The sequence below is a fragment of the Pelecanus crispus genome, chromosome 2, assembly GCF_030463565.1.
Source record: "Pelecanus crispus isolate bPelCri1 chromosome 2, bPelCri1.pri, whole genome shotgun sequence".
Taxonomy (NCBI): Eukaryota; Metazoa; Chordata; class Aves; order Pelecaniformes; family Pelecanidae; genus Pelecanus; species Pelecanus crispus.
In genome coordinates this window covers 50,037,985-50,150,328 of record NC_134644.1, presented here as the reverse complement: position 1 = coordinate 50,150,328, position 112,344 = coordinate 50,037,985, and the positions used below count along the sequence as shown (strand labels likewise).

Sequence of the window (112,344 nt, the reverse complement as noted above, 5' to 3'; positions counted from 1 at the left end):
CAGAACTGGGGTGGTTTGATACATTTCACATAGGTTTCAGAGCCAAGCCAAGAAAAAGGTCAGATTATTTAGCCAAGCCCTGCCTTAGCCAGAATTCTCCTTCCTCGCTGGCATATTTCTGTTGGCTCGTACATGAGAGATTCAGCTTCAGCGAAGTGCCGGCCGTTGTTTCTGCACAGAACAGAATGGCAGTTAACTTCCTACGCATGAGCCATCTCAGAGACTTTTGGGGGGATTCGAGAAAGGGATGAGTCGGCTGCTAGAAATGCAGCAGTGGTGAATGCAGACAGCATGCTTTTTGCCTCTGCTGCTAGTTCTTGTGGTGCCTAGATCGTAAAATTTGAATCAAAATTCTTTTTTTTTTCTGAGGGCTTCATTAAGTGGAAATAGCCATCATGTTTCTAAAAGTCAATCAGATGTTCATAAAACACAAAGCCATTCTCATGCCTCATTTCAACCATTTTATTTGTACACTCCATTGCTGTTATATCCACATGGAAACGTTTATTGTATTTAGCAAATGCTTGGAAAAGGGTTTCCAAAGAGACAATTACAGGGTTCATTGTGTAAGAATGTCTTTTCTTTAACAGCCATTAAACTAAGTAGTCCAATAAGCCAGCCATTTGTGAGACATTCTGACAATTAAGAAGTCAGCAGTAAGAACCAGCTAGCCAAATACAGAGGTCCCTATTAACCCTCCAGCCCAGGAGTCGTCTGGACTGTGTATTAGATTAAAAGGAAACCAACAAAAATCTCCCACGTAACAGTAAATAAGGCCAATAGATGCTAAGCAACTACGGTCAAGATAGATCGCATTGCAGTGAGAGTACTAGCTAAGCAATACCAATATTCATTTTGGTTTTGTGCATTTTTGGTACTGAAGGTCTAGCTGCATAACAGAGATTCCAGGCTCAGCGAGCAGATTCAGTCTTACACATCCCTACTTCTGCGACAAAACTCTTCTGATTTCTGCCTCCTCCTGGACCACACTCATGCAGATTTTCTCTCCAGCAGTCCTTTGACACAAGAATGACTAAGAAATGGAATATTTATAATGGAGATATGGTCTTTGCAGTTTTAAGACTCCAAAAATCTCAGCCACAAAGGAATGCATTCAGACATTCAAACACAGGCCTTTAGTTGGAGTTAAAATAATTTGAATTCCAGTGTCTGCCTGACATATATGTTGTTACAAATTCATAAAACTCCTGTTCAGAAGCCCCTAAAAGGACTGTGAAAGAGATCCTTTAAAGTAAAATCTGTAGCACAGCACAGTCCTGCTTTTTTTCTGTATAAAAGTTTCACACACCCTGTGGAACAATTTTAACAGAGTTTCTTTTGGGGGGAAGGTGACATGTTTGGTGTAAATAAAAACTTTTAAAATTTACAAGGATGAAGAAAGATGTTGTAAGCCCAGCAGCCCTACGGTGCCTTTAAACAAAAACTGCAGTCACTCCAGGGCTGAGCAGCAACCCACAGCGTTTATTGCTGTTAGCACTGGCGGGTATTTGCTCTTGCCAGAGGAAGTGAATTGTAGATGTCATTTGGTGATTCAGGCAAAAATCAAAATAAGGAACGGACTTCTACACGCTAAAAAAAAAAAAGAACAGTAATGAACAGCAATTGCACAAAAAGTGTATGGGCGCAAGTCATGCTGGCGTGTTTACAGTAAGCTGAAATTCAGAGGAAAGGCAGTGAAAAAGCGAGTGAGAGAGATGATGCAGTCAGTCAGACAGAGCCTAATCCCCTGGTAAGTGTGCGTTTGAAAGATGGCAGAGGTGCCAGCTGTGTAGTTGTGCAGTTGTCCTGACAGCTGCTGACATGTCTCATAAGGTTGACCTGCTCTGAAGCATGATTGCCATTTGTCTTACCATAATTGTGACTCACAAATTTGGTCTGTGCCTAGATAGGACCGATACTGATGTGCAGGCTATAGCCTGTTACCAAGCCTTTTTAAAATAGCTTATCATCGCAGATGCCTCTCATTTATCTAACAGTTGTTACTTGTGTCACAGTACAGATGCATCTTTATGCTGAAGGTGGTCTAAAGCGTCGGAGATTGTGTGCCCTTGAAGAGTTCAGTGGCTAAGTAGTATGGGAGTTTTAAATCTGGGCAGGGATGATACTTGAGGAGTGAGAATGAAAGGCGCTGATGGGCAATCAATCAAACTGCACTGCGTTTGTCACACACATGAAAATGGATATGGTGCCACTGTCCTTATTCCACGAAGTGATGAGCCGAGGAAGGTGCGGGAGATTTGCTAAACCCAGTGGGATAGACCCAGGACAAACTACTCCAAGAAACAGATCCATGACACTGAAGGGGCATTCCCTGCATCCTGTCACTCGCAGCGATAGAAGACTGCTCACGGCACTGATCCAGTCTGTATCGAGTTTCTATTTAAATAACATTTTAAAAGGAATTATTGGTATACTTCCTACCCCAAAATCGTTCGTGTAACTGAATTTCCAACATGTCCAGCCTTCAAACACCAATCCCGGAAAAATAAAAATTGGCAAAGTCCTGAAAGGTCTCTAAGTACTTTTCTGATGCTGTTGATTTCATGCGAGGGATCTCCGATGCTGGGGAGTTGGGGCCAGTGTAACGTGCTGCAAGAAACCACAGTGTAGAAAAATGTGTTACTAGGCGTGGGTGTTCCGTAGCCGTCTCCAGTGACTGAGATGACATGGACACACCAATGCTGCTTTGCAGCAAGGCAATAGGGCTTTTTACATCACATTAAGGAACAACATTACAGCTCAGGTCACTAGCTAAGGCAGTTCTCTAGCCCGGTTGTCCCACCTATGCTTCAAACAAAAGCCTACACAACAGCATTGCTGAACAAGCCTGTATTTTTCCATGCCCTTCACCACAATCCAAAAACGGAGATTTGGTAGAAAATAAAATCTGTGCTCTCTCTCTCTCTGCGATTTACTGGATTAAAGTAATGCCTCAGAACTGACATCTGGTTAATGATGGCTTTTTCTGATCTGACTTTGTAAAAGCCTGCTTGTTCTTGTGGAGGGAGAAATTCCACAGATAATGCAGGTCATACAGCCTTTCTTCTTTGTCCCTCCTTCTTCAGTGTAAAGCCTCAAAGAAAGCTATTCCTCTTCTCTAATCTTTTTACAATCAACGTGAACTAGAAAGAATGTTAATTAGTACTCTGCTGGTTGTTCCTTCCTAGGGAAGTTTGCAGTATATAAGATCTTTCTAAAAGCTTGGCTATAAATGAGGACAGGGGGTGAAATCACTGGGTTTTTTTCTAGTTTTGCAATGCTTATTGCAGTTTACAGAGAGGGGATTGGCTTTATTTACATGTATTTACCGACTTGGAACAGTACATACACTGGTTGTGCGGGGTGCTTTTTCTGCTACTTTATTTCTTCAGTTCCCTCCTGTTAGGATCTGAGCTAATTTTGTATCAAGGGACTGTGCTGTAAGAGGACTCTTGCATGTGAAGCCAGGTCTATCACCAAAACCCAAGTGGTGAATATACTTATTAGCCCACCGATTTCTATCAGTCCGGGTAACATCCACTTTTGACTTTAAAAAAATGTTGCTGGAACTACATCCATGTTTGGGTTTTTTTTTAATGGAAATGGGGTTTATGTCTCAAAGAAGCAGCACGAAGCTGATCACAGCAGATGAGAGGCAGTTTTTAGCATGTCCCAGTCATAGCAAGAGAAGATCTGGAGTATTATCTCTGCGCAGGAGGGAACAGGATCAGAGCTCTCATCTGCAGCCCAGATGATAAAAGAGATCTTGCCTGACACGCGGAGGAAAGGTGGGATTTTTTTTTCCCTTTCCTGATTAAAGTGACTTTCCGGTACCACAAAGAATTCTGCAATTCACTAACCCCGTCCGTCCCCGGAGGCCCCATGTTACACATGACCTTTGTGTCTTGCGGCACTTCTCTCACTCAAGTAAGCCTTGGGTTGGGTAAGCTCATGTCTGTTTTTAGCCCTGGAGAGTAGCCAGCATCATCTTCCATTTAAATTAGCTTTAGTTTTACATGTAGTCAGAGAGTTTGAACAGTTTTTCCTGGGTTTGTAAGTTGTTGGGGGTCTCTGAATGGGAGTATTTTTGCCTGGGTGTAGCAACGCGGCAGAGAGGAGTCCTGGTGGCTCTTGTTCTATCTGCCAGCCTTTATGCTGGCAGTGAGAGCCTGGAAACTCAGTCACGGTCAAGCAGATGCTTGTATTTGTTGTCAGGTGAACACGGCCCAAACCCGTGAGAGATTTTGATCACAGGAATCTCATCAAAAATACCCCGTGATATTGAACGCCCAGGACATTTCCTTGGATGCTCATCTGCCTGGGCCAGGCCAATTTGCTCTTCGTTTTAGGCTGCCGAACTGCTCACTCAGCAAAGGAACATGTAAATGGGCAGGCTTTAAGTATAACGAGCTAAATACCCATATTCTTTCTGCTTGCACTTGCGACACTGAGCCTGGGACATTGGGGCCGTAAGAAGTTCTTTTATTTGAAGAGCCTGATCTTCTTCAGTGTAACTGTAAGGAGAACGTATGCATTTACATGAACAGAAATGCATTCCTGTGCGCTTGCTCTCTTAAGATACAAGCACGCTCTCTGGGCTGGTTGCAAGGGGACGGCCCGCAGTCACATCTTCCTCTGAACTTCTACCAGTAATTTTTCACATGTGCCAAAACTGAGCATAAAGGTTCTCCCAGTACACCCATGTCCCCCTGCCAGAAGACATGCACGAGCTGCCGAGCAAGGGGAGTTGCTCCCCAGTAACTGCGCTCGGTGCCAACAATATGTGAAGCAAAATACATACAGTCGTAACAGCTGTAGGTGATCCAGTGCGCTGATCAGGAATAATAAACACAGGACACATAACCGGGGCAGAAAAGAGAGCGATTTAATAAAGGAGCGTGACACGTTGCTGGCATTGGCAGCCTGGGTTTGTTTCTGATTAAGATTAAGAGAATTGGTATAACAGGAAATTGTTTTCTGCTACAAAGGGAAATCAATTGTCTTTAAATACACAGCAGTGTAATTAGCAAATCTTACAATTGCTGCAAAACAGAAATGTGAGCGTGCATTGTCAGGCTGGCTAAGCCAAGAAAGTATTGTGAAAAAAATTGTAGAAGCTTTTAGAAATGAATATTTTTCTTAAGTACGTCTCCATCCCTGGAGATCCACGTGGCTGGATGAAATAGCAAGGGTGCAATAAAAATATATACTTCCCAATTTTCCCATGTGAAAGAGCATTTAAAAACATCTGTTAGTCAGAGAGCTTCTCCTAGGACGTGCACGGAAGAATGGGGTGGGTGCACTGACCGCATCTGGCAAGTCCACTCGAAGTCCACCGCGCCACATGAGGCCAGTGATTGATGGCAGGATGTCGTCTGACCTGCGGAGTGCTTCCAGCCGAGGATTACTAAAGGCCACGTACGCTGGTTAAACAGGTCACGGTGCCGTTTGTGTTAACGCGCTGATAAAGAGGTGGGGAAAAGGAGCTGGAAAATTCTCCAGGCAAGTTCTTGTCCTGATAAAAGGCTCTTTTTAGTAGAAAAAGGGAGAAAACGAACTATTCCATTTCAAGCAGGGGTAGGAAAACCACCAAAGCCACTTGCGTTATTTTGGTGCAACCCCGACGCCACCGAAAGCAAGCGTTTGGCCCGGTGGACTGATGGCGAAGGGAGACCAGGGTCTCCGCCACCGCTGATGGCACCTGGAGAAACTGAAGAGAGGAAGGCGAAGGGCGTTCTCTGCCCCGGAGCGGCAGCCCAGCGCCTGGCACCCGACTCTGGCCTTTTTCGGGGGGACCGAACCGCTGCAGCTCGGGGATTTGCAGCCTTTTCTCTCCCCGCTGCTGCCTGGGCTGCTGTTTGGGATCTCGGTGATTCCCTCTGGCTTCTCGCACCCCCCCACGGTGTGCCCTGCCCGGCGACCCCTCCCTGCCTCAGTTTACCCAGCTGCGAGCAGGGCCCGCAGCATCCCCGCTGCGCTGATGCTGCAGGCTGTAGTCATTGAAGGAACGTGACCCTGAAAGCTTTTCGGTGAAGCGTCCCTACCACTCCAGAAAGGCAGTCTGGAAAGCCGTCCCAGTGCTGCCCTGGCCCTTGTGTGCCATTAGCGTTAATTAAATGACTCCGTGTAATTTACGGCAGCGATCGTGCCCCGTAGCCAGCAGTCGTGCCGCAACAGAAGCAAAGCATCCGAGTCCGGACCCATTTTTGCCGTGACCCTGGGGGACGCAGGCACCCGGGCTGCACGGCGGGGCAGCCCCAGCCTGCCCCTGCAATTTGGGGGTTAAATGTGTAGGCAGCGCGGGCAGCGGGCAGGGCAGGCCTCCCGAGGAATGCAGAGGCGCCTGGGGCAGGTGGGGAGGAACAACATGTCCCTGCCCTGCCCTGCCGCCTTCCTGCAAACTTTTCGGAAGGCAGAGGCTGAGGTTTGGTATCTGCACCTCCACAAGCGCCTCTTTCAGCAGCCTGGCCCCCCGGCCTGAGCCCGGCTTTCCCACCCAAAGCCACCCCCGGGCTCACCTCCTCCTGCCAGCTCCCACCATCCTTCCCTCCGCCACCCTCCTGTTTACCCTACAGCCCTGTGCATCGTCCTCCTGGCATAAAGCGCCCGGCTGGGGCAGAAAAACTGCACGTTTCATGAGAACCTCCTTAGAAAGCTGGAGGGAGCGCTCATGATTTCCCGGTGCGATTCAGTCGGCGCGGAGTTCGGGGATGCCGCGGCGCTACCTTGCGAGAGCCGAGAGATGCGTTTGCTCCCGCAAGAACCAAGCCAGGCTCCATCCTGGAAAGACTTCTGCCATATAAATGGTTCGCTCTGTTTATATTCCAGCACTGAAGCCTTTATTAGTTTCTTGCTAAAAGACACCAGAGCACGTATCTCAGGCATTTCGGGGTGGCACGCGTAGTCCAGGCTCCTGCGGGCAACGACCCGCCTGGGACAGCTGCAGCCCCCGGGGGAGGCACAGGCACCAGGGATTAGACCTGGAAATGTCCAAAAAAACCGGTGTGCTGCCAGCCGCTGGTTCCTCGTGCTGGTTTGCTTGCAAAGAGCGAGTATATGATAGTTGCTTTTGCAGAGAGATCTAGCTATAAATTGTCACCCAGACACCTCCTAATCATCTTTTTCCATAAACTATACAGCCCCGCGCTGTTGTCGTGCCTCAAAATCTGAGGGCGTTTTCTCCCAGACAGAAAAATGATCTGGGAGGTGGGGGGGGACACGACACTTTCTCCACATTTTCTCCAGCTCTCTGCAATGTGAGCCCAGAGCCAAACGTGGCAGCAAGAAATAAAGAGAGACGATCCCCTCCCCGCTCTCGTTCACGACTTCCCTGTTTACCCGGGCAGGCAGCGCTCGGCGGCACGAGGCCGCGGCGATGTGCCCGACGCTCCCACCGAGATGGGGCCGAAATCGGGGAGCACCACTTGGGGCTGCTTCTCCCCAAATTGCCGCCTGCCTCCGCCCCACGGGCAGCTGCCGTTGCCACGTGGAGCAGGGCTGGGTTACAAGCTGTCAGCATTATTTTGCATGAGTAAATGCAGCGTGTAAGCCTTGCCCACAGGAACAAAACCAGATTAAATGAGCAATGGGTTTTTTTTTTTTTTTCTTCAAGGGACAGGGTTTAGAATAAGTTAATTCAGATAGGCACGTAGATTTTGGTCCTGTGCTACGACAGCAATCGTGGACCCCTTCGCTCCTTAATAGGCATGGGCTGTAAAACTCACAGGAACTATAAAACTACGGGACCATATCTAATCGCAGCAGAAGGGTCTGCAAGTCAGTGTAGTATTACATCTACAGCCTAGTAGAAAAGTTCAAGTTAATCATCTGCTCGCTTGGGAATACCCCTAACCCAAGTCTCACAGAAAGAATAAATCTGAGCATGAAACTTCAAAGGTATTTTGCTGCCTAACGTTCGCCAAAAGCGTTGCGAATTAAACACCGAAATGCCTTTGAATCGCTTGGCTGCGACGCCCTTTCGAAGGCGCTTGCCATCAAAGTGTCTGCTCATGCGTGCAGAGCCTGGAAGGAGGCCAAGCCCAGCACGACGGTTCCCTATCAAAAGGGTTTCGGCAGCCTTTTCCACATCGTCCGTGTGAGCATTGTTCTGCAGACAGCTGATCTGATCCTTTGGCATAGGAAGGAAACGTACTTTACATAGCTGGTGAAGGTCAGCAGCATCCAGAGCGGCCGTTCGGCAAGAAGGCTGCTTCCCCCCCCCCCCCCCCCCCCCCCGAAGTGGTGAGCTACTGCGGGTCCGACTGTGAAACGACTTACAGATGTTAGATGACAGATAAAAAGTAATGGCAGAGAATGTATGCATGACCCTTAAAAAAGAAAGTCAGAAAAAAACCATGATCTGAGGGAAGTTACAGATTCTTCCTTGGTTGGTTTGCCGAAAGCTGAAAATAGAGACGTCTATTCCCAAATACTTCTGTTCCACCAAAGGGGGTGTTCCTAGAGGTGTGAGGAGCCTCATCTCTGTATGCGTGCAGAAAAAAAAACCCAACAGACACCAGCTGAGTCTCCGATATGCGGGACAGGAGCGTGCCTTCCCTTGATTAACTTTACATCCTTCGGTGAGGAGGGAAGAAGGCGTGAGGGCAGCGTGTAATCTCCTTTTCGATTGCTCTTTGTCCACTAACGTTGCAGATTCCTCCCGCGAGTGAAGCAGCGGTGGGACTCACTCTCCCATCCTTATCTACCTGCTGCTCCATTTCCTTTCTGCCATGATTCTCTCGGGCCATACAAATACGGACTCGAGCAATCCTTTGCTCGGATTGTTGACTCTGGACGTTGTCAAAACTGGCCTTGCACCAGCCCTTTCCGAGGACGCTCTTTAGATGTTGAAAACTCAGTTTTGGCTTTCACCGCCCCGGCTGAGCTTAATGTCAGCCTCAACAGGTTCAGTCAAGTCCCTCGAAAGAGGTAGTTATTTTTGGTCTCGGTCACTGGTGTCCTGAGCCTACACCCGCCTGGCACGAAGCAGCCGCTGGGGGCTACCGTGTCCTCTCCTGGCTACGAAATGGGAGGCAAGCCCTTTCCAGCCCGGCCAAAAGGGCCCTGGCACAGGCAGGGGCTTGCTGCGCTTTGCACGGCAGACATCCAGACGCAAGTTAAACCCTCCTGAACTGCGAAAGCTTGTGCAAAGCGGGGTTCAGCCCCCAGGCACCCAGCTTCTCCCGAAGCGGAACAGGGCTCGTGGGGCTCAGCCTGCGGAAGCTGCGACACCCCTCCTTCCCCCACACCCCCGGCAGAGGAAGGCTTGGAAAGGTTTGATAGATGGGATTGCTTGATAGATTGGGCTGGTTTACCCAAAACTGCGTGAAAGCTCCAGCACTATTGATCCCTTAAACACTCATCAGGCCACGGTCAGTGGCAGCACGCGCTGGGGTCCCCCTTCCCTGGCTCCCAGGGGCCGGAGCGGCTCTGTGCTGGGATCTCCACCCCGCCTGGTTCACCCCAGAAACCATAAACCCCCTTATCTAACCCTGTGCTACGTCTGGGCTAACTTTTGCCGGGCCAAAGTCTATCAAGCATATCAGCTCAAGCTGGAGCCTAAAGCTGCCATTACCGGGACGAGCCTCTCAGTCCCGCTTGCAGCCTGCCAGGTTGCTTTGAGGGAAGACACGCACCTTTTCCAGGGGCTCACGGTGCCGCGATTTTTAAGCACATCAGGCCGAAACTGGCTGGAAGAGTTGGGTTATGTTAGACCTGGCTTCAGTCGCTCAGCAGTGCTTCTGTACAAGAACTGGTCAAAAAGGGGAGGGGATTTTTTGGTTTCTGACCGGTTTTGGTCACAGCCCTATTCACGATTATTAAAGGCAGCGCATTTCCATGTTCCGTAACATCTGGCCATGTCTCCTGGAGCCTGGGGGAGAATAAAACAAGTCGTCCTGGGAACGCAGGGCACGTGCCCAGGCCCGTAGGATCAACTGCACCCGTTGATTTACTCAGAGGCACCACGGCCCCCCTACAAACTGGCCCCTCTCCCTCAAGCCCAGCCAAGGTCCTGTAGCAGCCCCCCGACCTCCGAGCTCCCCCAGCTGGGTTTTGTCATGAAAATTTTGCAGCAAGGAGTTAGCGATAGGACGAGAGGAAATGGGCTTAAGCTGCGCCAGGGGAGGTTTAGGTTGGAAATTAGGAAAAATTTCTTTACGGAAAGGGTGGTCAAGAATTGGAACAGGCTGCCCAGAGAGGTGGTGGAGTCACCATCCCTGGAAGTGTTTAAAAAACGGGTAGACGTGGCACTTCGGGACATGGTTTAGTCTAGGCTACCCTTGATTGGCTTAGAGTAGACTTGGTAGTGTAGGTTAATGGTTGGCCTGGATGATCTTAAAGGTCTTTTCCAACCTAAATGATTCTATGATTCTATGATTCTATAAGGAGAGAGGCTGGAACACAAAATATAGAATTGCAAGGGTAATTCTCTATTTACGTGCATGAGGTGCCCCATTCACATTGGGGCACCCCGAATGGGGTTTTACACACGGTCCTTATACCTTTTAAGCGTTCAGGCACTGATTTGACCAATTGCTGCTTAACACACACATATGCCACAGTTTTGCAAAGCAACTATAATTTTACGTCGTCATCATCCATCTGCTTCTTCCTTGATCTAAATGTCCCTGGAGCTGGCCTTGCTGCAGTTACTTTACGATGCCAGGTAATGGTGGCGGGGGGCGGGGGAGGGGATGTCACAGAGGTGTTGGAGGTGCTGCTGGTGTTATTTTGGGCGTCCAGGGGTATCCTTTATTCTTCAGGCTGGGGGTTCTCCTTGCAATGAGCTGCGGTCCTTTAGTCACGCTCGCTTAAGCCTGACTATGCAGCACGGAATGTAAGATACACCTGTATTAAGAAAAAAATCATGCGATTTCCTACTAGAAAGAACGAGATTTATCCCAACGTGTTTTTTCACAGTGGGTGGTGGCCACTTTTCAACGAGGGTTTTTTTCACTGGCGGGGGGGGGGGGGGGGGGGGGGGTCTCGGGGTCGACAGGGCCATTCCGCAGCGGAACGCGGGGAGAAACGGGAGCGTTATCCGGAAAAAATAGGGAAAAAAAAGCCCTTTTTATCACCGTGCGCCTTTTCCACGCTCAGCCGCCCCATCCCAAGCGTTGTCTGGCACCGCCTGTGGGGGATGCGGCGCGGGATTCGCCGGCGTTACGTCTTGGGAGCCGCATATGACGTCTTTCGCCGACCCGCACACGCTACCGCCGGGGGCGACCGCCGCGCGCAGCGCGGGGGGGTGGCTGGGGGCGTGGCCAAGGGGCGGGGGCTGATGGCCGAGGGCGTGGCCAAGGGGCGGGGGCTGATGGCCGGGGGCGTGGCCAAGGGGCGGGGGCGGGGGCTGAGCCCCCGCCCCCGCCCCTTGGCCACGCCCCCGCCGGGGCCGGGCGCGGCGGGAGTGAGACGGCGCGGCGGGACGGCCGGCAGTGCCCTGATCCCGGCGGGAAGGAGAAGAAGGAGGAGGAGGACGAGGAGGAGGAGGAGGAGGAAGGCGGGGGCGAGCCCGCTAAGCCGGGCGGGATGGCTAAGTACGACGACCTGGGTCTGGAAGCCAGCAAGTTCATCGAAGACCTCAACATGTACGAGGCCTCCAAGGACGGTCTCTTTCGGGTGGACAAAGCTGCCGGCAACAACCCCGAGTTTGAGGAGACCCGGCGGGTCTTCGCCACCAAAATGGCCAAGATCCACCTCCAGCAGCAGCAGCAGCAGCAGCAGGAGGAGATGCTGATGGCCGCCCTGAACGGAGGGGCTGCCTTCAGTGCCCCCCGGCCCAGCCCGCCGGCGGCACGGGGTGCCAAGCCGCCCCCAGCCTCCGCCGCCGAGGGGCCGCGTGCGAGGCCGTACGACGGAGGGGAGCGCGGCTTCGGCGAGAGCGGGGTGCGTGCCGAGGCCCTGGGGAGCCAGGCCGGGCGCCGGGGCTGGGAAGCAGAGCCCGACAGGATCCCCAGAGCGGGGGGCTCACGGCCTGGCGCGGGGCACGGGGAGCAGCAGGCCGGGAGCTCCGGCGACCCCCAGCCCTGCCGCGGCGGGCAGGAGAACGGCAGCGAGGGCAGGCGAGGCGGCGGGGGCCGCGACCCGACGCCAGCCGGGCAGAGGTCCTCCTCCTTCTCGCACACCCCGACCCCCCCCGGCGCCCTCGTTGGCGACGGATGAGGGAGCGCCGGGGACCCTGCTGCAGCAGAGGTCCTCCTCCTTCTCGGCCCCCTCGGTGCAGCCCACCCGGGGGTTTTCGGGCCCTGCTGACACCTGCAGTCCGAGGGCCGGAGGGGACAGCAGCCAGCTGTGGTACCAGGGTGTCCCGCTGTCCTTCCCCGCCAGCTCTGCGCCCGCCGCGCCAAGCGTGGACTACCAGCATGCCGCCTACCCCGGCCCAGCCGGCCACTTTGTGGCCCATGGTCAAAACCACCGGCCCAATGGCAGCAGCACGAGCCCTGAGCCGGGCTCCTCGCGCCTGGCCTTGCGTGGGCCGACAGCTCCGGATGCTCCACAGCCGCCTTTCCCAGAGGGCACGAGCGGCCCACGGTCAGAGGCCGGGCACCCGGAGGGCTCCAGCACGGCGAAGGTGAAGCTGCCCTGCCAGACCCTCCTTCCGCAGCCGGAGCAAGGGCCGTCGGCGGCCGAGCTGAAGCTGGAGGCGCTGACCCAGCGCCTGGAGCAGGAGATGGATGCTCGACCCAAGGCTGATTACTTCGGTAAGGAGGCAGTCCACCAGCTGGTGTGAAAAGGGTTCGCTGCAAAGTGTCGCCGCAGGGTTCACACCTGCAGGGCTGCGTGTCTCCGTACGCCTGCTTGGTTATGCTTTTTCAGTTGCTCGGGGTTATCTTGTTATTTAACTTTTATTTATCACAGGGACTGGAGGCTCTTCCTCCTGCAACGCTTTCTTCCTTAATCCTACCTCTTAAATTTTAAAGCAAAGGTAGTTTAGCAGCTTTGGGGAGGAGAACGCTGAGAAGCAGCTGGAGCAGCATCTTTTGAAGGGCCCTTTGTTGCCAGCAGGGAGGCACTTAACTTTTCTTGACAGTTCTCCTGCTTCTCCGTGTCTTAAAAGTACGCTGCCCGACCACGTGTGAGCGGGAAGGCAGCCGTCCAGCCTGCGGAGGAGTCGTGCCTGCATACTCTGCAGGCATGGAGAAGGGCACAGAGCTTAGGGTGTACTTGGTGGTACCCCCCGTGGAGGTGGCCTTGGCCGGGCGTGCTTGCGGGATCTCTTGAAGAGGAGTTGCTTGGGGATGGGAAGGGTGGTGGTTTCCCAAACTTGCCAGGATTTCCCCCCGCCGCCAGGTGCTGGTCCCCATCAGCTCCAAAAGGATTGGTGCATCCTGAAGATGGCAGAAAAACAGGCAGCAGGCACATTTCTCCCTAAATCTTGGGTCCACTCTGCATGTAGTCCAGACCACCACCAGAGGTTATCAGTGGCGCTTGGCAGTGGAAAGGGACCGCTTACATGTGAAGATCTCCCATGCGAGAATATTAAATGTTGTGCTGGATTAAACCGATTTACTACCCCAGGATGGCAGAAGGTCAGGGGCAAATTGAGCGTTTCCTTTCCCTGCCGTGCCACTTTGCAATTTAATAGCAGATGAGATGATAGTTGACCTTTCGGGAGAAGGAAACGCAAAGTTGCTGGGAAGGCTGAGAACTCCGCGGTTAATTTCACGAACGATGGGAGCAGGTCTAGCATATGGATTTCCCTCACGATTTTAGGCCCACGGTCACAGAAGTAGAAGCAGGCACAGATTAAACCCTTCAGCCTGGTGCAGAGGTTTGCATCTCAGGCTGCGCGGGTGCCGTTGCAGGGGGTCCTGCCCGGTGGGGTTGCTGGGTGGCTCAGCGGTGCTCTCAGCGCACGTGGGAGCAGCCACGGGCTTCACGCCAAGCTTCGGGGACGTAGCTGGAAGGACCACCGAGCGCTCAGTTGCAAATTGCATGACAAAATGTGTTTGTCGGCATCGGGCGGTGGTACTTGCCCGCAGAGGGGTGTGCTGGGATTACTCGTCTCAGTATCTGAGGCTGGATTCAGCCTTGTGGCAGGGCAGACGCGTTTTTATTCTGTCGCAGAAAAGTGATGTGTCGTGTTGCTGTACTTGGAGAGTTCTGGCCGTGTTTTGGTGCTTTCTGTCCCGTGCAGGCAGCGTGTGGTTTGAATGAGCTCAGGGAGCTTCGTCTGGGGCGGAGCTGAACGCTGTGACAAGGGAGCTGAGAACGAAGATGGGGTTGGGACAACAGTCTCGTGGGAGGCAGTGCTCAAAAATGGGAATATTTTGCTGGAGGTGGCATTCAGCTCCACCGGAGAGGTGTCACAGGTCTCTTCAACAGACCCTGCTGTGTGTGTCTTCTCCTCGCGGTGCAAATAAACCAGCTGGATCATACCTTGTCCAAAATGTGCATGGGGATGGGGTGAGAAAGCAGAGGAACCTAGTTGGTGGTTAGATTTTTTTTTTTTTACATTTTTGTCACAAAATAGGGGGTAGCGCCACGGGGAGGCTTTCGTCCCACAGGAAATTCGTAGTGAAGCAGGAGTAAATCTGGCAGGACAGAGGGTCCTGCTGGTCAGGGGGCTGAGTTACCAGTGAGCCCCGGTGAGGGAGGAGGGATGGAGGCTGCCTGGTCCCCAGCGAGGTCTTTTGACATCCTCTGGACAGGAGTTTTTACACCAGGGTGTAGTGTCTGGGAAATTGGGGAAGGAGGAAAGTGATGGAGGAGAGGGAGAGGGAAAACGAAAGGATGCAGTCACGGCAGAGGAAGAAGTAGCATTTTGTGGAGCCTCAGCTCTGTGGAGGAAGGCTTGGCAAATCTGCCCTGTGGAGGACCAAGGAGCAGGAAGGGGCAAGTACCGAGGTATTTTAGTTCTGGGCTTCCTCCCCCTTTCTTTCTCACTTTTTTTTTTTCATTTTTTCACAGTTACCTTCCTTCCTCTGGAGGAATAAAGGACCCAGCTGGTCTCCTGAATCTATCTTTGCTATTCCCTACCCTCAAGCTAGCAAACTTTGGGATGGAAAGGAAATACTTTTATGCAATAGTGATAAAAAACATCAACGGTTTGTTTTGTTGTGGACTTTTCCCCCGTGAAGGGAAGTCTAATGCAGCAGCTTTGCAGTACATTGGAGCCAGGAAATGAAACCAGGACTGGAGTACAGATGACCAAAGTGTTTTATCTAAAATGCTTTCAGCTCTCCTAATTTTGGGTGCTGCTTTTGTAACAAGGAGATTTTTTAAGATAGGCCTGCCTGTCTTGGTAACATGCAGTCCTTTGGTCTGTCTCTGTCTGGACCAGATATTCATCATGAACAATTAATTCTGATCACAGTAAAGGAGCTGCTTTTTCCTTCAGTATGTGAAAACAAGCATTTGTAAATGAAAGCCTAGGAAAGGGTAAGCGAGGGACTAGGCATAACATAGGTAGTAGGATGCTGTGCTGAGGAGTAACAGACAGTCTGGTTATCTGTCAGCACCAGCTTGCTGTACAAAATCCATTTGTCTGCTCAAAGTATGTATAATAAGTGAAAGGAAAGAAGCGAACAAAGCCAAGTATTTTAAATAGTGGCCTATGTGGGAGCAGCATGGGCTGCACGTGTCTCTAGAGGAATTTGGGCTCTCCAAGAGTGCTTTTGAAGTGCTGACTTGATTTATGTGGACTTCCGAGGAGCGCATAGGGGGTCTCAGGTATCACCCAGGTCTTATGCTTGGGGAGGGAAATTCCTGAAGTTGCTTTCTGGAGGTGCTGGTTCCCATGCAGCAGAGAAGGGACCCCAGGTCCCAGGAGATGCTGCTGGAAGCCACCATAGGTTGTATTCAGGTTTTTGGCATACTGTTTCCAGGGAACATCCGTGAGTGAGGTGCCTGAATCCCACTGGCTTCCCATGGTGTTCTTTGGATGCACCAGCCTTCATCTCCACTTGGTGAACGGGAAGACTAATTAAATGGGAGTGACTGGGGGAGTTGCAACTCCTCCGCTAGCACCACGCAGCGCAATGCAGATGTTTTGGGTTAGGTGAGGTGGCACCATTCCGAGGACTGCTGCGGGACGAGTTTTCAGGTGAGAGCTGGGCAGGTGCACAACCAAACTGAGTGTCTGCTGGCACTGCCTGGAAGTGACTTGGTAGGGGAAGCGCCTGGCTGAGAGGCATTGGGGTCTGCAGGGAGGTTTTGCCATTCATTTTAGCACAGCCTGTGGTACCATGCAGTTCTTTGGTCTGCAGGCACAGATGGATGCTTTTAGAGGTGTAACGTGTAGCATCACATTTTTACCAGTGCTTATTTCATATAGCTAGATGGAAATCGCCATCTGATGGAGACTATCTACACACTTACCAAGAGCTTTTTTTAAAACAATGTTTATAAATTATTTTCTTTTTATAAATATTTGTTAGGTATTGAGTTCTGGCTTCCTTATTATTTAGAGCAGAGCTGATAAGCTGCAGGTATTTTAGGAGGGCCCCAGGCATCTCATTTTGCAGCAAAATACCGGGATGTTTCCCAGCAGTTGGGCAGAGAAGATCTCGTAGCAAAGTCTGCTGATTTCTTTTCCCTTTGGCAGAAGCAGGGCGGTAGCTGAGTTGCTTAAACCCCGTGGAGACCTCAAACCCCAGCACCTTTGAATGGGTGTGATCAGCTTGAAGGCCAGCAGCGCTCTTTCGAAGTCTTGTGCATAGTGAAGTTAGTGCTTTACCACTGCCGAAAACACAATTTAACTTCAGGGCTGTACACACCTGCAGACTTTGCTAAACCCTGATGATGATGGTGCACCAGGATGCTTTGGCAGCAACAAGGGTAATTTCAGGTCTGATGAGTGGAGAATTTCTGGATAAAATGGAAGTTCTTCTGAGGTTTGTTTTGTACATGGGTGATGATAATGGCATTGTTTCCACTGGGAATGAGTGGAGGCATCCCTCGCTGCCTGCTCCTGGGAGAACACCATGGCTGGAAGGAGACACCTGCCTGCAGCGGAGAGGAAGGAGAGGCGGGGCGAGGCGGGTCCTGGTGGAACAAGGAAAGCTGGAAGGATCACGGCACGTGGGCTAGTGGGTGTGTGCAGATTGCAAAGCTTATCTCACTGCAAGGAACCAAGCAAGTAAGTATATGCCTGGGATATGGCTCTTCAAGATTACAGCAGTATGCCCTTCTCCTCCCTTCCTCTTGGGAGCTCAGCTGGGTTTGCAAGTTAAGGAAAAATCTGTACCAAAAGGAAAGAAAAAGGAGTTGGGGCAGAGGATCAGTAGGTCTTTCAGCCAGGATATTGTGGCAGTGGGGACTGAAAGAGATAGGGAGCCTCATTCATTTGGCACTCGAGTTAACGTAGTCTCTGGCATCGCTATAAGGTACTTAAAATGTCACTGACGTGAGTTTGATGGCATTTTGTACTTCGCTGGCAGTGTGTACACACTGTACAGCAAAGTCAGGGGTCAAGAACATGGCATGCAAAAACAGCACAGAAAAATTGCATTTATCAACTCTGTCGTTCTTTGGGCAAGGACGACCTGCATATCTTTGCTACTACTGAGTGACAACGTGGGGCTGATAGGAGCGATGATACCCAGTGGTGAATGGGACCAGACTGCCAGGTTTCCCAGGCACTCGATCTCACACGGGCTTCCAGACCTCCTTGAAATCAACTCTCTGGCAAGTGCGATTGCACAGTAGTGGATAACAGCATAGCGAGGCACGCAGTATGTCTAATTTAGAGTTTGATGTAGGAATGACTTGGTTAAGGTGAGCCATGGGGAGGTGGCATCAGGTTCTGGAAAAGGTCTGAAGTAAAACCCAAAGAACTGAGCATCACGTTGGGAATGACAGGGTGAAGTCTTTTTGTTGAGCAGAAGGTCTTTGAAAAACGCCTGTGTAAGTGGAGGACTTGGTTCCCCTGGAATAAATAGGTGGGTTGGAAACACAGAAGCTGTACCTTCACGAGGAAAGCTCTTGCCTTGTTCCCCTTTCCTGCTCTGACGGGGAGGACCCTCATGAAGGTACAGCTTCTGCCAAGAGGCAGCAGGGTCTACTTCTGGGTTAGCCACCTGCGTGTTTGGGCAGATGGGAAAGATGATAACGGCAGGTATTGATGTGCAAAGGCTCTGGGGTTTTCTTCCAAATGCAACTGGGGGTTCTTCAGCATAAATACAGCCACCTGTAAGGAAGGGGGCAAAAAACAGTTATGTGTGGTGGAAAAGGGTCAAGCTGATCATGGAAACGTGGCTTGCGTGGAGTAAGTGGAAGGGGTAGGATAGACTTACTCCTCTGAGTGCTGTTTCTGGATTAGCTACCCATACCACCAGAGTCTCCCCTCATCCTGCCACTGCATTCCTCTTATCCAGGACCGGATTAACGTGGCAAGGAAATCTCACCACTGAAGCAGCACGCCACCACATTTGGTCATCTAAAATTAAGCGGCAGTCTTAGCAAACCCAACCAGGAGCATGTGTAGAAAAGCTTGGCTGTCCTGGATGCTGCTGAGAACAGGGATGCTGCTGAAAAGAAGCGGGGTGCTGCTGGAAAAACCCACAACTCTGTTCTTGGTTTGTAGATAGATGATGTCTGGCACGTGGAAATAAATCATACCAACGAGTTGCAGAAAATGCTGTTGTTCAGCATGGTTTGCGTTGAATTTTTAGCAAGTGGGATATAGTAAGTAACTGAGCGCCTTCTGGCGAGTGTGAAATAGCAACACTTAGAGGAAAAAAACATCTCTGAAGGCTTTGAGTCTGGCAGTAAATGGAAATGCGCTTGTTGAACTTTGATGGCGGGACTGACATTTCAGGCTGGGTGCCGGGTTTGCTTTCTTTTCTGACAGCCCTTGAGGTCTGCATCGGACCTTTTTGATCTCCTGAGCCGAGGCTGTTCCCAGTGGCAGCCCTCCTTGTGCTCTGCAGTGCCGAGACGGAGTACGGCAAGCACCGGGACGTGGCTTACAGGGCATGTTTTCGGTCCCAGCTCTGCCCCAAAGGTCCCTTTGTTCAGGCGCTCAGCTGCAGCGCGGGCGGTTGCTTGCCACATGACGCAAAAGAGAACAGAGATTTCTTTGTTGTCCAGGGCCCGGCTGCCCTGCCAGCAGAAATTAAGCCGAAATCAGCAACTTCCATCCCTTTCCCTTTCCAAATCTGGCTACCATTCTGCCAGCGCGCTCGAGCGTGAATTTACCGGCGCTGCGCATGTGTGATGCTTTGGGCTTGTCATCCTGGTGGCGAAAGAGAAACCTTAATACTCTCCTTAATAATGTCTTAATAATGCCATCTGAGGTTAAAAGCCATAATTTCGGAGGGGATTTCTCCTCAGATCGGCGCTTGCATGAGCGCTTGTTGCACGTGGCAAAGTAACCAAGTGCAGGAATCGGGCATCTCGCTGAGCTGTGGATACTCGGGATCCCTCTGCTTCGAGCTGAGGACAGAAGTTTTTGCTAAATGCTGTGTTCTGCCAAGAAAATTACGCTGAGCTGCTGACTAGTGTCAGGAGCATGTGGGGCTGGACTGATGCTGCTGACATTTTAACTCTATGCCCTGGCTAGCGGAAAGCACGCTCAGCACTCTTTCGGGAAATAGTCGTCGGAGCTGGTGTGGAGCAGGGCTCAGAGCCCGTTTTGCGGCGGGATGGGGTTGGACGTGGGCTGTGCTGAGCTGCCTTCCATCAGGCTGGCTCCGCACATGTGTTGCTGAGCTTGGCGACTGGCCGCCGTCAGCAGCAGGTATTGCTTTTTCCTTGCGCAGTCTAAGCCAAAAGAACAGGATTTTTGTGGCAGCAGGGAGCAGGCGGCAAAAAAAAAAGTGGAAAGGAAAAATCAATAAAGATCACCTTTTTTTCCCCTCTCAGGTGTGCTGAGAGTCAGAGATGAAGGTTCAAGTGCATTCCTTAACTTCAGAGTTACTTCAGAGTATTCTAATTGGAAGAAGCAAAGACTTATTTCTAGAATAATTCCAGTTGCTACTGAGATTTAATTGGCTTTCAAGTAAGGTTTAGCAGATACAAGTAAAAACCTAAACTATACACAGATTTGCCGTAATGCCATTCTTCCGTTGTCAGCCTTGCTACAGGACACGTATAAATACTGATAGCATGGCTGATTATTATATAGTTGGGTAATTTATCACGTTGTAGTTTTTACAGACAACATTGTCAATTTATTTTAAAAGCCCTTTCATTCTGTGACTTTTATTTTCCATGCTTTAAGGGCCTAAATATTTAAAGAAGTGGATAAAAGGGTTAAGCAGGGGATGAAATGGAGCATGTAGTGAAAGAAAGGGGGAAGGATGGTGGGGGTGGTTGAGGGGTGGGAGGTGGAGGAAGGTTTGGATACGGATGCAGGAGCCTGGGCAGCTCCTGCAGGATCCGGCCGGACTGTCTGTCCTGTTGGGGAAAACATGGGCAGTGCCTACACTTTGCAGCTTAAATCGGATGGACAGGAGACAGCAGAGGCAATTTCTGCCCTCCGTGGGATTTGTGTTAGGGTACTTTATAGTGGCTTTAGATGCCTGCCAGCATCTTTACCGTGCGCTGCGCCTGCACGCAGCTGCTGTGCCTTCTGCTTCCTGCTGCTTCTTGCTGCTCATCCATATTCAGTGTCACCCGCTGCTTTCTGGAAAGGAGGAAATAAGCGTACGCTGGTGATTTTTTTCTGGAGCAGCCGCTCATTGGTATGGAAAAGGGGAAAATGCAGCACTTGCAGGTTCTGTGGAAAGCCTGGTGAATACCGTGGAAAGAAGGCTTTGAGCAGCAAAATCAGCAGGTTTTCTGCTCTCAAAACTTTCCACTCGGCATTGCTATAGTTGAGAGGGAATTTGCGAGGTAGCTGTTAGCTCTTGTGTCAGACGATTGCACAGCATCTCAGGCTGCCGCTGAATGTACACGTTCCTGGGAGACACATCCATTCGAAAAGCCAAGTTTTCTTATCTTTGTCTTGTCTTCTCTTTTTTTTTTTCCCTTCTTTTTTTTGTAATGCCTGCATGATTTATCTTTTGCTTTCTTAAAATGTTTCTTTCAATAAATAACTGAGATAAATCTGCTTGGTTTGAAAAGAACCAGCAAGTTTTGCTAACTTGGTGCCAGTCTGCGTGCTGGGGTGGGCCCGCAGCCAAGCTAGCATTTCAGTTCAGGTCAGATTTGGACAAAACAGAGTAACTAATTATTCTCTGCAGCCTTCTCTCCAGGTTTCTGTCAGTTTGGACTCTGGCTCTGAGTGCAGTGGGGCTTGGAGCAGTGCTAGGACAGCTTTCAGTGGTTGAATGCACGCAGGCAGCTGCAGCACAGAAAGCCAGGTCTGCTCTGGGAAGATGAAGTGTCTGCTTTTCAGCAGCCCTGGGTGCGCTACTGCAAAGGGTTCCTGAGCGTTTTTAACCCTGTAGGGTGAAAACTGATGGGCGCAGCTATCGGCTGCCGGAAGAAATTGTTAGCCACACTAGGACTGCCAGCGTGGTGCTGCCGGAGTTGGGAGTTACTTTTCAGCAGTGTTGTAAGTATGTTGGGTTTCTTCCTAACTTTCACCAGACCTTTCCAATTACTCCGGAGTTTGCAGGGCCCTGGAAGAAATGAAGTTTCGTTAACTACAGCATGACTAAGGATCTCCAGCAAGATGATGCTGTCTCTCTTCTTGGGCCAGTAGGAGCAAGACATGACCACCAGTCCCTGCCCCAGGGAGTTTAAGAGTCAGAGCAAGGGTGGAAGGAGAGACCTGGAGGCAAGGTCACATCCGCAGGGTCAATGAGGAGCAGAGACATGTCTTCAGTTTGTCCATCACGCTGCCCTTTTTGGGTAGATCCGTGTTTATTTGCTTAAACACGGATTAGAGTTGCTCATTTAGAGGTAGTTAAAGGGTGATGCTGCTTTAAAACCGGTCTGTCGCAATCACAGGGTAATGCCTGAAGTAAGTAAACTGGCTTGATGCGTCATTTTCCTTGGACAAGGACTTTCTCTCCCCGGCCACTAATAGTGGTTTTGGGCAGCCTCGCTGCGTTTCTCCCTGCCAGGTGGAGGGAGCAGGTCCTGCTAGCAGATGCCATCAAGGGCGTGAAACTCAGTTGTCACTTCTTACTCTGTTATCAAAATAGTTTTACACGGAAGTGCGGTGAGATTTGAGAGGTGCTAGGCGAACACGCAACGCCCTTTGCGAACCTGCCGTGCTGAATTCTTCTCCCTGCGGTCCCTCCCCACCACCACCACCGCGCATCTGCCCCGCTGCCGCTGTTCCCATCCTCGATCAGGCAGGTCCGTGCCTGGAGGGTCCCGGCAGCTTCCTCATGAGGTGGAAACCATCACCCTATGCTCTCTGCCTGGCTTGGGTTTTGGATTGGAGCCCCACACCCAGGGCGGGCGCAGGTGGAAGTGTGCTTGGCTGTGCTGGCTGTAGCAAGAGGTTGGGCTGAACAGCCGAGTGCAGACGTCTTCCCCCTCCTCTGGAGCTCCAGAGCTGACCCTGGTCTTTAGGCGATGGTGGTGGCAGGAAAGCCTGGGCACGAGGAGCAGCTTGGACTTGCACTTAGGACAGCTTTCAGCCAGAAGCTGACCGTGCGTGCTGGCCCTGGCTCTCCTTCACCCCATGGGTCACCTGAGAGTCAGCCCCCTTCGGCTGGTGGTGCCACCGCCACCAGGTAGCCTCTCCTTAAAACTGGCTTCTTTCTTGCCTTGTCCTGCAGGAGGTGAGAAGAACGTCTGGCAGGATACATGATCTGTAGGTAGCGCCTACACTGGGTCTCTCTGTTCAGATGTGGCTGACGGAGGGAAGGGAGGTAGGGGCCAGGTAGTCAGGCCAGCTCTGTTTCGGTGGGAAATCCTTAGGGCCTTCAGCAGGCGCGAGCATGGTCTGAAATCGATGAAGATTTAAAGGGGCTAAGTGAAGAGGTACGTTTTCCTCACATCGGTTGCAGCCAACAAGCTTATTTTATGCAAGAAGTAGCAGAAACTATAGGTCTGTGAACAGCCCTGAGCACCACTTACTACCACCCAGGCTTTTGGCAGGGTCATTAGGTGGTTTTAAATGCATATAAAGTTTGTGGGAGTGAATGGGTGAAGGAAGGAGATGTTGCTGTAGGCAAACAGGGCTGTTGCCCAGTTTACGTTTTTGCCAAAGGCTTTTTTCATGGAGGTTTGGTGACAGTCGTGGCCACTGTTAACAGCATCTCTCAGGGTGGGTGACAGCGGTGTCACCTGCATCTTGTGGCTACAATGAACCGCCTGGTCCTACACTGCCGAGCCACCATGCCGAATTACAGGTGTGGTCACCCAGCCGGTGACCCCAGCCACCCCGCCAGGTCCCGCTTCTGACCTCCGTCTCCCTCTCTCTCTTCCAGGCACCTGCGTGAAGTGCAGCAAGGGAGTGTATGGAGCAAACCAGGCTTGCCAGGCCATGGGCAACCTCTACCACGATGGCTGCTTCACCTGCGGAGCCTGCAGTGAGTACCCCCCGCCCGGCCTGCAAACTCTTTGGGCTTAACGTTTTTCTGGTGTAAAGGGGGAAAAAAAGGAGGTGGTTATTGAATTAGCTGCCAGCTGGAGTCTGCTGCAGCTGTGTGTCTCGGTGGTGGTGGTTGCTATTTGTTTTTGAACGTTGCTCTTGCAAGGCATGTAGAAAAGATGCTTTGGATTGCGCTGGCCCTCTGCCTTCTGGTATGGGGGATGGTTGTTTTCATTCCTCTGTCTCTCCGTTACAGCTATGTTTTCTTACTCATAAGAGTATTTTTTCAAAGTGGCAGTGAATATGCCTTAGCTGGCATTTAGGGTTTTTTTATTTGTCGCGTCAGACTTTACAGTCATTCTGGCCTTTCAGTCTGCGGACCCCAGGCAGAGCCGCCGGGTCGGTGCCGTGCCGAGGGCGCAGGCAGGGTGCGAGTATCGGCAGCGGGCTCTGCGAGCGCCGGAGACACCTTTTCGGATGGAGCTGCTGCGCGGTCGGTCCGGTCACCATGTTTTCACTGCATGCGTTACCTGTACTCGCCGTAATCGTTTTGCCCTTCTGAGGGACCTCTGGTCAAAGTATCTTAAGTGCGTGAATGACCCAAATTACACATCTTGCTTGTTCTTTCTCTGGAGAAATGGAGCCATGCCCGAGCTGAGGGACGTGTCTCTGCCAGCTTGCTTTCTGGTAACTGCAGGGAGGGAGCTGGTTATTGTACCAGAGGTATCAGGCTGGGAGCAGCGATGGCGAGCCCCACGAAATCTGCCTGGGAAGCGGGGTAAATAGTTCGCCTGGCCCCACCGAGCTCCCTGCCACGTGTCAGACCCACACGTGAAGCTTGCTGGAGTGTATAGCGTGCTGCAATGTATGTATGGATCCTCCTGAGCGGCTTTTCAAGGAGGTCCATGATGGAGCTGGGGTGAGGAACCGGGCCGCTTGATTGCAAATCATGGCTATGTTTGTAAGACAGTGGTTTTCCTATTTTGTTGTGTTTAACTCTAGGGCTAGCAGTGTATTTTTAGAAATGTAGCTGTATTATGTGGTGGCAGAAAAAAAAAAAATAATCCTTCTGGTGCTTTTGTATATATCAGTTTGGTTTTCCCAGATGAGTCTTAGGGTTTTTCTCCTGTTGTTTTATTTAGAGTTGTAAACTCATCAGGACTGCATGTGTTTTGTTTGGAGCTGTGAAGTGGGAATAAATATAGAAAGATGTGTGTGCTTTTTAATAATAGCTGAACCTTGAACTCTGCTCATTTCCCAGCTGTCCAACACCAGCTGCCTTGCCTCACCTATGTTTTCAGTAGAGCACTTCACCGTCATCTGAATGAAGACAGGAAAACTGAAAAGAAGGTGGTGGTGTTTGTGTGTGGTGGCAGTTTCCTAAAGGCTCAGAAGTCAACAGCTCACTCTTTTGTCCTCTCTTACGAATTAATTTGAAATCTTCTCCTGTGGAGAGGATTCCTGGCTGCAGACAGAGCGTTGCTTCAGGGACCTCTCGCCCTCCGTGGCTGGGCGGCCTCCAAACTGCCCTTGCACACAAAGCTCCTGTTAAAAGTGATCCAGCAGCAGGTTCGAGCTGTCTTAATTTTCTAAAATTAGTACTGCCCAACTGGTGCTTTAGAAAGAAACACTTTCGATCCTCCTTTTAAAACAGATTTTACCATCTTTATTTGGAGACCCACACTAGAGAGGTGCTTGTGGTTGCAGAGGTATCAGTGGTTACTTCCATTTATGTTTGTTTGTGTTTGGTTAAAACATAGCTTAATCCCATTTCTAATGAGGTGGGTTGGTGAGGGCTGAAAGAATAGCTATTTGCTGCTTATTCTAAAAGGCAACCCTTTCCAGAGGTTTCCAATGCAAGATGAAAAGGTTTGGGTGTCAGGTGAGACTTAGAAAGATGGAGAAAACCTAAGTTTAGCGAAGTGAAGCCTGTTTTCTCTTTTACCCAGGCTGTAACTGAGGCATCTCTTTGGAGGTGTGCTGGAGCAAAGGGTTTCAAATGGAAAGTAAAAGAAAAGCTAGTAAAAATTCTGGTTTAAAAAAAAAAAAAAAAGAAAGGAGGGGAGTAATAATAATATTTCTCTGAGTAGAAACTACTGTATTTCCATATGAGATAAAAAAGGGGAATGGAAGCCGCAGCAGTATAAGCGAAAGCCTGTTTCGGCTTGTTACATGCAGGAGAGTAAATTACTCATGAAACCTCAAGTCCTTGCCATTGGGGCAGCGGCCGTACCGAGGTGGGAGCTGGACGCGGCGGTGGCCGGCACGGGGGGCGGAGAGGAGGCTGCGTGGCGGCGTGGGACTTGTGGCACTCGAAGGAGAGCGGTGCCGGCAGTAGCGGCGTTGCCCTGACGTACGCGTACCTCTACAAGTGGCAAGGCTGACAAGAAACCCTCCGGTACGGGGGGTGGTTTCCTGCGCTGCCGCTGTGGTCTGCAGGGCCCTCCGTGTCGGAGCTGTTTGCTCCAGGGGTTTGGGAGTGTCGTGGTTTAGCCCCAGCCAGCAACTAAGCACCACGCAGCCGCTCGCTCACTCCCCCTGCCCCGATGGGATGGGGGAGAGAATCGGAGGAGTAAGAGTGAGAAACACTCCTGGGTTGAGATAAGAACAGTTTAATAACTGAAATAAAGTAAAATAGTAATGCTAATAGTAACAGTATAATAATGATAATAATAATAATGATACACGAAGCAAGTGATGCACAATGCAATTGCTCACCACCCGCCGACCGATACCCAGACAGTTCCCGAGCAGCGATCGCTGCTCCCCGGCCACCCCCCCCCCAGTTTCTATACTGAGCATGACGTCATATGGTATGGAATAGCCCTTTGGTCAGTTTGGATCAACTATTCTGGCTGTGCCCCCTCCCAGTTTCTTGTGCGCCTGGCAGAGCATGGGAAGCTGAAAAAGTCCTTGACTAGCATAAGCAGTACTCAGCAACAACTAAAAACATCAGCGTGTTATCAACATTCTTCTCCTACTAAATCCAAAACACAGCACTATGCCTGCTGCTAGGAAGAAAATTAACTCTATCCCAGCCGAAACCAGTACAGGGAGGCACGGGGAGGGCGTTCGTTTCCCCCCCACACCACCCCAGCAGCGTGCTTTGCCGCCTGGCTTGCTGTGCTCGTAAAGGCGTAGCTGGGCTGATTTTTCTGATCCATCAGGCCTCTCTGCAGTGCAGCTGCTGAACTGGTGCCTGGGGTGGTACATGCCGTCCTGCCCGGCGCCCAGGGAGGAAATGTACCCAAGGGGAATCCCCCCTTTTTGCAGACTGCGGTCATTTCCCCGTCCCCCGCGCCGTCGGCCGCAAGCCGAATGAAGGGCACGCAGCCCTGTAGCTACCCAGAGAGAGAGTGCATGCTTCTCTGCAGCCTTGCTGTCCTCTGTGTCGCTGCGGTATATACGACGAGACCATTTTATCTGCCAGAAAAATCAATATTTGTCCGGACAGTGTTGTCTGTCTAGCTGCAAAGCACCGTCTTGAGCAGCCTATGTGGAAACTCTGGTTTCCAGCTGAAAAGTAAGTAGTGATTTTAAGGTCAAGTCGAGTTCATCTTGGACACCGTCCAGTACAACCTTGTCTTTGAGAAGTCAACGTTGCTCGTGATTTCAATCCTAAAATTTCTGCTCCGGTGGAACACTCAATATCTCTGCTCCAATAAATAAAATATACAAAATTACCTATTAAGGTAAAGCATATTGTCCTCCAGATATTTATATCTGCTGTCCTGCTGTTTTCATTTTAGTGAGGATTTCTAATTTTGCTTATAGTTGGATTTGTGTCCAAATGTGCATTAGCTTCCCAGATACAGAAAACCAAGAGGGTCTAAGGAGGGGAAGGGGAGGTTAATACCTCATGGTGCCAAATTTCCTACACCCTCTGTTTCCTGATACACATATGTTCAGAGATAAATGATAGAGCAATTTGTTGAGCGGAGCTACACATACGTTACAGGGTTCAGTTGTCAGGAAAAAAAAGGTAATGTTTTATCTGAGCCACTGGCATGTAATGCAGAAAATTTGGCTTAGAGGTCAAAACAACAGATTTAGAATGATTACTTTGGCATAAATCTCTCATTTATCTTCTTGTTTGTTACAGGGCAGAGACACAAACAAGACAGCTTTTTGCAGAGAGGGAGAGGAAAAAACTTCGGGCTCTCTTTCTGCTGGATTAGTAATGAATTATATTTGCTTTATGGGAGGGCCATGAAAGTAGGTTAAAAAAAAAGAAAGTCCTCAAAACTCATACGGCTATTTCCTGCAAGCTCAAGGTGTCTGTTTCCGTCTTGGGGTTTTTTTTTCGGTTTGTTGGACAAACAGTTGTAGTTATCAAATGGTTTGTTACACATTAACCATTTAAGTTAAATCACCTCCTCAGAACACAAAAAACGCAGGCGTTTCCAGATGTTGATATTTATTATTTAGGTAGTAAGGAGATCTTATAAATTATATAGGTTTAACTAGACAGTATCGCTCTAACCTGTTGTGGTATTTTAGTGTTTTCTCTAGGATTCAGCCAGGCTTATATCCGACTGTTGCAGATTGCCTGGAAAACACACCTTTTTAGCTCTGCTGGCAACATAATTTAGAGCATAAGGGTCTTGTACTTGAGCCGCTTGGTCCTCAGAGGAAATCTGAAAGCTAAAAAAGTGCAAGGGAAGTGTCACAGATGACTGTGAAGGAAATCGGTAGGCAAGGAAGGAAGTCAGAAAGAAAGAACTGATTGCAAGGTGGTTTGAAGGAGGGTTTGATGTTGAACTGCACCAGAGGTCCAAAACAAGGACCAGATTTTGAGCCCGTGTTACAAAGAGGTAGAAACCTTGTGTGTTTGCCCGATTACAGAATTCGACCTTTGACATGTCAACATTGCTACATTACTTTCTTTTTCTTTTTTTATTGTAAGCTCAGATTAGTGTTGATATCTGTGTAAAGGTAACAGGCTGCTGTTCCAGTGGCAAAGTTTGAAATAACACGAGCTGGCTGTCTCGTGACACCCTCTGGGGATATATATGGGGTTTCATTTAATATTTCGCAGTGTAGTTGTGTTTAGAGGTATCAACAGTCATGTACTAAACAAGGTAGCTAAAGTATCGAAGCAGTGTATCTGGGAGTGTAGCCCTCTTCTTGAGCTAATTAGTCTCGCCACAGTGATTATAAAGCACGGCTACTTAGAGCTATGCAGCTCTTGGTGTCTTTGGGATAATTGTGTTGAATAAGCATGCCCCATATTGGTATATAACCCCTGGAACAACAAGGCCATGGTTTTTATTGGTATTGCTAAATAACTCCACAAATAGGAAGTCACCTCTTTCTGCGAGTGCGACTTAATCGCAAGTTGCAGGACAGACAGCCTCACCAAGTGCATTTCCCTGCGACACATGTATGTGTGTGGTTATCTTCAGCTGCAGAAAATACCAGCTCTTCTAGTGGAGGCAGAATTTACTGCTTGTAACTGGATATGAACCCACTATACTAATCAACATGCTTGAGAATGCGCAGATCTTCAAAACGGAGAGTGCAAAGTACTGCCGGTAATCCTTCCTCAGCATCCCTTTAATAAAATTATCATGCAAGTGTCCATGTAGTACACAACATATTTTTTTTAGCAAAAGTAATCTCAGAAAAGATTCAGCCGTGCCTGGCTTTACTGACAGTTTGGGAGATAGGGAAGGCATCAGTGTGTGTTTCCGCTCCAGTCTAAATTGCTGCTTTGTTCTTGCTGACTTTTTGTCTTCAGTCCCTCAGCTCGCTGGTGAGAAATCCCCACTGTTTGGCACAAGAAGTGCTTGCCGTAGATGAGAAACGCCAGGGCAGCTTTCACGGTAGGATGACGGTACTTGTTCCTCTCCTGGCCAGATTTCAGGGTGGCAGCGCTTTGGGGTCTGAGCTGAAGGGGCTTTGGCATGGTCCAGGTGTCCTCCCTCAGTAGATATCCCCGCTGGAAAGGTGCAAGTGTTCAGCTCACACGGCAGGGGATGCAGTCGGGGCTTTATCAATGTGCTAGTGGTTTGAGTCCATTGCGTGTGTTTTAGTGCTGGCTGAAAGTCTGAAATCATTAGGACAATGTGAGAAAGAAGTTTGAAACCTTTAATGGAATGTATTTCCAGTCTTTCTGGTCTTTTTATTTTATAACGTCATCTTGAAAGTACTGTTTTTTGTTAAGAACAGGCATAGGATGAATTGTGCTGTAAAGATTTTAGGGGGATTCTTGTAATGTTTTAATGGTACCTATGAATAATTTTCTGAGTACTGGCTCAGTAAGCACTGAGGCCTCTTCCATACCTAGAGAAACTTAAAAATCACTCTCTTGTGTAGTTTCGGTGCAGAGCTACATTCACCAAGGACGCAGAGATCGCCTCCCCCTCCTTCCTCCTCTGAGCCTCTGCGCGTTTCGATGACAGTCGGTGGGTGACGGGGTGGGAGGCCAGCCCCGATGGCTGCCTGGGTTTGGTGCATTTTGGGGAACAGGGCAAGCTGTCCCCCCAGTGATGCAGAGAGCAGCGGGGCACTGGGTTGAAAACCGGTACCTCAGCAGGGACTCCCCGAATCGTAGTGCTGCTTTGTCCCACGGTGACTTTACGTTACCTCTGAATTTTGAAGCTTCTAGGGGTTTTCCCTAAAAAGAAAAACATTTGAATATCTTCTTGCAATGGCTTGCCATCAGCAAAGGAGAGGTGTTGCTCAGTTGCGTGCTTGCTGTGGTTTCGCAATGTTTCCCTCTGAGGAGCCATTTCTGCCTTCACCTGTGGTTGCTTTGCCGTTAGAGGCAGGTGACCTTCTCTTACACATGCTAGAGCATGCTTTTGGCTTTCGGGAGTCAGATCATTTTCTCAGAGGGTGTTTTTTTATTGCCTCAAATGTGTGGTGAGAGCGTGGAGGGCATTTTTTGCCGTTTTACAGTACAGCTGGTAGTTGAGAGAGAGACTGCGCTGAACTTAATGGTAATGGAGCTACTGTGTCTTAGCGCAGTTTTTCTAAGAGGCGTCCTGCCCTCCTGTCCATGGTTTCACCAAGGCTTTGATCTGACCTGGGGTGTCTGCCGGTTGATCACAGTCTGAGTTTACCTGATTTGGAGGATGTGCAGGCGTCTATGTGACTCTTTCGTCCAGCCCCAGTTCAAGAGCGGATTGGAAATACTGACGCTTCTGTGCCAGACTCAGCGCTGCATCCAGCTTTAATGGTGGCCAACAGAAATAGCACAGATGGCAGAAATTAAGTAGAGCTCTGATGCTCGACCTAGTCGGCAGCACACGGTAGGACACCATACTGCGTGTCAGCAAAGCCAGTGTCTATGGAGGGCTCCAAAATTGCGTGTGCTGGCCCGGCACCAGTGGGTCGTGTGCTGCTGATTTGTGGGCAGCAGGGACTTTTGTATGGTATGAGGGAGCCGAGGTGTCTGGGCTCTGTCTGTGCCTGTTGTGCTGCCTGCAGGGTGTGCATGGACCAGAGTAGGTTCTTTGACCTGAACCTTCTCGCAGCTTTACGTGGGGGAAGTGAAAATTGGGGGAAGGACCGCAGCTTGAGCCAGAGGCACCCAGGACTGATGAGGAGCTTGTTTTGATCCTTAGCAGCTAGATGGGTGGTGTTTCCAGCCTGCTGTCCTGCTAGCGTGTCAGGAGGTTACATCCACTGAATCTGGAAACTGAAATCCTTTTGTATTTAACCTGCCATTAGTACGTGTCCAAATTTATCTTACTGGTGTGGCTCTCTAAGGACTGATTCTTGTAATGGCAGAGGCCCAGGGCTGTCAGCATGGAAAGGACCTGGGAGCAGCTGCCAGTCTGCAGTGATTCTCACCCATCTGCTGTGCAGGTACCACAGGGAGCTCCACGGTGCTTAGATAAGTGATAAGTGAGGTTCACGCTGCCTCCCCAGCAATGTGGGGTCCTGGTCGTGCATCTCCATAGAGCCCTGGGATCTGGACGTGGCCCTGTACTGTTACGTGCACCGAGAGCAATCTCTTGTCTTTGAACACGGGTTTGTGACCCCATTGTCCTTCTAATAAATAATGGAGAAGCAACTTCAAAAGAGAAAGTTGGGTCCAGCTCCCTGGCAAGTAAATGATGCATCTCCCGGCATCCTCCTTGGGCTGTTGCAAGTCCCTGGTAAACTCCTCTCTGTATGAACTTCAAAAGGAGAGAGTTGTCATTTGAGAAAATGATGGACAAAAGCACCAGCATCCTGGGAGTGCAGCCTGGTGGTATGTCTATTATCAGCTGCTAAGCAAAGTGTGTTTATTTTAGGACAAAGGCAGTAGTGACTAAGCTTGAAATATTCTGAAATTGGTACTGAAATGACCTCGAGGTCATCCTGAAGGTCCCACAGCTAAACAGATTAGACAGATGCGTTAGGGATGAGCAGTACATAGAAGCACGAGGCTCAAACCTCCTGTCAGGAAGAGGATCAAGAAATCTTGTAACATCAGTGAAGATGGTAGGGTTGAAATGCTGAAGAATTTTAGCTGTCTAAATTTTTTCAGGTGAGAGATTAGCTAAATTCAGGGTGAAGTGAAAGTGAAATACAGTCAGGAGCCAGCAGCTTAAGGCATGTAGTAGAGCCATTGAGCCTGAAAGCAGCAAGCCACTCCTTAATATTCCTGGGTTTATCCAAGGGTATCATCTCTGTAGTCATCATGATGCATATTTAAAGTGATGCGTATTTAAAGTAGGCAGTGATCAATATGTGACTTCTTATATGCCATTTAAGCTCCCAATCTTTCCTTTCGGCGAAATTATGACAGCATCTTTGTGCTCAAGAGAAACCTGTGCCAGCCTCTGCAAGCACACAGGCAGAAGTATTGCTTTTGAGAGGGACTTGTTTAACTTAAGGCGCTGTCATGGCAGGGAGCTCAGCGCAGGACAGAAGCCGCTGCTGCCCTGCTCTGTGCTGTGGGGCAGTCCCAGCACGGTTTGTTTTACTGCTGTGGCTGCAGCCAGAACGTGCATTTCCCAGCTCCACGGGGATGGTCCCCAGCGCAGCCTGGGGAAGTGAGCTTTTCCTGCATCTTGCTTTCCTGTGTGTATGATGAGGAGAAGCTTCCTCACCTCAAAGGGGTGGTGGGAGAAGTCCACCCTGATGCAGGCAGGGAGAGGCTGAGAGCAGCAAAGAAATTGTCTCTGTTTGCCTGCACCGCTCCTGTGGCGGCTGCAGGGGTACCTAGTTACTCGCTTTTTTGGCAAATTTCCATTTACACTTCTGCCAGGGGCTTAAAGAGAGTTGTGGAGAGGAGCTAAACATAGTCAAAATGACCACTTCTTTACCAAAGAAAGTAATCAAATCATCCCCCCCTTTCCCTCAAAGTGCTCTTGGTGTCAGCACCTCTTCTTCATGGCCATGTAACGCCAACAGTCAAATTATAAATCCTTTATAAAGGGGTTTATTCCTCTGCTGAATGAGCTTGCAGCAGAAGCCTGGAGACAGCACACTGGCTGTGGCACCTTCTCTGAAGGTCTGTTGCCATCAATCTTGACCTGCTAATGTCACAGGGTTAAAAATATACCGGGTGCAGAATGGCTGGTAAATGCTGGTTTTGTCACCGTGGAAAAATGACGTGGTGGCAGCGATCCAAACCTCATCCCCTCTGCTGTGACGGCTGCTGCTCACGCACCAGTCATTATCCAAAGAAGTGTCTCCTCATTGCGTGGCTTCACGCATATGTTTTTCCCCGCCGCTGCCAGCTTGTCTTTAAGGAGAGACATTGCATACAGGTGGAAAGTTGCTCGGGCACCTGCCTGTTGCACTAAACTGGAGCCTGCGCTACCGCGTAACTTAAAATCACAGTTTAATGTTTTTTCTTTGTTTTTAGGAGTGCCAAATCCCAATGCTCTATTTAAATCAGCGGGAGATTTTTGAGGGTACTTCTTGCTGCATTAGGCTTGTTGGTAACTCACCTAGGACCACCGTTGACAAAGGTGCTGCAAATCCCAGGTATCCCCATGCCTCTTCTTCCCCTCCTCAGAGATTGGGACTCTGCGACTGCCAGCGAGCGTGCCGGGCTTACCTGTGGATGGGCAGGCACACAGGAGGGGTTATCCTACAAATACTCACCCTGGGTTATGGGCCACAAACCCAATTTAGAATGTCCAATATTAGATACTTTTTATTTTGGGCTCTGGGTCCTGTTTTGGTGTTGGCAACCTTGGCAAAGCATCAGGGTAGGTGAGAGAAATCAGAGCAGGATGCTTTCGGGTTTGTCGGGTTTTCTTCCATGCCCCGTCCAAGGTCGGCGTTGGTGCAGGGATGGGCTGGCCTCCGGGTAACGCGGTTGTCTCCAGCGGGGATTAGAGGAGAATGGGGGACGACGAGCGTGTCGGGGCGGCATGCTTCTCACTCCTGCGCTGCCCGGTAAACACGCAGCTGAGCAATGCCTGCAGCTCAACCACGAAGCTGCTGCACGTGCAAACCGGGGCTTGCTCCTTGAGAAACACGCTGCCACATCCTCCGCCCGCCTTGCTGGCTGAAACCTGCGCAGGGCACCAAGGGCTACTGGTGAAATGTTGGCCTGGCTGAATTCACTGGCAAAAACTTCAGAGCTTCAGTGGAGCATCTCCATTTCCTGAGGAGCAGTGCGAGTTGTTTCCCAGCCTGAGAGTGCCCTCTGGTGTATGCAGGAGATGGTAAAGCTCTTGATTTATTGAAGTGGTTTTACTTGGCTTCCTCCTTTTCTTAATAGTTTGCAGCCAGCGTGGTTAATCGTTGAAGGCTGCCAGGTAGGTGCATGCCATAAAGCACCGAGAGGTGAGCTCCAGACCAGTCCCATGTGTTGTCTGGCATAAACACCTAGCAGCTGATGATCATTTTTTAATCATACATGCGTATCAAGCAGGAGGCTTCTGGGCCCTGGTGTCTCAGTTCCCATTTCCTTCAGCAAGGCCCGGCAAGTCTCCGAAACCAGCCTGCGGCAGGTCCTGCTCCAGCTGTGCCCCCCTGCCCTGGGCTGCTCCCCCTGTCCCAGGCGCTGCCTCCGGGCATGTGTTTGGGGCTCCTTGACTGAGCAGAGCAAGCAGAGCCATGCCAGTGCTAGGCTGCATTTCAAACCCCTGGCTGAATAGGGAAACTGGGCTGCAGAGGGGTAGGAGAAGCTTTTTATAAATAAACAAAACCTAGCCCTTTTCTCCCAGGGGGAAGGCAGGGCATTTAGAAGTGGTGGCAGCGTGAGCATATGTTGCCATAGTTATGTGGAATGGAAGACAGACGGCCAATGTGAGGCATAAACACAAAAGCTGCAGTAAATATAAATCTTCTGCATGTGTAGAGTCCTTTCTTGGAAAAACTTTGTCGTCTTATCTCTGTTAGGACATTCTGGTTTGAAAGAAAAAAAAATATTTTTTTTAATGCTTTCAAATTTTTGTTGGCAGCTGCAATAATGAATATGCTGGTAGGGAGCGGAGAGAAACGTGTTCAGCGCTCTGGTGTTGCACTCTGCTGGAGGCAGACCGGGTGGTTGGGCATTGCAGTGGCTTATCTGGCAGCTGCTGGTTGAAGGCACCTTCTAGTGGAACAGCGTGGGAGGTGACATTTTGGGGAACGATGTCAAGTATGGATCACCCTCTGCATGCCCTTTCTTCTCCTTGCTCCTCTCCTGGGGTGTTTTCCAGCGTGAGTCAGAGTACCCTCACTTGCTCTTGCCAGGTTATTTTGTGCCACCTCCTGCCAGGAGGTGGTCCAGGCTTGCAAAGCCACCTCCTCCTGCCCGGAGATGGGGCTGTTGTCCGGATCCAGCAATTGGCGTTCATCAGTGACCACCAGTGGTAGAGGAGCTGGGGTTACTCGCGCTGGAGGCTGGGAAGACCCGTGCTGGGTTTGGGTGCTCTTCTCCGGCTGTGCAGCAGCCGTGCTTGGATGTCCCCATTGTTATTCACTTCTCAGCAGCCAGTTTTTGCTCACATTTTCTCCCTGCTCTCTGCTGACCTTTCCCTTATCTCTGTGTTTTTTCCTCAGGTCGAAAGCTGAGGGGAAAAGCCTTCTATTTTGTCAATGGCAAGGTGTTCTGTGAAGAAGATTTCCTGGTAAGCACGCAGCTGACCCTTGTGCTGGCACATCTCAGCCTCTCTGGCAGATGTGTACCTTTCTGCCCACCAGCTTTGCCCATGTGTCACACGGCTTTAGTCCAGCATCCTGCCTGGCGCTTCTGCTCCCCCTTTACCCAGGGCCAGCCCCAGCCATGGTGGGTGGCTGCCCACACATGGTGCTGGACGTAGCTGAGTGAAAGACCATGGTTTTGTAGTGCAGAGCCTGTACTTGAAGCCGTAGCCTCTTGCGATGGCTCCTTCAAAGCGTGTCTCTGTGGCCATGCTGTGGAGACAGGAGCCAGATGAATGGCTACAGAAGAATCAGTGAGAGAATTTCCCCTTACAATGAACTGGTTTTGCTTGGGTGTCTTAATGGATATCTTTCCCTTGCCCTCAATGGGTTTTGTGTGAATGTACCTGAGCATGAAGGAACCCTATGGTCCTCTCCTTGGCTGGTGGAGGTAAAAAGTCATATCCCCCCCTGCCCTCAAGCCCCCATAGATTAAGCCTTCATTGAGACTTGAAAAAGTCATATTTGCCTATTTATTAGGGAAGTCTAGTGATTTCTGTCAGACAGAAGTGAGTTAATCTTCTTTGCTCTCATCAGTATATTCTAGACAGGCTGAAAATGGAAAGATTGGTTAAATGTGTCTAAAATATTTCATTTTTCGAGTTTGCATTTCCACCATTCAGATAGGACTGAAACCTTAGACAGATGATGTGTTGTGCCTAAGGTGCATGTCGCAGACATGACAGGCAGTTCCTTACTGTTAGATCGTAGCAATAGCAGCAAGAAAGGTGCTCTGGGCCAAACTTGAATGTTACACTACCAGAGGGCTGGGACGATACCACTGACCTCGGGGAAGCTCCATTAGACCTATACCGATGTAACCAAAGGAAGAATTTGGCTTTCCGAGCCTATATATGCAGATGTTGTGATATGAATTTGTGATAAACACAAGTATTCCTGGCATGTAGATTCACATGGTCAAATAAGAATATAAGTCTTATTAGTAAACGCCTTATTTGCATGTGCATTTATGGTATTTACTTATATACTTAATTAAACTTAAATTTAGGACTTGAAAGTTACAGGAACTCATACTGCTGAACAGTGGAAGTCTGATGTCTTTATAGAATATCCTCTGTGGACCCATCCACAGCTTCATATACTGAAAAAAGCACTGGAAAGTTTAGCTTGCATAAGGAGTACAGAAAAAGGCCGAGCAAATAACACCCCATAATATGTTGTTGTTTATGCTCGACTAGCCTTGTGAAATTTTAAACCAATTCTTTTTTGTCCTTGCAGTATTCTGGTTTCCAGCAGTCAGCTGACAGGTGTTTCATTTGTGGTCACTTGATAATGGACATGGTAAGTGATAATTGCTTTAGGAGAAAAAACCCCACAGCTTTTTAGAAGAATGCATCAAAAGCAACATAGATTCATATCCAGTACTGTCTGTTATCATCTGGTAGTCTGCCTAGTGTGAGATTGGTAGCAGAAAGAAAATCCGCTAAGCCTTTTGTTGATTTTTGCGAGGAAGTGAAGCTGGCACGCTGCTGTATGCAATGCAGAGACTTTGCTCTGTCCTGTTTTCAGTGCAAATTGAAAAATCAGAGCCTTCAGTTCTTTCATCCTCTTTTGAGCTTCCCTGGACAGTGTATTCATAATCCTGTCGATGCCTCCTGCTCAGAAGTGCTGTGGCTCTGCAGTGCTCCCTTGCTGTGGGGCATCAGTGCAGCTCTGCTGAGCCTGTCTTTCCTGTAGTCAAGCCATGGCTTCCCACCTGCCTTCAGGATGAAGCTGCTCTCTTGTTGCTGCCTGTGGTGGGTGCTGGAAGGTGTTGGGCTGATACCTTGGGGAATACGTTCAACCCAGAGTATGTGACCCAGACCTCAGTTCAGATTTGTCCAAGTCCTCGAAAACTGTTCGGTAGATGTGTGGACGTCCTGCTGAAGCAGTCAGTTCTCATTAACCTACAACAGGTACCATCCATTCAAGACTTGCATGGAGCGGGTCATGGCTCAAGGGGTCAGCTGGCCTTTAACCAGCACTGGGCAGCCTTTAGTTGTGGGTGATTCAGAGGGAGACAAATTTGTGGTCATGTAGCTGGTGAGCTATGGCTGAAGCAAAGAAATTACGGATTTCGGAGTGGTTAGTTTACAGCACGCCTCCCAAGATTTTCCCAATGCGTATCGTTAATTATCTTTGCTTGCCTGCTTACGCTGAAAAGCACTAAAACTGGAAAAGCTATTTTATCCTGAGAAGTGGTATTCCAGGTAGTAATTGCTGCCCCAAAGCCAGCAGGGTGAATTGCATCTGCTGAGTTCAATACAGCTTCCATAGTCTGTGTTAATTAGAAAGCCAGGCTAGTGAGTACAAAGCTCTTGGATATCTAAGGCATTATGAAAACCTAGCAAGAGCATTTGTTTCAGCCTCTCATGGAGAATATAAAGATGTATTTCCTTTTGTTGGCCTGGTGTGTCTTACCTTGTGATCCTGCTAAGTATTCTCCAACTATTGGCTTCAGAAATTATTTTCTTTCCTTTAAATTCTGTCACTTCTATCCTTTGTAATGCTAAGTATCTTGACTGAGACTCTAAATTGTTTTCTTCCCCATGCTAATAATTCATTCTCTGGAACCAGGTGATACGTATTGATTCCAGCTGCCCTTTCCATCCCTGTTAACTCATTTTGCAGATGAGATGCCCGAAAAAAGACACAGCCCCGCTGATGAATATGCAGCATTGTCTGATGTAAAGCTGCGTGTTTATTATTTTCACCTTTATTGGCTGTTCACATGCTTTTTTCCTGTCTCTTGGTTTGTTGCAGATCCTGCAGGCTCTAGGGAAATCATATCATCCAGGCTGCTTCCGATGCGTGGTCTGCAACGAGTGTCTGGATGGTGTGCCATTCACTGTAGACTCTGAAAACAAAATCTACTGTGTCAGAGATTACCACAAGTAAGGACAAAGTAAACGGCAGAGATGCCCCAATCAACAAGCCTCTAATTTAGCTTTTCAGCTAATTAGGAAGCGTGGATTAGTAAAATAGGGACAGGATTAGAACGTAGAAGTTTGAGGATGGGGCTAGACCCTAGAAATTCCTGATGTCTCTCCTCTTGCGCTGCCATTGACTTCCTGTGTAACTCTGAGGAAGTCACTTAAGCCCTGGGCTTCAGCTGCCCCTTCTGCTGCAAAGCAGAGATAGTGAGAAATAGTGCTCATGAAGTGTTCAGTGATGTAAAAAATCAGTCCACTCTAAAGTAAGACTGTGAATGCCTGTCGACATCAACATGAGTTGCTTTTTGAGTAGTTGCAGGGCTGAGTTTGACTTTTAAGGAATGCTTTTAGAAATCAAAGTGAAACTTTTATCCAGCTCTAAATTAAACAATGATAAATCCACTTAAAAAGCCACTTGTCATTTAGTAAAATAAAATGGCTGCGCTCTTAGCTTGTAGTTACGATATTAGAGCTGCATACATTCTGAGCGTCCGTTTGGTTCGCTTTGCTCCTTGCTCCATTTTCTGAGCAGGCAGAGTATTAAGTGTTGCTCAGGCAGCCCTGGGAGCTGTTCTGTGTTGTGCCAAGATTAGAGTTGCCCCCGTGAGCCACCGTTGTTCTGAAATGATGCACGTTTCCTTGCTATTTCATTTAATTATCTATTTATCATGTTACGTTGTGTTATAAGGCCTTAAGGAACCTTATGGTCCCGTGGTGTTTTCTCTGAGGTTTCCTGCCCCGGTGCAAGGCTGCCACTTCTTTACTTAATGTGTTTTTCTGGGGACGGTCCTGCTCAGTTTCTCCTCATTCTCTCTTCCAAATCTCTTAGTAGCAGCCAAGAATTCTACAGTGTTTTGGGTTTTTTTTCTGGCACTAAATGTAAAATGTAAGGTCTTTTTTTGCCTGACTGAGCAAGTGCGTGCCAAGCATTACTTACAATCAATCCTAAAATGAATTTATGATCTTGGTATGTAAAGCTTTCCTGTGGATAAGTTATTTACAGCTGCAGCTTTTTGTCTTATTGCCGAGAGCGTACAGGCCTCTCTTTTTATGTTGATCTCTAACTTGCCTTCACGTTCTCATTGCTCTTCCAGAGTTTTAGCTCCAAAGTGTGCAGCGTGTGGACTTCCCATTCTGCCCTCCGAGGTGAGAGCCTTTTATTTCGTATGTCATGTCTCATCTCTTGCTCTCTTTCACACTTGACCCTATGTCAAAATGAATGTCCTTGGGGATATGGAGAGATGATCGCTTCCTCCAGCATGCAACCTTTTGACCTAGGCTCATACACTGCCCTTGAGATGTGACCCTTCTTTTGCTCGGTAATGAAGCTTATTTCTGCTGAGCCAGGCTGCTTTTTCCATCTCCTGCAGGATTATATTGCTGTTAGTTTTATGTTCGGGATACCTTTCCTTCATGTCAGTAAATGCTGGTGGTGCTCATGAATGACCTCTGTGTGACCACTCTGGGACAAATTCATTTTAATACTTGGAGGGGATGAATCTTGGGCAAAACCAATTTAAAATGCTGAGAAATGTGATATATTGAAATTACCAAATCACTAATGCCTGGTTTGGGATAGATGTGACTGTTAAACAGAGAGAATTTAACATTTCTGATGTTACATTTTAGAGGATATCTGCAGTCGATGATGAAGCTTTACTGTAAAAATAACTGCAGGTGGCAGGATTTATTTGTGGTGTCCAACCAGCTGCTCAAATCCGTTTGTTCAACATTCACATTATTGCAGGAAGCAATCTACAGAGCACGTGTCTGATTCCTGCTGTAATCCTTTTTAATTTCTCTTTTGCTGGAATGCTTACAGGGGTCTGATGAGACCATTCGGGTTGTGTCCATGGACAAGGATTACCACGTGGAATGTTACCACTGCGAGGTAGGTCAGCAGCTTTCTCAGGGAGTGGGCACTTAATAGTGATAACTACTATTATTTTTAAGATGGAAATAAATCTCCTCCCTTCCAATGGCAGTAGATGAGCAGTTCAAACCTTGCATTGTGCGACCCTTTCTATCAGTGGCCGAGAAATTTCCAGTTTGAGGACAAAAGTTTTTGCAGCAATGTGTCTCAGCTGTGATTTCATTTGCTATCCATAAAATTATGGCCAAAGAGTTAATTATCACTTTTAAACTTGGCAGTTTATTTGTTAATGAAGGAAACACGGAGACTTAATCAGGTTCTATTGCTGCCTTTCAGAAGCCTTGAGCTCCAGATCACATTAGCGTATCTGATTTCCAAGTCAGATTATTCAAAAATGCTAAGGTGATGACGGATCCTGTCTGGTGTATGTTACCTTCACTCTCATGGGAAACAAACGTAATTGGGGCTGGAGAAAGGATATGGCTGCACAAAAAAATCTCAAGGGATGCCAGCTCTTGAACACCGTTTGGTCTCCGTGCAGGGCTTCCCAGAGAGCCTTCATGCTCCGGTTCTGTAAATTAAAAGAAATAGATGTCTTCTCTCACTGTACTCATATGCAGTGGAAAGAGGCCCTGACTCAGGCTGGTTTCACATCAGTACAACTGCAATGAATGTAATGTGACGAGGTGAATCCTACCTGAGGGTGTAAGGAGACATGAGCACGTTTAAAATACATAGGGTTGCATCTCTCCACGAGATAAAGCTTATTCAATAAAACGTGTAAGACAGATTTGTGCAAGGCTGCCCCTCGAAATGCCTATTTCAGATGCTTTCCTTCTCGTGGCAAATGTTGGACTTACTAGGAAGGAGCTGTTGGCTGTCTGTCTTCTGTCCTTGTCACAAAATCACCCTCCTGGAAGCCAGACCCCTCTTGATGCTGGAAGACGGACACGTGCTCTAATAATTTGCCTGACCTCTCATTGCAGGACTGTGGGATGGAACTGAACGACGAAGACGGGCATCGCTGTTACCCACTAGATGAACATTTGCTTTGTCACTCCTGCCATCTGAAACACATAGAGAATGGCACTACCCCAGCAGCTGTGTACCAGCACCACTACTAGCCAGTGTGGCTGACATGGGAAAGCCCAGACAGAAGACTTGATACGTGATCTCCCTCTCCCCACCCTCAGTTGATTTCCTGTGCATGTTTTTCACCAGTCGGCAATGCTTCTGTAAAAGGATGTGAGAGATTTTTGCTGGATTCCCAGAGTCTGTATGCTTCTGAGTTCCAGCTGTGTCAAACCACGTCTACTTGACCAGGAATGTTGACATGTTATCTAAACTGATCAGTTTACTTTTATGTGCCTTTTTCTGGTCTCTGGAGATTCGTCTTGGCTCATTTTGGAAGATTCTTCAGTGAAAGCACAACTTGCTGTCATGCCTATGAACTCAGCTTGTGCTGTGCACAATTAAAAAGCCAGAGGCTGGCTTGCTTGCCTGGCTGCCGGGGACATCCCATCAGTCTACTAAGCGTTTCCTGACAAGCACATTTCATCAGATTCCCTGAAGGACATCAACCTATTAATACCAATTTTTAGACATGCTCTCTCTCTTTTTATTAATTCTTTAGGAAAAGAAAAGAAAGGGCATGCTTGGACCTTCCAGTTAATTCCCCGAACTCCAGTATCAAGTCTGGCTGTAAAAGCACCAACTCTCCAAGCACAAACCAGGCGTGCGGGCTGGCAGGTGGAGGCCGACATCCCATTTCAAACAGAACAAAAAGCTGGAACAAGCTAGGCTAAGCTACCGTGGTGACTTGGAGCCCAGGCTTGCGTGTCAGCGTGATACGCAGGGGCTGGTCTGCTGTGTCAGAGTCTGAATAGCGGATTATACTTGGAAAAGAAAGGTCAGGATGCTGAAAGTGTGGACACTGGGGAAATCCAGCCTCGTTCTTGCTTGCAGAGCTTGCTTTGGAAGAAAGCTCTCTGTACACAGACACTTGCCTGAGTTTTTCAGCTTGTCCCCACAGCTCAGCCCTCAGCCTGGCCACTTCTTTCCGTGGTGTTTACCCAGCACAAAGCCATTTCATAGTGGTGCTTATTTAGAGCTCTGGGAACAAACTCGAGATTGTTATGAAGGCTTTGTTACACAGGAATTTAGAGTCCAGCTCCGCAACCTGTACTCAAATGAGTATGTTGGTATAAACAGATTTGCTCCCATGAATAATAACAGCTTATCCGAGCAAGGGGTTAGTGAGTTTGGCCCTTGGTTTCTGTTCTGCTGAGAAAGCAGAAAGGCAGATCATTTCTCTTTTTGAACCCCCCTGCTTTATAGTCCAAGAAATCTGCTCCCCCAGTATGTGTTGCATGTAAGACAGATGTGCCTGCAGTGCATGTTCTGTAGGTACCAAAGCTGTGCAGCCCCTCGTGTACAGGTACAAAGTTTTTGTTTAAGAAAAAGCTTTTAATTTAAAGTCTCGGATGCAATCAGGGATCTTAGCTACCCTTTCCGACATTGTGTGGAAAACTAGTTAAATCCTAATGTATCCATGCTAAAGATGTAAATTCAGTTCTGATTGATAGAGGACAGGATGACATTCTTGAAGATCTTTTTAGTGAGAAAACTACAATAAATTAGCTGAGCAGTGGCACTGGGACTCCTGACATGAGCCTGTGCCAAGAACCCACTATGGTTCAACCAGACCTCTTTTCCCGTAGCACAAATGTAGCTAGATGGGTGCTTGAACTTCACACTGTGTAGTCAGACGGCCTTGTGTACCCATTTGGAGCAGCACAGGTGCCGGCTGCAGCAAGCTGCCTGTCTCTGCCTGTGCTAGTTAATACCACAGGCTTCCATTTTGAGTGGTGCAAGTTGCTGCGCTAAGTGTTAAATAGAGGCACAAGCATCTGCTGTAAAACAGATGAAGACCAGTGGTCTGTTAGCACCCTCCTACACGTCTGTAGCAGCTTGCCTTGGCTGAAGTGTGAACATCTGAAACTGCCCAAGCCTCAGGAGCTTGGTGGTTTTGGCGTGGAGTTTCATCGAGCCAGCAGACCATCCAGCCTTCTGCCCCATCCAGCTGTAAGCGCCTCTGCCTGTTGCTGCTGCTTTTCGGGATGGGGCCGGCAGCATGTGGCTGGAGGTCGGTCCCACGCTGGAAACCATCCAGAGCCTCAGCTTTTGTGTAGCTTGGCTCTACGGTGCCATTTCTCCTGTGGCCATGCAACCCCTCTGTGAGTGACTGAAAGTTCAAGGGGGGACACACTTTCCCACTGCAGTCTGTGTGGCTCTGGGGCATATATAATTCAGAGAGTTTTATCTCTGCTTTTAGAGAAGGTAAAATTGACCCCAAATATGTGAGCTCCCTAGAGCCTTAAATTTGGCCTCCAAATGCTAGATAGTGAAGGGATGGGAACCGACACAAAATATATCGTGCTGTGTCCAGGCAATGCGGATTGGGGGCAACAAAACACCCAGGGCAGATCCTGCAGTGCCCTCACCCCGGCACGCCGTGCTGGCTTTTGTCCCGCAGAGCAGCTGGGCACGGGGCGGGGGGTGTCTCAGGGTGCGACTGTGGTCTTAGGACTGTCTGAAGGGACTGAGGTGGGAAATAACGCCAGCTGAGCGTCCCTGGTAAATAATTCAGATAGCCCTGGGCAGGTGCTTCCCCTCTCTGAGCTTCCATTGGCAGCGAAGGCAGTGGGATATCAAAGTGGCTTCTGGGAGTGAGCTGGAAACACTAGCCTGATCTGTTGTTCTGTCTCTGAGAGACCAGCTATTACATGGCTCATGCTTTTGCTAGCTCTTGATTTTTAAAGCAGCCCCTCACGCACATTTTCTGGCCTCCGTTTTGGGAAGATCCGAAAACACTAGCGGGGCTGATATTTTCATTTTAAGCTGCGGTTTAAACTACTGTCTCAGTCTTGCAGCCTTCCCCACAACCTCAAAATAAGCAGGCAAGAAAGGGACGGGGAGAAGGACAATTTTCCTTCATGGAAAGCCTCAAGCAGCCTGTTTGAGGAGCCTCCTTTGCATGAACAGAAAGTTTGGCCTCTGCTCCCACGCAGACTCTCGTTACTCCTGTCAGCCATCCCGTATCCCTCAGCGCTGGGGAAATGAAGGCTGCCCTACTTTCCGTTTTGAGGTCCAGTATAAATTATTAAGTGCCAATGCTCTCCTTTCCTGTATTCACGAAGAGCTAGAAATGACAATGTGAAGCTATTGAAAACAGAGCATGTGAGCTGGTGGTTCTGAAGCTGAAGCGTCGGCTGCATTGCCCTGCTCCGCTATGTGTGCTAACTTGCACTGCTTTTATCTTTGGGAGTTTGAATTCATTTAAGCTCCTTATTATTCTTGCCTTTTCTCCTAGGCTGTGGGTGTCTGAGTCCGTCTTGATTGTCCCCAGCTTGTCCCTGATGGTGGGTCTGGTGGGGAGGCAGGGGCGTCCTGCATGGGGGGGATTCTCCTCCTCCTCATGCCCAGCCAGGCATCTCTGGAGCTGCAGACCTCACCGCCGGCCTTCAGGCAGCTCTCCCAAAGTTAAAAACAGGCAGGCAGGTAACTGGAGCTGGAGGTGCGAGGCTTTGCCTGCTCTGCAGAAGAATTACAGAAAATGTGTTAAATTCTGCCTGTCACCTGGCTGATGCGCATTGGGTTTTGCTGTTCACGTGAACCTTGTTGTCTTTTTATTTATTAAGATGCTGAAATGTGCTATGAAAAGTTAGTCTTAATTCCTCCTCCAGCGTGCTCTTCTGACTGGTTTTAGGGTAAGGGACCCTTGGAAGTCCCATTGTGCTGCTTCATGCAAATAGTTATTCAAGTGAATTCCCTGAAACTTGCTTTCAGGAGCCAGAGCTTAATAGAGTTTTTTTCTTCAGATCATGCTGTTAAATTTCTACTGTTTAGAATACGTAAAACATTTAAATAGGGATTTTTGCATAAAAGCCAGGGGGAAAGCCCCAGCTATAGAAGAAGCAGACATTTTTGTGTAATTTAAAGTGTAAGAAACCCCTGTGATCAAAGCGATTTAGGAAGCTACCCTGGTGTTAAACATAGGAAACAGCATTTTCAAACACCCTGGTGAGGAGCATTGGATGAGGTCTGTGGCTTTTCAGTTTCTGAGTTTCATTTGGGGGCTTTTAAAATGTTTTCTCAGTCTTTCAGGGTTTAAATTTTTTTTTTTTTCAGATCTTTTTACTACAAAGTGAATAGCTCCTTGGTGTGGAAATAGTGGAGTCTCATCAGCATCAGGTGTGCTACAGCAGATGTGAAAGGGGGAAACTGGGCTCATAAGAACTAGTATGGGTCTGGCTGGCCGTTTGAAAGGAAGGGGTATCTTTGGCTGCCGAGAGAAGAAAGTAAAAATCTTCCTGTGCTTTCTCCTTGTGCTGATTTATAGCACTGGGCAAATATTTGGCATCCCTGAATTTCAGTATTCGGGTCTGTTCGTAAGCACTGCTGTGACCTCCTCCTCTCCCTCCCGTGAGTTCATAGCCTTGGGGAGGATCACAGGCGCGCTCTTCCTCATGAATTTAGTCCCGATTTTGCACTTCTGTATTTCCCTGGAAATTTTACCACTTCATTATTTAAGCAACAGCAAAACTGGGTACTTGCTTAAAGGAAAATGGACACACGCTCCTCATCCTTACTTGAACGCTTTGACCCGATCCTCCAAATTACCTGAGTATCAGCCTGCTGCTGGTCAATACAGCGGCAGCTTTGTACTCCGCTGCTGTTGCTAAGAAAACTGCATGAAGGACTCTGTCTGCATTAAACTTGAAGTGCACAGGCAGGCAGTCCCAATGAAACCAGTAAGGCTGCACACGTACATGAAAGTCACTGCGTGTGCGTAGGTCAGTGTTGGATCAAGGGCAGAGTGATTTTATTACAGACAAGACATACCTGGGAATGAATCTGCGGCACTGTAAAAGTTGCCTTGAAAAGATCGCTAAAATGGACTGCCAACTTTTTTGTTCAATATACAAAAATATGTACTGAAGCAGTGGGGGTGCATGGAGAAAGAAGGATGTGACTTAAAGAATACAGTAGTTGTAGGGAATAGAGGGGAGGTGATTACAGAAAGCAGGGGAGAAGGTGGCATGGAGGGGATTTGCTTTTGTTTGGTCATATTCCTGGACATTTATTAGAGGGGGGCTTGAGGGGAAGCGCATCTGCGTACGCTGGCCTGGACCGTGCTTCTCCCACGTCGTCCTCGGCTGCGTGCTCTGTGTCCGCTTTTGGGGTTGCGTGCGCTGGCATGTCTGTGCACACGGACATGCGGCACGTGCTGCCTGCGGGAGACCTGCCTTTCACACCTCTGTGCCCATGCCAAGTGTTTGTAGATGCCTTTTGAGCAACCTTCTGTGCATGAATGTAAGGACAAGTTGACCCAGGCTTATTGCCGGAGAAACATCTCTGGAGTCAGTACCTGTAGGCAGGGAAGGGCTATGGCCAGATACGCATCCCTTTTCCCCCATCCTCTGAGGCCGAGCGCCTGCGTCAGTGGGAGAAGCTGGGAGGGGGTTTGCCTCTCTTGTCGCACTGCATTTGTGCGTTCATTTTTCTTTTCCATTTCTGCATCCTGCCGCTCACTGGCTGCAGTGGCACTAGGTGCACTTACCGGAGCTGATTGAGCAGGCGCCTTCCTGCCGTGAGCCCATACAGAGCCCAGAGCAGCTCACCCATCCAAAGGAGAAGCAAAATTATGCTTTTCTGAGCAATAAAAATCCTCACCCTGCTTTCTTCCAGGGCAGCCAGAAGCTCGCGTGGCAATATGCATCAGGAGCCTGCTAAGACGAGATGAGAGACAGGAAGAAACTGTCCCCACGTGAAAATACGTGGCATAGAGTCCCTGAAGACAGGGATGCCCCGCGGCCCCGGTGAAGGGATGACCGGGCTGCTGTTCCCAGCCCTGCTGTCACCGGCCCTCGTCCCCGCGCAGCAGGTGTGCGGTGCACAGCCAGACGGGGACCCGGGCGCACACACGCAGGCTGTGGCTTTCTGTATCTGGAAAGCAAATCCAGAGCCTGGCTAATGATACTGAACGGTACTAATTATTTTGTTTATGCTTCCTTCAAAGCTCAGCTCCAGGAGAGAGTCTTTTAGGATTTGTTCTGGTTTAACTAACCTCAGCTACCTGTGAACACGGCCCTCTTCCTCTGTGCTGTTAAATATTTATAAAGAATGAAGGCTGGCAGCAGGGGCGAAGCCGCTGGCCTGTTGTGATTTCAGTGATTAAAGACAATACTGTAAAGCAGTGCTCAGCGTCAAGTCTTTCCTAAAATTACAATGATTGTCATCGCCCAGAGTCCCACGGGGAGGGAGTTACGCTGTGAAATGACCGTTTCCAAATTCTGCCTTCCTCCTCTCCCCCTGCCTCAGTAGCTGAAACAGGGAAGCTGAAACCTTCTTAGTGGGGTTCACCGGGGATTTCCAGTCCTCCGCAGGCGGCTGGGATTTGCTGTGGCTCCATCTGAGGCCATCCTGCTCCAGCGTCCCTCTGGGGAGACCCTGGTCCCGGGTGAGGAGCTGGGGAGGGATGTGCTACCGGTGGGAGCAGGCTCCGGTGCCAGCGTGGGGGTCTCCTTTGCGGCATTGGTGGGGAGGGTTTTGGGGAGAGTTCCGGTGGTTCTGGGAGGCAGGCGGCCATGTGGTGCCCCCGTCGGCTTCGCTGCACTCAGCAGCCATGACGCCTCATGTCTGAAGATGGGATGCTTAAGTGCTGCTGGCCGAGCAGCACCACAGCAGCACGGAGCTACCAGCTGAAATGAAGCCAATAAATAGGATTACCTGTATTTATACTTTGGGGTTTCCCCTCCTTGAGGCAAGAAGCTGCCCAAAACCAGGGGATGATACCCAGAGGGCTGGATCCAGTGGGAAACAGGCCAGGAGGTGCCCCAGGCCTGCTCCGTGCCGAACCCCCAGACCTTGGCTCCCACCCCCAGCCCAGGTGGGGGTGCCCAGGTGGGCAGCAGCCTCCCCTGAAGCAGCTGTCCCTGAGGTGGTGCCTGTGGTTGGGGGGCTGCTACCCGCCATTGCCTCCCCTGCAACGCCGCCCAGCCCTGGGGTGCTTTGGAGGCCCCTGCCCTACATTGGGCGCATGAGGGTGGGTCTGAGCAGGAGCGGGGGAGCTGCCCAGGAGCGGAGGGGGTGCAGGCAGCACCCGCGGGCTGCAGAACAGGAGGGAAAAAGCAAGAGAGGGAGAAAAAGGGGAAAAAAAAAAAAAAAAAGTAGCCGAGCCAGCCAGGAGTCGAACCTAGAATCTTCTGATCCGTAGTCAGACGCGTTATCCATTGCGCCACTGGCCCTGCTCGCTGATCTTGTCCTGCCCGCACACCCTTCACCACAGCTCGGGGGCGGGGGCGGGGCCGCCGGGGGGCGGGCAGCCAATCTAACGCGACCTCCCTGCCGACTCCCCTCCCAGCAGCTCCCCTGGGGCGTGGCTTAACGCCCCACCCGCACGCTGGCCAATCCCCACCGGCGGCGTTTGAAGGCCCCGCCCCTCCCGCCCCCGGTGTCGCGTCACCGTGGCCCCCGGCGCGCCGGGGGCGGGGTTAGAGCGCCGCGGCTCGTCCAATCGCGGGGCCGGCGAGTCAGCCCAGGCCCTCCCCCTTTCCTCCATAGGTGGTGCCCCGCCCTGTGGCGCTCGCTAACGTGCGCGAGTAGGTTTGTCCTGTGCGGGGTCCCGTCCCGCAAGGCCGGGGGCCGCGTCAGTCTGGAAAGGAGGGAGCGGCCGGGTGGGGGGGGCGGCAGTGGCGGCGGCGGCGAGCGAGAGCGACGCGGAACGGAGCCGGCGGCGGCCGGAGACAGCCGGAGGGGGACGAATGGCGGCGGCAGCGGCAGGAACGGCGGCAGCGGCGGCCTACGCCAGCCTGAAGCTGTGAGTGACCCGCTGGGAGCGGGGGGACGCGCCTCTGTCACCTGCCGTTACCGGCCCTGCCGGCGGGGCGGGGAGGGGCCGGCCGTTGGAGCAACGGGCGCCTGCCCTGCCCCCTCCCTCCGCCCGTCCCGCGCTCCCCTCGCGGACCCGCGCGCGTCCCGCTGCGCTCCGGGGAGCCCGTCCGTCCGTCCGTCCCGTCCCCGCCTCCCCCGGGGCCGCCGCCGGGCTGTGCCGGGCTCGCCGCCTCTCCCTCGCTTCCTGGGTCAGCGCGAAGGGCTTGGCCCGAGGCAGCGGCTGCGTGCGGCAGCCCGGGGCGGGGGGGAGGCGGACTTTGGCCGCGGGTACGGAGCCGATCTCCTTTCGGCGCCCGTCTGATAAGGCAGCTGCGGGCAGCTGCCGCCCCTTCGCCTGCCCGTCTCGCCTCCCCCTCGCACGGAGGGGAGGGCTGAAGCCCGCGGGTGCCCGCCTCGGCGCGGTGGGCGAGGTGCGGTGCTGAGAGAGGGGCCGCTCTTGCGGCGGAACGGCGCCCAGAGCGTTGGCGTGGCTGCCGGCCTGGAGAGAGGAGGCGGTGCGCGGAGCGAGGGAACCCGGGCCGCCTTCCACTTTATAGGTGACTTTCGGAGAAACTCGGGTAGCGATGCTAACATGCTCTGTACGTGTGCAATGTTACTTGCCAGCAGAAGGTTCCTTAAACGTACTTACCCGTCAGTTCTTTGTGGCACAGGGGGGGTTTTGTGGTATGGTTTCGATGCCAGTTGATGATTTTGAACTTCTGGGATGTTCCTGTGTAGGGCCTACTGTGACTTTTCAAATAAATTTTTCTAACCTCCTGGTGTAATTTTTTTCATTCAAACACAGGTTTTAGGGCCGAATGTAACCCTTTGAACTTGCATGTGCCAGATGTTTGCTTGCTGCCTTTACACAGCAAAAGAAGTTGCATAACCAAAGCAATACAAAGTTAAAACTGACGAGGCATTTCCATTATAAGCTGTCACAGTGGGCGGTTGAAACTCCTGAAAAAATTACTCTGAGCTTGAGACTCTTCATGGCTGTCTGAAGTCAACGGTGAAATGTCCTTGTGTGTCCTAAAGGCATTCTGAGGCTTTTTGACCACTAAATATTAGCTTGAAACGCTATAATTGAGTTACTGCTGCCCTTTTCAGGCAGCAGTATCTGAAAATGTTTTTTAAGCCTGATTTAACTGTACTTAATACTCTGTTAAATTTCATTTCACAGTCATCTTCTGGATTCGGAGCAAACGTACTTATCTTTCTTAGAGTTCTGATAAACAGTTTGTCATAATGCTGTTATGTGTTTTAAAAATCACTAGGCTTCTTTCCTTATTTTGATTAGGTAGCCATGTGAGGGTACACAGACACTGGAGATAATTGAGTATCACTGAAGAGTAATATCAGTGATGGCTGAAAGACTTGCTTATTTGCCAGAAAGGTTTTTTTTTTTGTTCCTCTTGTCACCTAAATGATGTTTGTCTTTCTTTAAGCTGAACTTGTGATCTTTTTGCCTGCAGAGGAGCAAAGGTGAGTTGTGTGAGTAGCAGTTATGTGGCTTGTAGTACACAGTCCTTACTGAGAATATTTTTTAAGTAAAAGCACTCTTCTAGATACAGGCTAGTAAAGAATTCTCTCATGTAAAGTTTAATCTTAACTAAAAGTAAGTGTTGATCTTTTTAGAACAAGGCTGTGTCAAATGTAGTTTAACATGAATTTTTTCATAAACTTGAAAACATAATTGTTTTCTGTTCTGAAAAACAGGCTTTTTTCCACCACCAGGTTGTGGTAATGACTGCAGAGCTTCTGCCAAGCATTTTAAGCTAGAGGGCCATAACTTGGGTGGTGACAAACTTATTAGATTGGAAAGATAAAAGGAGAATGTTTTGAGAAATCCAGGCTAGACTTCAGTTGAGGGGTTTAGTGGTAACAGTGTGTTGTCTGGGTTTTTCTTTTTTTTTCTTTTTAAACTGACTTCTGATTCTCACTACGAAAAGGTCAGACTTTGCAAGTGCACCTATTCTGGGTAGTCCAGTGGCCCTGTACGGAGCTTCACTGACTGCAGTGCTCTGCAGGGTCCCATTCTATACATCTAGTTGGAGGTTCCAGCTCCGAATGCAAACCTCTTGTTTCTCATGTTATCAAAAGTAGTGACTCAAACCCATTGTGCCTTGACCAGTGTCATCAGTCAAGTGCAGGTGATACAGGTAAAAATGCTGATGTCTAGTGTCTGTGCTGCCATTGGAACTATTTCAGTTACACCAACAGCTATTGGGGAAAATTATTAACCTGAAAACTGCTGTCCATAGTTGTCATCCATGTCACTGCTGTATTTAGTTAACTTCCTCTTGTAGCCTCAGGAATAAATTGTAAAATTCAAACAGCTACTGTAGGTAGCAAGCTAGTGGATGGTAGTGAAGCTACTAGTCCAATTAATCAGTAAAAACTGATTGGTAAAGCTGTCTGCAGAATAGAGAGAATCCTGGCTGTTGTTTTGGCTCGCTTAAAATAACTTTTTTTTTGTGCTTGGGTGAAGACTTATCTTGCTGATAGCCTTCTCAGGATCCTGTGCGTCTCTGACACTAGCTGTGTTTCAAATTTAACTCCTCCTGCCTGCAGTTATGCCTGCATGCTTTGTGAGTGCACGGGTCAGTCATTAGTAGCTACTGCACTTGAACACAGTGCCTTCTACCCATCTGTATTTGGGGAGAGGTCCAAAAGTGCATCTTGTCTTTGTGGTTTTGTTGCTTGTTTTCTAAACTGAGTTTTCAGAGTTTGGATAATAATTCTAGAAAGAATAGCTACACATCCTTTTTTTTTTTTTTTTTTTTCCCCCTCTACTTAATCTAAGTGGCTGTCATGGTGAAGCTCAGGGATGTTGGCTGAGGAGGGCATTAATTTATGCAGTAAATTATTTGTCATCTTAAGTGAAACTTAACTGGAAATAGTTATTGTGAAGCTATGCCTTTAATACATACCTTTTTATTGTTTTTAAATCGTGTTTCCATTAGTGGGGTTTTTTTTTTAATCCTGGGCTGATACTCCCTTTTTCCGTCCTGTAACAACTTCTGCTCCATGGGAGATGTTCCAGTTCCTTGAGCTGTTTCTGCTTGAGGAGTAATATTTATTGTAGATGTATAATTAGCACACCTGTTCACCTAGAAAATCTAGAATCTCCAGAGTGTTGAAACCATCAGTGTGTTAGCACTGTTACTTAACGTGCTGTTGGGACTCTGTGTGTATACTAATGTCTTTCCTATATCTCGCTGCAGACCGCTTTGGTATCTTGAGTACGGCAAATGCATTGCTGCGCCGTACAGGATGTGCTTTTGGCTTGCTTTATTACAGTATTTAGGGGCTGACATCAGTTTCCTGCATTAGAGCAATGTTAAGTATTTATGGTGAAATAATCAATTACTGAAGTAAGGGTTTGGCTGTTGGCGCCTAGAAGGCTTAAGTGATATTGAGTGAAGTACTATCTTTAGTCGCCATTAGAGCATGATGGGTCTTCTTTCATGCTGTATCTGAACACAGGAATATTCTTGTCTATAAGATCTGCCTACCTAAAATGTGGGATGCAACTCTGCATCGTCTTCATAATGTACAACACTGCTTTATAATATAACTAACTTCAAAACAAATATACAAAGTAAAAAAGACTATCTCAACGGTAAATTAAGCTGACTTTATACATGGTATAAGCAAGCAATGGTTTTGGTTTTTCTTCTATGTCGGGAATCAACATTTTCTTTTGTAAGGCAGCCTTTTGCCTTGGAATATTAAATGGGACAACTCTTGTTTTGATTAATGGCTTAAAAAGAGAAGGCAATGTCTTTAAAAAGAGATCCATGAAAGCAGTCAGTTAAAACAACAGAAGATGGTTTTTTTTTTTTTAGAAGAGTCTAAGATGCAGCTCAAGGGTTTTGAGGTAAGATGACTTCCTCTGGTAATTTTCCCTGAAGTGTAAGAATACTGTAAACCTGAATTGAATGAAGAATAGAGAATCTTTTGTAATATAAGTAGCTAACATGAAAAAACACAGAAAAAACTGTGAAACTTCCTGCTTTAAGGTAATTTCAAAGTATCTTTGCTTTTGTAGGAACTTTCAGAAAGCTTTGGAGGAAAACCACTCTTGACATAACACCAACCTTGTTCAGTCACTCACTATAAATGTGGCAAAATCTTTTATTCAAAGCATGATTTGGATGGTACTGAAATAACTACAGAAATGAGAGATATTGAATTAACTCTCATTCAGATTCTAACTGGTCATAGGTGCCCTTGTCTTTTTTTTTTTCCCCTCTTCTCAGGCCCATGTGGAACAGTTTCTTTTCTGGGCATTAAAAAATGCCTCTTGCATCTAAAGACTTACGCTGCAACAAAGTACTTAGTCCCCATACTCTCCAAAACTGGGCTAACTTCAGTAGACCCATTTAGTTTTCTCTTGTTTTACTATACTACTAGGTATACCTACTTATGCCAATGATGAGAATGATTTCACAAGAACGCTAGTGTCCAAACTAAAGAAACTAGAGAATCAAAAGGCTTAATTTTTAGTGAGAGTTTTACTGAATTTTCTTTTTGCTTCTTAAAGGCAAGATAGTTGAAAGCATTTTCTAATTGTAACCACTGTGCACCCTTTTTAAATAGGTTATCCTTTTGACTGCTTCTTCAGCAACATGAGCTGAAATAATGAAAAAGTGCCTTTTATTTTAAAAAAATACAACCACCACCCCACCCCACCCCCCCCAACAAAACCCACACCAAACTCAAACTAAGGCCTGATGTGTAACTGTACTGTGTTTTTCTTCTAGGTCATCCATGTCGAAATCACTTGCAGCTACCTTTTTTTTTTTTGCTTTATCTCTCAGCAGCAATCCACACAGTTTCAGCTGGAGAAGATTTTCAAAATGAGATCCAAGTCACCTTCAGCAATACTTGAATTTGGTGGTTGCAGTGCTTGAATACCATTCCTTTTCTTGGGTACCATGAGTTATGCTATCAATGTCAACTATTTCCATTTATCACTCCCTTTGTTCTTTAGCAACACTGAGAAATAGTCCATGATAATGGTGATCAGGTTTAAAAAGAAATGAGAGGAACTTGGATTTTGTGGAGTTTTTATGTGCTGTAATGGAAGCAAGATATTGCTGTAAGGGTTCTTGATGTTTTGGATAGACAGCAGTGACAGAGTAGCCAAGGAGAAGGCAGGCTCCAGTGTCAAATATGAAGGTTATACAAGAGCAGAATATAGTCTGGTGTATGAAAACTAATTTCAAAAGTAACTACAGACATTATGGGCTTCTAGAAAATACTGATTTCTTTATTATTATTTTTGTTGTAATACTAGCACTTGGACTTTCATCTGTTCCTTATTTCTTAAAGGAACAGAATTAATCTGTCTGCAGATTCCTAATCATTATGAATGATCCTTCTTTCAGCATTTTAATATCTTCTTCTCAGATCAGTAAAATATGCATGTGTGTTATCTTTCTAAGCTTGTCATAGATGTACAGACTTGGTACTGAGTAGAGGCTGTGGTGAAATAACATTCTTGCATGCAATGTTCATCAGCTTCCTTCCTGAAAGAGAAGTGGGAGGCTATCATCTTAGTTATAGCAGTCTTAATGATTGGAAAGGTCGTCTAAACAAGAGTGAGCCTACTAGCCTGGTTCTGGTAATCAGTAAGTTTGTAAATCAGCATTTGGGATGAAACCTCTTTGAATCTTGGCCTCTTCAACTATATTTATTTTGGCAAGCTTCCAGCTTTGTTGTGTTCTTTATACAGAGTATTCAAAACCTGAAACTATTGTTGTCACCACTTTGGACACTATTTTACAACCTGCTATGTTAAAAGATTTTTTTTTTCAACTTATTTTGCTTTAAGGTAGTCAGATGAGTAAGAGTTCATAACCATCTGTGTTAAAGGCATAACAGGTCTAATATTAAACTTTGCAGCGCCTTTTTCCCCAGTTTTTTTAGCTGGAGTTTTGCGTGTCAACTGACCTCCCAGAAAAAGCTGACTGTTCAGCTAAACCAACAGAAGTTAAGTAGCTGCAGCTTTCTCTTGTGGAAAAAATGCCCACTACTGTCTCCTGCCAACTATCAACAGGTTTCTGACTGCACCTTAAATAGTATATCCTGTTTTCTTTTGAAATTCTTTAACAAATTGAGTCCTTAAGCTTGTCTTGCCTCTTCTGTCTGTGTAAACTTGTTTGCTCTTCAGTGGTAAAAACAGCTCCCATTATTGCTATGAAACTGCCGTAAAGAGCCAGTACTTCATCAAAAACAGAAGTGATGAAAGCAAAGTAGGGGTTTTAAGGCTTCAGTGTTCAACAAACTGCATGTTTGTATTTCTTACTCTGACGCTTTTATTTTCAAAGATAAGGCATTTCATATGTGTACATGAAAGATTGATTCACAGGTGTTTTTATCAATTGGACATTATTTTTGTGTTTACTAGACTTGCATCAGGGATGTGGTAGTTTAGTTTCTGACATGTGTACAAGAAAAGCTGATTTACAAAGGGAACACTGTGGATGTGTTTCCCATTTTAGGACACATAGACTAATTTTCCTTTAAAGAAGCTGAATTACCTGATGAATAGTTAACTATTGGTTGCTTTACAGTTTGTTGTGTTACTTTTTTTTTTTTTTTAAATTTAGTTAAGCATTTGGTCTCCTCTGGCTTTCCTCTAATTGTCCAGAGAGGTTGTAGAATCACCGTCCTTGGGGTGAGTCAAAACACACCCTAAGAAATAGGGTTTAACTTTGAAGTTGGATAAACATTGAAGTTGGCCCTGCTTTTGGTGGGTGGAAGGTGGCGTGTTAGACATGTTAAGAAGTCTAGAAGACCTCTTTCAAAGGGCTCTTCTGGTCTAAATTAGGATTCTAATTCAGCTTTCTGAAGGATTAAAAAAAAAGATGTGAAGAAATATAAGATCTATTTAGGGAGATGGAGCCTAAAAATATCTATCCTGTAGAATAAGTTTCCAGAACAGGATGTTAAAAACTCTGACCCCTAGTCTTGTCAAGCCTTAAACTAAGAAAAATCATCGAGATAGTTAAGAACATTAGTTCAAGAGTGTTTGGGGTTGTTTGTTTAGCATTTTCTCTGTACAGCTACAAGTCATTTCTGTATGAACTCTTGTATTGTTGCACAATGTAACATCTGGTTTCTTGCAAGTATCTCAACGGGTGTATTTTTACGGAATGTTTCTGAAAACAGTTTAATTTTGTGGCTGGTGGTGTACTGCATAAAGTTTATCTAAAGGAGAGATAGGGATGAAGTCTGAACAGGATGTCAATGTGTGATGTGTCTGATGGTGAGGATACAGGTTACTCCATGTGTGTCACATAGACCTGGCTAACAAATCTGGGGAATGGAAGTGGTGAGACACCTGCTTTGATAAACTAGTGTGTGCCTTTAACTCTTCCGGGTTTTTTTCCTGTGTTGTTGCTAGTGGATTCTTACAATACTTGAAACACTCTAATGTGAAACAGGTGTGTTTATCGCTTTGGACATTATTTTGGTGTTTACTAGACTTGCATCAGGGATGTGGTACTTTAGTTTCTGACATGTTTTATTATTTTGAAGTTTGGTTTTGGCTTATCAGATTTCTAAGTGACATATTTCAAGCTTACATGAATTATATAGTGGACCACTATGTAGACAAATTCACTTTATTGTCTTTGATCTTAATTCTTATTTAATACTGAAAGTTATTAAACTTTAGTTATTAAACTAAAGCCATGTATTTTGATTAGTTTGATTTGCTTTTTATGCACTGTCAACGTTGGTGGCTGTTGGGAAGTAATCCAGTGAGAATTTTGGTTTTGCAGCTGAAATAAGGTTTACAATTGTTCTATCTTCACCTGGTGAAGAGCTTAAATATAAATAAACCCAAAGTAAGTGTTGCTAAACAAATTCCTTTTTCCTATTCATTCTGTTAAAGGCATATAACACCAGAGAAATTCTATGTGGAAGCCTGTGATGATGGAGCAGATGATGTGCTTGCTATTGATAGAGTCTCCACGGAAGTCACTCTTACAGGTACTCTCCTCACCAGTATTTGTCAATATAGGCCACTTTTGTCTATTATTTTGCTTTAGCCACTCCCAGATCTTCAGAACCTTAAACTGATAATGGGAGAATTGTTTTTATCTTTAGTTACTGTTTTAAAATAGTGCTTCGTATTCTGTCTTGTAAAGAACTTTGTTTGAAATGCTTTCTCACTGTGACATTGATGCTGTGAGTGACCAGGGTGATAGTGCTTGCCTGTTTTTGGTAAGACTGTGCATCACAGCAATAAAAACTGACTCATCCAAGTTAGTTGGGATTGGTGCTACAAGCCCAAACTTAAATATAGGAAGGGTTGGCCATGGGGCTTCTGCATCTTTTGCTGAATTGTCTCAGTGCTGTCTTCTATTCAGTACTGAAACCTGAAACTTCATAAAGCCTCTAGAAACAAGAACAGTAAAAAACCCTCACTGAAAACTTCGTTCTGTTGCAAATCTGGATTCAAATGTCAGTGCAAGTAGTCTTAAGCATACTGATGCTAAGGTCTTCAAAATTTGTTTAGTTTTTTTAAGAATGTGAAACATGCATAAAAACAATCAAAGAACTTGCTTTAAATGACAACAAGAAATTAAGGCAATGGGTGACTTCCCTTTTGATACTTCAGGAGTCTGTACCTCAGTATTACTAACCTCTAAACAGACAGAAATGCTACAGTAATACCAATATAAAAGCAGCCATTCTCGTCCTTTTATTAGGTCTCTTGTGTACCTCATGTAAGAACAGTGTGCCCATCCCACTGAATTTTGATGTTGTAGTATATTTCAATTTCTCCTTCAAAATTGTCCCTTCAAAACTGTAAAGATAGCTGTCCCAAGTCTTTTATTAGTCTTCATCTGTTTCATTATTGGTGTTTTATCAGATGAACCTGCAGGGTGTTTAAAGCAAAGGAAAAATCAAGTACTGTCTTCCTCTGTTCTCTAAGCTCTGGGAAAATGCCTAACTCTGGTGTGGGTGTTTTGGAGGTGTTTTTAAAGGTTTCTAATATCCCTTCTGCTATTCTAGAAATGTGGAAAAATGAAAGTTTTACATGCTAGGGCTTCTAACTGATATTTGGATACCTTTTGGATCTCTTGGTATGTTGTTTGGAATACTGTATCCCTTGCCACATCTATGCTGTTGTTGGTAGTTTTGCAGAGATAGACCAAAAAAGTAAACTAGGTCTTCTGAAATGGAAATAGGCTGAGACTCAGAAGAAACAGTCAAAAGTAGGAGGCACAAGCATTTATGGGTTTTTTTGTCCTTGATGTCTTGATGGTTTCAATACAAAAAGTTTCTGGAAGCTGGCAGGATAATACATTATTGAGCAGTCTGTTTGCTATACTATCATGTAAATGAGCTTGAATTTATTCAATTGAATGACTATTTTGATTAAACAACATGAGAAATTGGGTTAGAATACTTCCATGTCCTTCCCCCTGCTACCCTGCATCAGGCTTTGAAATTCTGATGTGTTGCTTCTTATACTTAAGACTCTAGTAAAACTTGAGATTTGACCAAGAAGCTTTGACAAGTTTAATAGTTTTCCGATATAGTCATGAAAGAAGCAGTCTGAAATTCTGACAGGTTTTTCTTCTGCTTTTCAGTTAAGAAAGATGTTCCCCCTTCAGCTGTTACAAGGCCTATATATGGTATTTTGGGAACAATCCGACTGGTGGCAGGTAAGGAAAACAGAACTGCGCTCTTCAAAAATACTTAGGCAAAACATATTGCTAGAGAAACTTTAAAGACGGTATTTGCAAATATCTGGGGTTACACTTTCATCAGTATGATGGGCTTTCCTTGTGGCTGCTAGAGGATGGAGGTATCCAAATACAGTTTGTCATGAATGTTTGTGTACCTCTTAAACCTGTAGCTGCTCTAAAGGTAGTGTTAGCTGACAGCTTGGTGAGTTTTAAGGAATGCATTTCAAATGCATGCAAAGAACTATACCTACTTACTCTTCATAACTGTTTAACCTTAGCTGTAGGATTTGATGCAACAGTCAAATATTGGGTCATGAAGTTTGACTTTAAATCAATAATCTTGGTGCACAAATAACTGAGAGTGACAGGGTGGTAGACTGGTAGATGCAGCTGTTCATGTAATGATGGTGTTCCAACTATCCTACAAATAGAAAATTCAACATTAAAAGAAAGGACAGACTGGAACAGTTCTAAACTTCAGGGAGTTGTAGGATAAGGTAAGAATAAGCTGTCTGCTTTTTCTAAGTATCTCAGTGGTGTTCATATCTAAACGGTCACTGCCACAAATAAAGCTGATGCATGAAGTGTAAGCTTCCAGGAAAGTAAACGTTGCTATTCAAAAGATCTTTTGTGGGTAAACTATTAGAGTTTGAAACTAATGTAGTCTGAAAAATCATGTAATAAGGAGCATGCATACTGAATAAAAGTCTCCATTTGTAGAAAGGATTTAAGTTCACTCATTGCAGTATTCTCAACTGAAGCAAAGTATTGTTGTGTTAAATGCAGTAACTTCTGACAGGATCTTAAAGTACTGAACTTTATATGCTCATATTCTAAAGAACTGTGGATCCTGCAGAGTAAGAGCAGTGTAATGGACACCTTTGTCTTAGGTACTTGACAGGCCCGACTGTTTTAAAACTGAACTGCCCCAAAGGGGAATATTCACAGCTTGCAGGCTTGGTAATGACTTTCATTCATCTGACTGAATGTTATACAAAATATAGAAGTATGTAAATTCTTTTAATAGCCTGGGTGGTTTTTTCCTTTCCACCCCCCAAAGCTTTGCACTGATTGTTAGTATACAGCTGTCAAACTAAAGATGGTATCAGTTAATGTTCAGTTAAGTTAAACACACAGCTGTCCAGGTCTCCGGCTGCAGGGAGTGCCACCACCTTGTTCTGGGAACAGATGTCAGTGGAGCAAACAGCTGTGTGCACTGTGACCAAGTGGATTATCTACTTGGCTTGGTGGCAGAGCTAAGAGAGGAAGTAGACAGGCTACGGAGCATCAGGGGGTCTGAGCAAGAGATAGACTGGTGGAATCACGCTCTGAGCTCCCGGAAACCTGACCAGGGACAACCTCCAGAGAAAGCCTGTGACCAAAGGGAGCCAGTATCCTCCCCCCACCAAGATGTAGGCAGCGTCTTAGAGGGGAAGCAGCGAGTGGAAACAAGTCCACAATCGGGGCGGCAAGCGAACCCTTTCCTTGCCCACCGTGACCCCCCAGGTGCCTCTGCACAATAGGTATGAGGCTCTAGGTGTGGAGGACCAGTTAGTGGATGATGTGGGCGTTGATCCATCTACACCCAAAGATTTGCCAAGACCACAAAGACCTACCCCCCCATATTACTACCCGCTCAACAAGGAAGAAAAGACGGGTCATAGTCATAGGAGACTCCCTCCTGAGGGGAACAGAGGTTCCAATATGCCGGGTGGACCCTCCTCATAGGGAAGTCTGCTCCCTGCCAGGAGCCCAGGTCAGAGATATCACCAGGAGACTTCCCAGCCTGGTACAGCCCTCAGACTACTACCCCTTACTGCTCTTCCACATGGGTGGTGACAAAGTTGCAGTGCGTAGCCCAAGGGTGATTGAAAGAGACTTCAGGGCCTTGGGACGCTTAGTGAGGGAATCGGGGGCACAGGTCATCTTTTCCTCCCTCCTTCCAGGTGTGGGAGGTGACATTGGTAGGAACAGGCAGATCCAATCTCTTAACACATGGCTCCGAGGCTGGTGCCACTGTCACAACTTTGGGTTCTTTGACAATGGGACGGCCTACATGGCACCAGGCTTGCTGGCGACAAATGGGAGCCACCTTTCTCAAAGGGGAAAGAGGGTCTTTGCTCAGGAGCTTGTGGGGCTCATTGACAGGGCTTTAAACTAGATGTGAAGGGGGAGGGGGAACACATCAGGCTTGCCTGTGACAAGCTGTGGGATGGTATGCAATGGTTAGAGGGACGGGGTGCTACTGTGAGCCCTCAATCTATTGCACAGAGGCATGATGGGGATGCTGCAGCACAGTTGAAGTCTGGCAGAGATGAGCCGGGGGCTCCTGAGGTAGTTAGAGCTCACAAGGAAACCTTCATGAAACACCCCAGGGGAAACAAGGGATGTTCCACTAAGAAGGTGACATGGCCAACAGCCCAGATGAAATGCCTCTACACGAACGCACGCAGCATGGGGAACAAACAGGAGGAGCTGGAAGCTGCTGTGCTACTAGACAGCTACAACCTGATTGCCATAACCAAAACCTGGTGGGACGAATCCCATGACTGGAATGTGGCTATTGATGGCTACAGGCTCTTCAGAAGGGACAGGCGAGGAAGGAGGGGCGGAGGCATTGCCCTCTATGTAAAGAAAGCAATACAGTGTGAAGAGCTGTCCCTGAAGAATAGCCACGAGCGGGTCAAAAGCTTATGGGTAAGAGTCAGACAGAGGCAACAAAGGGAACCTTGTGGTTGGTGTCTACTACAGGCTGCCTGATCAAGGGGAGCCTGCTGACGAAGCCTTCTTCCTCCAGCTCCAGGAGGCTTTGCGCTTGCAGGCTCTTGTCCTGCTGGGGGACTTCAACTACCCCAACATTTGCTGGAAAAGCAACATGGCGAGCTGTAGGCAATCCAGGAGATTCCTGGAATGCATAGACGACAACTTCCTAAGTCAGGTAATAGATAGACCTACGTGAGGGGACGCGATACTGGATCTGATGGTCACCAACGCAACTGAGCTCATCGGTGATGTCAAGACTGGAGGCAGCTTGGGCTGCAGTGATCACGCGTTGGTGGAGTTCATGCTCCTGAGGGACATGGGAAAAGCAAGGAGTGCAGTCAGGATCCTAAATTTTAGGAAAGCAAACTTCTATCTCTTCAATGAGTTAGTCAGAAGGACCCCCTGGGTCCTCAGGGACAGGGGAACAGAACAGAGTTGGCAGATCTTTAAGGACACCTTCCATAGAGCACAAGAGCTATCAGTCCCCAAGTGTAAAAAAATCAGGCAAGGAAGGGAAGAGACCAGCATGGCTGAGTTGAGACCTGCTGGTCAGACTAAAGAGCAAGAGGGAACTGCACAGGCAGTGGAAGCAGGGACAGGTGTCCTGGGGGGAATACAGGGAAATGGCCCGGTTGTGTAGGGAGGAGGTCAGGAAGGCCAAGGTGAGGATGGAGCTGAATTTGGCAAGGGATGTAAAGAATAACAAGAAGGGCTTCTACAGGTATATCAACCAGAAAAGGAAGGTTGAAGAAAGCATACCCCCCTTGATGAACAAGAAAGGCGAACTTGTATCAACGGATGAGGAGAAGGCTGAGGTACTCAACAACTTCTTTGCCTCGGTCTTCACCGGCAACCTCTCTCCTCACTCCTCCCGAATCGATGGACTGCAAGATGGGGACCAGGGGGGTAAAGCCCATCCCACTGTAAGGGAAGATCAGGTTCGAGACCACCTGAAGAACCTCAATGTACACAAGTCTATGGGACCTGATGAGATGCATCCCAGAGTCCTGAGGGAATTGGCTGATGTAGTTGCCAAGCCACTCTCCATGATATTTGAAAAGTCATGACAGTCTGGTGAAGTCCCTGCTGACTGGAAAAAGGGGAATGTTGTGCCCATTTTTAAAAAGGGAAGAAAGGAGGACCCTGGGAACTATTGACCTGTCAGCCTCACCTCTGTGCCTGGGAAGATCATGGAACAGATCCTCCTAGAAGATATGCTCAAGCATATGGAGGACAGGGAGGTGATTCAAGACAGCCAGCACGGCTTCACCAAGGGCAAGTCCTGCCTGACCAACCTAGTGGCTTTCTATGAAGGAGTGACTGCATCAGTGGACAAGGGAAAAGCAATGGATGTCATCTACTTGGATTTCTGTAAAGCGTTCGACACAGTCCCCCACAACGTCCTTCTCTCTAAATTGGAGAGATATGGGTTTGATGGGTGGACTGTTCTGTGGATAAGGAATTGGCTGGATGGTCACATCCAGAGGGTCATGGTCAATGGCTCAATGTCCATCCACATGGAGACCGGTGACAAGTGGGGTCTGTCAGGGGTCCATACTGGGACCAGTGCTGTTTAACATCTTCATCAATGACATAGACAGTGGGATCGAGTGCACCCTCAGCAAGTTTGCAGATAACACCAAGCTGAGTGGTGTGGTTGACATGCCAGGAGGACGAGATGTCATCTAGAGGGACCTGGACAAGCTGGAGAGGTGGGCCTGTGTGAACCTCATGAGGTTCAACAAGGCTAAGTGCAAGGTCCTGCACCTGGGACGGGGCAACCCCTGATATCAGTACAGGCTGGGGGATGAAGGGATTGAGAGCAGCCCTGCAGAGAAGGACTTGGGGGTACTGGTGGATGAAAAGCTGGACGTGAGCTAGCAATGTGCGCTTGCAGCCCAGAAAGCCAACCGTATCCTGGGCTGCATCAAAAGCAGTGTGGCCAGCAGGTCGAGGGGGGGGGATTCTACCTCTCTACTCTGCTCTGGTAAGACCTCATCTGGAGTACTGCATCCGGCTCTGGAGCCCTCAGCACAAGAAGGACATGGACCTGCTGGAGTGGGTCCAGAAGAGGGCCACCAAAATGATCCAAGGGCTAGAAGACCTCTCCTATGAGGCCAGGCTGAGAGAGTTGGGATTGTTCAGCCTGGAGAAGAGAAGGCTGCGAGGAGACCTTATTGCGACCTTCCAGTACTTAAAGGGGGCCTACAGGAAAGATGAGGAGAATCTTTTTAACAAGGCCTGTTGTGACAGGACAAGGAATAATGGATTTAAACTAAAGAAGAATAGATTTAGACTAGACATAAGAAAGAAATTTTTTACAATGAGGGTGGTCAAGCACTGGAGCAGGTTGCCCAGAGAGGTGGTAGAGGCCCCATCCCTGGCAACATTCAAGGTCAGGTTGGATGGGGCTCTGAGCAACCTGATGTAGTTAAAGCTGTCCCTGCTCACCGCAGGGGGGTTGGGCTGGATGACCTGTAAAGGTCCCTTCCAACCCAAAGCATTCTATGATTCTAAGTGTTGTTAGGCAGTTAACTGTAAAACTGCTTCTCTATCTAGCAATGCAGCATCTTTAACAAGCATAAATATTCTTCACCTGTTACAGTATTAGGGGAAAAAAAAAAAATTGCTGAAGTAGTATCCAAAGCTCTGAAATCTAAACAGAAGGTTGCATACCCAAATAGGAAAAGACAATATTGAAAATTCATGTCAGATTAAATGTATCTATTTGTGCAGCATCTTTATGGCATAGCTGTGGATGTAATGTGCTGGTTTTGTAATGTATCTGGATGCTTCTGACAGACCAACCAAAAGCAATACTTACAATTTGAGATGCAAGCATGCTAAGAGTATTCTTAAGTGCTTGAATATTCCACACAAATAAAAGGTTTAATACTAGAGCTGCAGAGGTAAAAAAAGTGGGGGTGGCACCTGTTCTTTGACTAACTATACAGACTAGATACCTGATACAATAATTCACCTGTCCATAAAACTTGGTGTATAGATAGGTATAGTAGTAAATACAAATAATGGGTAAACTTAGCACACACAATGTGAACTGTTTCTGCTTTGGCATTTATACTTCTTTGAATGCTTTAGTACAAAAAAAGTGCTAGATTTGTGGTTCTGTACTTCTGCATGGCCTGCTCATTGTTTTGCTCAATTGAAGTTGTGCAAGACTTTAATGGTGATAAGATGTAGATGATGAGACATTTTTATCCATCAATATGCAGTTTAATAAACTAACCTTTTTCTTCAAAAACAAGATGGCACTGAAATACAGTAGGCTTGGAAATAAGGCTATGTTGTGTTTACCGACAAGTGTAAATTAATTGCTTTGAGTGAACTGTCATGATTATGCTTTTTTGTTTTGTTACTTATGCAACCAGGAAAACAGCAAACTTCCCATCTTAAATTATTAAAAGAAACACCATTCTCTTTGCTCCACTTTGAACCTTTAGGATAAATATTTTTTTCAGGATAAGGTGAATAGAATAGGCTTTTTGGATTCTGAAGCATGCTTCCTTTCATGTATTTCTGACTTGCTTTGTGCTTTCCAAACCACATTCAAGACCATTGGCCTCTTTCTGCACTTGCAAGCCTAAAGACTTTCAGACTGTCTCTGGACTGAAGTAAGAGTAGCTGGCACTTTTTTATCTTGTCCATTTTTTTTAATTCCTTAAACTTAATGAGTAACTCAAGATCTGTGAGCATAGAGAAGTACATAGCTTAGCAAGTACATTTTGGTTCTGTTCCAGCCCCTTACTGTTAAGAACATAAAGTCCTAGGTGTAGCTTGAAGAAACCTCACTCTTTCCTGTTGGTTTCAGTTTTCTGGTATGGGTATAGATTGCTTTTCTTAATGTGTGCATTTTTTTCTTTGCTCTTTCTGATTTACAGGCACGTATCTTATTGTAATAACAAAAAAGAAAAAAGTAGGTGAGATTTTCAGTCATGCAATCTGGAAAGCAACAGACTTTGACATCCTCTCCTACAAAAAGACCATGCTGCACTTAACTGATATTCAGGTAGGTGGATTGATTAGGAGTGTGGGGGAATGTTATCTTATGTTAATGTCCATTACCACAGGACCTAATTTGATGAAACTATGAAAAAAATTTTAAGAAGCTCTTTGAAACTACACTTTTTTCTCTGATTTGTTCAGACTACTATAATTGATGTACTATTTGGGTATAGATGTATAAAAAGTTACGTCATTCAAGATAACGAACTCACATTGTGCAACTTGTAATATAATCCCCAGAGTTTGATCTGCATATTGTGCATTTTTCCCCCTTTTAAGATGGTACAGTATGGGAGGATGAGGTGGACTGTCTTGCTGCATCTCTGTTCTTATTCCTAAATCTTGTTATCATCTTTTCTCCTCTGAGGACCATCATGAAGGCTTTGCTTGCCTGGCATGTGCCGCTTTGTAATAGATCACAGAAATGCAGCCTATGACAAAGAAGGCTCCCTGAGCCAGTCCACAAAATCACAGTGCTTTTCCTGTTAATGTTCTCGCAGCTTTACTATTCTGATAGCCCCTACAGTAAGCTGCCTTGCTGTCATCTAATTATCTGTCTTAATTTATGAAATTGTTCCATTACATAATTATCCAGCAGGGAGGAACTGATTTTTCTTTTTCTTTTTTTTTGGAGAGGGGAGGATAGGATGAAGATTATTTAAAACAGATATCTTGTGGATTGATAAAGCGTAGATAAGGGTGTCTAACCAATAGAGCTGAAAGGGAGGCTGATGATCCTTCAGGAAAGGAGTGAGGTTAATGAAAATTTGAACCAGGGCACAGATTAGTTATTGGGGCAATCTTGACAGTAAGTTCTATACCTTCCTTTGCATTGCTATCTTGTCTCATTTTTTGACTGAATGGTTTTCAGGGAAACTAATGGCTTCCATTTTGCTTGGCAGTTGCTAATATTAGTTTAATAACAGTAGCTATTTACCTCACAGGAATACTGTTAGCTGCTCTCCACTATTCTTGCAGAATTTGTTTGCAGTGTGCTAGGTCTAAGTTATCAGTGAACTGGTATCAAAATGGCAATCTCATGGTTTCCTTGTGCAGTGATCTCTGGATGATGTCATGTGTTTCTAGAGCAAAGTTCATCTCATCGCTTCAAAAAGCAGTGGTAGCTTAAGAATAAGGTATTTCGATGGTAGTAAATGAGAGCTCTTATGTCCTTTTTTTCTCCTCTCAACAGTTGCAGGACAATAAAGTATTTTTATCAATGCTTAGTCATGTCTTGAGCGTGGATGGATTTTACTTCTCAACAACATATGACCTAACACACACTCTGCAACGGCTAGCCAACACGAGCCCAGAGTTCCAGGAAATGAGCCTCCTAGAGAGGGTAAGGATTTCATTTTGCTTAGTGTCTGTCTCGGACATTGCCAATCAGTTCTGCATGGCTTAAGTTTAGTTAATGCAGCTGGTGTTTAACTGATGTCAAAACAAACTATCACAAACTAAAGGAAACTTTAGGTAAAGCTTAGGATGATGTTGCTGAAATCAGTGGTCCCATTAGACTTGAGATGAAACTTTTTTTTAACAATGAATTAATATTCTAAATGGTAGCAGATAGTGTTAAAGCATTTATGGTCCTCTGTTAAACTAAAAATGGCTTTACTAGTTTAATCATTAATTTAAACTAGTGAAACAGATCTACATGTTGCTTAGATGCAAATCCTTGTAATAGAACCAGCAAAAAATAGCGCTATGTTGCTAAACTGTGTAACTAGGCTATCTCTGATCTTGTCAATTGAGTTGTACTGGGGCAGTTCTCTGGAATAAGTGACTGACAGCGGAAAAAGAAGCAAGCAAGTGTGCAAAGTACGCTGAGTCAAGTTACAGTTTGAGTTTGCTTCATAGGATGCTTAGAATAAGGGTGGAAATTGCTGATCTGTAATGCTGCAGTACACAAGTTTGTTTACCATTGTGGCATTTTGTTGAAACTGTTAGGGGTTGTGGCTGAGCATACTAGTCCACCCTTCCTTAAGTCTCATAGCTTGTTAGCAAAATAAAGTTCTAAAAATAGGTTCAGATGTGATGTTAGACTTCTAGATCAGTACTTTCTGAAGTCTGCTTTAAATGGATTTAAAAAATGCAAAATAAATGAAAGTTTGCCGCCAACTTCAGTATTGAACACTTCTAATCGCAACAAGAAGGAACTAAGCAGAAAAATGAGAGAAAACAAGTCATTCCTCTGACCTAGATTTGGGGGGTGGGAAAAACTGCAAAGTGGAATAAATGGCACTTGACTTCAAATTCTCTTCCAGGATAATGTGGAAGAGAACTGTGGGGTTTATGGCTGTTGGCCCTGGGACGTTGCATTCTGTCTAAACTATGACTATTCCTTATGTTTGAAGCATGAATTTAATATGCTGCTTTTGTCTTAAAGACAACAGAATCACACAGCCAAATGCAGTTTAAGCTTAAAATTCTCTTGTGCTTGCAGAGTTCCAGAATCCTTAGTCTGGTAACGTACTATACTGTGGTGTAAACAAGGTCTAAACTGCCTAGGCACTGAAATACTGAAACCTTGGAAGTCAACAGCACTTTTTCTTCTTTTCCTGAAGAGGTGGCAGTGGAGTTATGGGATGTTGTCTCTTAATTACAGGAACTGTCTAAACTGGGGAAGCAGTATACTTTTTCCAACATTTAAAAAAAAAAAAAATCAATTTAAGAAGTTTATAGTTGGGGACTATTTTGCACTATTAAATGCTGCTCTGGCAGTACTCTTGACAGGGAGAGCAGTTGCTAACATGAAAGGATTGGTTTGCCTTAAAATTGTGGCACTTCAGAAGGTTGTTTGAAAGGCGAAGTACAGTAAAAAGGTGTCAGGTGCAAGTAAATGCAGATGATAGATGGTTAAAACCATTTTAATATAATTTCGCACTCATGTGGTTGTAGTATAATGGCTTAACGAAGGATGGTGGCAATTTTGGGCATCTCCAGTTCACCTCTACAAGCGAAGCCTGTGTTTGGTGTGTGGGCGTTTTGGTGTCATATTTGTGTTCGTTGTGGTTGGTTTGGTTTCTTTTTTAAACAGTACTTGTAGAAGGAAATGGCCCCAATATAGGGGCACCAAAGCATCATGTCATGTTCTTTGACTAGTTCATGATACTGCAGGTAGGATTTGATCAGTTTCTGGCACATAGTTGTATTGTTTTCTATTAGACAAAGGACTGTTCCAACACCGAGCTTAAATTAACCCTAATCCTCAGTGATGTATTGTCTGCCTGCCTTGTCAAGTTGAGATTTATGCCACTTTCCTGGAGCCTGCATTACGTTCTGCAGCAAATGTCACTTTTGTAACTAACCTGGTAGCTTTCTGGAATGTGCTCAGCAACCTGCTCAAGACACTTTTGAGGTGAATTAGGAATAGGAAATACACAAAGTTGAAGAGGATCATTTATGCAGTGGAATATAAATACTTTTTGTCTCAAGCTACAAGTATTATTTAACATTTGATTCTCAGAATTGTTGATTATTGCATCCAGGACTCCTTGCATTTTTACCTTCTGCCTGTTTTAGGAGTGTTACCTTGCTACTGTTCTTAAAATTTTGGATAATCTCTTCAAGCCCTGTTTACTTAGGGCAAAGTTCTTCTGATTCTGCAGCTCAGTTGTTAATGGTTCAGCACGCATAAAGTGTCAGGCAACACCCTTAAAGACTGGAGAACTGTTCTTCTTTTAACTACTTTTATTTTATTTAGATTTCTAGTTGAGGTTACGAATGGTACTGATGAAAGAAGAATTTTCCATCTCCATGTACATCTGTTCACCTAAACTTGTGTAGTGCGTGGATACTATCATATTCTCTTTATGTTTAATTCAACATAACTGACAGTCTCTAAAAGCATGTTGGCTTTTTTCTTGCTGCAGGCAGATCCACGGTTTGTATGGAATGGACATCTTCTTAGAGAATTTGCTGCTCAACCAGAGGTAAACACTTCATAATCACTATATTAATAGAGGACCAATATACTTTTACTGTAGGTATACAAGAGTTTCCTGTAATTCTGTCTCTTATTTCAGACAGACAGAATCTAGTATAATGTGGCTATTCACCTCCTGGTTTAGCACAGTGACAGTCTTCTGCTTTCAAACTTCTAACTTTGTCAGTGTCCTCAGTAGTACATATAGTAAAGCTGACTCTGGAAATGTCTGCATTTGAAGGTACTGTGCTGAGACTGCTCATATAAACCAAAGGGGAAGTTACACTGCGCAGCATGTGCTTTTCAAGCTTTTTTGAAGTTTAGCTACTTGTTTGTCTTTAGGTATAGGCAAGGTTCAGCTCATCACTTTTTTTCTAAGACTGGCTTGCATCTTTCTCCATGAGTGCAGTTTAAACTCCATTTGTCTAGTGAATAAGTCATAAAGCTGATAATTAAGAGTAAGACTGACAGATTCTTTCAGTTTATTTCAAATGAAGACTAGCACGGTGTAACCTTTGAATTCACTTAGGCCAGCAAATACAAGCGCATGACCATAAGCCACAACTGTAGTACCTCAATGGCCAGACTGATCTAAGCTCCTTCCTACTAGAGACTTCTGATGTGTGTTAAACTTCTGGAATTGTCTGCACTACAGCAACCTTTTCTCTCTAGCAGTACTTCTCATTTATTGAAGTGAATGACGCACTGCTTCTATTTCTGTCTTGGTAACCTGTGGAGATGTGCTCTTGTATTAGACAGCACTGTTCCAAAAGGCTGGACTGTGCAGTGCTTCTGGAATGTGAAGATATGAATTAGCAAAGGGCTCTTGTGCGTATTCCAGAAGCATGTGACAGGGTATATGGTTTGGATAGTGCTAAGCAAACAAAGCTTGGGAAATGAGACAAGCTGTGGTGGGAGCAGCAAAGAAAGCCAAGTATGGCTGGTTGGTGAAAACAGACGTAGGAGGCAAAACAGAGAAGTTGAAAAGGAAGATAACTGATAAGTGAGGGGAAGTGTGACCTAGTATTGACTACAAGTGTCTTGCTATAGTAACAGTTTTAGGTAATGAGAGGTCGTATTTCTGACTTCTAGTATTGGAAAATATTAATTTTAAATTTTTTGAAAGACCCAGTGATTCAGGAGTGGCAGGATGGGAAAAACCCTGGAACAAGCATTTCAAGTATTAATCACAAAGAAGTATTCCTTACTGAAGCTGTGTGTTGTTCACTATCTCTGCTTGCATCCTACTGTGGAGGTACAGCAAATACCATATCAAAAGGTTTTCAGTGTGTACTACTTTATATCTGACGTGTTTGTAGAAGAGTAAATGCCATGTATAGGAGGACAAAGCAGCTTGGTTTTTTGTCAAGGTCACTTAATTAGGGTTAGATTTTTACCTTTTCCCTGCTGCTGCTAAGGGTTACATATGTTGCTGTTTTCTTTGAAATTTTTTCTCAGAAAGAATTACTGCACCCTAAACAAAAAGTAAAGGATATAAAGTGTATAAAACTATAAAACCCCCCCCCTCCTAGACAAAGCATAGTCACTCACCTTTTCTGGCTGCTAGTGTTTAATATTTTTAACATGTATTGTGTGTGTTTCAGATCCATAGGTTTGCTATGCCTGTGATGCACGGATGTATCCTTTTACGTTGTAAAGCTCAGGGCTGAATATGGTAGTCTAACAGCAGCCACATCAGCAACCATTTTGCTCTATTGGCTTTGGCAACTATAAACAGAACACAGTGTCAGAATTAAGTTGTAGTTTGTTCAGATATGAGCATTACATATTGTTTGATAGCCCACTCATTTGTTAGCTCACTTGATTATTCTGCTTTTAAGGCTTAATGTATTTAATTTTACAGGTATGATTTGCATAACTGTCTTTCAGTGGGATGGAAGGTTAAGATGAATATGGCAAATGCTCTCACATCAGCCTTAGTACTTTTATCTTGCTATAAGGATACCTTCACTTAGCATTTACTTTGGATTTAAAATAAGGGAGAACAGTTTTGACTTGAAGGAGTGCTTATGGATGTTCCTGTTGATGAATAAAAGGATAAAGAGTTCTACTGAAGGTTCCTGGAACGCTTCTCCTAGCCAGCTGTTTTTCTTGCACCGATGCTTTGGGTAACAGCCTTTTTAGCAAAGCAGTCGTGAGCTTATTTTTCAGAAGGGGTGTATGCTGTGAGTAAGCCTAATGCTTTCTGGAGGCAGTGTTCCTCATGCAGTGTGTGAGCAACAAGAAGTCCCAGGTGCTTCTGGACTGGCAGCATGAAAATGACTGGCAAAACTGGACAGAGGAACTCATGCCACATTCTCCTTAGTTCCTCCATTGCAAAGGCCCCTCAGGTGTGTGCAGGGAACAGCTTCCAGACTGGATCGGTTGTTCTGGTAGGACTGCTAGCAGCTGACAGATCTCCAGTCCTTCCTTCCTGTGACTTCATTTAATGGAAAGTGTGGGAGTAGGTGGAGAGGCAAGGAAAGATAGCACAAGGGAACTGTCAGAACAACCCAATCCTTATCCTTCAGGTCCTGGGTGGAAGAGTCTGGGTGGATTGCAATTAGCAATTGGCAGACTGCAATTAACACCTGCCTCTGTGCTATTTTCACTATATAAATAACTAGCATAAGTAATGTATGTTTTCCTGTAATTCTAATACTAACCAAACACCTTAGAGAACCCAGGAATTCAAAGAAACTGGATTTTTAGTGATGAAAATGCTAGGAAGAGCCCTAAGCAGAACTGTTACAGCACCACTAGCAGTTATTTCAGTAAAATCAAAGATGCACCACCCACCACCCCCCAAATATATTTTGTTCAACTATCTGGACTGGGGTTCTAGTCTTGCAGTGATGAGAAATAATGGACTGACTGGGTTATCGAGACATTGATCATCTAAAGCCTAAACTATGTTTACTATTTCCCTTGTTGCTCAAAAAAAAAAAAACCTTCTAAAGAATAATAAATTATGTCTTTTCCTTCTTTTTTGTGTGTGGAAAGTAGCCAATAGCAAGTTGCCATTTAAGTTAGGACAGAGGTTGCAGACAGAAAATGGGTTTGACTATTGCTAAGCAGCTGAGTTTAAAGGTAACCTTTCTTTGCAGGAAACTGTTGGCTGTACAAGTGTTGGATTAAAGGGTGTAGGACCTGGCAGTAATTTTCCGGGAAAGCAGAGGAATAGGTCTGTTTCACAGTCAAATTTACGAAATGTGGGAACATTCTCGATTATATAGGGCACATTTGCATTATATTTTTTTAAGTTTTAACAAACAGTATTAGCACAAATGCGTACATAAATCAAGATATTCCATGTATGCAGTCAGTGTGCTCTTTAACATAGCTTAGGTAGTCGTGTGACACAGCTGCTTTATGTTCCATTTGTGAATCATAAATGCAGAATCACTGTAAAATGTGCTATTTTAAAAAAGAAAATACATCTTGTTTACCAACCTTAAGACAAAGTATCTAGATTCCTCAAAGAATAGAAGACTGCAGTATGCTAATACTGCAGCTTACCAAAACTGACCATTTTGACCTTTTGCTTGCTTTAAAGTTGTAGGTTTCAGTTTTTAGGGGCAAAGGATGAAAGCCTGTGAATCTACCTGGAGAAGTTATTCACAATGAATGCTGGTCTCTATTAGACTTGATAGTTTACGATAGTTCAAATAAAGGCAATTGTAGCAGCACAGAGCAAGACTTTAAAACTGAAACTAGTTGTCAGTGGCCCCTGTTGGTTGATTAGTCCCGGATTATGGTGTATCTGCCGCTTTGGGTATCCAGCCTGAGCAAGAAAGTGCTCTTACGTAATAAGCTTCCACTGGAGACTTGGTACGTGCCTGTTCTTTTTCTTGGTGTGGATTTGAAGGCCAGTCTACCTTGCTGCTAGTTCTGGCATCTGTAAATGTGATGTATGTTGCACTTACAGGTGCATGGTATAACAGCCCAAGATACTCTTCTAAAAGCCTAGAAAAATGTTTCAGAGTGGTATTCTTTGTTAAAAGCAATAGGGGCAAGAAACTCTTAAGTCAGCTTAATAAAATTATAGATGAGATGGATGTAACACTGAGCAGAACTTCAGGAGTCAATCCATTTAATGATATACATAGGACCATAAGATCAGATTAATCTTCTTTAGAATTCAGTTTTCTCAAAATTATAGCGGTTTTAAAGTGTGTTCATTAGTAACATCACCTATAGCCTGTTCTTTGTGATGCGCGTACTGGTCCTAATATTAAGTTACTCTCTCTGAAGTTTAATGTTCAACTGTTGGTGTGAGAAATGTTTACAAGTTTCTTTGAATGTGGTGCTTGGTTTCTTGATGTTTCCTACCTCTTGATGTATAAAAATATCCTAATGAAATTTTGGGCATTTTTCCTTAGTGCTATTCATTAGTTATCACTATGCACTCTTGCTCTATTAATGGCAAGTGTTTTGACTGGCTCCTTGTTTCCAGAAGAAGCTGTTTCAGGGCTGGTGTACGCTACTATGTAAGAGGTAAAATAGCAAATTGATTTGTTTTAAAGTAATGCGAATTCCATCTATACATGTAACTTACCTTTGGGTATCGGTCAGTGGGTGGTGAGCAATTGCATTGTGCATCACTTGCTTTGTATATTATTATTACTATTATTATTATATTGTTATTATTTTACTTTATTTTATGTACATGTACCCAAAGTAACTGCTGGGTAATGGCTTGAGCAAAAAAATGCTTGTAATAGTTTGTCTCAGGAGGTCCTTGCTCCAAAGAAAATACTAGGAACCAGTATGATGAACTGAAGCATGTTCTGGTATTTATTAAAACTGACTCTAATTTATTCCTTCTAGAGATAACTTGAAAAGTTTTGCAGGGGTTTTTAACACTTCACTGTTTTTATTGGAGTTAAATGCAAGCGTGTAATAGCCCTTTTGGCCTAGCAGTAAATGCAACTAAGAGCATCATTAGTGCTGGCAGGGGAGCTCTGAATAGTGGTGTTCTCCAATTGTTTCAACTTTAAAAAGTGAACAAGGAAATGGATTTAAATGACTTGCCCTCTTCTTAGTCCCAACATACATGCTTTTGAAGAAATTGGTCAGTTTCTGCAGTACCATTGCTATTGAATTGTGACTATTTCAGTGTCAAAGCACTCTTATTTTGTATTAAATGACTCAATTTCTAGGGCTATAAATATCAAAATGTGTTAAGCACAACTGTGCTTCTTCAAGTTAAACTTAGTACAGATCATGTTAAACTTTTGCCAAAGGTGTGTTTAATTTACCCTCTTCAGGCAGCTCTGTGGTATTTTCATGCTTTCTGTGAGCACTTAAAAGGGAGGGGTTAGGAAACCTGCTGCTTTTATACTGTTGCTGTTCTGCAGCCACTCTGAGCTGGTTAATGAGGTCTTTCTCCTACATAGGTATTGATTCAGAAGGACATGCTGCTAACTTTGTTGAAACGGAACAAATTGTGCATTACAAGGGGAGCAAAGCATCGTTCGTTCAGGTAAAGTCCGTGGAAGGAACTGCTCACTGGCTTAAGATACATAGATAGTTCTGTGTTTCTATAGGTGATATATAAGGTGTGCATGCGCACAAATAAACTAAAGCAGTCTGCTTTATTTTTAAATGGCAAGAGAGTTCATAAGTTTTGTTGTTTAAAACTATTTCCATTCTTTTGCAGACCCGTGGATCAATTCCTTTTTTCTGGTCTCAAAGACCAAACCTCAAGTATAAACCAAAGCCACAGATCAGCAAGTCAGTAAATCATGTATGTGAGTGTTTGTTGTGTCTTGGGGTTTTGATATATTTCTAGGCTCGTGTTTGTGTGATAGGGTAACAAACTGTAATGAGAAGAATAAAAATCAGCAATACTAGATTGAGCTTTATGTTTAAAAAGTAGTAGCAAGAAGCCTCATACTCCTTAAGATGAGTTCAGAGCCTGAAAAAAAATCCAGACATCAATGGGGGTAGTTTCTCTTTGGTTCTTGTTTGTGACAGTTTTAGTAGCTGCACAATGCTCGTTATCTGTGGCGTGTTTAATAAGGAGACTGGGGGGATGAAAGTAGAAATGTATTAGCACAACAGAGAACATCAAACACTTTTCTTAGTTATAAAACTACGTGTGCAGTATCACCAAAAAGATTATTATAGAGATTTCTTGTAAATTGCAGATCTTAATAGTAGCATACATCTATCAACGTATTTCCTTTCTCTTCTAGATGGATGGCTTCCAAAGACATTTTGACTCACAAATTATTAGCTATGGAAAGCAAATGGTTGTCAACTTGGTATGCTTTCACTTTTTCTTCCTGAAAAAGCTGTTGTTCTTTTAAGCAGGCTTCTGAGTAATACTGTCTTTTTTTTTTTTTTTCCCCTTCTCTCAGGTTAACCAAAAAGGTTCAGAGAAGCCTCTTGAGCAAACATTTGCGAAAATGGTAAACAGCATGGGAAATGGAATGGTCAGGTACATGTGAAGTGAAATGATATGTTTTGTGTTAAAAGTTAAGCATTGCCTCTGAGACCCACAGAGTGATCAGTTCTTTGGGGGCCTTTACCAACTGTCTGATTTGTTTGAGTTTTTTTATGAAGTAACTTGCATATGACCTACCTCAGAGCTCACATTCTAAGCAGAAGTGAGACTGAAGCAAATATGGGACAAAGAGGAAGCAGACGGAATAAAGAAGGGAGCTCAGAGGCAATGGTAATGCCAGTATTGGAGTAATAGTATGCTATGAGAACTGTGAAGATCATCTGCATTTTAGGAAAAAGAAATCATGCCCTGTACAACTAGCTTCTGGCAAAAGGGCTTGGTTACATTGCAAACTTAGTAAAGGAAGGAACATGTAATTTAAATGTCTGGACCTCAGTGTAACAATGGGCCAAGAGAGTGGAGAATGCGCTTTAATCATAAGAGAAATTCTGTGTGTCTCTGTGGGAATCTCAAGTGCAGTAAACAATTTTACAACCTGCCTGTACTTGCTTTCACTAACTTCTAGAGGGTGGGCTAGTATCCAGCTCCCACACTTAAGCTCTGTCTTTTCCTTGAAATCGCTGTATACAACTATTGTCACTGGTGCATGTCAAAGGACAAAATCCTCCCCGTAAGGAAAAAGGCATCCTGTTTTAATAAGGATTCACTTCTGTCTAAGCATAACTAAGGAATTGCAGAGTATAATCAAGATGCCCTTATAAATCCTGACATACTTTGAATTTTTTCAAGCTTTTTTCTGTTTGTGTGATACCTTGCTGCTGTCTTCAGTAGGGTAGTTACAGATGTCTCACTTCTGTGTGCTTCTTTTACTGCCCTCAGGGGCGCATTTGTGTGTTATTGGTGTGGGGGTGTGGATTTTTTTTTTTGTTTTTATTAAAAAAGGCCACTTCTAAGGTGAGCTCTTTCCTCACTCACACCTAGGCTGGTACCGATACCTTAGCTGTACAAAGCTTGTGGAATTCTGTGTGTCTTTGCTATAAAGTCATGTGGTGGAAACCAAGATGTAAAATTCTGTCAGGGTGTGTTTTGGAGATGCTGCTTGTTCTGTATATGTTAAAAAGTGGTGTTTGTCAGCCCCACTTTCTTAATGCTGACAAAAATCCTTTTACTTTGTTAATCAGTTTTGATGGCGTTTACCTGCTAGACTAAGACTTGAGTCTTTATTGTATATATACCATCATTCTTCACAGAAATAGTCTTGAAAACTTGGCAAATAATAACTTTTTGATTATGAATACTTGATGGGAGGAATGTAATGCCCTGTAATTCACAGCAAGTGTGTGTGTGTGTGTATATATATATGTTGAATCAAACACCACTCATTTAGAGCACTTCTTACCAGAAATGACTTGGCTGTTAAAATCTTGTTCTGAGTCAGTAGCCATTTAATTTTCTTATGACAGCGTAGGTTAGCCCTTTAAACAGAACCCATCTCATGTTTCTAGGGAGCTATCAAGGGAATTATGCTGCATGCCAGCAAAGAATGTTGCATTTCAACACCTGTGTCTCTTTCAAAGTGAACTGAAGTTCCCAAGGCAGTTGCTTGGAAGAGAGGAGGGCAAAAGAATCCTGGTGGAAGAGAGATGAAATCAGATGCATATCCCTTCTGTACTTTCTGGAGGAAAAATACTAGCCAAAATGTAGAATGAGTAATTTGGAACTGAATGTGTGCTTCCCCAGACTAGCGGCATCTTGTAAAGAAATGTAAATGCTGTCACCATGCACACTAAGGGTGCAGCCTCAGGAAGATTACAGAGCACTGACAAAATCCACAGATATTTGCTGGAAGCCATCTCTAAAGAAAACCAAATCTTCTGTCACTACTTGTTTTACAGATCAGCCCTTCCCTGTGGGGTTTTCTGAGACCTTCACTGCAATACATATGTAATCTGAAAAGATGCTTCTCTCTCTGAACAGATACATAGCATTCGACTTCCATAAAGAGTGCAGTCGGATGAGGTGGGATCGACTTCAGATTTTGATGGATCAACTAGCAGAACAGCAAGATGAGTTTAGGTAAGGTTCTGCAGTTCTTCACTTCTGTACTGTTAAAATGAGACCACTTTCTCATAGTTTCTGTTGTCTTGAGTTAAGGCACAGTAGAACAGACCTGTAAAAGAAGGTGCATTCACATGCATTAATGTTTCCATATCTCTGATCTCTTGCTGATACCATGTGCAAGATTACAGGCCTGGTAGTGGGTAACATGTAGAGTCCCAATAAAATGGTTCTGAGAATCATAGCAACCCTCTGTTGTGATGGAAGAGCTGCCTTTGTACTTTTGGGTAAAAGGTTAGACAAAGAAATGAGCGTGCATACAACTGAAGTTATTTTTTAAAAAAACCAAAAGGTCTCCTTAGGTAATTTTTTTTCATCCAAGAATAATTCCGTGTGTTGTTGACTGCAAACTGTTCTGCTACATAGCGTCAAACACTTAGTGCTCCTTCCACAGGCATTTGCTCTCTTTTTACAAGTGTTTTCTCTAACACACATTGTTTGTGGCACCAAACCTTGGTACTGGCACTAATTGTTAGCCCTTGCTAACATAAGTAACCCACAAGGAAACAAATTCTTGTTTTGTATAGTCATATAAAAGTAGATGAAATGTCCCAATCGGCTTAAATCTTTTAGTCCCACAGTTGTGTCTTAAGCACTTCGTCTCTGCTACTTACAGACATGTAGATTGTTGGGGAAACTGTTTACTTTGTTCTGCTTCTCTGATTGCTTGCTTCCTGTCTCTAAAGTCTTGTCCCTAAAGCACGAAGTAGATCAGCTAAAATGTTACAAAACTGGCAGTTGTATATTCTATCCTAAAAAAATGAGGTGAGCTGTGGACTAGAACAGGAGTCTCGTGAATGAAATCTCTTGCCTGGAATGAAGGCTGTGGGAATAATATAAATTAATCAGATAATAGGGAATATTCTCTGCCCACCACAAAAAAAAACCCAAAACTAAAAACCACCTGAAGGGCTGAAGAATAAATTGGCTTTGAGCACCTCAAATAAGGAGAAATAAGCATGTAGGTTGCCTATGCAGCAAGGATCCTTTATTCTTAGAGTGAATACTGAATTACATAACTTGTTTCCTGTCACCTGCCACTGGAGGCTTACAAATGAACCAGGTTTCCTTAAATGAAGAAAAAGGGGGAAAAAAAGTCATGTGTCCCTAAAACAAGATACAAAAATGAAGGCTCTTTCTCGAGATTAGGTTGGCTCTACCTTGCCCTGTTTTGTTTCAACTAGAGTGACTATTGCTTAAATAGGAACAGAAAAGTCTGAGTTCAGATATTCTTAGAAGATAGTTCTGCAACCCTGAGGGAGGTGAACAACTCTATTTTCTGCAGGTTAAATCCAGTTGTGAAAGATGTTGGGTTTGGTGGGAGTTTTTTGTTTTGTTTTAAATTTTTTAGAGCAATTACAGGAGATGCAGCACTTAAACTGTCTTATTAACCAGAAATGTCTACTCTTCAACTACACTAATTATCCTGATATCACTTCTAGGCAAAGCCTGGGGGGAGAAGGGGGTAAATGAAGATTTCACAGGTGTTACTGTCTCCTTTAATCATACAACAATGTAAAAATTGGTTTAACAAAACTAGTTCTCCAAGAATGACAAAAATGGGTCTTGTTAACACAAGGTTGATCAAAGGAAATGCATGTGCTTCTAAGGCTCTTGGTTTTAGTACTGCATGACTAGACTTTATAATCTTAAAATGCTGTACAGTAGCAGTGGATCATGTGCTAGTCCGCATTCAGCGTTCATAATTACATAATGGAGTAACTTAATCCACAGAATATGATCTGTAAATCTTTAGGCAACTGGAAGTTTAATGCTGTGGCAGAAAGACAAGTATAGTTCTGTCCCATTCACACATCCAACTGATAACTTGATCAGCATATTTGTCTTACCAGCTCAGTTATCAGAATACTTGTGTGCAATTCAGTATTTAAAATGATCTGTTTGTTATCAATGACTAGAAGCACCTGGTTTAGTTGATTAAAAAGACTGAGGTAACAATTAGCATATGCAGTTGCAAGAGGGAACATCTGGTTCCTCCAGATGTTCACATAATGGAGAGAAGAGTAAGTGACAGTAGCAAATTTTCAGTAGTGGCCTTAAAGATTTGAATACTTTCCAGGAAGAAGTGTGCGTGACAGCTTATATGACCTTTTATGCAGTGGTGACTGGATTGAACCAGGTGACCAGATCTATACAGATTTGGTTACTTCTGCTGTCACAGTCTGCTAATGATCTTGATATCTGTGGAGCTAGGACCCTGTAATAACTGAAAAAAAAAAAAAAAATAAATATATATATATCACTGATTTTGCACCAGAAGCTGCTCTTCCCAGTCACATATAACTCAGTATTGCTGGTTAGCTGTCTAAATGCTAAGAATGAATACTGCCCTGAGATTACTAAATGTTCATACATCTGCTGTTTTTCAGCACGGGAGGGGAAGAATTCAGGGAGGCATCAAAGTTCAAAGACATGGCTAAGAACTCATATGTTCGAGAGAACTGTGTTTTGCTTGCTAGAATATTTGCTTCTGAAAATGTGTGGGTTACTTAGGTGGATTGTATGTGTTAGTTATTTTCTAGTCGATTCCGATGGTAAAATTGTGACTCAGCAGGAAGGAATATTCCGCAGTAACTGCATGGACTGCCTTGATCGGACTAATGTGATTCAGAGCTTGTTAGCACGCCGATCTCTTCAAGCCCAGCTTCAGGTAAATATATTATTCTTGTTTAACAAGCTGGAAAAGGAGAGAGGCTTTCTGTTTAGAATGGAAACATAATTTCAACACTTCAGTAAGAGCTTGCATACTTGAGTTACTGTACTACTTATTTGAAATGCATTGGCCAGGCTCCAGTTTAACAAATGTAGCTTTTTTCTGAAAGCAAATCCTAATTTTTCTAGCGAACTACTAGTGAGCCTCAATACGCTTTTTTGTTTTAGAGGCTAGGTGTTCTGCATGTTGGACAGAGAATTGAAGAGCAAGCAGACTTTGAGAAAATCTACAAAAATGGTAGGCTGTTTATAGAGTCCAGACAATCACTTCTTTCCAAGCAGAGTACATAACTTCCTTAATCTTTCTTAATGTTTTCCTATTCACAGCGTGGGCTGATAATGCTAATGCTTGTGCCAAACAATATGCTGGAACTGGTGCCTTAAAGACAGATTACACAAGGCAAGTCAGCCTTTCTTGTAAAGGCATTCTGGGTTTTTGGGCATGCTTGGGATTTTTCTTTAAGCCTTCATATCTGAGAACATTATTAATTTGGGGCTTAGACCATTAATGAGTTTTGCAGTGGTTCAGCTGGTAAAATGTCAGACTACTTCATTCTTCACTGTGTTTATATGAAAGGAGAAAAGGCCACCTGGAAATAAAAACAAGAAAATGTGCCTCTTCAAGGCACAAGTATATTGTGGGATGGAAAGAAGTGTAATTTTACTTTCAAATTTTGTTACAAGTATGTGTGGTAATAATGCAGAGGCAGCACTAGATAAAGGTATTTACTTGCAAGTATTCATTAAACGTAGTACACATTTGAACAATGAAGAACTGTAAACCTGAAATTATCTTCCTGAATTTGAAAAACATTTAAAATAGGTTTATAAAACTTCTTTTCACAGAACTGGGAAGAGAACTCAGTGGGGCTTAATAATGGATGGATGGAACTCATTAATACGTTACTACAAAAATAACTTTTCTGATGGATTTAGACAAGTAAGTTAGGCTTTTAACTGTGGGGAAATGCATTTGATAAAATGCACAGCAATGTTTAACCTTTGCTCTCTGTTTCTCATCCAGGATGCGATTGATCTTTTTCTTGGAAATTATTCAGTGGATGAAGTAGAACCTGCTAGTCCTCTACATGTCAAGAAAGATTGGAAATTCTTAGCTGTGAGTATGGAGACTTTATTTGTGATTGGAGAAACACATACAACCTTTTAGTCATTTGCTTCATATGGTGAAGTAGAACTTGTCTATTTAGTAATGAAGTCTCCCTATAATCTGGTTATGTTTCTATGATACCTGCTTATAGGACTAATACCAGACTGTTCCCTTGACAGAAAATGGAGTGTCCTTGAGGTATTGAAAAAACTGCTGCTTGCTTTTTTTTTAAATCTGCTTCATCAAGTGGAAAGGGAGAAATTCTACTAGTCACCACCACTGACTATTTCCTTCTGCAGAAGAAACTTGTGAAGATCTCTTTTCATACTTCATGCAGAAGCATAGACTGTAACACAAAAACCCTTTTTCTTTTTTTTTCTTTTTTTTTTTCCCCGTTCCCCCTTCTATTTTGTGAAATGGGATTTGGGGACATTATGGGTTAATTAGTGGCTGGTGTATATTTTTTTTTTAAACAAAACACAATCCTCAACCCCTCTCTCTTAATAGATAGAAGGTGTATTTTAATTCTTAACCTAGTTATTGAACACACTCTCCCAAATTTTGGAACTATCCAAAATTTTAGTTGTACCTGACAGCAGGTGAATTGGCAATTAAAGCAATTTTATTGCAAAGCAAGTGAATAGTTTTGTAGTACAGCCCATTTGAAAGACAATTAAGGAATATATGTGCTACTATATCAAGTAATTATTCTTTTTGTCTTTCCCCAGTTGCCTATTATTATGGTGGTTGCTTTCTCCATGTGTATTATTTGTTTGCTAATGGCTGGTAAGTCACTGAGTTTAATTTCACAAAATTAGCTTGCTTGTGTGTGGACTTTCTGTAAATGGTTACCAGAAACTATTCAGTATAAAATTGCTTAGCAGTCATGCCAAAAGGGGTTCGAGCATGGCTCTGGAGATTGAGGGTTAGCACTATAATGTGGAAAAAACTGAGGTACTGTAGAAAATGATGTTAAAACTTCTACAGAAGTCACTTAAGGGACAGTTAATTGCCCTCAAATTTAGTTGCACCTGAGTAGACATCTAGCTTTATTATAGGCTGGATGAATCCCCAGAAGAATACCTACCTCATTTTGGGCAGAGAGACAGTTCAGAGAAGTCAGATACAGGCATAAGCTTGTTCTGATGGATGTCCCCCTAATCTAAATCTGTGTTGGGAGTTGTGAAGGCTTTTGCCTTCTGCTTCTGCCTTGAATTTTCTAACATTAGTGTCACTAGAGTTCTCGACTCTGATTTCTGTAGCTGTCTGCTCAAAATGTTCTAAGAACTGTGTGGAAAACACAGTTTTCCTAGGTAAGGAAATAGAAAAAGGAAAGACCCCAGTACCCATGAAGGACTTCTAACCTCATTTGACAGCAGATCTCTGAGGGAGGGCTTGAAATATTTTGCTTTGGTGCTAAAAAAACCCTCTCTCTGGTTATTGGAGATAATAAACTAAAATGTTTATCTGACTCTTAACAGGTGATACATGGACTGAGACACTGGCCTATGTGCTTTTCTGGGGAAGTGCGAGCTTTGGAACTTTTGCTATCATCCTTTACAACGGCAAGGATTTTGTAGATGCACCCAAGCTGGTCCAGAAAGAGAAGATGGACTGAATTTGTGTGTGTGGAAAGCGGCTTGGTACTGAGGATTCCTCAAGCCACACCTGGAGTCTCTACTGACCTGCTTTCCACACCAAATAGTGGTCTTAAGATTCTTCCTTGGCAGTGTGGGGGTGGGGGGGAAAGAAAATTGTGTCCTTTGGTGGTAGCTTTCAACTGAGACCTGACTCTACAGTCTTAGTTGCAATGGTCTTTGGAATACTGCATTAGTGGAGGGGGCTCTGCTCTTACTGAGGCAGTGCAAAGATGAAAGCCAGCTTTTCCGTGTCTGGAATGTTTTAGGGCTTAAGTGGACTGCTTAAGCTTATAGTCCACCTGGGCTGTTTCAGCTGAATTTTTGGTCCCTGGCTTGACAGGAGAGAGCTCTGATGCTGTTCAGGTGTCAAAAAACCCAGATGTTGAAGCATTAATAATGGAGCTTCTAATTGTGGTCTCTGAACAAATATGGCTGCATACCAATAAAAAAAAAATCTAGTTCCAAGACTTACAGCTGGATTACATTTGTTGTGATAAAGTCCACGTTAAGGAGTCCTTTGTGCATATTTGTGTGTGGATTCTTTTCACTAAATATAAAAAAATTTTGAATCCTAATGGTCTTCTAAAATGAGCTTTTTGTCCTGTCTTGTTTATCTAGGACTGATGCAATATTCTACTAATCATTGTTTGGGTGAAAGGACAGTGTAAGTGGATGTTCCTGAAGTTGCAGATGTCTTGCACTGTTTCAATACTACAGTCTCCAGATGATGATTTGTTAGTTAGCAAGTTAAAATACAGAATTTTCTTTCTAAAGCTGTAAATGAAATCAAAGAATGTAAAAATCCTTTGCAGTGTTTATTGAACCTTCCTTATGCTAAAGGTCCAAAGTATTCCATTACTTTTAAGAATGGGTCACAATGTAAAAGGTGAACTTCACATTGTTTTGCTAGTCAGCTGCTTCTGTTCTTGGTTATGTTTAAATTATTTATGAAAGAAGGAATAACAACCTGAGGAGAAAGCGTTCAGTCTAATCTTCATGTTTGCACTTGGGAGCAGCAGCTTGCTTTTCATGCATGATACTGTAACACACTCTTTAAAAAAAGTGAAAAAAAGCGCTACAGAATAATTTGTGCTGGTTAATAATGAATGTGTGTCTTTAAATTTAGTGCTTCCAAGCTGTATAAAAATAAGTAATCCTAATCGAGGACCAATTTTCAACTATTTTGTCACTTATTTTATATGGTTTGTTCAAAACCAGACATGGAACTTGCTTAAGGCGCTGTGCATTGTTTAATATTTCCTGTAAGTACGGCTGTATATTCAGATTGCAATTATAAAATTTAAGTGGGGGGGGGAAGGGAGAAACATGTAGTATACTAGGACTAGAACAGTTGTCGCTATTGAAGATAGAACACAAACACTGATACTCCAGTGTTTCCTTGTGTTATGACTGAAAATATGTACAGATTTTTGCAACTGCTAACTGTTCATTTTAACCTTGAATGTTTCTGGAGGCCTCTCTGGGTTTTGTGTAAGCATAACCTGTCCATAAGCACTAGTACTTGCAGAGTATCTGTTTGCTTCTAGATGCTGTCATGGAAATAACAGTTGATGGTTAACTGGAAAATCCTCTAACTTAAAATTTTCAAAGGTGAACTCCATTATGGGCACAAAGTACAAGAAGGTTACATAGACCCAGTATTTGAAAGTAATGGTTTTGATGGCTCACTGGCAGGTGGTGTTGGAAACTTGGTTCGGTTGTCTTGCAGTCTAGAACTAAATCTTTGCATCTTTGGTGAAGAAATTCTTGCAGCAAAGACCAAACTTGAACTGCTAAAACAAAAGGCTTGTAAGACATAGAATAACGTAGATTTTAGAAGTTGGAAGGCACCTGTATTTCAGTGCTTTGTGAAGAGTCTGTATTTCTAAAATAGCAATGCTGTACTCATAAATGACAATAAAATGTTCAATTTTTCTAGATATACTGTCTGTGGTGCATTTTGTGCTTCGGAGTGAACTTTCCCTAAATTGTTCCTTAGGAGCTATTTCTCACCAGAAGGATGCTTCGGTTTTGTTTCTGCTCATTGCATGTGAAGATCTTGCTATTCTGTGCTTAAATATTGATGATCTTGCACCGTACCCTAGATAAGAGTTTGCATTAGCATCGCATTCCAGTCTTCGCTGCCAGGTCTGGATCTCGGTCCGAGAAATACTGTGGATGGATTTCTGATGCTTAATTGTGAGTGTCACCTCTTTACTACTTCCCTTGCAAGACTGCTTCAGGCGTTTCTGTTGACCACAGCAAGAGGTACTGAGTGTGAAAATGCAAGTTGTCTACTCCCTTTCCCTCCCTCACTGCAGGCATGCGTCAGCTTTCTTGTTTTTTTTTTTTTTTTGTAATTGTATTGTGGTATGTTAGATGGTTGCATTGGCCTATCGCAAACTCAAACTTGAAACACGCCCAACACACAGGTTCTGAGCTGCTGATGAAATAGTACTTGGAAGAGCCTGGTGTGTACATTTTAAATTGGGTCAGGCTTCACTACATGACAAAATTATTACTGTTAAAATCTTGGATCCTGAAGATGTTAGGTTTTTTTAATACAACCTTTAAAGCATTTATTTCTTCTTCGTTTGTTTTGCTTGGAAGCTTTTCTTCTTGAAGGCCAGAGCAGGATTAAAATCAAATTATTTAAAAATATTTGTGCTGATTTTGCCTAAAATGTGACAGCTTGTCTCCCCCCGCCCCAGCCCCTTTAAGCCGCGCTCGCCTCCGGGCGCGGCCACGCCCCGCCCCGCGCATGCGCTCGCCGGCCGCGCTCTCCTGGGCCGCGGATGGGGAGCTGGCACCGCCCCTTCCGCCCCGCGCGCGGCGGCGCTTCCGCCCATTCATCGCGGTCGAGGGCGGCCGTTTCCTGGCGCCAGAGGCGGCGCGGCCTGCTCGGAGTAGGCCTCCGCACCGCCCGCGCCTCGGGGCTCTCCTCTCCCCGCGGGGCGGCCGCCGCTCCCTGCCGAAGGCCGCCCGGCCGCAGCGCCGGCCTCCCGCCGCCATGAAGCTCGTCAGGTGAGCGGATGGAGGCGGATTGCCGGCGCCGGGCCCGCGCGCTCAACGGCTGCCCCCGCGCTAACGGCCGCCTGGCGGGCCCCCTCCCCCACTGCCGGCCGTTGGGGCGGGCGGCGGCGGCGGCCGCCGGGCAGGGCCGGACTGGGCAGGGCGGCGGGGCCTGCCGCCGGCCGGGCCGCCAGCTGTCGGCGGGGAGCCCTGCTCTCCCGTACCGCCGCCTCAGTCCCTGGCCTGGCGCAGCTGTGCGGCGAGGGGCGGGCGGGCTCCTGGAGCGGGGCCTGCGCGGGTTCCTCAGTGAAACCACCCTTTTGGGGGGAATACCCCCCCCCCCCCCCCGATTTGGTTAGAATCACCTTCCTGAGGTATCAAGTTTTAAAATGCATCCTTCTTTGTACAATAACGATCACTTGGCCTGGAAGTAGGATGCTGGATTCAACAGTGTGTCAGTCAAGTGTCGCAGCTCCCGGTGGTTAGGTAGGATGTGGGGTTTGTTCTGGTTTTTGTATCTTGCTCTTGTGTAATGCCTTACTAAATGTCTTCAGCAGAATCCGCGAGCTCTGGGGACACTGTCTTTGGAAGCTGGAGATGTGTGAATACTCACTGTACCTGGGTTTTCTGTATCAGGATGTTAAACGTGTAATGCTTTATGTGGGAGCGAACAATTTATTTTTTTTTTTTTGGAATTTCTAGGTTTCTAATGAAGCTGAGCCATGAGACTGTGACCATTGAATTGAAGAATGGGACACAGGTGCATGGAACTATCACAGGTATGGTGGGACCTCACTGCTAACAATTGGCAGCCGTGGTTTGGGCTGAGCTTTTTTGTTTTGTACTCCCTCTTGTGGGGACCTTCTCTGTAAAGCACAGGAGATGTTTTTAATTCACATCTTCATGTGCAAGCTTAAGGTGTGTTTGTTACGGAAGAGTCGACATTTGCAGAAGTTGCTGGAGGGCAGTAAATTTGCCATAAGCCTGGGATCCTCTGAGCCTGACTGCATGCTTTGCTTACAAGCAGGCTTGGGGGTGAAGGAAGTAAACTTTTCCAAACTGTTGGCAAAGCTGGTGTAAGCATGGTATTCTCTCAGAATTTTAGCAGTATGATAACACTGGTGAGGTAGTTTTGCTACCATATCAAACTGGTAGTGGATATACAGCTAAATTTTTATAAGATGTTTTATTACATCTGACTTTCACTTGTGAAATTGTAATAAGCTATAATCATATAAAAAGGTTACAGCTGAATCGCCAGAAGCGGGGGGACTTTTTTAATGGTAGTACAGATAAATGGCAAATGTTAAATGTTGATACGGCCTTAAATTGGTTAAACCTTGTGTGTAGGCAATTTTAATCTAAAAAATAATTATTTCTGTTGAGCATGTTTTAGCTCTGGTTAAGGTGAACTTATGTGGAAATCCATCTTTGCATATACTTGTGTTGATGTCATGAAACTGATTTGAAAACCTATAGCTTGATGGGGGGTACAGGGCAAAAAGGAATCCTGGTGTCAAGAACCTGGTCCCCTGCTGTTGCCAAAGGTCTGTCATGTAAGTTTGTGGGTAGTACTGTCTGGCAGGTGCTTCTCTGTGTCACTGAACTGGTAGCTGCAGGAAAAGCCTCCATGGTTCATTAAATGGTTCTCATATGTATTGAAAAATGTGCGGACTATTTTGTTTGCTTTAATAATAGTAGTGAGGGATATTGTTCTGAGAACATTCACCTTGGCGTTACTTTAGAGACAATCAGGTATGTAGGTAGGGCATGTCGTATTTAATGAAGCAAAGCCTTACAGTTAAGTTGATGAACATGCTTGAACTCCTTTCCTTCACTCACCCCAGGCTACTTTTAGAAGCTCTTCTGCCCCGACACTGTTAAAAAAGAATAAAATTCAAACTTGGCAGAGTTGTATTCCAAGGGATTGCTTATGTGCTTTTTTGGCCAGTAGCACTCCGCTGAGATTTGGCAGTTAAAAACTGGCATTATTTTGCAGCTGGATCCATCAGCTTTGATTAGACCTGAATGCACCACCCTGGTGTCTGATTGGAGCATGCTCTGTTGAACCCAGCTAGGGAGGAAGCAAACAAACTGCTTGTCTCCTGACCTCGGTGCTCCTGCAGGCTTAATTGTTGAGGGCAGTCTCTCATTTTCTGCTAAGAATCTGTAAAAGCGTTGAATGCAATCCATATTTCTAAAATTACAATCTTCCCTTTACACTGGTGCGTGAACTATGTTCATAATCGCTGTGCACAGTCTCCTCTTCCTCTCTGTGTGTCGGTTGGGCAGAGCAGGTGTGCTGAAGGGGTGGGTTTCACATAATGCATACATTACATGAACTAAGAGGGCAGGTCAGGTGGAGTGCAGGTGTCAGCTGTGTAAAATCGAGAAGTAAGGGGTGAAGACAGAAAAATATATGGAATAAACACAGCACAATGGTTTTTCTGGTTCTGGCCTGCACGTTATTTACCTTGGTAAGACATCTTACAGTTTGTCTTTTTGTGTTTATGAAATGAGACAATAATTATTTTTACCGCAAAGGGTGGTTTGTACAGAAGTTTGAACACACAAAAGATTTTGCTCGTGTGGATGCCCTGTTATTGAATTAGCAGGTGTTTGTAAACTACAATTTCCATCTTTTGCCTGAATTTTTGATCTGAAAAAGTTACTCTCATTTTGATCTTCATAATTTGAGATGAAATCCCATGCAAGACTTGTAACGCGCAAAATAAAAATTAACATAGGTCCCTTTTTAATGCTTTTCAGGGCTGTTATTCAATACACGTGTTCAGCTGAGACTTTTTTCTAGTTTTGGATTATGGTTAGCACTGCATAGTGGTCACAGTACTCATTCCATACAACTCTCACATACTGGCTGTTTATGGAGTTTGTAACCACAGTGATTGTTCCTTGCGGTAGTGTATTTTACATACTTTCATAGAAGATACCACACTGATATTAGATGTGTTTTATCAGAAAATAAATGCTTCTTTGGCAGTTGGACTTTTTCTAAGGCTTACAGAAAGAGGAAATGATCAGGTTATTTCTCCTCCTCAAAGGTTTGTTTTGCTTCTTTTAAAAAGAGTCAGAAGACTAGTATTGGACTTCTGTAGGAAGCAGCAGTTTATTTGTTATTCAGAGGAATTGTTTTAACCATTTCCAAAATTGCTACGGCTGTCGCTAAGACCTAGATAAAAGATCCCTAGCAATAAGGTGTTCAAGGCAGCAATTGATTAATCAGCAAGTGTAATTTAAGAGAGAAAGACATGTAGTTTCCTTCAGTTAAAGGCTTAATTAATGAATGGCAGAAGCAGGTGTTAATGAACAGGATAAATCTTGAAGCATGTGCATACTTAAAAATAGCCAACAAGGGACTGTCTTAGCAGCGTTCTTCCCTGAAATTAGACTTGTGTTCTTTCAGGAGTGGATGTCAGTATGAATACGCATCTCAAAGCAGTGAAAATGACGCTGAAGAACAGAGAACCTGTGCAGCTGGAGACCCTGAGTATTCGAGGGAATAACATCCGATACTTCATTCTGCCAGACAGTTTGCCTCTGGATACTTTGCTAGTGGATGTTGAACCAAAAGTCAAATCCAAGAAAAGAGAAGCAGGTTAGTTTATCTTTCCCCATCTTTCTTTGTTCTGCCTTTGTGTGCATTTTAGTGCTCTGAATCTGAAGACATCTGATTTGAGTGTCTTAATATCTGCATTTGACAGCTAGTTCTTTCTTCTTTGAGGGTTTGATACTGAACTGGCTAAGTCTGCCTTGCCCACCTTCTTAGCATCTGTAGAGCTTTCTGTCATCTGAAATTATATGTATGGCTTTTCATACATCTGTTTTTAAAAATGTAAATGTTTTTAAGCTTGAGTAAATATTAACCTATCGTAGTCTCAGAGTTGACGCCAAAGAGATTTACATTTCCTTTTCTCCAAATGTCTGCTGTGTTTCCGTAGTTTGTGTGGGCAACTTCACATAGACCAATGAGGAAGTGCAGAACAGCCTCTTGAACAGGGCTGAATGCTTCACTGAAATCTCACTTGGTAGTGGATAAAAATAATCTGTCAGAGAACTGAGTTTGGGAGGCTTGAGAATCTGAGGGAGCATAGGCTGTATTCCAATGAACAGCTCTCCAGCTTTGGCTCCCGGTAGTGTTCTACTCTGCACTCTTCCTGGAACTTTTATATAAAAAGGCTGTTGAAGAAAAAACTTTTCCTTAGAAACCTAACAGTATAGAGAGTAATTTGGTTTTAAGCCACGCTGTTAAAGATTAATATCCAATAAACCCCAGAAAATCTGTAGGTTGTCTTCAGGCAGTATATATTTTGCCCAACAGCTAATCTGTGTGATTTTAAAATAATAAGTTTTAAGTAAAAGCTAATTGTGCTCTAAAATAATGTCGTAGCATTTCTCCTGTAATTAGTGTTTAAGTATTTGGATCTGTGGTCTTTGATCCATGCGTATGTTGTGAATTGATGTGCTTATCTTATTGAAATGGTGTAAGGAACCCTCAGGCGCGTGCATCACGAAGTGCAAGTGTTACGGCTGCTGTCTTTATAGAGAATAAGGAGAAGGCTCCCAAGAGTGTTTTGCTCCTCTCATGTCCATTAAAAATAATCTGACCACATGGAGAAATTGGAGTGTGGTTGGATTGTCTTTTTTCTGAACCTCAGGGTGTGATGTGAACAAGAACATCACTATTTCTTCTTAACTTTGAAGAAACAAAAGGAACTGTGATAGCGCTATCTACCTCGGTTTAATACTCCTTGTGTCTTCACTGTACTGAAGCGCTCTCAGACCACAGCTGGTGTTGTGCTGCACTTTCCCTTAATCTGTAAATGCCCTTGGACTTCAGAAGCTTGTAACACGTGGCCTGTCCTTGGCAAATGAAATTGTTGGTGGCAGGCGGGATGCTGGCTGAGGGATGTTCGTGGCATGTGCGCCTTGGGTCTGGGTGTGCTGGCACTTGGTAAACACGGCTATCTACTGATGCGTGTAGATGCTGTAATTGTTTAGTTGGGTATTGATGCTTCCGTGTGTTTTGCAAAGAAGCAGGCTACTGCCAGCAAAACAAGTGACACCTTCCTTCTCACAATTTTGTCCCATGCCTCTGCTTTTTCTGTCTTCACTGTGTTTCTAACCTCTGTACCCTCGGATGGAACAGAGTAATTATTACAGCCTGCTTCTGGAATGTGGATGCTACTGTGTGTCTCTTGTCCAGCCACACTCTTCCACAGAATTTTAAGTTTCATGGTATCTTTTTGAGCCTTACACTGACAAACTTGTTTGAAATTAACCAGTAATTTCAAAAGTTCGTAGGGTGGCCTTGCAGCCTGATGGGGGAGATCATACTTCTTTAGGAAAAAGGGATGAAATGACGTGTTATCACCATATGGATCATATGACCTCCAGCAGTCGCTTGGAGCCTGAATTATTCTGTGATTCTGTCTTCCCTTTACTATTGAATAGCAGTATTTAAAAGTAGGAGCACACAGCCAAGACCTTGGCCTGAGAATCACGTTTGAAATTGGCAGAGGCATCGCTGAAAAACAGCAGGAGCTGCCTGGTGTTGGGGTCCTTTCCAAATGCTGCCCTTTCACATGGTGCCTGAGGAAGGGTGAGCTTGGGAGTTTCACAGCGTGTTAAAACTCGCTTTTCCCTTCAGCAGCGTACTTTATAAACCACAATGCGAGCTGTGGCCAAGAAAAATCTTTTCCACTGTAATGAATAGTAAACAAAATACTCTGTCTTGCATACGCTTTTTCTGGTGCCTGAAAAACTAGATTTTATCAAAAAAAGAAGAATAGTTCTCTGTCAGACTTAGCCTAGCATTTGGGAGCAGCCAACTGTTATATCCCCTTGTTTTCTGCAGTGAAGCCAAAGACAGCAATCTGTGGAAGTTGTATACTGAAAAAGCTAACAAAAGATGAAAATATTGTCTGAAACTTACTGAGAATTAACAGACTTGATATCCAACTTACTGCTTCCCTGTGATGAGACATTATGTTGTTTTTGCTTGATGCAGAATGTTTTAATCAAAACAAAAGTATTCCTGGGTCTCACTTGATTTATCCTTTTTGTTTCATCTGCTAAGTTGCTGGAAGAGGCCGTGGCAGAGGCCGTGGGAGAGGCCGAGGTCGTGGAAGAGGAAGAGGGGGTCCAAGACGATAACTTCTCACCATGCAAGTGTTATCAAATTCTGGGCAATTTTGGATATTTTTTGTACAGGTCTTGTTTATGGTATCCATTTTTAATAAACAGAAATGTGAAAAAGTTGTCTTTCCTTTGTTAGTGAAGTCTGGGGAGGGAGGCATGTCCTATTTCTAGAGGCTGTTGCAGACTAAGCGTGTCTTGTTGGTGTTGGTTGTCATTGCCAAGATTTCACCACCCCTGAAGGCTGTATGGTTACCTCTTGCTTTTTGCCCCAGAGCAAGATACTTGTGTTGGTGTGCTTTAACGATGTTTGTCTGAAATTAATCCCTCTGTTAATAAGGCACTTGACATCTTCTAATGGTTACATAGTTAAGACACTATGTTAAGAACCCGCATCCTATGAGTGTGTCTCGAATGTCGTTTTTCAGTGACCTCTTTGAAGTTCATAGACATAATTTTACTGTTTTCTATTACATGAAGCTTACAATTTAAACATGTTGCTTTCTTTATAAAATATTCACATAGGGAAATTAACTAGTTCTGTGGAACTGCTGGATTGTTACATCTCACAATTAAAGTTATACCTGGATATGAACTTTGTCACAGCTAATTATATGGCATACTTTTGTTTGGGTGGGGCTTGTAGAGCAGCTTTGTCACAGATTTCTTCTAGTGTACTTGAAGTGCATCCCTAGAAAATACAAAGTACAGCACAGTGCACAATTGCATACTGGAACTAGAAGTTCTTCTGGAGATGAGGGAAACTTCTGCAGCTTTTTTTTTTAATATATATATATAAAAAAAAACCCCAACATTATATATATATATAAAAAAAAAAAAAACCTGTTTTGCTGGACACAAGTGTAAAAGAAGCAGTGTTGGCCACATTTGTCTTGAATACCATCCTACTGACTTTTCCCTTGTAGGAAAGGGATTATCACCTTGCAAGACTTCAACAGTTTCATCTGTTAATGAAATGCGGATGTCATTTCAAATAACGTGCCTGCTTAAGCATGGCTTTCTTGAATGGTAAGGGTATTTGCTGGTACTTTGGTGCAGGAACATGCTTCATTGGTTGCTCATGTTTCCGCATAGGCAGTGCTACAACACAGTGGAATAGAATTACCTAATGTGTAATGGGTTGATAATGCTGGTTAATTTGTGCTAGCTAGCATTTTGTCAGCTGCTCTTCTGTTTTTCCCTCTCTTACAGAGGCCATTTTAAAGCTTCATCTTGTTACAGAAGAGCTGGGGGTTTTTTTCCAAACCATTGTGGAACCTCCTAAGAGCACTTTTTGGTCAACATAGCACCCACGATTCTCAACTCTATAATAGCTGCTACAAGTAATGGTTGCTGCTTTCTTCCAGAAGTGCCCGGTCGCTGGTGATGGGGGTAAGGTCTTCCCAAATCCAGCTCTCAGTGTTCACGCAACGGTTGAAACGCTTTCCCTCTTCAGTCTCTTCCTTATAAAAGTTACTAGTGCCCCCAGGGGTATGCACATGGTGGATGCCGCCACCAGCAGCCCAATCACTGCTAGGGCGTAGCCGGGGTAGTCCTTTGTCACCAGCTGCCCCTGCAAGGGAGAGAAGGAGCGTTGGATCTGTGGGATCTGTGGTTTTCAGCATCCTGGAGTTGAGTCTGGAACAAAGCTCTGTATTTAAACAGGACCTCTGAGAAGCGCTTGCAGGCTGCAGCAGCCCCTCACTGTCCTCGGTGCTTTTCTTTCTCCAGCCATACAAGCTTAAAATTGACATTTTAAAATTACTCCCATTTTACAGAACCGTGGCATTGTTGTCACTAAGTCCAGTTTTCCCTTTCCACAAAATTAAGGAGTTGCCCTGACTTCAGCTGCAAGCTTTCAGAAGGCAGTTTTGTGGAACAATGTAGTTAGGAAGGAAGGCTGTGTCCTTGCAGGAATTAAGGAAAGTTTTAAAAAAACCCCAAACCAGAACTATTTTACCTGTGTGGCATCCCATGCTTGGTATTGCAGCGTTCCTGTGAGGATATAGTCGGTGAGGTAAAATATAAATAGGCTTATAATTAGCAAAGGACTAACGAAAGCCCACATAATTTTCCAATACCAGTTTGGCTTGTGTCCAATCATGGTGTGAAGATCTTTCTCAAATCTGTGTTTAAAAAAAACCACAACATATTTTTGAGAACAGCTGCATATATTCAGTCGATACCTTGATCTGAGTTACTTCAAAACCACCTACAGAATTAAATATGTAAGATGGGAAAGGGGAGCATAGTTGACCAGAAGAGTAATGAGCGGAGAGGTATTGTCTGAAGAACTGGATCAGCAGGATTAGTGAGGTTGAAATAAGGAAGCAGGGCTTCTGAGAGGATCCCAAGCTGCGGAAGAGTAGCTAGGAATAGGTATAGCAGGAACAGTCCCAACAAAATTCTGCCTGGGGTGTAAGGTCAGACTGTTAATGGTGTAAGCTGTGGGAGAAAAGTGATTATGCTTAAGTAATGTGGAGAAAACACTGTGCATTTTTGTGTAGTTGAGTTGATCTCACCGCTGTTACTCAGCTGTCTTTGAGGAAGTACTGATGCTGGGGATGGTACCTAAAATCACGCAGGAAGCCTGGATCTGACTTGAAGGCTTTGAAGTAAGTCATCACCAAGGACGTAATACCACTGTAGGTGCCTGTACGTGTACTGTGCTAGCGGACTAACAAATACTAAAGCCTCTTCCTTTGTGCTCAGGGCTTCTAAACACCTCTGCTGTGTAAAACCTTGCCTGATGCCGAATCTTGCTTTTACCCACAAGGGATGACTTTGGGAGACCAGGGATGTGCAAGGTGTAGAACCAGACTTACTGGCACTGTTGTGCTCATGCTGAATTGCTGCGAAAGGAGAAGCAGGGTTTCGGCAGGAGGTGCTCTTGAGACCAAAGACCAGAAGAGCCGGGAGCAGTGTGTATGGCTCATTGGTACTCCCCTGCCTGCAGAGAAGGCGTCAGCCCAGCCTGGCCCCCACGCAGCTCTGCCCCGAGGCCCTGGAAGGGGTCTGCAGAGCAGGGGAGTCCCCGTTGCCTTGCTGATACCTTGCTGATACCTTAGCGTAGGAGAAGAATTTAGCCCGAGGCTGGTATGTTTATTCTTGGCCCTGTGTGTCTTGGCCAGCAGTCACACCCCTGCTATCCCACTACGAAGAAAGGAGGGTTCAAGCTTTTACCTTCTTATCCCGTAGATGTAACACACAGCAATGGTTTCCACCAGCACGATGAGCAGCAGTGAGAGGGTGGCTGCGTAGTCGTTGAATATGTCAAACCAATAATTTCCAGCCTCCATGGTGAAGATTAGGCCAATCACGCAGTTAATGAAACACACAACACCTGCATGGATAAAACAGGGACCCTGCCGTTACACCTGGAAATGTAATTGCGTGGGGGAAATGTCATACTTCTTGTGGCTAAAAAGCTGGTAGGATTTCTACTGATTTCTGTTGGGGAGCAGCTTTCTCGGAGGAGAAAGATAATTTTTTGCCCTTTGGAAAAGGCCTGGTTCTGTGTGTGTGTGTGAACGTGCTGGTGTACCCTTAAACTGCTGCTCCTTAGACCTGCACAGCCACAGCACATTGGTGCAGCAAAGACAACCAAGTCTTAGCAATAGCCTTGTCACGTAACATCATCTGCTGTTACTGCTGGGCATCCAATTAAAACTGATTTCCATGCCCAAATGGGAGCACGTGTCGCCTTTGGCCAAAGACTGAGCTGGTTCGCAGTTGGGATACCAGTGATGTGACTGAAGAGCCATTCACTGCAGGTGTCTTGAGGTGTCTCCTGGCCCTTTGAGTTTCACTGGTCAGTAGACACCGGTCTGAAGGAGCTGGGGTGTGTTGGGAAGCTTGCAAATAGACAGTCACGATTGCCCCAGTGCATTGAGAGCTCCGGAGGGGAAGTGCTGTACAGGCTGGGCAGGATTTCCCACGGGCAGGCAAACCCTTCTGGCAGCATTTTTGATATTCTCCCCTCCACCGGAGGTCAAAGCCGGACCCTCAACAGCTGTGGGCCACCAAAGCTTTTGCCCACGCGTGCTCTCTCCCTGCACGGCCTGTGCTGCTCGTGGCAGGTGCTTACCTGAGATCACCTCCTTGGGGAAACGGGCAGCAATGACCCTGCTGTCGGTCAGCGGTGTGAGGATAGCGGCGGTGTTTCCCAGCATGCTGCCGATGCCCAGCATCAGCAGCATGACAAAGTAGAGCACGGAGTACAGCTGGGGCACCTCCATGTTTTTGATGGCTTCAGAATAGACTATAAATGCCAGTCCTGTCCCCTGGACAGCCTGCCGGCGAGAAGCGGGGGAAGAAGTGAGTTGTGGGCAGCTGCTCAGCTCAGTAAGGCACATAAGAATAGGTACACATGAGACTGAACCTCCACAACAACAAAATACACCCGTGGTGGTGGGCCTGCACAGCAGAGGCAGATGAGATCTTCACTAATTTATTCAAACTAGATAGAAACTGGCACAGTCCCACTCGTAGCGAAAACATTCGCCCCATACCTTTGCGGCCTGCCCTGTCCCACAGCTGGAGCCAGCAGACTGGCTGCATCGCCACCCGGCTCATTTGCTAACGAGCCAAGCGAGCCCCTTGCCGGGCTGAGCCAGAGCCCCCTGCCCCATCCCGAGGTGCAGAAATGAGCCCCACTGCAGCCCCCGGCCAGGCGGCTCCTGGGGGTGCGGATGTGCCCGTGTGGGGCTGGGGGGGCTGCCCGGGGCTCGCTGGGAGGAAAGGCACAAGTGAAGCCCAGGCACCAGCGCAAAGCGGCAACTCACCGTATCTAGTTCAGCTTCCAAGCTGCAGTTTTTAAGCTGTGGCAATAATTGCGCGTATTCCTGCGGGTGGGTGGCCATGAGGTAGTCTTTCATCTCGTTCAGGTTGTCTGCTGTTAAAGAGCCTTCCTCCAGGTCAAAAGCGTTCAGCAGCAGCAGGATCACCCTGGGAAAGATTACTGGAACTGAATGTCTTTCAGGCCAAGGTGTAAAACCAATGCCGGTTTTATACCCCATCCCCTTCTCCATCGGCCCCCACGCAGGGCTGTTCTGCCAGCCCCAGGGCTCCGGTCTCCCCAAGTGGGAGCTGCAGCCGCGGCACTTCCAGCACCGTGTTGGGATGCTGGCAGCCTCGTGCTCGTCTCTGCTTCGGAGGGAGCAGCTCCTGCGCCTGGGCTGCCACTCTCGGGCACCTGGGAGGGAGCCAGCAGGTATTTTGGATGCCGGCCAGCGCCAGCTGGCGCCTCTTCCCCTTTGCCCTCCAGTCCCACACCCACACCCCACCAATTTAACAAGCCGTTTGGCAAGGAGCAGGGGCTAGCAGCTTGGTTTCCTCTCTGATCAGCAGCTAGACTGAAAGCTGTAAAAATACGAGTAAAAGTGTAACTGCTGCGGGCCCTGCGCCAGGGACCGCATGCGAGCTTGCTGCCTCGCGGCATGATCCTGCAGGCTGCGGGGCACCTCCAGAGCATCACCACCGAGGAGGCCGAGCTCCTGGCACAGGGCTTAGCCTCAAGCAGGGGGGGATCTGAGCATCATTGCATTTTATTAACCAGCCCCCCTCTCCCTGCAAAGCATGTGCTGGGACTGGGGTGCAGGGGAAAGTGCTGCTATGACTCGCCCAGGCAAACTCATCCACTTGACCCAGCCCGTGCCTGGAAGCGGCACCCAGGTGTCAAAAGGCACGCCAGCTCTGACCTTTCATCTCAGCCTTCATCGCTTTAAGTCGTGCCATTAGCTTCAGTAGAGCAGTATCGGGGCTGGGCTCGGGGCAGCGCTGGCAGCACCGTGTGCTGTTATATATTTACCTCCCCCCCTTATCTTCCCCAGAATGGCTTGCAGTGGCAAACACGTGAAATACCAGCCTCTTACTTGTTTACACAGCTTTCGTAGTTAAACGTCGCCTTGAAGCCGTAGATGGAGAAAGTCACGATGCTGGCAAATATGGACGTGGTGCTGTTGATCAGCGAGACGATGATGGCGTGCCTCTCGCAGTTGTTGCTGGGCTCGTTGTAGCTGGCGAATGCAATGAGGCTGCCAAAGCCCAGGCCCAGGGAGAAGAAGATCTGCGTGGCAGCGCTGATCCATGTCTTGGGGTTCGACAGCTGCTCCAGCTGCAAAACCGGACGGGGAGAGCAGGAGCGTGAAGCTGCGCATGGATCGCCAGCACTGCCCCTTCCAGCCTGCGGGGATGGGGATGGGCCCCTTTGCACAGCTGTTTTAGCTCAGGGGTGGGTTTTAGGCAGGGTTACTGCTCAGTCTGGAAGCAATACACTATGGGTGATGTTAATGGGCAGGTCTTTTTCTACAGGAGAAAGCAAGCAGCTTATGGGCAGACACCATGGCAAAACAGTCTCCAGCTGCTCCCAGCCAAGTTTTCCAGCTGCCTGACCTGACCTACTGCTGCACAAAATTCAGTATAAGGAAAAGGAGTGTCACCACCTTTTAAAAACCTACACGTTTAGTAACTAATAACATTTTGTGAAAAGTTCAGTACAATTTTTCTGTACCTTTGGTGTGAACATGTAGACGAGCCCGTTCACAGCTCCATGAAGTGTTAATCCTCTGATGAGGTATATGATGAGAACACAGTATGGCAAAGAGGCTGTTACGTAGACCACCTGGAGGAAGGAGGGGAAATACCTTAGTCTAAGGAATACACAAGACTGGCTCTAATAGTCAGCTCTTTCTCAGTTACAATAACAGAAATGCTTTATGTAAAGTATTTGTTACCTTGTATTAAACTCTAAACAAATATTTTCAGATAAATCTGACTTCAGATTTAGGTTTTAGGGAAACAAGTTTTTATTAATGAAAAACCCTGTGCTAATGCTCCCACCAGTCTTCTCTCTGACTGGAAAAATAAGAATGACATTTAAAATATTTGCAGCATTTACAAACTCAGTTCAGCACCATTTACTGGAGTAACACCCGTTTGCAACCATCTGTCAGGAACGCATTAGGCAAAGGGCATCTACCCTCTGCTCTAGGAGGGAGGTGAGCAGACCTCATAAAAGCTCAAAAATCAAACTTGACTGAAAATATTTTAATTCAGATGTGAAAAAGACTTTAACTTAATGTAACCCAGATGGGGGATGGAGGGAATTAAATCTTTCAGTTGTCTTCCATGAGCTTTTGAGCAAACGCCTGAGTTGGAATCTAAATGTTTAATCTCCATGTTGGAAAGAGCCAAGTGCAAAAAAAAAAAAAAAAAAAAAAAGGGGGGGGGGGTACCCCAATGGTTCACCCAGAAACTTACACAAAAACTAACAAAAAAAATGCCTTCCCAAGCTCTTGGGAAGAGAAGCTGGTGGGCAATTGCCAAATAGTCCTCTGATTTTCACCTGCCTGCGCTGCCAGTGGGCGTCTGCCTTTCCTTGTCACACACCTAGAAATGCAGCAGCTTCACCCTCCGCAGCGGGACAGCCGGCTTCCAACGCACAGGGGATGCAGGGGAAGCCCCCTGCACTCCCCCTGACGAGACCCTGCCTTCACGATGCACCTTCAATATGCCTTGGCTATTTAGTTGTTTCTTTGCTGCCCACAAAGCCAGCTGCAGCAAGTTTAAGAGGTTATTCTTGGTTTATGGTCTCTTGGCTTTCTGCGTTTGGCTAATACGATTTGGGGATTACAGCCCTCAGCTTGCTTCTTAGTGCAGGCTCAGCTGGGACATTGCTTTTTTTTTCCTCCCGCTTCCTCATAACTTCTGCTGTGAATAAAAAGTGAGCAAAAATGCCCGGTAGACGTCTTTTTTTTCTTGCAAAGACCGAGGAACAGACGTCTCCTGACAGGCTCTGCTGTGGCAGGCGGCTTTCCGCAGGGCCAGCAGCCTGGCAGCTGGTTTTGCAGCAGAGGTGCCTGTATTTAAAGGACTTTTCTGGGTTTTGGTTGTTGTTTTTTTTTTTAAATATCACTCAGTGTTTTGGTTGAGCCTTCTTCAGTTGCAACTTAACAGGCCGGCAGAGGCAGCAGGGCCGGCTGCTCCCGCGGAGATGCCATAACCCCAAGTAACAACAGCCATGGCCGCTGCCTTTTTGGCGCTCGTTTAACCTCCCCACGTCCTGCTGGGGCTCGGCAGGGCTGCGCCCGCCTCTCACCTTGCCGGTGGACTCGGTGCCACGGAGGATGCAGAGGTAGACCACCAGCCAGGCCAGCGTCAGGCAGAGCGCCTGCTCCCACTGCACGCTGCCGCTGGCCTCCAGCGAGGGCGAGATGTTCAGGGTCTGCCGGTACCAGAAGTACTGGGTGGACGATGTCTTCTCGCACTCCTCCTCGTAGCCGGTGCGGTTAGTGTTCAGGGGGCAGGTGGCCCACGGCAGGGGGTCCTGTGAGGGAGGGGAGGGACGCGGGGCAAGGACCCACCGTCAACATGGTGGGGAGAGCCGGGGCGGGGTGAAGGTGAGGGTGGCTTTCTGTCCAGGGCTTGCTGTCCCCGCATTGTGCTGCCTGGGGATCACCCTCTCCCTTGGTCCTGACCGTCTCCCCTGGGGCTGACCCTCTCCCTTGGTCCTGACTGTCTCCCCTGAAGCCAACCCTCTCCCTCGGTCCTGACCGTCTCCCCTGGGGCCGACCCTCTCCCTTGCTCCTGACCCTCTCCCCTGGGGATCACCCTCTCCCTCGGTCCTGACCGTCTCCCCTGGGGATCACCCTCTCCCTTGGTCCTGACCGTCTCCCCTGGGGCCGACCCTCTCCCTTGCTCCTGACCCTCTCCCCTGGGGATGACCCTCTCCCTTGGTCCTGACCATCTCCCCTGGGGCCAACCCTCTCCCTTGGTCCTGACCATCTCCCCTGGGGATGACCCTCTCCCTTGGTCCTGACCATCTCCCTGAGGACTGACCCTCTCTGGCCATATCCCTGGGGACGCCCATCTCCCCAGGGACTGAGCCTCTCCGAGCCTCTCCCCTGGGGATGAGCCTTTCTGACCCTCTCCCCACGGACAGACCCTCTCTGCCTTTCTTCCCTGGGCATCACCCTCTCCCTGAGGACTGAGCCTCTCTGACCCTCTCCCCTGGGGATGACCCTCCCGATCTTCTCCCCCAGGGCCGACCATCTCCTCTGCCTTCAGGCAGACCCACCCCAGGGTGCAGGACACTGTGGCCACTCAGGCAAGCAAGGCATCACGGGGCTGGCCTCGACCTGCGTTTTGTGGAGAAGACACCCCGATGCCCTTGGGGACCCCCCAGAGAGGGACACCACTGCCTCATTTTCTTCCCTCCCACAAAACCCCTGGGAGCGTTTCTAGAGCTTTTGCTCCCCCCCGCCCCCAGCTGATGATGGTGCTGGGCAATGTCCAGCACCAAAGCAAAGCCACCATGACCCTCCGCGGCCGTGGCGGGGGCCGAGCCGCGCCGCCGGGCGCCCGCACACCTGGAAGGAGTGGAAGAGGTACCAGAAGGCCCAGGCGTTTATCACGTTGTAGTACATGGAGAGGAAGAAGGAGACGACGACGCTGGCGATGCCTGCGGACATGGAGGGAGGCGCTTGGTCAGCCGTGAAACCCCGAAATGCGCAGGGCCCCATCACGCCCCCGGGGGGGGGGGCACAGCAGCCGGCACAAGGCGTGTGTTTGCCTCTGCACAGCCCTGTGCACAGGGCATGCCCCTGCTGCTACACCCTCCTTCCCCTCCCATCAGGGCTATCCTGCACTGGATTTTATACTTTAGCCCCTCGGAAGGTGAATATTCAATGTATTGTTAAACACAAAATGTGCATGTAAGCAAATTAGCGATCGTTTGGGCTATTGGGGTAATTTAAGAACATAATAACGTAGCTGAGAGCGGACAGTGGTAGGCAGACACAGTAGGAAATTAAGACACCATTTATCACTCAGTGTTGAGCTTATCGGGATGATGCGCTTGGGGTCAAAGCCCAGTGCAGGCAGCCCCAGGGACGGGGTTAAGTGCTGTGATTTTTGGCAGTCTGCCTGAGGGCAGGGGGACTCACACCTCCACGGCTGGGGACCCGGTACAGCGAGCCAGGGTCTGACCCCAATGCCCTGCAAGGGACGGGGTAAATGCGTGCCGTGGGGCCTCTGGATAACAGCTTTGCTCCGCCTGGTGAGACCCAGTAAAACCCCAGCTCCTGCCTGGTTTCTGCTCTGAAAGATAAAGCTCTCCATTCAAAATCATCCGTCTTCCCCGGGGCGCTTAAAAAAATAAAGTTCCAAACTGAGAACATACCGACACCGCAGAGGTAGGGACTTATTATTTTCCAGGCGCCGATGCTGCCCCGACGCATGCGCTGGCCCACAGCCAGCTCCAGGTAGAGCAGCGGCATCCCCTCGGCGATCAGCATGATAAAATATGGGATCAAAAAGCCACCTGCAAGAAAAAAAAAAAAAAAAACAAAACCCAAAAAAACCAACAGATGGCCTTCAGCAGATCAGCAGCGTCATAAACACCAGGTTGCCCTATTTGTGGTCAAATTGCCCCGTTAGTGTCCCAGGAGGTGGCTGGAGCTGGGTCCTGTCCAGGCGCTTTGTGTATTGAGGGCACGGCCCAACCCTGAGAGACGTCTCGTGGGTTTTCAGGTGGCATCCCAGATGCCGGTGGGCACTGAGCACCCGGGTGTGAGGAATTTTCCACAGGCACTTGGCAGCGCTGGGGTTTCTGCTGTTAAAATGTGCCGGTTGCCACCCTGTCGCAGCGGGGCTGCTCAGGTGCTTTGCGGGTGGTTTGAGCAATGTTCGGGGCTGGGGCTGTTAAAGGGTAACTAACCGCCAGCCAAACCTTGTAAAAGATAATGAGAGAAAGAGGACGAGGGAAAGATTTACTTCATGGGCGGCAGTCTGCAGCAGAGCTGAAGCGCTCGATGAAAAAGTAACAGCAACATCTGCGTTGAATAGAGTTTGAAGTAATGTACTGAAGTTTGGCCTGGCTTAAAAAAAAACCCCAAACTACAGAAAACTCCCCCCAAAACCCATGCTGAGCCCGCAAATGCCAGCAAAGGGGTGAAGGCTTTTCCTCTGGGGTCCCACCTGTGGGAGCAGACCCTGGGACAGAGGCACATGGCCTCCCCCTCCCCCAAATCGGCTCGTCCCCGCTTCCCTGGCACGGAGAGCCGCAGGGATGTTCCTGCAGAAGAGGAATGGCAGAAATGGGTCGGCAGGTGGCAAGGGAGGGGAAAGGACCTTCCCACCCAGCAACTGGGATGCGCTTCGGCTTAAATTTCTGCTGGGGAAAAAAAAAAAAAATCCTTGTCCTCGACTTGGGGCTTGCTTTAGAAAGAGCTGCTGACTGAGTCAAAGACTGGATTTTCACAAAGGCTTTCCTGCTTCCCTTTTTACAGCAAGCCAAAAATATTTACGTAAATATCTCTTATTTAGGATTTAATCTGCAGCATTAACATTCCTCGCAATGGGCTCGGTGCAGCACTGCAGAGGAATGAACTCCGGGCAGCAACTGAGGCAAAGAACTGGAAATAAACACGGAGCAATAATCCGGTTTATTCTGGGAATTAATTTCCCACCTCCCGGCTCTATCGTTATTAACAACCCCTTTGTTAGTCTGTTAGATAACTTCCTATGCCGCAAGGGAGCTGTCGGAGGTTTAAGAGCTCCTGCAGCCACTCTGTCCTGGTGGGGTGCGAGCTGCCCCAGCAGCCGCCGAGGGGAGTTTTGCCACGTACCACGGGGGAATCCAGCGTCAGGCCCTTTGCGAAGGCTTTTCCGCCCTCCCAGCAGCGTTGCCACATGTTTGGCTTTGACACCTTGTAAGGAGGAGTGCCTCCAGGCTTGCTCTTCACCCCAATGTCCCCCCGCGGCTGGGGGTGCTGGGGCTGAGCCCCCTGCCCCTTGCTCTGCACCCTGTTTGCAACCTGATCTTGCTCGTGATGCTACTTTTCCTAAAGGGTGCAACCAAAATGCCTCATAGAAGTGACTCGGGGCAGCTGTATGAACCAGCTCCTTACCCGCCGTGAACCAGCACAGCTCCGCTGACCTCCCTGCTCATTTACACCCGGCGCTGCTCCCTACGGTGCCAACCACCTGCAAAAACCAGCCCCCAGACCAGACCCCTGCAGTTGGCACAACGGGTGGAGTGTGCCCCGGGTCTGGTCGAGGCACCGGGCTCGGCCCCTCGCCTCTGCTCAGCACCCTGCCTGGCACCCGGGGGCCTCCTCGCTCAGGGCTGGGTGCTGCTGAGCGCCCGCCCTGCTGTAAACCCATCCCAGCGACATTTCAGCCCGGCTCAGCCTGCTGCTTACGGACAGACCAACTGCACCTACAAGGTTTGCATCCCCCTCGCTCTGTTCGGGTCAAGCTCTCGAGGCAATATGCTGATGAAGAGGAAGGCAGGGGGTTGTAAAGTCTGCAAATACCCTGTTTATGAGTATCATCAGCAGTAAGGGCTCTATTGCTCTGCTGGGCGGGACAGGGACTGGCTCTGTGCTTTTCTACAAGGAAGGTGACAAACAAGCAGTTGCTGGTGTCCCCCCTAAGCCCAGTGCCTGGCATATCCAGCTTTTAAGTTCCTGAAACGATGTTTTGTCTGCATGGGTTTTGCAGACCCCTGGAAAGCCACCGAATCCTTTTTAAGAGGGCAGTGAAAAACAAGAAAAGCAAAGCCTGCCCTCGGGAGTTTCAGTTTCACAGTAGGGAGAGCTGCCTCTCCCCTGAGAAATTTAACCAGGGAGGACAAAAGTAGTGGAGAAACTACTCTCATAAAAACATGCTTTTCAGAAGATACTTGGGTTTATTGAATCTTCTTTTTTCTGGTTAATCAACTGTTCCAGTTTTGGTTACATTTCAGAGAATTTTTACTAGACTACTGATGACTGATAAGAAGAAGATAAACAACGCGAACACCCCAGTGTCTGAGTTTTGCTGTCCTTCAGGACATCCACCAAGATAGGCTGGTAGCGAACTAATCACGGGCAGTTTAATTGCGTACGGAAACACTTGCATTTTAAGCTTTGTGCTAGAGTTCAATGTCAGACATAAAGCTCTTACCCTCAAAAGCACCCGTGGATACACCCAGAATTGCTGCACGTCTATCACTTCTGCTATCTGAAACATCTAAGAAAGCTTCAGCCACTGCAGCATCTGGTTTCTGCTGTAGTTTCACCCAGTGAATTATCTGGATTTTTCTGAGCTGATCCCACAGAGCAGCTCTGATGCCATCCCAGCACTGAGACGGCTTTTTAACAACCAGCATGAACTAACTCCTACCACCACACGTGCATTTAAAAGCAAGCTACGAGCCAACAGAACAAGCACAAAACAAGCAAAAAAGCACTTAAACATCTCAGTGTGTTTCTTCCTGAGCGGAAGAAAAGGCGGAAGCAGACCAGAAGCAAATGAGGCAGGATGTTCATCATGTCACAACGCACAACTGAGATGGGTCCAACACTACAAGAACAGGTGCAGTGCAAGAAGCAGTATAAAACTGGGATGTCTTATAAAGAGAGGGTCTTTATAAGGATTCTTCAAAACGTGGTCATTAACCAGTGGTAGCTGTATAGTAGAAGAGGTTATTAGTGTTGTTTTTTAATTAATCTAATTAACTGACTTTTGATTTCTAAGGAAGAACATCTGTGGCTGGTATATGATATAGACATCATCTTTCTCCAGTTTGGACCTAGGAGAGTGATAAACTTTCAAAGAGGTTTTTTTCTTTTTGAGCCCAAACCAATTCATTCCCTGTTTTCAAAGCTTCCCGGGAGGCTTTAGCTGTTGAACTCCTCTTGATTAAGGAGTTTCAGCCAACTTCAAGGCAGATTTGCAGCCAAGTTATCACCTCCTAAAATAAGGCTTTGTGTAAGAGACAACACATTAATGACAGCAACTTGAAATGATACAGCTGATCCTTAAATTAAATCAGCATAAGCATTTCCCTTTCTCAAAATGTTCCAAGTGAACTAACAAGGAACTGAACCAGTTTCTGATGCCTTCAGAGCGGTTCAATGGGGCAAGAAAGTAATACATACCATGTGGACCTACACCTCTCACTCTGCCACCATCCTTTTTACAAAACATGGGCCTTCCCACTGTTTCACTGTACTTCTAGGAAACGAAAGCTGCTGTATTGTGGCAGCTGTCAGGTGAAAGCCTTATGCTAAAGAATACGTAAAATAAAGCAGCAATAGAAAAGATTGCACAGAAAAAAAAAAAATGCCTGACCTCCTGCTCTGCCCCGGACCCTGCTGGGTGGCCAGGGCGTCAGCATGGTCAACATACTTTTGGATTTAAAGCTTGCCACACTCCTCTTCAAGGGAAGCAAGAAACGTAAGCCACACTTACCTCCGCCATACATCTGACATAAGTACGGAAACCTCCACACATTTCCCAACCCCACAGCATAGGAAATGCAGGCGAAAACAAACTGCAGGGGATTGTCCCATAGCGGCCGGGATTTCTCCATTGCCTACTTGCAGGCAGAGGTTTCAGCAGAACCTTCCTGCCTTCACTCCTTCAGGTACTCTGCCAGCCCTGCCTCAGACTCCACGCCAGCCCCGTTTGGAGGGGAGGGAAAGGTGGAGGAGCTATGCTTGCCAATTCCTATCAAGCTTTTTAATTACTAATCTTATTAACAGGCACATACTGAAGTAGGAATGCTGGTAAATAGATTATAGACACACACAGAACTATAAAATTGGTACTTTGGGTGAATAGCTGCTTGAGTTTTGACTGGCATTTCTGGGAAGGATGTGAGCCCAGGGATTTTTATCGGCTCACATACCGCCTTGACACAGGGAGGAAGTAACACTGGGACCACAGCTTGGTTTTGGAGATGGGAAACTCCTTCCCAACAGGGTTCTCTTCCCTGGGAGCGGCATTTGTGTGTGTGAGGCACCAGCTTGGATTTGACAGGACAGGGAAGGGGTTCCCAGACCATTAGGACTGGGCTTAGTGGCTGTCAGTGCTGGCTTTTATTCCCTTGCCCTAAATGGGTCCTTGGACATCCTGTCACTTGCACCCTGGTACTCACCCCAACCAGTCCAGCACACTCCCCAGTTCCAAAAGTGGCCTTGAAACAGTTCCTACCAGCCATGCAGGTCCGCAGCCTCCTGCAGCCTTGAGTACAACACTCAAGTTTGTCCCTCTGGGAATACTGCCCTCCCTCTACATGCTCTCTGTGTGTGTAAGAGTGCAAAATAGCCCAGTCCCTTTTCACTTACCTTCATCCTCAAACCCCACTGCTGCAGATGAACTTTTCTCAGGTGTTGGTGTTTTAAAATATTTTTAAGCAGCAGGGACCAAGTATATACGATGGCCACTGGGAAAAGGTGTCAGTGGCCCGTTGTGGAGGCAGGAGGACCTAGGAGGCCTTTGGGTCATCTGAGCACACACCGAGATGCCAGGTTTGAACATGAACCCTGTGTGCTTGGGCCCTTGCCAAGGTACACTTTGAGCTCAACCACTTCAGACAGGTCTCCCAGTGAAGGAGGCTACCGGCAGCGCCTGTACCACTAAAAAGGGGCTGAACAAGCGCGGACTCAGCTTCCTTCCTCTGTCTAAACGTGGGGTTTTTTTCCACGCCAGGACTGGGCACCTTTCAGGTCCATTTTACAAATAAGACCTGCTCAACTGCTACTACTCTCATTCCTCCAGCGCCAGCAACTTGCTCCCTGCCAGCGCTGTGTGTGCTGTTCCAGCATCCCATCAGTTACTGGCAGGCCCAAGGCATCCAGCTGCGGGTACGGGCGAGAACCCCTACCATGGGGCCTTTGGACACGAGCCCAAACTGCAGAGCATGTCGTGCAGTGTTGTTGAGACCAGCAGAACCACTCTGGTGGACTTGCTGACCAGCCACCTGTAGTAGCAAAGTCACAAAGTGCGATGCCACTTTTTTGCATACCAGAAAAGGTGACTGAAAGAGTTTTATGCATCTCCTGTAAGTGAATCCATTCGTCACGGCATGTTTTAGTGCTGCTGGAAATGGAGGTTGTAACTGGACAACATCAGGGTTTGCCAGACCCTCCCAGAGTACAGTTTTGAGGGAGCTCACGGCTCTTCTGCAACGTCCTTGCAGTTCTTGTCTTGCCTGCAGAAATGCAACATACAGCTAGTCCTGGAAATGTCTCACAAGTAACCCTGAATTCTGCTGGAAGGAAAATCCCAGGGTAATTTTAGATCCATAAACTGAAGGACACACACTGAGAAGCTACAGATACGTTAACTGGCCCACATTGCCAACACTTTTGCAAGTTATTAAAAAGTTAAATGTCTGTCACTGCCTGTGGGGTTTCTTACAAATGATGCTTATAAATAATGTACAGCATTTAATAACTCGCAGGCAGGACAGCCTTAAAAAATAACACTAGCACTTGGGATGCTTCTGTGTGAATAGATTACTGCTACTGATGAGCATAATCAAGTTAAATATTTCCTTGGCTCTGTACCTCCTTCCCATTACACTTCAAACTAGTTTACTAATGGACTGGGGAGACCATGCAGGCAGAGAAGTGTGGTCAGATCAGGAAGTTCAGATGCAATGAAATAAATCCTCACCTCTCTTACAAATGTCAGTCTCATAAGCGGCTCGGATCACAAACTACTATGTTTTTTTTTTTTTTTTTTTTTTTAAAAGGTGGTCATGTACATAGACACCAGCAAAGTGCCTGTCATCCAGTGGCTCCTTGAGAGACAGGCTTTAAATATATTTAAAGGTATTTAAACAGGTAACACACAGGAATTCTTGCTGTGGGACTTTCCATACACACGTCAGACAATCAGTATGCTATTTCTGATGCTATTCAAGATTTTATCTCCTTTGAACTTCCTTCATTCGGGTTGGGGGAGGACTTGGGTTTTTCTTCAGGGACAAAGATAAGCCTCTAATAGACACATGCAAGAACTTTTGATCATTTCACTGCTCATGTTAAAGGAGGATTAGAAAGAAATCTCCCCCCCCCAGTACCTAACAAATTTGAGAGTGTGGGGTTTGGGGGAAGTGGGTGAAAAAGGGTAGGGGTTCATCTCCACAACAGGCCAGGGACTGATGGGACAGCATGAGAACTGCCCTACGTAAACCTAATCAGAAGCTGGTACACAAAGGAGAGAATCCTATTTCTCACTGAAGCAAAACTGGAAGTACTCAGGTGAAGGTACCGACTGAAAATCCTGGGCTTGTGTCTCTTGACTCCAAGTACAGTTAAGAAGCCAAGCACTTCTCCCAGCTACTTGAAATGCAAACAAAAAGGGAGTCTGCAGTCCTAGCAACAGGTGGGGGACCGTGATTTGAGGGTGGGAGAGAAGCTTAACAGATCTGCTGCCAAAAGAGACAGAAACAAGGGAGGAAGGAATAATAAGCTGCAGTGGAAGAAGTCTGGTATTGACAGCTCTTAAGATAATTCCACCAGGTAGCCTGGACTTTATTATGCTACATCCAACATGTAGGACTACAACCCCCAGATTTAAAAATAAACCCTCTGGGTTTTCCTTGATGAACCAGGTATGTGGGAGGAGGACAAAATGTCAGCAGGGGCCAGCTCTAGTGTTTAGTATCCGCCATTCCTGGAGGCACTCCCTTCCAATGGAAACATGCTGGCTGTTAGCACAGTAAATGATTATCAAAGGGAAGTGATGGAAAGGTCTCTACAGCCTCTGCAAATGTTTAGTGATGCTATCAAGGGAAGCAGATATACAGCCAAGAGTGTAGCAGCTCCCACATATGTTTTTTCAGTTTGGATTCACTGTTCACAGTTGCTATTCTAAGCTCCACGTTTCCTTACTTTAGGAGAAAGAAAGAATCCAGCTGGATTTCCAGATCTTTGACAACTCATAGGCCATGACAACTGTTGGGTGATTGCTCTACATGTAATTGGAGACTACAGTTACTCCTCTAAGCAGTTATTAGGATTGCAGTTATTCCTTCCAGCTGATCCCTGCTACTTGCTGCTTAGTTCCAAACTGTAAATGATGTCCTTGAGGTCTGTATCCTGAAGTCATATATAGCGCCTTAATCACCCTTAAAACTGTTCTGCGTTACCTCAGTCTCCCAAGAAAAGCATGCCTCAGAAAGGTCCCTCTATTTTCCTTGCTTTTCTTTAGCACCACAGCTCTATCCATCTTCTAACTGTGGGGTTTTTTAGGGTGCTCCCTCCATAAAGGTGCACTCAACACAGTTCTGATTCACAGAATTGCACCCAAATCACCCAGACCTCAGAACTGGCCTGTGTAAAACAAAAGAGCCACAAACTGGCACCTCACTAAAATCAAAAGGATACCTGGGCTATTCAAACAGTTCTTCTGCTTGTCTTCTGCCAGTTCATGCCTTCTCCCTGTCAAAGCCTGCCTGCAGTTTGGGGAGGTCTCCATGCAGCTCTCTTGCTCACCAGCAGCTGTCAGTCGTGAGCCGCCCTGTCAGAGTCCTGCACCAACCACTCAGCATCACCATTACTTAAAACGGACACTCCAAGACACTACATTAACAGGTTCCTAAAAATAGTAATTAAAAAATAATAAACCCCCCAAAGTCTCTAGATATTAAGACTGCTGAAACAGAATGACATGTATCTACCCACCTTTATTTGGAGAAGAGTTGACTCCAAATAGGCTGCCTAATGTTTGAGGGTATGCCTGATAGGAGACTGATAAGGAGGGCAGATCTAGGTGCCTTCAGGAAGAGTTCTGTCGGCAGCCAGAGCAGGGCAGGAATCCTGAACAGTGCTTTCACTGGGACATTGTCAAAATTAAGTCATAGGGCAACTCCCGTGGGCACATTCTCTGCTCAAAGCCAGTTAGAAACATTTACAATAATAATTACGATAACAATTCTTACCTGCTTACATACAAACTTACCTTCAAATTACATTAAATTGTTTTTTAATGTGTTTTAAAAGGCCTGACCTCCTAGAATGGCTCAAACTTTTTAAGCTTGATCCATTCAGCCATGTGACACCCCAAGATGATTCATGTTTGTTTCCTGAGGCTGTAAGAATCATTTGACTGTGGTCTGACAGCATTTGGTATCATGCAGAAGCCAAGAGCAGTCCTTGATAATGCTAGAAGAGGGAAATCAAACTGGGGAATCTTAAGAACTTTTTAGCTGGATTGAAATCCAGGTGCCTGGCAGATGACCGTGAGTTTCCCAAAAGCAAGCTATGTGGGAAATGTCCAAATTGCACCTGGTCTATCAAAGAAAGAGCAGCACTTGCAGTTTAAGTGTTATATATTAGTGTTCATCTTAGGACATAAAAAAAAGGCTATTATGCACAAGAGAAAAACAGATTAAGGAGCATTTTATGAACAGTTACAGAACACCAGGTAATATACTGTCTCACCAAGAAGGTAGCATGCAGCGCTGCTGGCTCATTTATTAATGACCAACTGCTGAATTCAAGTCACAGTTACAGCATGGGGTTGTTTGTTAGCTGTCAGAGTCAATACTAGTGAAGCTGAGCTGCCTAGATTTCATTCCCATAGAAAATATGCTTCAGTTTGCAAGCAAAAAAACCCCACCCAGCTTGAAAGAGATTTGATTCCTGGAGGTCAGTCAGTTATAGAGAAACTTTCTTTTTAAACATTCCTTTCAGGCATAACTAAGGAATTAACAGCTGAAGTGGAAAAAATGGATGATGTCTATTTGAGC

The 112,344-nt window shown here is 46.2% G+C and overlaps 4 protein-coding genes and 1 non-coding gene across 7 annotated transcripts; 3 read left to right on the top strand and 2 right to left on the bottom strand.

The window, feature by feature from the left end:
- The first annotated feature begins 11,529 nt into the window (after positions 1-11,529).
- Positions 11,530-41,394, top strand: LIMD1 (LIM domain containing 1). The gene is given in 9 exon segments (XM_075706134.1): positions 11,530-12,132; positions 12,134-12,701; positions 23,277-23,378; positions 35,324-35,391; positions 36,704-36,766; positions 38,228-38,358; positions 39,492-39,543; positions 40,220-40,288; positions 41,257-41,394. Coding segments are annotated over 9 exon segments (1,794 nt in total).
- A 7,112-nt stretch (positions 41,395-48,506) lies between these two features.
- Positions 48,507-48,579, bottom strand: TRNAR-ACG (transfer RNA arginine (anticodon ACG)). Its single transcript has one exon. It is a non-coding gene; the product is annotated as a tRNA-Arg (tRNA).
- A 528-nt stretch (positions 48,580-49,107) lies between these two features.
- SACM1L (SAC1 like phosphatidylinositide phosphatase) lies at positions 49,108-85,531 on the top strand. Of its 2 annotated transcripts, XM_075705180.1 has the most exons (20): positions 49,108-49,151; positions 57,114-57,211; positions 58,822-58,896; positions 65,583-65,710; positions 66,899-67,048; positions 69,582-69,641; positions 71,239-71,272; positions 74,030-74,131; positions 75,034-75,119; positions 75,297-75,383; positions 75,835-75,903; positions 76,000-76,079; positions 78,024-78,122; positions 80,697-80,835; positions 81,066-81,135; positions 81,225-81,297; positions 81,744-81,837; positions 81,922-82,014; positions 82,734-82,791; positions 83,487-85,531. In XM_075705180.1, exons 4-20 carry the CDS (start codon positions 65,687-65,689, stop codon positions 83,621-83,623), a joined length of 1,455 nt encoding a protein of 484 aa, XP_075561295.1. In that variant the 5' UTR covers positions 49,108-49,151; positions 57,114-57,211; positions 58,822-58,896; positions 65,583-65,686; the 3' UTR covers positions 83,624-85,531. The 2 variants fall into 2 exon arrangements, with proteins under 2 accessions (XP_075561295.1, XP_075561296.1); XM_075705181.1 differs by lacking the exons at positions 49,108-49,151; positions 65,583-65,710 and having other exon boundaries at positions 57,133-57,211.
- A 1,124-nt stretch (positions 85,532-86,655) lies between these two features.
- On the top strand, positions 86,656-92,874 carry SNRPD1 (small nuclear ribonucleoprotein D1 polypeptide). 2 transcript variants are annotated; one of them, XM_075706166.1, is made up of 4 exons: positions 86,656-86,669; positions 87,360-87,436; positions 90,205-90,273; positions 92,755-92,874. In XM_075706166.1, the coding sequence occupies exons 1-4, from the start codon at positions 86,656-86,658 to the stop codon at positions 92,829-92,831; spliced, it is 237 nt and encodes a 78-aa protein (XP_075562281.1). In that variant the 3' UTR covers positions 92,832-92,874. The 2 variants fall into 2 exon arrangements, with proteins under 2 accessions (XP_075562281.1, XP_075562280.1); XM_075706165.1 differs by having other exon boundaries at positions 90,082-90,273.
- Positions 92,875-94,236: 1,362 nt separating this feature from the next.
- SLC6A20 (solute carrier family 6 member 20) lies at positions 94,237-107,172 on the bottom strand. The gene is made up of 11 exons (XM_075706540.1): positions 107,052-107,172; positions 102,994-103,134; positions 102,182-102,273; positions 100,912-101,139; positions 99,325-99,435; positions 98,687-98,928; positions 97,598-97,760; positions 96,901-97,105; positions 95,997-96,156; positions 94,774-94,939; positions 94,237-94,386 (listed from the first exon to the last, which is right to left on the bottom strand). The coding sequence occupies exons 1-11, from the start codon at positions 107,170-107,172 to the stop codon at positions 94,237-94,239; spliced, it is 1,779 nt and encodes a 592-aa protein (XP_075562655.1).
- Between the last annotated feature and the right edge of the window lie 5,172 nt (positions 107,173-112,344).

Excerpts from the sequence above, each read along its gene's own strand:
- SACM1L (XM_075705181.1), top strand. The coding sequence starts at position 57,137 with ATGTGGAAGCCTGTGATGATGGAGCAGATGATGTGCTTGCTATTGATA. Across the intron at positions 69,642-71,238 it reads AATTTGCTGCTCAACCAGAG|ATCCATAGGTTTGCTATGCC; the intron begins GTAAACACTTCA and ends TGTGTGTTTCAG. Across the intron at positions 78,123-80,696 it reads GAACAGCAAGATGAGTTTAG|TTATTTTCTAGTCGATTCCG; the intron begins GTAAGGTTCTGC and ends TGTATGTGTTAG.
- SNRPD1 (XM_075706165.1), top strand. Across the intron at positions 87,437-90,081 it reads GGTGCATGGAACTATCACAG|GAGTGGATGTCAGTATGAAT; the intron begins GTATGGTGGGAC and ends GTGTTCTTTCAG. Across the intron at positions 90,274-92,754 it reads ATCCAAGAAAAGAGAAGCAG|TTGCTGGAAGAGGCCGTGGC; the intron begins GTTAGTTTATCT and ends TCATCTGCTAAG.
- SLC6A20 (XM_075706540.1), bottom strand. The coding sequence starts at position 107,172 with ATGGAGAAATCCCGGCCGCTATGGGACAATCCCCTGCAGTTTGTTTTC. Across the intron at positions 97,106-97,597 it reads TGGAAGCTGAACTAGATACG|GCTGTCCAGGGGACAGGACT; the intron begins GTGAGTTGCCGC and ends TCTCGCCGGCAG. Across the intron at positions 94,940-95,996 it reads TACATCTACGGGATAAGAAG|ATTTGAGAAAGATCTTCACA; the intron begins GTAAAAGCTTGA and ends TTTTAAACACAG.